General features: G+C 41.5%; 1 pseudogene; it reads left to right on the plus strand.

The window, feature by feature from the left end:
• The first annotated feature begins 86,988 nt into the window (after positions 1–86,988).
• Positions 86,989–90,103, plus strand: LOC147458998 (uncharacterized; annotated as a pseudogene).
• The last annotated feature ends 54,076 nt before the right edge of the window (positions 90,104–144,179 follow it).

Genomic DNA, 144,179 nt, shown 5'->3' on the forward strand with positions numbered 1-144,179 from the left:
TTGAATTTTTTGAGCTTTTGGGACCTTCACCATGTAGGATAAGATTTGCGATGTCCTCTCCTCTTGTATTCTCTAGGAGAATAGCTATTTCTTTTGTCGAAAGAGGAGGAAGGTGAATAAGAAGGAGAAGAGGGTGACCTCTTTTGTTCCTTTTTCTTCCTCTGCTTCCTCTCTTCCCTTTTGGAGTGATGAGAAGAAGGACTATGCGTTGACTATTTTTGCCTCGGAGGAGTTGGCGACCATCTAGATCGCCGTCTTCGTGGAGCCACATCTTCAAAGGAACTTATGGATTCGCTTATTTCTCGTTCTTTGGATACCTCCTCTCTTACGGGAGAGAGTCTTCTTTTGGGAGTCTCATCAAGAGGCCTCCTAAGCTCTCTCTCCTCTTGGAGAGGAAGGAAAATCCCATAATTAAGCACGAAATTGTTAAGTAACTTCGACTTGCAAAGCAGGGTTGTCCATAGCTTGTTGCAACCTAGTAGCAAGATAATTAACAAACATGGGGGCATCATCATTAGCACCTTCATGTGCAAATTCAAAGTTATCAATGTTCATTCGACTCTCTTGGTTATTGTTAGCCATGCTAATCAAACTTATGTTTAGATTACTTTGTGCTTTGATACACTCAAAATACTTAGTTGCTATTCTTCTTTACCTCTAAAAATTAGTTCTCAAGTAGCCACACTCATGATCTAGACACTGTTGTTTGCAAAAACTAGTGGAGAGGGTCTAACATTGCTCGATTGATTATGGTTCCTATTGAGCTTGCTAGCAGATCAATAATGGTTAAACCAAAGGAAAGCCCTGAGAGATTCAATTAGTAAGACTATAGTTCCCAACGGTGTACCTCAAACTAATTCCTTTTCAACCAAGATAATATATCCTTGCGCCACTTACCCAATTGCAATGGACATGTCCAGCCTTTCATGGACAACTTATGGACCTCTCTTCTTAACTAAGAAAAGAGAAACCGATAGCTCTGATACCAATGTAATGAAAATGGCCTATGAACTTAAGTTTGATGCTCTTGGTTAGGACATGGAGAGAGAGAGAGAGAGAGAGAGAGAGAGAGAGAGAGAGAGAGAGAGAGAGAGAGAGAGAGAGAGAGAGAGAGAGAGAGAGAGAGAGAGAGAGAGAGAGAGAGAGAGAGACAAAGTAAGACTATCAAAACATTCACAAATCAATTTATCCACATTTGGTTACAAGGCAGTTTGCTTCAACGTTCATTGCAAGGGTATCATAGACGATGATACAAAAAGTCATGTCAAGTATTAGAAGGTTTCAATGCTCATCTCAAGGGGGGCATATAGATTGATCAAAAAGTCACTACAATCCACTCCAAGTTAAGATGTTTACAAAGATAAATTGAGGTTATCCAAAATAAAGTCTCTCTCCCTTGGAGTGGTTGCTAAGGCATTCATAGTCTTTCTCCATTTTGAACATGGAATACATAAGCATTTCAATAAGAGCCTTGCAAATGTGAATGTTTTGCATGAGACATGCAAATGATACATGTGGCCACAAGCTATTCTATAGTCACAACTCCAACTGTGGAAAAAGTGTTTGCAAACTGGAAAAGGACCCACTAAGTCTTCAGTGTAATCTAGAGGTGGCCGCAATGTGTTGGGATGCTTGATCATAGTCATGATCGATTGTTTTTGGCATTGTTCTCCCATTTCATGGAGGTCATGCTTGAGGAGCTTGATGTACATTTGTAACTCTTTAATGTTACATGTGTTACCTTCCCCTGTCGTCTATGTGGATGTACAAATCTATGTTTGTAATTCCTTTACAGTGTCATGTGTTTGCATAGCGGTGCTGGTCGCTGCATATCTTAGCTCCTCTCGTCATATTGTAACTGTCTCACTTCGGATATCCACTATGCTATTATTGGGGGCCTTGCAGCTGAAGTCCACTAGCTCATTTTGAAAATATTGGACGAACAACATCTTTGCAAACCAGAAGGGACAACTTACTCCCCATGCATGCAAGGTATATGGCCTTGGCGTGCATGCAAATGTATGGCACAACACATTTGTCCATCTTCAATCTCCCCTTGCGGATGGCGAACTCAGACACAATCAGCCATGATCGATCTTGACGTGAAAAGCAAGATTAGCATACTTTTAAATTTACAAAAAAATATTTATAAAAGAAAGTATACCAACTTAGATACAAAGAAAATGAAGAAACTTATGAGGTTAGGCTAACATTTATACCGTAAATTTTTGTCTTGCTTGTGAGGGCTTTGGAAAGCTTGGCAGATCTTAGGATACCTAGGTAGCTCTGAGGTGGAGGACAAGGGAATTGTGAAGAAAATGGTGCCCCCTAAGCGCCCTATATATAGATCCCTTAGGGGCCCTCTGTGCTACACATTAGGCCCATTGAGCATGCAGCCCGCCGAGCTAGGCATGTCCACTACTAGCACGCTTTGGCGCTAGGGATGCTTTTTTGTATACTTGAGCAACCAAAACTACATCGTAACCAACCAGCATCTCTATAGAACTATCACTTAAGCGACATTTATAGCGATGAAAAAGAATCATATAAGCGGCAAAAAAATGCGTTGCTTATGCAAAGGTCGCCATGGCTTATGTGGTGTAAATAATAATCGTTTAATTGTGTTGTTTAAGCGACGTACTATAAAATGCATCACTTAAGCAACACTATTCCGTTTTTTTTAAAACACAAATATGTCGGGCTCCTAAGAGCCCTACCATATATGTATTTAAGGCTCTCTCTCTCTCTCTCTCTCTCTCTCTCTCTCACACACACACACACACACACACACACAAGGCTCTAAGGTCTCTTGGGATAGTTTCCTACGACGTTAAAATTCTATTCTTCTTCTTATTCCTCTCTCTCTCTCTCTCTCTCTCTCTCTCTCTCTCTCTCTCTCTCTCTCTCTCTCTCTCTCTCTCTCTCTCTCTCTCTCCCCCAACAAGATTTGAAGCAAAAAGTATACACTCGAGAGTGTTGTACATACATTACAACATAAAGACAACTGATAAACTTATGTGAACACAAAATTGAAAGTATGAATGATTATGGTATGGTGTTTTCTTCCTCGATACAATGCGATTACACAAAAACGATTAAAATAAACTAAAAATGAATGAAAAACTTGATTTGATTTTGAATGATCATCATGGAATGGTCTTTTCTTCTTTGATACTATGCAATTACACAAAAAGAAATTGAAATAAACTTAAAGTTAATGAAAAAACCTGGCAATATAAACAAAATAATTGAAACAAATTGAACGTTAATGAACAAACTTAACAATACTATACTACAAGTAGACTAGAACTGACTAAAGTTGTCAACACCCAAACATGATCATCTATCTAAATGCCGCTACGGCTATGTATCAATGTCAGACTCATTAGAATGATCCTCATGTATCCCAGTGTGTGAAGATGATGAAGCATGTGCATGCTCCTTGTCTATCCTCCTACCCTCCTCCTCTTCTCTTGCAACAGGCTTGAGATATCTCTTGTTGTGAGCCTCTTGCATTCATAGAAGTTAAATTGAATCAATTAACAAATAATAAGTAGCTTAAAAATAATTTTAACTTAAACATATTACAAATATTAGTCACAGTGGAAGGATGTGCTACAAGGCTCTGTATCCCTAGTATGTTGCCATCTTGAGTATCTGCGAAGCCATCACAAGCTCACCATAAACAAGGGATATGTAATGAGAAATAGAGTTGTGTATTCATTCATGAAATGAGCTTTAAGTAGCTCTACAACTTGACTCCATTACATGTGGGATAATTCCCCCTCTTCCCTCCTTTACTTAGACTTTAGAAAAAACCCACACTTTACAATCCTCTTCTTGGGATTTGGACTAAGACAAAATACTGAAGATGCAATATCCACTAAGGGTGATAAGTTGGTATCCAAAGAGGATGAAAAAATCCACACAGGATGATGACAAAATCTACATAGGATGACAAAATACACATAAGATGATAAATCCACAGAGAAAAATAAAAGTCCTCTCCTATACGTAGAGAGGCTGCATCTTCAAAGTATTTCGTCATAGAAGACAAGGTTATTCTTGCCTTCATCTTCTTCTTTGTCCTCTATCATGTGAGCTAATCCTTTGATAAGTCTCTTCCCTTTGTGGCTTCTGTTGTTGCTGCTACTACTATTGCTTTCTCCACTACTACTGCCTCCTTTTGAATAGCATCAAGATGGAGGATGTCCCATATTACCGCATTTGTTGCAAGGTTTGTTTATGTAGCAATATTTTTCTATGTGTCCCATTCTTTCACATTCAAAACACTTTCTCCCAGTTGATGATGTCGATGGCGAATATCTTCCCCTTGAGGATGTCATGACAAAAGCCCCTCCTGATGATGTTAATGAGTATTTTTGCTTTCTTTCCTCTGCTTGGATTGAGTTGATGACATCTTGGAAAGGTGGAGCTGGTTCTTTTTCTTCAAGAACTCTGACTAAGTGGTCATAAGAGGATGGAAGTGCACTTAAAAGTATGACCACTTTGTCATCTTCTGGTACTTTGCATTGGATATAAGTGAGCTCAGTGACAATGCTCTTAAGCCTATTTACTATGCTAGCAATGTCCTCCCCTTCAATCATAGCAAGATTGTAAAGTTTTCTTTTGAGACTAACCTTACTTTTTTTAGCCATGGATCCAAAATTAATTTTAAGGACATGCCAAGCTTCATGTGCATGCTTACATTCATCTTTGAAATGCACATAGTTGTCATGGAAGGAGGTGATGATGATTCCTAGCGCTTGTTCATCTTTGGCCAAACTGTATGCACTTTCTATGAGTGTAGATTCCCTAGTATGTACTTCATTGGGTTCGTTTTGTTATTTCAGGGCTGTGATGATAGTAGACCATGAACATTTTTTCATTCGGTAACCCCTTAACTTTGTTTTCTAGGTGTGAAATCCTTCCCCGTTGTACTTTTCTATTCTCTTCTCCCCCATTTGTGCTAATAGAAGGGTCTTAGATTAGAAGGCTCTCATAGGCAGTGTCTACCTCTGTACACGGGCACAAGAATTCCAGAATTTAATTTTATTTATAGTGTGTGTTTGCTAGGTTGTCACTCAAAAAAATTAGGTTCCAAGATCAATTAACTTGGACTTATAAACACAATCTTGAGTATTTGCTAAGCCATCACAAGTTCACCATAAACAAGGGAGATGTAATGCAAAATAGAGTTGTGTTTATTCATTTATGAAATTATCTTTAAGTAGCTCTACAACTTGACTTCATTACATGTTAGTGGGATAATTCCTCATCTTCCCTCCTTCGCTTAGACTTTAGGACAAAACCCACACTTTACAAGGCCGAGAGTGGACGATGTCCAAATGGATGACACCCACATATATATGTCTAAAGCGGACCGAAGGGTCCATAATTGATCTACAGTTAGAGCTTACAAGCGACGAAGATGATTATCAATCTTGAGGACGACCCTGTTTTACTCCCTCTATCTCTGTATGGTTTTTTTTGGAGTATTGGAAAGATTTGAAGATCACTCATCTTCTTGATCCTATGCACATATTCATAAATGTAGGCCACGCTTTGTGGAAACATCTTATTGGTTTGAGAAACAAGGAAGAAGTTTGCAACAACATAAAAGATCAAAATTACAAATGCAACTTGTGGCCCCATGTTGATGAAGAGACGGATTGAAAAGAATATGCAGCTGCACCATGGGTGCTTACCTCCAAAGAGATTGACATTATTAATCAAAGAATACGATCTATCCACGCACCCATGGGATATGGTCCTCATTGAAGAATATATTCACCGTGGATGAAGCAAGTCTTTTGAGCTTGAAGACACATGATTGCATAATTTTATCAGGGTAACCTAATATGCGATTAATCATAACAACTCCTTTCTCCAACCTAGAGATACTAATTTGATTGTAACTTGTTACATGTAGCATGTTCTCCCCCTTGTTATTGATGGCTGCTTAACGAGTGGTATCCGAGATGTTATCTATCATTTAGGGAAGTTAGCAAGGTATGTGTGTAGCTCGTGGATGTTTGTATATGTACTTTTAATAAATATTTCACACATTATTCTTCTATTTTTTTATAGATAGGTCACGTCTAAGGAGATTGATACAAGATCAATATTGCAAAAGAAAAGGAAATGCATTGAGATTCTTTTTTTGGCAGAGAAAGAATTATTGGCATAATTTTTTGATATCCAACTCCATGTACTCATTCATCTCGTGGATGAGATAGAGATTGCAAGTGTTACGTGGCAAAAGAATTCCTTGCAAGCTCACAATAATAGAACGCTTAAACATATCCACGTTTATTATTTACAACTCACAGTGTATAGAAAGTTTTGTCGAAGAGTATCAGGAAGCTTGCAATGCATAAAGAAGGCGAAGGGATAGAAAATCTACCAAGACTGAACCTCCGTCGATTATTTCATGGTTATCTAAATGTGCCAAAGATGGAATTCTAAAGGGAGAGACATCATTGATGAGCAAAGAGAGAATGGATTTGGCTATGATAGAGAAGTTATAATTCTTCTATGAATGTATATTTATGAAGTTGTTTGAATTTATCTATGAATGTATATTATGAATTTGTTGAATTTCTCATATTCTTACTTGGAGTTTATGTACTTGGCTATGTACTTTAGGTATCTTTGTATAGAAACTTATGGGCGTATAGACAACACCTTCAAGTTGACAAAATTGATCAATGACACGTTACTCAAGACTCTTGCATTGTTTCATCTTTTAGGCAACAATCATGTGCAAGTGCAAGAGATACAAATCCTATCAATGAGAAACTTGCCTATGTGGGAACCATAGTGGGTATTTATGAACTTAACGTCCATGTTTGCAAGCGGATAATTAAATTTTATAGATATACAAAAATATGGATGCTATTAACTTTGAAGTTTCTTCTAAATCATTTTGAATATCTTATGTTAAAACAGATTGTATAAGAGATTGATTGGTTCCGTGCTAAGTATAAAGGGGCTAGATCCAAAATGAGACAAGAGCCATCTAGTTTTTGGACAGTTGACTCTTCAAAACCATTACAAACAACACAAGAACCATATATTTTTCCCGCACATTGTGAGCAGGCCTTCTTCTACAGTTCTCTAGATTCTCTCAGTTCATGGAGGCAAGTCGTGCCAGTCAATGCATTGAATATTTGACACCACCAACTCAAATGGAATCTCAGATGATGTGACTCAAGAGAACGACACAATTTCTACGAGTTCCCATCTCCTAACAACATGAGCACATGACGACCACTCTAATGAAGAAGAGAGCAATAATGATGCAATGGATAATGAAACGGAAGATCTGGCCTTAGAGTTAGACATTGTGCTTTTTGCTAGACACTCTCTCTCTTAATGAAAAATTGACAATTGAAGAGCTTCGTAAAGCAATGAAGGACAATGAAGAGATCAAATTGATCATTGACCTCTTCTTGAGTTGGACTCAACCCTAAAAAATAGAGTACCGCAAAAGAGAATGAGCACTCTAATACATTCAAAAGAATGAGTACCCAAAACCTAAATTAGTAAGAACAAACTCCCCTACTTTATTCTTTTACTCGCATAGAATTTGGTACTAAATACTTTTATGTGGACTCGTTGGTATGGGACATCGGCTCTTGCGGTAGAGGCTAGCCCACTAGCTACAGGCGAGCCTATGGTTGGGAGGTGAGCTTGATGTCCGTCCATTACGTATCTAGGACTCTGCACACCCGTACCGAGGGTGAGGCCATATTGGCTCTATGGTTGGGAGGTGAGCTTGATGTCTGTCCATTACGTGTCTAGGAGTCTGCACACCCGTACTGGTGTGGGCTCTTTCATATGGGTCACCGGTACTTGCAGTAGAGGCTAGCCCACTTGCTACATGCCCTCAAGCTCGAGAGTGAGCCTAGATTGGCTCTATGGTTGTGAGGTGAGCCTAATGTCTGCCTATTACGTATCTAGGACTCTACACACCCATATTGGTGTGGAGTCATTGGCATGGGACACCTGCGTTTGCAGTAGAGGCCAGCCCACTATCTGTAGGCCCTCAGGCTCGGGGGTTGAGCCCATATTGGCTCTATGGTTGGGAGGTAAGTATGATGTCCACCCGTTACATGTCTAGGAGTCTGCACACTTATACATGTGTGGGCTCGTTAGTATGGGACACTAGATCTTGCGGTAGAGGCTAGCCCACTGTAGGCCCTTAGGCTTGGGGGTGAGCTTATATTGTCTCTATGGTTGGGAAGTGAGCTTGAGGTCCACCCATTACGTATCTAGGACTCTACACACCCATACTGGTGTGGACTCATTGGCATGGAACATCGGCGTTTGCAGTAGAGGCTAGCCCACTGGCTGTAGACCCTCAGACTTGAGGGTGAGGCCCATATTGGCTCTATGACTGGGAGGTGAGCCGGATGTCCGCCCATTATGTGTTTAGGAGTCTGCACACCCGTACTAGTGTGGGCTCATTGGTATGGGACACTGGATCTTGCGATAGAGCCTAGCCCACTGGGTGCAGGCCCTCAAGCTCAAGGGTGAGCCCATATTGGCTCTATGGTTGGGAGGTGAGCTTGACGTGAGCTTGATTTGAGCTAAACCCTTAACGCTTCCTCTGCACTTGACATTGGTATTAGATCTCTGTGCGTGCTTCAATAATTTAAATGCATGCTCATACAAAATACTTTTCGAGAGCCCAACTTAAGTGTGCACAATAATCTATGTCTCTTAATCTTAATGAGTGATGTGAGTGTGATGAGAGAAACCACATAAGAGATGTTTTCAAATACAAAAAGAATACCACAGATGCATCTGAAATGTCCAAAAACCTTAGGATAGTACTTTAAAAGGATGAAATTTGGCGTCTCTAGCTCAAAATATAGCCTTTTTAATAGCAAAGAAACATAATTGGATATTGAGCTTAGTGGAGAGATAAAGCCTAAAAAACGTGACACACCATCAGAGTACCAATCAGTAGAAGAAGATGGAGAGGATTTTGAAATCACTATTCCATTTTTCCATAAAAGGCACCAATCGGTTGAGGAGATTCCAAAAACACAAGTCCAAAGGTCTATGGAGGAAGCTCAACAGTTGCGAGAGGAGCAACTTGCAAAAATAGTAGAGGATAAGAAACAAATGGAAGAAGCCAACTCTGATATTGATGGGGAATATGACCTTGAGCTTGACAAAAAGCTCAAGAAATTAGAAAAGATCAAGCAACATCGATGCATGAAAGTTGAAGAGATGAAATGGGGTTAGCTGGCTCTTTCAAACAACATATACATGATGTACTCAAAAGGAAATCTAAACAAAGAGAAGAGAAAGATTCTGAAAGGAAAAAAATAGATTATTTGGAATCCTTGGCAGATTCACCAAAGAACCAGCACTCCACACATGTAGAAACACCAAGAGACAAGCTACTAGTGGCCAATAGCAGGAGATCGAGGTAGATACTGAACAACAACAGATCTCTTAAAATTTTGTGACACCTCCTCTTGCTACGGATGAAAAAAAGAGGAATCGAAAGACCAAGAAAACGAAACATAGGTTGAAGCAAATCTAAAGAGGACAAGTCCGCAAGACAACAGAGAAGGGAAACAAGAATGGACAATAAATCAGCCACAAAAAAGAGAAGAAAAAGGAGTTGGTGCTCGAGACTCCTCAACAACCAACTACGCAAGTGGGTGGTCAAATTCCATCCCATTCTAGAGCCCCCATTCAAGAAGCTGCCCGGCGTATCAAAGGATTTGAGCTGGAGGATCATCTAGAATGCATAAGAATCCAATTACATTGCTAGAAAGCTGTGTCCCAATTGAGGGAATTGGATGCCCAAGATGCTAACGAAGGGGCAAATGCATCAATTAGAGAGAATGCAAGGCTGCAAAAACAGATTGACTATCTCCAAGGCAATAAGAAAAGCTTGCAAGCTACATTACAGTGAGGAAAACGAGACATGTCAAGTCTTTTTCAAGGCCTCAAAGATCTAATTGTGGCTAATAGTGAATTCCAAGTGGAGCAACATGCATTGGAAGAAATGCTAGTAGGAGAACAATAGAGGTGCACAAAGTTAAGTGATTCTTATGATGTAACATACACTCTCAACTCTCCTTGCCATGCAAAATGTACCAGCTATAGCCTCCACCTCTCAAACACCAACTGCTATGATGGAGGAACTCAAATCTTTGAAAGTGGATCTTGCACAAGAGAAGTACCAAAGACAGATGATGGAAGCCAGCCATATGGCCATCCAAAACCATAAAGATGAAGAGAACAAGGAACTGCAAGAGCAACTGGTCAAGGAAAAGGCTGATCTAGAAAGCCAAGCGATGAAGCATTCTCAAGAGGTGCAAAGTAAAGATCAAATAAGCAGTGCCCTGCAAGCTAAAGTATCAGTGCCAGAGAACAAGGAACTGCAAGAGCAATTGGTCAAGGAAAAGGCTGATCTAGAAAGCCAAGCGATGAAGAATTCTCAAGAGGTGCAAAGTAAAGATCAAATAATCAGTGCCCTGCAAGCTAAAGTATCAGCGGCGGCCCCACAAACTACTCCACCACCAACAGATTTTGAAAGAGTAGACCTACCCCCCTTGGACATACCGAGCACATTGACAGGGAGTGGGCTACATGATTTTGAAGAAGATACAAAATAGGTAGATGAAAGAGAAGAGCTCAAGAAATGGATAGTAGACATCCCTTATCACTCTCACAAAAAGTTTATGCTATATGAGCTCAAGGTACTAGAGTCAACGGCACTTTTAATGATCAAGCCAAACAAAGTGGTCAAGAACTTCAACCACGAGATGACCCCTATGCCACTAATGAAGTAAGAGGTACTGCTATGGGAAAAGAATCTCTTACCATCACTCAAGCCAAATCCAAAGGGAGATTATGAGGATGTGCCAATGAATGCAGATCAAGTGTTTCTAGTACTAGAGAGCCAACCACTTAGACTGGAGAAAAAGTTGGTTGGAGACGCACCCACAGGATGAAACTACATATAGAAGTGCTCCACAACATTGCAAATTGGTCCAAGCTTCTATCCAATTCCTCGACAAAAATCTTGGGATAACTACTACATTTGGAGAAGCCACCAACCATCCATTCTCAATTACCTTGTTCTGTTAAAGCCCATCAACAACTACAAGCCAAATTATACATGGTGCATACAATGCAAGCGGTCATCACAGAAATGAGAGATGTCCCAGCTTGACCTATCAAATGCTTGTAAAGACTTCAAAACTGATCAACACATGCATTCAAGAATTTGAGTACATCAAAGCTCGAGAGCATACATGGCAAGTATTCATAGAGGTCACACAAGGAATAGCTTAAAATCTAGGAAGAGAAATCCCTAATTGTAATATTCCTATGGGAATGTACGCTAGGCTCATGTTTTTTCCCTTGCATTATATACCAACATTTGAGGAGGCATTCATGATTGGCTTCTTTGAAATGGATTCCACAAAGGTCCTACCATTTTACCAGCAATGAAAAGCGAGCAAGAGACAAAGCAAGCAACAAGAGCAAGTAAGGTACAAAATAAATTGACCAAAGTCATGCATTATACGTCACTAGCTTTGTTAGTCATCCTAACTTTCTATTTCAGTTTCAATGAATAAAATAGGTAATGTATCAATGGAGAATCATTCAAAATGAAAACCATCATGTAGATGATTATGTTCCATGTATTTTTGGTAATTATTACAAGACACCTCAAGCACTATTATCCAAGATTTCCAAATTGAAGCCAAGACTATATGGATTTTCAAAGCAATGAATGAAGAAAAAAGTTTGATAGCCTTCACAGATATAGCACGACAACTCTTCATTTTGTAATCACAATCATCTTTACTTTATATATATATCATATACTGTAGATAAGTACCTACTCGGGTTGTCTGAGCTTAACTACAAATTATATGCAATTCCATATTTCATATAGTTATCTCACATCATTTATGTCAATCTTTTGTATGAAAAAATATATAATAAAATAATCTCTACTACTGAACTCACGTGATAAACATTTTTTTAATTGCAATGATGATGAACAAAAAAATAATAATGGTTTTGATAGACTTATGGAGCTTGGGATGTCCATATTTTCTCTTTCTATTTTTTTTTGTTTCTCCTTAAACTAATATGTACATGTTTTGAAGTTAATACTTTTGCTAGTTTCTTGTTGTTACCTCACTCCTCAAAAGAGACCTTATCCAATGTAATTCTTAGTTCTCAAGTTTATTGAATATATAACATAATAACATGCCTCCCCATAGAGAGTCTCAACCAAGCAGGAAACTATCAAAAAATCAAAGCCTTCAGTTTCTCACTTGGGATTCCAAGGTCATGCACTTGTCACTAAACCCCAAATTTTATTCTAACGGGCCTGCATTTCACCCCAAAAAATCCCTTGCAATACTTGCAATATTAGCTTTAATCGAGGCATAGATAGTTTCATCTTTAGATAAAATAGAAAAAGATACAAAAATAGGTTCAAATACAAAACATAGCCACCTCAAATTAGCTGGACTAGAGGAATCTAAGCATGGAAGGATCAAATCACTTAGACTAGAGGAATCTAAGCATAACCTAAATTGTGATATTTTAATTAATTTCTATATATTTACCTAACATTATTTTAAAATATGAATTTTTTCTTCTCATATAAGTGAATTTGGACCAAGTTCTTGAATTTCATGTCCTAGATGCCAGAAACAACGTAATTTTTTTTCAATAGAAGGGCTTTCAGCTAGTGTTTGTAACCGCAACATGACAAGGCTAGAGGAGAAGTTCCTTTACTAAGGCATTTGAGATAGTCTTTTTAAATGCAACGTGGTAAGAAAGTTTTTCACCAAGGCTAGCATTTGGAAACACAACCCGCTAGGGCTTGGTAAATATGGTACATAAGTCTAGGAGAGACGTCTCCTCACCAAAAAATATCAACCAACATTTTCAAATGATAAGGGTATATAACGCTGTTGGAGTATGCGTCTCTCCAGAGTTGACTGGGAAAGCGTCGGGCTTCGGAGAAACAGTCAAGATGCAAACCAAGGAGAACCGGTGTGGTTGAGGCTGATTTAGTTTTAATAAGACAATAAAGAGATGCTTAGAGAGATTTGTAAAAGAATATTACGGATTATATTAGAGTTAAAAGCTTAAATCCAACTTAGATATAAACACTTGATCGAGGTTGGCAAACAGAGGATGTTTCCATTAGTTAGATATCTGGCAAACATTGGTATGCCGGTCGCTTTACAATCCCCCAATTAGATTATCCGAAACCCGATGGAAGCAATACACAACCTATCACCCTGGTTATCCCTACTCGTACCCTTCTTCTTCTTCTTCGACTCCCTTGTCTCCCCAAAAAAATCCCTTATGTTTTCTTTCCAAAAAAACTCTCCCAATATTGCCGCCTCAAACTTGTCCTTTAAGACACGTCCCCTCTCCTATTTTTAGCCTCCCTTCCTTATTTAGCTTCTTTCATAGCATGAGTAATTCTCACTTTTTCCTATTCTTTGGACCCTGGATGCTATTATTAGCTTTCCTGAACCTCAACGACTCAACACTTACGAGTCAGTACTCGTTTGAGATTTTCATTGTTGTACTCACACTAGTACAACTGCTCTCGAGAATTGCTCTTGAGATACTCTGACGCTCGACACTGGAACTAGTAATACTGCCTCTCAAGACTTTGACACTTGAGACACTGGAACTGGAAATACTGGCTCTCGAGTCTCTGACGCTTAAGACACTCTGGCACTGGCACTGGATACTGGCTCTTGAGACTGGCTCTCGAGATACTCTGACGCTGGACACTAGAAATGGTACTACTGGCTCTCAAACTCTGACGCTTAACACTGTGACACTTGCACTGGACACTGGCTCTTGAGACTAGCTCTCCAAATACTCTGACGTTGGAGACTCAATCTGGTAATACTGGTTCTCGAGACTCTAACGCTCAAGAAACTGGAACTGGTAATACTGGCTCTCGAGACTCTGACGCTCGAGACACTAGACACTGGAACTGGTAATACTGGCTCTCAAGACTCTGATGCTCAAGACACTGGCTCTTGAGAGTGGCTCTCAAGATACTTTGACGATGCACACTAGAACTGGTAATATTGGCTCTCGAGACTCTAACACTCGAGACACTCTGACACTGGCACTGGACACTTGCTCTTCATACTGAATCTCAAGATACTCTGATGCTGGACACTGGCTCTCGAGATACTCTGATGCTAGGCAGTGCAACTAATAGTAATACTAGTAGTACTGGTTCTTGAGACTCTTAACGCTTGAGATACTAACACGCTAGACATTGGAACTGGTAATACTAGCTCTCAAGACTCTGATGCTCGAGACACTCAAGGACTAGCACTGGACATTGGAACTGGTAATAATGGCTCTCGAGACTCTGACGCTCGAAACACTTTGACACTGGCACTGGAAACTGGCTCTCAAGACTCTGACGCTTGAGACACTTTGGCGTTGGACACTAAAACTAGCTCTCAAGACTTCGATGCTCAAGACACTAGCTCTCAAGACTAGCTCTTGAGATACTCTGACACTGGACACTGGACACTGGCTCTTGAGATAGGCTCTCAAGACACTCTAACAGTGGACATTGGACTGGTAATACTGGCTCTTGAGACTCTAACTCTAGACACACTCTGACGCTAGACATTGGAGCTGGTAATAATGGCTCTCGACACTCTGACGATCTAGACACTAGAACTGGTAATACTGGCTCTCGAGACTCTGACGCTCGAGACACTCTGATGCTGGACACTGGAACTGGTAATACTAGCTCTCGAGACTTTGACGCTCGAGACGCTGGCTCTCAAGAGTGGCTCTCAAGATACTTTAACATTGAACACTGGCTTTGAGACTGGCTCTCAAGATACTATAATGCTGGACACTAAACTGGCTTTCGAGACTCTGACACTTGAGACACTCTGACACTAGCACTAGACACTGGCTCTCGAGACTTGCTCTCAAGATACTCTCACGTTGGACACTCGCTCTTGAGACTGGCTCTTGAGATACTCTGACACTGGGCACTAGAACAGGTAATACTGGCTCTCAAGACTCTAACACCACTCGAAACACTCTGACGTTGGACACCAGAATTGGTAATACTGTCTCTTGAGACTCTAACGCTCGAGAGACTTTGGCAATGGCACTGGACATTGGTAGTACTCAATTTGGTAATACTGGCTCTTGAGACTTTGATGATCGAGACACTGGACACTGGCTCTCAAGACTCTAACGCTTGAGACACTCTGATGCAGGACACTGGAACTGGTAATACTGGCTCTCGAGACTCTGACGCTCGAGAGCTGGCTCTCGAGATACTCTGACACTAGACACTGGCTCTTGAGACTGGCTCTTGAGATACTCTAACACTGGCCACTGGAACTGGTAATACTGGCTCTCAAGACTCTAATGCTTGAGAAACTCTGATGCTGGACACTAGAATTGGTAATAGTGGCTCTTGAGACTCTAACACTTAACACTAGGTTGGTAACCTAACAGGACATAAAAGTGTCCTTTCAGGGTTTTGGAAAAACCCTCCAAAACCATAGTAGATCCACTCATTTTGTAAATTCCTTTCATGAGGTTATAGTTCAAGGCCTACTAAACATGGAAAAAATAAGAAACTTGTAAAATTTCTCATCTTTTGGTCACACCAAGCCTCCAAAGTTGATGGACCAGTGAATTTTCATCAAAACAATCATTTCTTACGTTTTGTTGCATAAAAATAAGATTAGGGATTTTTGTAGGACTGGAGATAAATTCCCTAGTTAACTTCAATGGGTTGGTGATCAGAACATATGATTGCTTCTCACTCACTATTTTTTGTTTTGCCAAAATAAATAGGTACAAAAAAGTTGAATTTTTACCATTCTACAAACCTGTCATCAAAGTTTCTATAGCCACGCTCAATACAAATAATATATGCATGTTTTCTTAGTTCTCTATTGTCCTTTATGTTCATAAGGATCCATGGAGCATGTCAAAAGAATAATACATCTCTTACCAAGGGGAATCTTGGGGACAAAGATGAAGTGTTAAATACAGCAAACATGAAAAAACTGGGTTGAACATTATGAGTTGTATAATCCCATAGAAACTATTCAATATCTAGCCAAATTTGATCCTTATGACTAGATATGGTTACTACCTACAAAATGCATGTAGTTGTCACAAGAAACTAACAATATTGAAAAGCTATACTTGATATACTAGAATGTTCCGTTATCTTCCATAATTGAAAAAATCAACCATCGTTGTGTACTATGCAAAATAGGGTATTAGGTGCCCCAAAACTCAAGGAATGTTAGCTTTATGTTACAATATGCGACATAGAAAATGAAAAATGAATTTGGATATCATGAAATCCACCAAAAAAATCATAGAAGAGCTAAAATTGGCTAAAAAACAGGATTTGACAATTTTTGTAATTTGGTCATAACTTACAACTTTAATATTTATTTCTCCCTAGAAGCATCAAGACATGTTGAGGAACACTAAAGATAGTTCTCTAGCATTATAGACCTCACAAACATAAAGTCTAGAGTGGTATAGTTGCAAAAAGTTGAAAAAAGCCAAAAACAGGACCCGTTTTTTCACACAGTTTAGGTTGTGAAATGTTGTGCAAGGACAATGTTAAAGATGGAATTGATATTCCAAAAAAATGTCGAGTTTTTTTCAGCTCATGAGACAACTTTCTAGATAGATAGCACCTCAAAATCCATTTTGAAACTCTTGACATAATTCAAGGAAAATGGTCACTTCACAGGACATAAAAGTGTCCCAGGACATAAAAGTGTCCCATTACCAACCTAGTGTTAAGACACTCTGACACTCTGGCACTCCAATTAGCCTGAGACACTCCAATTGCTGAATTCGTAAAGCAAGTAGATCTTCTCTACTCATCTCCATATCCCAGGGCAATATACTCCATGTAGCTATTGTCTCCTCAAGAGGCATAGGAGGTTTTTGGCCATACATAAACTCTGACGGCATGAACCTTGTAACAGTACTTTGTGTGGTACGGCCAATCCATAACGCATAGGGTAGCAACGAAGACCAATCAACAGTATTTCCTTTGCATGCTTTTGGCAATGCCTTGATAATGGGGGGATGTCCCCTCTCACTTTTACCATTGCCTTCCGGGTTATAGGCCGTAGTGAGAGATAACTTAATACCTAGACGAGCAAAGAATTCTCTTGCCTCATCAGCATCAAATTCTCCTCTATCCGCAGTAATTTTTTCCAACACATCCGTATCTGCAAATTACATCTTCAAGTAAAAAATTGCATACCACACTTGTAGCTTTAGTTCGCAAAGCCCTCCCTTCAACCTGGTTTGTCAAATCTTCCCCGACAAGCACAATATACCTCATTTTCCATAATCTTGTAGTCATTGTAATCAAATTGACTACCCATTTGAAATGCATACACACTGGATATGTTGGATGTAACCCATACCGGTGCTTAACATTTGAGTACATTTGACACACATTACAAGTTTCAACAAAGTGTACCACATCTTTATACATTCACTTCCACCAATATTGATCTTTGATTTTAGCAAAAGTGGCCCAAACTCCCCTTTGACCTACCCACAATGACTCGTGGAACACTTTAAGTACTTGAAGTTGTGTTACCGTATCACAAACCACTCATCAAGGGGCTCCTTTTCACTTCTTTGGATGTCTCCACAGAAGACCATCCTCTAAAAAATACCCATAAGCCTTCTCACGGATTCGTTTAAACTAATCCTACTTCTCGATGTACTCAAATATTTTCCAATCAGTAGCCATTCACCATCATCATTTTCCTCCGCAAAGGACTGTACTGCATAAACCATACTTTTACATTTTCCATGCATTGGTGTAGAGGTAAAAAACCTCAAGCCCACGTCTTCATTTTCTAAAGTCATAGTCTCCTCATCCTCAAATCTGGGCATGGACAACATGTTAGCTACCGGATTATCATTGCCTGCAATGTGATGAAACTCAAGATTTAATGACTTAATATATGCAATCCAACATAGCATATCTATGTTTGGTGTAGAAAAACTTTTGATCATCCAGAGTAATGGCAAGCAATTTGTCTCCACTATTACAGAAGCACCAATAAAGCACTCCTTATCACACCTTAGGGTAGTTTCTACGCCCCAAAGTTCCTTTTTTACTTGCAGATATGCTCTATGCTGAGCACTTAATACTTTGGCACGAAATCTGATAGCATACCTTTTTCCCTCCTCATCATCTTGCCCAATAGCCCACCCAATACTTGTGGGACTCGTGTCAATTGTCACAATGATTGGCTTTCCACTTTTGTAGTGTGCTTTCCTTAATGTAGGAGCCTCTTGTAACATCTTCTTCAATTCTCAAATAGCCTTTGAGTGTTCTTCTTTTCTAAGAAATTTTGTCCCTTTTTGAGCAATTCGTACAACACCTCTACAACATGTGAAAAATGTGGTAACCAAATCAGGTAAAAAACACACGCACCTAAAAATCTTTGCTCTTCTATAATTGAATTGCATGTCTCTTTCATTCTTTGAATAGAATCCACTTTGACAGGGTTGGGTCTTCTACTAGATGGTCCACATAAGTGTCCCACAATCAAGACTTCTTTTACCCCAAACATAGACTTTTGGACTGAGAGTGTAAGGTTGACCTCTTTAAACCTTGATAAAATCCTATCACAATCAACAATATGGTTAGCCACAAACTGTCTACAACCCCTCTTATCTTTACCTTCATCTTTTTCACCCTCTTCACACCCTTTTATCAACACATCGTCAATAAAAGGCATGGTAACCTGAGGAATGAAATCCTACAACACTCTATTCATTGCATTCATCATGTGAGCAATTGATTTAGTTTCTCCCTGCGGCAAGGTACACATTCTTACTAATCCCAAATGAGTATGCACGGTTGTTAGATCCCTACTTACCATAGCCACTTGAAACTGATCATAGCTTGAATACAAGTTCCCCATGGAATAGATGGCTCTTCCTGCAAAAGCCTCTGCAAAATCATCAACCATTGGACTTGTTCCTATATTTGTAATAGTTACCTTGTTTACCGACTGGATATCCTGTATGAACCTCAATGTACCATTCTTCTTGGGAATCGTAAACTCCTGTAGAGTTTCTTCACTAAATTAGTGCCCAATTTTACCTGGATCTCGGAGAATAGGTTGCTAAGATGCTTTCTCCATAACTGTATCACTCTCTTTTGGCAATGGAATGGCCACTGGTCTAACCTTCTTTGCCACTATTTTGTATTTTGTATTCACTTGTACCTCTGCTTTGAATTGCAAAATAAAATCATACATGTTTTGAGAGTTTACCTTAACCTTATTCATCCCAGCTTGATCACTAGATCGCATGACTATATCGAATTCTCCCATTCTATCCACAAACGCGTATTCTTATATATATCTAAAATTGCTTCATCTGGGTCCAGTATTTCGCATCCTTGAAGTATGCCTTGGACATTACAAACATGTTTCATCTCCCATTTGCACAAGTCATAGAATTTTCTGTAGCATACTGAACCCTCTGAAGCCAATCCCAAAAATCCTAAAGAAAAAGTCTCTTTGCAGACATCCGTTGTTAGCAGCAAGAACTTTTCCTTCAAAGCACCATCATAGTCCCACTTTACAATGGCGCTTGGAAAAATCATGAAAACCCCTGTTCTCGTTGAACTCTTTCGTCAACTTTGGTAATGGATGATCTCTTAAGGTATCCCTGTTCCTAGCATGATCCACACAACCAATTAGAAATTGAACTGCTTTCTTACCATCACGACTTCTGATTCTAGCATACGTGGATCCCTTGATTGTGCATCGGCAGCTTGAATATGCCACCCATGTTCCACATCAGCATACCACTTTCCTTTCAAGAACAAGCCTTTGACATAAGGTTGGCTTTTGATCCATGATCTACCAATGCAACAACCGGCTCTTTTGAATCACCTACCTTTACCAAAGTTTCAGTAGTAGCCCTGGCCCAATAATTTTGTGTAAAATGGTTGCGAGGTACATCTTCTCCATACTCATCATCATGAAATCTCACATGCTTTACCCGTCTTGGAAGATCATTGTTGTCCAGTATGCTTCCCCATTCATCCTCAGCTAGTTCTTCTTCATTAACACTACCCATGATAGCTTCAATTTGTTCATAAATGCTCTACACCCTCTGTGTCTTGGTTTGGTCATTTTCAGGCCCATGCAATATTTTGGCGCTTCCTCTTCATGAGATCAATAATACTGTCATGAAATTCCCGCTTTAAACTACGTAGGATTTCACCGAGGGTAAACTCCACTCTACTATTCAAACTGCGTTCTTGAAGTACTTTTCTCACATCAGTAGCCTGTTCAATATCAGATCTCAGCTTATATAAAGGGCCTCATGATTTTCCCACCTTTTTCTCCTTCTCAGCTTCATCCATTAAGATGTGGGGCGGGGTAGGAGGCGCTCCCGAGCTAGACTCCTTTACCTTTGGTAACTCTAATCTCGTCGTTCTCTTTGAAGTTCAAGCCAGATCCTCATCCCTCTTTTGATTCTCTTCTACAAAAGCCTTGTTGTTTTGAGATTTGGCTATGTATGCATATACTGAGAGTGAATCTACAAGGTCCTCCCACCCAGTAGTCTTCCTAATACAATTTTCCACTTGACACAACTGTTGATACCCAACCTTTCCTTTTTTTGCTGTTGTCATAGCATATGGCCAGAAGGCCCCATTCCTACTAGAACCTTCAATTGGTTTTTCATGCCCTTTGTTCTCAATCTGCACACCGCAGGTCAATGCTTTAGCTACACTCGCATGATGTTCCTGCAACATCTCTTCCATGCTTTTGTTCATACCACCTCTTCCATATTTGGTCTTTAGAGGCAACCCTGCTTCTCGCAAGTGTATCATACCATCTTTCCAAAAAACCACATCTTTACGCTTGGCTTCAGCAAACTCCTCCCACTCATTCTTGACATGGTCAACACTGTCACACCACATACAATATTGACTCCCACTTCCTCTCTGTGGTCCGCATTGTCTTGACCGGGAGGTCGAGCCTTTCTCTTCAAACTTTGCTGCTTTCAAATTGATGTTCAATTCGTGGATCCCCTTCACAAGCTCATCCATGAACGACTCCTCTAGCTTTGGAATCTTCTCCTTTATCGCACAAGAACCTCTTCTTCCTTTTCTCCCGCCTCTGCATTCATCCCAACCAACTTATCCAATATTTTATGTCATTTCACCACCATATTAACTCCCCTGTCTCCTCAAAAAAAATCCCCTCTTTTTTCTCTCCAAAAAAATTCTCCCCATACTGCCGCCTAAAACCTATCCTTTAAGGCGTGTCCCCTCTCCTATTTTTAGCCTCCCTTCCTTATGAAGCTTTTTTCATAGCATGAGTAATTCTCGTTTTTCCCTATTTTTGGACCCTAGATGCTATTATTAGCTTTCCTTAAGCTCCACGGCTCAACACTTAAAGAGTCAGTATTGGTTTCAAATTTTTAGTGTTGTATTGGCACTGGTACAACTGCTCTCGAGATACTTTGACGTTGGACATTGGAACTGGTAAAACTGGCTCTCGAGACTCTGATGCTTGAGACACTGGAATTGGTAATACTGGCTTTGAAGACTTTGATGCTCGAGACACTCTAGAACTGGCACTAGACACTCTAGCACTGGCACTAGACACTGGCTCTCGAAATACTTTGACGCTAGACATTGGAATTGGTAATACTTGCTCTCGAGACTCTAACACTCGAGACACTTTGACACTGGCACTGGACATTGGCTCTCGAGATTGGACACTGCCTCTTGGGATACTCTAACGTTGGGCACTAGAATTGGTAATACTGGCTCTCGAGACTTGAATGCTTGAGAGACTCTAAGGGCGGACATTGGAATTGGTAATATTGGATCTTGAGACTCTGACGCTCGAGACACTCTAGCACTGGCACTGGACATTGGAACTGGTAATACTGGATTTTGAGACTTTGACGCTCGAGACACTCTCACATTAGCATTGGACAGTGGCTCTCGAGACTCTGATGCTCGAGACACTCTAATGGTGGACACTAGAACTGGTAATACTGGCTCTCAAGACTTTGACGCTTGAGACACCGGCTCTTGAAATACTTTGACACTGGACACTGGCTCTTGAGATACTGTGACGCTGGACACTGGAACTGGTAATACTGGCTCTTGAGACTCTAACAATCGAGACACTGTGACGCTAGACACTAGAACTGGTAATACTAGCTCTTGAGACTCTGACGCTTGAGACACTCTGGCAGTGGCATTGGACACTAGAACCAATAATATTGGCACTGGTATTATTGTACATAAGTTTGTCAAAACCTCAAATTTGTAAGCAAATTTGCATCTTTCACCCTGTGCCCACAAAGCGACACGACAACTCTAGAGGGGACGCTTCCTTCTTCGTCTCACGAAGGCATTTTAGGTAGCCTTTGGAAACACAGTCTACTAGGGCTTGGTGAGAAGAAAGGCTAGGGGAGACGCTTCCTTCCTCACCAAGGCATCTCAAATAGCGTTCGGAAATTCAACCTTCTAGTGCTTGGTGAGAATGGTATTAATATGTGTAAGGCTAGGTGAGACGTTTCTTCACCACCACGGCAACGTTTGGAAACGCAACTAGATAGTGCTTGGTGAGACAAGAACAATATCACGTGGGTACCCTAGGGCATTATCTTTACAATGGCCATGTCATTTGAGGTCCAGACAACAATCTCCCTTGTGTTGGTAGAGCAATAGCCCCTTGTGTCAAAGGTCTTGGGTTCAAATCCCCCTTGACAGCTCGTATGACATGTAACCCTTAGGGGCTGTTCCCCTAGTCCATATGATGGGATGGCCTCCTTACCCGGCCAGGAAGACTCACCTTAAGAGTCGGGTTGCCTCCACCTACGGGGGTTGGGTATGTGTGTTGTAATTTCAAAGTTGTAGGTAATTCTCAAAAAAAAAAAAAAAAAAAATCTCCCTTGTGTGCTTTTTTAAATTATATATGTTAGAAACTAGAAATGAAGGACAACTTCATCATAGATGACATTGAAGATTTTCATACGCATTTATTGCTGCTTCCAAGCTCACCATTGACTAGCAGGGAATCTTGGGAAACCAAGAGGAGAAAAGATAAGGTATTCCATGGAGGGAAGGAGTGAAGTACTCAGATAAGGGTACGCATCCACAAAAAAGTCGAGAACATGTACAACATGTGAGCTTTATCAGGATGACTGCACAATTAGAATAGCCGCTTGCCACTCTAGGTTCAAAACCATGGCATTGTCTGCAAGAATAGTGAGTGAACGCCTTAGTATATATAGAGTAATGATGCGCGCGCGCGCGCGCGAGAGAGAGAGAGAGAGAGAGAGAGAGAGAGAGAGAGAGAGAGGAGCAATGTGCCCTAATTTAGAAGGATGTAGGGGATTTGCAAAGGGCTAGCAAGGCAAAAGCTGCATGCAACCACGACCCGTTTTGAAGGCACTTCTTACGGTAGCTATGTTATAGGTGGTGGAAAAGAATGGTTTGCACTCATGCACACCTCTATTATTTTCTGCGCATTGGAGGGCAAGTTGCCAATTCAATGCAAAAGTCCTCTCCCTAACAAGCACAACTACATGACACCAATGGAATTTGGCCTATCTTCTCAATGCAAGTTTTCAATGGAGACTTCTCAACACAACTCAATGAGTTGGAAAATTGTTGTGAGTTTGGAAGCAAGAGGAGCCATACTTCATGAAACATGATTATGAGAGTCTTCCAGATGTAGCTTAAACTTCTCGTGTTTCTTGCAAGATTGGATAACTAGGGGCTCATCTTGTTGTAAGCAATATGGCCTTCACGCTATTGCAGGCAAGCTTCAACACACCCTTCCAATGTTGAGGAGTTGCAAACGTTATGACCTTGGCCAGGATATTGATTCTCTAAAGTGCAAAATTTTATGTCAGAAGTAAAGTTAACAATGAAACAATAAATGCATATTATTTATTAGTTGTTTTTGAATGGTGCTCATTCTGTTCGTTACACATTACTAGTGTTGTGTTGCCAGCACAATGGAAAACTCATAGTAATAACTTTTGAAGGGAGTTAAGCTCATAGCCAAAGGTATTAATTGTAGTATGGGCTTTTTATGATGATGGTGGTGGTGATTAACTCTACATGCAAGATGGATGACCTAGACACACAACTTAGTCTTTGACTTTCAGTCATCCAAGAGAACTTTGAAATTAAGCAGCGAATCTGAGATGGCAAACAAACACTATGGCCCAGGGCCTTGATATGGAGTGCTTGACAATAGAAAACAATGTAAACATGGGGAGTAACCACTGAACAAGCTAGTCAAAATTGGAGAAAGTCAAGAAGAAACACACACATCCATTGCTGCCAAAGAGCATTTGTATAAACAAATCAAAACAGCTAGGCTATTAAAACTCACAAGTTTTTCCCAAAACTTCACAACATCATTGGAGAAAGTAAAGAAGAAACACACACACATCCATTGTTCCCAAAGAGAATTTGTGTAAACAAATGAAAACAATTAGGCTATTTAAAACTAACAAAATTCTCCCGGAACTTCACAAGATTATTGGGAAAATTAAAGCTAAACTATGAAAAAAATAACTAGGTTTTAAACTACAAAGTTTTTCTCATAGGAAAAAGTGAAAAATCAAACAGCTGGCTTTTAATAATTGGCAAATTTTAAGTGACCACTAGATAGAGGAGAAAAAGAACAAGAAGAAGACTAGTACTCATGCAAAAAACCAACAATGACTCAAGACTCTTGAAACCAAAACCAAAAGAACCAATGAAGCATAAGACAAAGCCAAAATTTCTAAGTTTTCAACACTGATTACCATCATAATATGCCAAATTGTTTCTCAAAGTATTCACAAAAATTTGCAAAAAAAACTTGATGTTAGGCATGAAAAAAGACACTGGTAGTTGGTTTGAGTGTGCGCACACGAGCGAGAGAGAGAGAGAGAGAGAGAGAGAGAGAGAGAGAGAGAGAGAGAGAGAGAGATTTTTAACCCTCTTCTTTGCTCTCAATTTGTTTACATGAGCCCTTCCTAGTCTCCTATCAAAATGATTCTCATATGCTACCTTCTTAAGGTCTACCGTTGCATTGGCCTTGAATGTATTCAATTCAATGCTATGGGACTTCATTAACAAGAATAGATCTAACTCCTTTGGTACAATGCAACTATCCAATGTTTACTGTGCCATAAAATAATGGGGCTCTACTTGAATTCTTACCCTCACTCACTTTTAGCCACTCACAATCCGCCCGTCAAATTGTATGACCCATTTCACAATCTTCAACCCTCTCGCCAAAGATCTACAAGCACTCCACATTGCATATCAGTAGAGTGTGGTCCACAACAACCCTTTCAAGGACCTTGCCATTCAAGCAGACATCATTGCTCGAGCTTGCACAAGGAAATGCAATGATTAGGAATGGGGAATTTTTCGCAGCACTACTCAATGGGCATTCTCCTATTTGGCTACACTACCACAAAGCCATGATTTTGATATACTCTTATTCTGTTTTCAGAAAAGTATTGTAAAAAAGAGGAGTCATAATTATTGAGTCACCCTACTATACTTTCAAGTTGTATCTATTGTATCTTTATCAAAAGTTTTGGACGAGCTTTGTACATATGCCTGAGAACGACAACTTGGAAGCATCTTGTAATCCACTTTTCTCAACTTCTAATAATCACATATATCAATTCCAAAAACTGCATTGTGTTCCTTGTCTCTTATTCTTTCAGTGTAATCATTCTCAATTTTGATGTGGTTTATGACTGCCTATTTGTGAGTTGCGTCGGTAGTTTTGAGTGAAAAATTGCTTGTTTTTTTACATTTTGACCATAAGAGAGTGTTCCTAGACCATAGGATGACCTTTCTGGATAGTTCTATTATTGTGTTTTTCATGACCTGGACCATGATGGATCAAGATTTTGGTACCTTGCTAGATGGCCTTCAAACTTTGTAGGATAGTGTCCCTATGCCTATTATATCTCCTCCCAAAGTTTTGCTACATTCTGAGTTTGTTTGGTTGATGAAACGGCATGATGACCTAGAGCGGTGAGATAGGACATATGTAGATTTTCTAGAGTAGAGAGTGATAGATTTACTAGTATTTGTAATAGCTAAGTTTTGTAGGTTCACTTCTTGAGATTGACACCCTCAAAGAGTCTCTGTGCCCCACTCGAGTTGCTTCCTTGAGTATTGACATTATTTTAGTGTCAGCTATGTTGCAGACGTCCAATCACGATGACTCTTTAACACTAGCCATTTGATATACATGCTATTTCTAGCACGATCCCAAAGTTTCTTCTCATTTGGACATCAAAACCCAAGTCAAAATCCCAAAATTTCCCAAATACTCTAAAAAAGGACAAAAGTTGACCTAATTCTTAATCCAGAGGTCCAAACCCAAAAAGTTTTCTACCATAGCATCTAGTGACCATGTTGATCCTAATAGTACCAAGAAAAGTCCATTTGGCCTCCAACCATGGATCGTCATCCATGTACCCATGGTGATAACTTGACCTAAAACTATCCTAGACTATAGTGCATGTATAAAGAAACATATCCCCAAATCAAAATTTACAAAAAATTGAGCAAATTTGGATCAAAAGGCATCAAAACAGAAGACAAACTAAAAAATGCAAAGCAAACCTAGGGTTGGGATGTGACCTATCAAAGCAATCCCACATACAAAAAGATTTACAATATAGCTTGTAGACATAAAGTGTAACAAGATCTCTAGAGATTAAGTCCAAAATTTGTGGAACATGGATCGCAATCCATGGGTCCCAACCTTAGAAATTGATGAAAATTGGTACAGAGCCTATAGATGACCTTGTATAGCTACTATCAAAATCTAGAGTGAAAATGTGACAGAGTGGCATGGATTGCGATCCATGTACCTCTTCACAGTGGGGGTATCTGACTTGATGATCCTGTAGATATTTTTGAGTACATATTAGATCTCAATTTTGAGCTAAAAATACCCTCTAGAGACCCAGATACAAGAAAATTTCCTCTATCCTGGTTTTGAGACTATTTTGAGTGATGTTTCAAGTGCAACTCACCAAAATTTCTATAACTTTTGATACACAATTCCAAATTGAGTCAAGTAAAGCCAATATAAAATCTTGTGAGCAACAAAATACATTAGTTTTAGAGAAAATGTTTTCTATGTATTTTCCATATTTCTCTTGTATTTCTTTTTAATAGGTACTAGGAAGGTATCAAACCTGAATTTTGAGAGACCTGGCCAGGACCAAAAAGAGATAAGCTACACTAATCTAAGGTGGGTTTGTCAAAGACTATCTTGAGAGTATTGAGTGTGCCTTAACCATGACAAATCATCCACCACCAGGGTTTTCTACTCACCGAGATGAGAAGCATCCTCTAATCAACAAACCCAACATGTGACTCATCAAAACCAACGAATCCATGAGAGGTTCTCACAGATTATTTTCATGAGAGCTTGTAAATATTAACAAACGGGGATCAACATGACTTCTACAAGTTTGTAGTGCCCCATGTAGGCCATAAGAACCTTTTTACATTCACGTTTATAGATGTCCAATGAGTGCAAGTTTTGATGGTAGATAAGTACGGACAAGAGTATAAATTTGTTGATCCAATTGACCTAGAACAATATACACATAAGGGTACTCCAATCTCTACGTACTTTCAGCCGGGTGTGAGTGCACTAGTGATCTTTGAGACCCAAACACAAGGATTTGGACATTGATTCCCAAAAATGATGCCAGAGCAATACCAAAGAGAATTTCACGAGGATTTTCTCCAAGATGAGAAAAAGCATAAGGGAACGTCTTTGCAAGAGACCCCAAATTGGTCAAATTGGTGATTGAACCACAAAACATGAGACCATCTCAAGTGACCAAATGTGTCAAGACAAAGTACAATTGGTCAAGGGATCCATATGCTTATGTCTCACTCTTCAAACAAGTTTTGAGAGCTGAACAGATTGCAGATTTCCACACCCAATGTGAAGGATTTTGGTTGACATTGGAAGGAACAACCCTGCTATGATTCCAAACATTGAACGGAGAGGATTTTCCAAATATAAGACAACTCTTGCAAGTATTTTGAGAGGATTCTCTAAAAGGGGTATCAAGCACAACACAATGTCCCAAATCAAGCAAAGAGAAAATGATAAAGTAAAGGATTCATTGCTTTGATTCTAGCAATACTTTGAGAGACATCCACACAAAGGCCACCGCAAGATGAGAGTCTGGCAATTCTCTTTATAGAGGGCTTGAGGAACAAGACTCTCAAGAAAGACCTTCATTTAAAAGGATGTACCACCTTTGAGCAAGTCACAAAATTAGATTTGTACCTTGTGGACAATTGCAAAGCTTATGGGGAGATTACAAAGGATGTGAAAACTATGAGAAGCAATGTCTCCTTGTCTTATAGAAAAACCCCCAACATGACACAAGTTGCTCAACCTCAATCAATGCCCGATGTATATGAGATAGTGAAAGAAGTAGCACGTTGGTGCAACCAAATCTGGTCCGAGGTAGGAAATGGCCTATGCAAAACAAAGGTTGCAAACAAATGCAGTGCAGAAGGCCAGAGCAGGTACCAAGGACCTGGGCAGCCAAAAGGTAGCGGAAAAGTATGTCTAAAGCCGTTTTTTAGGCCAAAAGAGCTGAGGAATGGTCCTATTGGGATAGAAGATATAGTTGTCTAAAATGCCAAGTTCGTGCTCTAGAATATAGTGTTCACTGTGTTCTAGAAGCCAATCTAGACGGCTTGTCAAACGGAGCCCCGATGCTCAAGATATTGCAGTTCAGAGATAGAGTGTGTAGCATATCCCCGACAGGCAGGGCAGCTGGGGACAGGTGGCCTAGGCTGATTTTGGTGGGTACATGCATAGAGAGCGAGTTATGCGACATGCCTGTCTTCTTGGATTTCCAATCAGAGCTCTAGTTAGCTAGTTATGGTTATTTGAAGATTTTACAGGGGCCGGGTCTGAGCCCACTTGCCTGCAGTGGAGGATGCACCATCTGGTGTTTTCTGGAGGACCCCAGATGTTTGGTGGATAGTGCGCATCATGTGGAGCTAGCATGAATCAACGACATCTCAATCGGATACTCGATCATCAAGATACAGTAGGGTGAAGTTGGGGGAATTTGAAGATGAAGTGTTTGCAGATGATTTTTTAAGGTTTTGGTCGCCTCAGAAAGCGGGCCCAGGAAAGTTGGAGTGTGGTGAGCATGGGGGGTTTTAAAGTCGAGAGTCGTGTCTACTGGCTGGAACTTACAGCTTGGGTATTGAACCTTGGAGCAGCAAGTAACACATGCTTGAAAGTGCCAGGAAAGAGGTTTCTTTAAAGGAAGTTTGGTGGCCTTGATCACCCCCCTGAGGCTTGGAAGCCCGACGGCTGCCACGTGGAGCTCGTTGGTCCCATAGGCGAAGAAGGGGTCAAGTTTTGCAGGCTATATGAGCCAAAGGGTGCCTCCATATGGGATATCGAAGAGAGGAGAGGGAGCTCTCCCTCCTGTTGCTATTTCGCAAGCCTTAGGCGTTGTGGTGGCACACCTGGTGGCGCGCAACGGCCCTGCAGGGTGGAAATCTGGCGGTTTTGGCCAGTGGCACGCCCCTGTGAAGCGTGAGGAGAAGGAGTGGCCCGCGTGGAAGTCAAATGACATGGCAGAGCCATATGGGGTGTTCTCGTGGCCATCGGGGCCCAGCTTTCTAGAGGAGAGGTCACCCCCCCAATAGCGACATCGCTATTGCTAGCCGAGGGGAGGGGTCCCGCGATGGAGTAAAGGAGCCGAGGCCAGTAAAGGAGATCAAATGCCAAGGGAGCAATACCCATAGAGAGAGAGAAGGAGAAAGCCCGAAGAGGACCTCCCTATGGACCAAATGAAAGGGGCAAGAGGCCATTCCGAGGCCGGCCGAGCAGAGGCAAAGGCTAGACCAAAAAAGAGGAGAGAGAAATAGAGAGAAAGAAGGCAAGGTGGGAGCCGGAACAAAAAGGCAAATGAGGAGAGAGAAAAGAGAAAAAGAGGAGGATGAGCCAACAGAGATGGTAAAAAATGAGCCAAAGGAGCTGTGCAAAGTGGGCCTTCCCAAGGGTGATAAAATCTCGGGGGGTTCACTATGTGTAAAACTACCATATCACGTGCATTCAAGACATGTTTGTAAAACCCCTTATCTGTGAATTTTGTTAAGAATATAATGTATCCTTTTCTTTTAAAATCTGTGAGTTTTTTTCAAATTTGAAACAATAATGCCCTCTTGTATATATATTTCTATAAGTTTCAAGAACTTTAAATACCCTTCTGTTGAACTCACGTGATAGGTTACATTTTTATTAGGTGACCTACCCGGGGATAAAATAATGAGAAAAAAAGTAAAAGTAAAAAAGCCTATGGGCAATAGCGACATCACTATTGCACCCCCCAAAGTGCAAAAGCTAGAAGGATTGAGCAGATAAAGCAAGGCGGTCCCCCCTTCCCAAAGATACCAAATTAGGGTACCAGATGGACCAATAAAGAGGCAGTTTTCAAAATTGAAGACCCCCCTTATATAAGTCAAATTCTCATCAAATTAGGGGCTTTTTTGTGTCGTTTGAAGCCTGCAAAGTGGAGCTCTCTGATAGAGGAGTGTGCTTGTCAAAGCCCTTTGTATTTCCTTGTGAAAATGGCCATGGTGATGGCAGTGTAAGCCTGTGTACATGTTTGGTGCAGTGCAATAGAGCCACTGTTGCCCCGTCTTGTTGTTGTTTCCCCTTCCCCCCTTCTCTTTCTCTTGATCTGGTGTTTCCCCTCGGTGCCGGCTGTGTGGAAGTGTGTGCCCTCCCAGACCGATGGTGTTTTGTATGAGAGAGTAATATTGAGTGGTTGTGAGTGTGTGTGAGGGTGGAGACAGACCGTGGCAGCAGGTGTGCTTTGTGTGGTGGATCTGTAATGTGTGTGAGCAGTGGAAATTGAGCAGGTGGGGGTCTACTAGGGTAAAGTGTGTTTTCAAAGGTGTTTTTTGAGAGGATAGGGGTGTTGTAGATACCCTGAGCTATAGAGAGGCCCTCATGTTTGTGCTGGGCGTGTTCCCCCATTCCCCCTCTCCATAATCTGGATGGAGAGGAACACGCTCGGTACAAACACGAGGGCCTATCTATAGCTCAGGGTATCCACAACACCCCTTTCTTCTTGGAAAACACCTTCGACAACACACTTTACCCTAGAAGAACACCACCTGCTCAATTTCCACTGCTCACACACTCCACAGATCCACCACACAAAGCACACTTGCTGCCACGGTCTGTCTCCACCCTTACACATAGTCACAACCACTCAATCTCACTCTTTCACACAAAACAACGTCGGTCCGGTGGGGCACACACATGCACACTGCCGGCACCGAGGGTAAACATGAAAGCAAGATAAAGAGAAGGGGGGAAGGGGAAACAACAGCAATAGGGGGCAACAGTGGCTCTATTGCACTTTAGCAAAAATGTACCAAGGCTTACACTACCATCACCATGGGCATTTTCACAAGAAAATACAAAGGGTTTTGACAGGCACACTCCTCTAATAGGGAGCTCCACTTTCCAGGCTTCAAAAGGCACAAAAAATCCCCAAAAAAAGCCCCTAATTTGATGAAAATTTGACTTATATAGGGGGGTCTTCAATTTTGGAAACTGCCTCTTTATTGGTCAATTTGGTACCCTAATTTGGTATCTTTGGAAAGAGGGCACCACCTTGCTTCATCTGCTCTATCCTTCTCTCTTTTGCACTTGGGGGGGTGCAATAGCGATGTTGGTATTGCCCCTAGGCTTTTTTACTTTTGTTTTTTTTCTCATCATTTTATCACCCTTGGGAAGGCCCACTTTGCACTGCTCCTTTGGCTCATTTTTTACCATCTTTGTCGGCTCATACCTGCCTCCTCTTTTTCTCTTTTCTCTCTCCTCATTTGCCTTTTTGGTCCGGCTCCCATCTTGCCTTCTTTCTCTCTATTTCTCTCTCGTCTTCTTTGGTCCTAGCCTTTGCCTTTGCTCGGCTGGCCTCGGAATGGCCTCTTGCCCCTTTCATTTGGTCCATAGGGAGGTCCTCTTCGGGCTTTCTCCTTCTTTCTCTCTATGGGTATTTCTCCCTTGACATTTGATCTCCTTTATTGACCTCAACTGCTTTACTCCATCGCGGGACCCCTCCCCTCGGCTAGCAATAGCGATGTCGCTATTGGGGGGGGTGACCCCTCCTCTAAAAAATTGGGCCCCGACGGCCACGGGAACACCCCATATGGCCCTGCCACATCATCTGAGTTCCACGCAGACCGCTGCTCCTCCCCACGCTTCACGCGGGCGTGCCACTGGCCAAAACCACGGATTTTTGCCCTGCAGGGCCGACGCATGCCACCAGAGGTGCCACCGTAGCTCCCTCTCCTCCCTTCGATATCCCTTATGGAGGCGCCCCCTGGCTCATATATCCGGAAAAATTGGACCCCTTCTTCGCATATGGGATTAACGCACTCTACGTGGCAGCCGCCGGCCTTCCAAGCCTCAAGGGGTGATCAAGACCACCGAACTTCAAGGTTCAATACCCGAGCCGTAAGTTCCAGCCAATAGACACGACTCTCGGCTTTAAACCCCCCCATGCTCGACCCACTCCAACTTTCTTGGGCCCGCTTTCCGAGGCGACCAAAACTTTAAAAAATCATCTGCAAACAGTTCATCTTCAAATGCCCCCAACTTCACCCTACTCTATCTTGCTGACCGAGTATCCGATTGATGTGTTGTTGATTTGTGCTAGCTCCACATGATGCACACTATCCACCAAACATCTCGTGGTCTCCAGACAACACCGGATGGTGCATCCTCCACTGCAAGCAAGTGGGCTCAGACCCGGTCCCTAGAAAATCTTCAAATAACCATAACTTGCTAATTCGAGCTACGATTGGCAATCCGAGAAGACAGGCATGTCCCATAACTCACGCTCTATGCATGTATCCACTCAAATCAGCCTGGGCCACCTGTCCCCAGCTCCCCTGCCTGTCAGGGATCTGCTACACACTCTATCTTTGAACTGCAATATCTTGAACACCGGGGCTCCGTTTGATGAGCCGTCTACACTAGCTTCTAGAACACATTGAACACTATATTCTAGAGCACTAACTTGGCATTTTGGACAACTTCACATGCTATCCCAGTTGGACCATTCCTCAGCTCTTTTGGCCTAAAAAACTGCTTTAGACATACTTTTCCGCTAGCTTTTGGTTGCCCAGGTCCTTGGTACCTGCTCTGGCCTTCTGCACTACATCTATTTGGAACCTTTTTCTGTAGTTTTACACATAGTGAACCCCCGATATGGTAGTTTTACACATAGTAACCCCCCGAGATTTTATCACCCTTGGGAAGGCCCACTTTGCACTGCTACTTTGGTTCATTTTTTACCATCTCTGTTGGCTCATCCTCCTCTTTTACTCTTTTCTCTCTCCTCATTTGCCTTTTTCTTCCGGCTCCCACCTTGCTTTCTTTGTCTCTATTTATCTCTCCTCTTTTTTGGTCCTAGCTTTGCCTCTGCTTGGCCAGCCTCGCAATGGCCTCTTGTCCCTTTCATTTGGTCCATAGGGAGGTCCTCTTCGGGCTTTCTCCTTCTCTCTCTCTATGGGTATTGCTCCCTTGGCATTTGATCTCCTTTACTGGCCTCGGCTCCTTTACTCCATCGCGGGACGCCTCCCCTCGGCTAGCAATAGTGATGTCGCTATTGGGGGGGTGACCTCTCCTCTAAAAAACTGGGCCCCGACGGCCATGAGAACGGCCCATATGGCCCTGCCATGTCATTTGAATTCCACGCGGGCCACTCCTCCTCCTCACGCCTCACACGGGCATGCCGCTGTCCAAAACCGCCGGCGGATTTCCACCCTCTAGGGCCACTGCGCGCCACCAGGTGTGCCACCGCAACGTCTAAGGCTTGCGCCATAGCCAACAGGAGGGAGAGCTCCCTCTCCTCTCTTCGATATCCCTTATGGAGGTGCCCCCTGGCTCATATAGCCTGCAAAACTGGACCCCTTCTTCGCCTATGGGACTAACAAGCTCCACGTGGAAGCCGCCGCCGGGCTTCCAAGCCTCAGGGGGGTGATCAAGGCCGCCAAACTTCCTTTAAAGAAACCTCTTTCCTGCACTTTCAAGCATGTGTTACTTGCTGCTCCAAGGTTCAATACCCAAGCTGTAAGTTCCAGCCAATAGACATGACTCTCGACTTTAAAAACCCCCATCCTCGCCACACTCCAACTTTCCTGGGCCTGCTTTCTAAGGCGACCAAAACCTTAAAAAATCATCTGCAAACACTTCATCTTCAAATGCCCCCAACTTCACCCTACTGTATCTTGATGACCGAGTATCTGATTGACGTGTCGTTGATTCATGCTAGCTCCACATGATGCGCACTATCCACCAAACATCTGGGGGCCTCCAGAAAACACCAGATGGTGCATCCTCCACTGCAGGCAAGTGGGCTTAGACACGGCCCATGGAAAATCTTCAAATAACCATAACTAGCTAACCAGAGCTTTGATTGGAAATCCGAGAAGACAGGCATGTCGCATAACTCGCTCTCTATGCATGTACCCACTAAAATCAGCCTAGGCCACCTGTCCCCTTTGACAAGCCGTCTGGACTGGCTTCTAGAACATAGTGAACACTATATTCTAGAGCATGAACTTGGCATTTTAGACAACTATACCTTCTATCCCAATTGGACCATTCCTCAGCTCTTTTGGCCTAAAAAACGGATTTAGACATACTTTTCCGCTACCTTTTGGCTGCCCAGGTCCTTGGTACCTGCTCTGGCCTTCTGCACTACATCCATCTGCAACCTTTTTCTGGCATAGACCATTTCCTAGCTCAGACCAACTTTGGCTGCACCATCATTGCCCACCCCGTTGTTGAGCATTTATGCTCAACCACACATAGGCGTACTGCACTAAAAAGCTGCACACCAAAAACAAACTCTTTGTACACTGCAAAACCACCTAGCATATGTACAAAACTGGCATCTGCTACCCGCTGCCTTTGCTGATGTGGGTTTCCGAACCCCCTACTTTATCTGTCATCAACCACCAGGGTCAAACACCTTGCATTGGTCTCTTCCGTCCACCTATAACATCCTTGCATAGTGCCACACCAAGGCACATAAACAACCACATAGCCAAACTACCCCAGCATGCTTCTACCCCTCCAAGCAATTATTGGCAAAATGCCCACTTGCAACCAAACACCTTCGAGAACACCAAATAGAGCACCCTCGTGCTCGCCATTCAAAAACCTGCTTGTACCATCACTCGCACCAAGTAGACCTGACATACTTAACCCACCCTCCAACCATGTAAGGCTAGATCCTCGTCTAGTAGATCCTGGACCTGCTCAACAACATACTTCACAGCTGCTTTTATTAGCATTCCCATCAACCACCACTCATAGACCTCCTTAGAAAGCTTGGACGCCGCCTTGGAATCCGTATCACCTGTCATAGAGTGCACTTGATGCATAGGAAGCACATCTAACTTTGACTCCGCACTGCCCTTCTCATCTGCCATGCACTCAATTCCAGCATCATCGAGATCCTCCTCTTCAACTGGCCCTTCAAGGTCAATAAGCACTATCTGCTTGTCGGCTACAATCACCTGCTCTTCTACCGCTGCATCATTAAGTTCCACCAAAGAAGAGAGAAACGCGTTCTCTATCGCATTAACCTCGTCTTATTCTATGGGCACGACTGCTCTATTCCTCTTGGCAAAACTTTGCACCTGTTGCACCACCATGGCATACTCCATCGCTACCTTCATCAACATGGCCATTACCATGGCACTACACATCACCCTTACCTGTACATCATCACTTGTGGGCCTAAACTGCTCCACTCGGTCTTCACTAGGCACCTTGGCTTGCACTTTATGCTGCTTCTCACACACATTACTACTTCTCCACTCACATGTAAGAGGTCGAACTCATCATACCTAGATTTAGACGATTCGGTCTCCCAATTTGAATCCGCGTCCGTAGAGCTATTGTCATTTGACTCAATCTCTTCCTCTATTCGAAGCTCAAGAATCTCCTCTAGCTTCACCGGTTCGACCTCGTCTGCAAACCGCACTCTTTGCTCTTTATCGCACTTCAACAGAGCTTCTACATCCGCACTCGAACTTGGCAGCACCTCTTTTGTCCACTCTGAAACCACGTGCACTTCCTCTATAATTGGAACCGCTCTAGCTGGCATCTTCGGTATAGGAGCCACCCTATCTCTTTGTAACCAAAGAACCTTTGGTTCTTCTTGCACTTGCACTTCTCTGTTGTTAACCCTCACGGCACACGGACACCCTATGATCTATAAACGTTGTATTATTTAGAGTCAGGTACCGGGCTTGTCGGACCAATAGGGAAAGGTAGAGTGATCGCCGATGAGAGGCGCACTTTAACTTGGACATTCAAGGGATTAGTTGGTTAAGCATGGGCGCCCAAGTGTGAATGGGGTGAGCTCCTATAAAAGCCAACTAAACCTAATTTTTACTCATTCTCTCATTTGTGCAATTGAAGAGTGCTCTTGCTCCATCTCCATCTCCATCTTCTTCTTCTTCACCTCCTTGTGTGTGTGTGTGTGAGAGAGAGAGAGAGAGAGAGGGAGAGTGTGTGTGCGATCGAGCATTACGAAGGCACGACGACGGCGAAGCGGTTGAGCGCGGCACGACTGCAGCTTCTTCTTCATCGCGGCGAGGAATCCACCACGAAGGCGAGCGTAGAGCGGTGAGTGACACACCCTTTGTTTTCTTGAGCTTGCTAGTTTAGGCTTGTTGTGTGCTTGGACCCGTTTGTGGCTCGCATACGGTGTATTGGCAAGTCCCTTGCTTCGACAGTGCGGCAAGGAGCGCACATTTTTGGCGCTGCTGTCGGGGATATGCCCTACACTAAGCTCGGTTAGCACTTTACGCTTCCTTGTGGTGCAATTTCTATCATAGGAAAGGCAGGGAAGGAGTGTGTGGAGATTTTTGTTTTTTGCGTTTTTTGCATTTGCTGTCAAGTTTCAATTTCTGCTATTGTCTGCGTTTTTTCAATTTCTGCAATTTCTGCAGCACCGCAGTTGCTTGAGGTTTCTAACAGCAACACACAATTTCAAACCCCTTAGAGAATTCAGCAAAGCAAGGCCTCATTCAACCATATTGCTTTGGTGGAACGGCACTAATTGTCAGGATATTAAGCACCCTCTTCAGCTGTTTCGGAGCATATGTGCATCAAACAATTAGAGGTAAAGGTGAACGCATACGTATAAATGAAAGGATTAAAGGAGCATGCGGATCAATGATCACACAGAAGAGACAATGGGGGACGTGACAAGGAGGAATATTGCAGCATTAGCCCAAAAAAAAAAAAAAAAGCCGCTTTCCTCAACCTTCCATTTCATCGAATCCCGACTTACTCGCCCCACCAGCTAGTCAAAATTGGAGAAAGTCAAGAAGAAACACACACAGCCATTGCTGCCAAAAAGCATTTGTATAAACAAATCAAAACAGCTAGGCTATTAAAACTCACAAGTTTTTCCCAAAACTTCACAACATCATTGGAGAAAGTAAAGAAGAAACACACACACATCCATTGTTCCCAAAGAGAATTTGTGTAAACAAATGAAAACAATTAGGCTATTTAAAACTAACAAAATTCTCCCGGAACTTCACAAGATTATTGGGAAAATTAAAGCTAAACTATGAAAAAAATAACTAGGTTTTAAACTACAAAGTTTTTCTCATAGGAAAAAGTGAAAAATCAAACAGCTGGCTTTTAATAATTGGCAAATTTTAAGTGACCACTAGATAGAGGAGAAAAAGAACAAGAAGAAGACTAGTACTCATGCAAAAAACCAACAATGACTCAAGACTCTTGAAACCAAAACCAAAAGAACCAATGAAGCATAAGACAAAGCCAAAATTTCTAAGTTTTCAACACTGATTACCATCATAATATGCCAAATTGTTTCTCAAAGTATTCACAAAAATTTGCAAAAAAAACTTGATGTTAGGCATGAAAAAAGACACTGATAGTTGGTTTGAGTGTGCGCACACGAGAGAGAGAGAGAGAGAGAGAGAGAGAGAGAGAGAGAGAGAGATTTTTAACCCTCTTCTTTGCTCTCAATTTGTTTACATGAGCCCTTCCTAGTCTCCTATCAAAATGATTCTCATATGCTACCTTCTTAAGGTCTACCGTTGCATCGGCCTTGAATGTATTCAATTCAATGCTATGGGACTTCATTAACAAGAATAGATCTAACTCCTTTGGTACAATGCAACTATCCAATGTTTACTGTGCCATAAAATAATGGGGCTCTACTTGAATTCTTACCCTCACTCACTTTTAGCCACTCACAATCCGCTCGTCAAATTGTATGACCCATTTCACAATCTTCAACCCTCTCGCCAAAGATCTACAAGCACTCCACATTGCATATCAGTAGAGTGTGGTCCACAACAACCCTTTCAAGGACCTTGCCATTCAAGCAGACATCATTGCTCGAGCTTGCACAAGGAAATGCAATGATTAGGAATGGGGAATTTTTCGCAGCACTACTCAATGGGCATTCTCCTATTTGGCTACACTACCACAAAGCCATGATTTTGATATACTCTTATTCTGTTTTCAGAAAAGTATTGTAAAAAAGAGGAGTCATAATTATTGAGTCACCCTACTATACTTTCAAGTTGTATCTATTGTATCTTTATCAAAAGTTTTGGACGAGCTTTGTACATATGCCTGAGAACGACAACTTGGAAGCATCTTGTAATCCACTTTTCTCAACTTCTAATAATCACATATATCAATTCCAAAAACTGCATTATGTTCCTTGTCTCTTATTCTTTCAGTGTAATCATTCTCAATTTTGATGTGGTTTATGACTGCCTATTTGTGAGTTGCGTCGGTAGTTTTGAGTGAAAAATTGCTTGTTTTTTTACATTTTGACCATAAGAGAGTGTTCCTAGACCATAGGATGACCTTTCTGGATAGTTCTATTATTGTGTTTTTCATGACCTGGACCATGATGGATCAAGATTTTGGTACCTTGCTAGATGGCCTTCAAACTTTGTAGGATAGTGTCCCTATGCCTATTATATCTCCTCCCAAAGTTTTGCTACATTCTGAGTTTGTTTGGTTGATGAAACAGCAGCTCTCTGATAGAGGAGTGTGCTTGTCAAAGCCCTTTGTATTTCCTTGTGAAAATGGCCATGGTGATGGCAGTGTAAGCCTGTGTACATGTTTGGTGCAGTGCAATAGAGCCACTGTTGCCCCGTCTTGTTGTTGTTTCCCCTTCTCCCCTTCTCTTTCTCTAGATCTGGTGTTTCCCCTCGGTGCCGGCTGTGTGGAAGTGTGTGCCCTCTCGGACCGATGGTGTTTTGTATGAGAGAGTGATATTGAGTGGTTGTGAGTGTGTGTGAGGGTGGAGACAGACCGTGGCAGCAGGTGTGCTTTGTGTGGTGGATCTGTAATGTGTGTGAGCAGTGGAAATTGAGCAGGTGGGGGTCTACTAGGGTAAAGTGTGTTTTCAAAGGTGTTTTTTGAGAGGATAGGGGTGTTGTAGATACCCTGAGCTATAGAGAGGCCCTCATGTTTGTGCTGGGCGTGTTCCCCCATTCCCCCTCTCCATAATCTGGATGGAGAGGAACACGCTCGGTACAAACACGAGGGCCTATCTATAGCTCAGGGTATCCACAACACCCCTTTCTTCTTGGAAAACACCTTCGACAACACACTTTACCCTAGAAGACCACCACCTGCTCAATTTCCACTGCTCACACACTCCACAGATCCACCACACAAAGCACACTTGCTGCCACGGTCTGTCTCCACCCTTACACATAGTCACAACCACTCAATCTCACTCTTTCACACAAAACAACGTCGGTCCGGGGGGGCACACACATGCACATTGCCGGCACCGAGGGTAAACATGAAAGCAAGATAAAGAGAAGGGGGGAAGGGGAAACAACAGCAATAGGGGGCAACAGTGGCTCTATTGCACTTTAGCAAAAATGTATCAAGGCTTACACTACCATCACCATGGGCATTTTCACAAGAAAATACAAAGGGTTTTGACAGGCACACTCCTCTAATAGGGAGCTCCACTTTCCAGGCTTCAAAAGGCACAAAAAATCCCCAAAAAAAGCCCCTAAGTTGATGAAAATTTGACTTATATAGGGGGGTCTTCAATTTTGGAAACTGCCTCTTTATTGGTCAATTTGGTACCCTAATTTGGTATCTTTGGAAAGAGGGCACCACCTTGCTTCATCTGCTCTATCCTTCTCTCTTTTGCACTTGGGGGGGTGCAATAGCGATGTTGCTATTGCCCCTAGGCTTTTTTACTTTTGTTTTTTTTCTCATCATTTTATCACCCTTGGGAAGGCCCACTTTGCACTGCTCCTTTGGCTCATTTTTTACCATCTTTGTCGGCTCATACCTGCCTCCTCTTTTTCTCTTTTCTCTCTCCTCATTTGCCTTTTTGGTCCGGCTCCCATCTTGCCTTCTTTCTCTCTATTTCTCTCTCGTCTTCTTTGGTCCTAGCCTTTGCCTCTGCTCGGCTGGCCTCGGAATGGCCTCTTGCCCCTTTCATTTGGTCCATAGGGAGGTCCTCTTCGGGCTTTCTCCTTCTTTCTCTCTATGGGTATTTCTCCCTTGACATTTGATCTCCTTTATTGACCTCAACTGCTTTACTCCATCGCGGGACCCCTCCCCTCGGCTAGCAATAGCGATGTCGCTATTGGGGGAGGTGACCCCTCCTCTAAAAAATTGGGCCCCGACGGCCACGAGAACACCCCATATGGCCCTGCCACATCATCTGAGTTCCACGCAGACCGCTGCTCCTCCCCACGCTTCACGCGGGCGTGCCACTGGCCAAAACCACGGATTTTCGCCCTGCAGGGCCGACGCATGCCACCAGAGGTGCCACCGTAGCTCCCTCTCCTCCCTTCGATATCCCTTATGGAGGCGCCCCCTGGCTCATATAGCCGGAAAAATTGGACCCCTTCTTCGCATATGGGATTAACGCACTCCACGTGGCAGCCGCCGGCCTTCCAAGCCTCAAGGGGTGATCAAGACCACCGAACTTCAAGGTTCAATACCCGAGCCGTAAGTTCCAGCCAATAGACACGACTCTCGGCTTTAAACCCCCCCATGCTCGACCCACTCCAACTTTCTTGGGCCCGCTTTCCGAGGCGACCAAAACTTTAAAAAATCATCTGCAAACAGTTCATCTTCAAATGCCCCCAACTTCACCCTACTCTATCTTGCTGACCGAGTATCCGATTGATGTGTCGTTGATTTGTGCTAGCTCCACATGATGCACACTATCCACCAAACATCTCGTGGTCTCCAGACAACACCAGATGGTGCATCCTCCACTGCAAGCAAGTGGGCTCAGACCCGGTCCCTAGAAAATCTTCAAATAACCATAACTTGCTAATTCGAGCTACGATTGGCAATCCGAGAAGACAGGCATGTCCCATAACTCACGCTCTATGCATGTATCCACTCAAATCAGCCTGGGCCACCTGTCCCCAGCTCCCCTGACCGTCAGGGATCTGCTACACACTCTATCTTTGAACTGCAATATCTTGAACACCGGGGCTCCGTTTGACGAGCCGTCTACACTAGCTTCTAGAACACATTGAACACTATATTCTAGAGCACTAACTTGGCATTTTGGACAACTTCACATGCTATCCCAGTTGGACCATTCCTCAGCTCTTTTGGCCTAAAAAACTGCTTTAGACATACTTTTCCGCTAGCTTTTGGTTGCCCAGGTCCTTGGTACCTGCTCTGGCCTTCTGCACTACATCTATTTGGAACCTTTTTCTGTAGTTTTACACATAGTGAACCCCCGATATGGTAGTTTTACACATAGTAACCCCCCGAGATTTTATCACCCTTGGGAAGGCCCACTTTGCACTGCTACTTTGGTTCATTTTTTACCATCTCTGTTGGCTCATCCTCCTCTTTTACTCTTTTCTCTCTCCTCATTTGCCTTTTTCTTCCGGCTCCCACCTTGCTTTCTTTGTCTCTATTTATCTCTCCTCTTTTTTGGTCCTAGCTTTGCCTCTGCTTGGCCAGCCTCGCAATGGCCTCTTGTCCCTTTCATTTGGTCCATAGGGAGGTCCTCTTCGGGCTTTCTCCTTCTCTCTCTCTATGGGTATTGCTCCCTTGGCATTTGATCTCCTTTACTGGCCTCGGCTCCTTTACTCCATCGCGGGACGCCTCCCCTCGGCTAGCAATAGTGATGTCGCTATTGGGGGGGTGACCTCTCCTCTAAAAAACTGGGCCCCGACGGCCATGAGAACGCCCCATATGGCCCTGCCATGTCATTTGAATTCCACGCGGGCCACTCCTCCTCCTCACGCCTCACACGTGCATGCCGCTGTCCAAAACCGCCGGCGGATTTCCACCTTCTAGGGCCATTGCGCGCCACCAGGTGTGCCACCGCAGCGTCTAAGGCTTGCGCCATAGCCAACAGGAGGGAGAGCTCCCTCTCCTCTCTTCGATATCCCTTATGGAGGTGCCCCCTGGCTCATATAGCCTGCAAAACTGGACCCCTTCTTCGCCTATGGGACTAACAAGCTCCACGTGGAAGCCGCCGCCGGGCTTCCAAGCCTCAGGGGGGTGATCAAGGCCGCCAAACTTCCTTTAAAGAAACCTCTTTCCTGCACTTTCAAGCATGTGTTACTTGCTGCTCCAAGGTTCAATACCCAAGCTGTAAGTTCCAGCCAATAGACATGACTCTCGACTTTAAAAACCCCCATCCTCGCCACACTCCAACTTTCCTGGGCCTGCTTTCTAAGGCGACCAAAACCTTAAAAAATCATCTGCAAACACTTCATCTTCAAATGCCCCCAACTTCACCCTACTGTATCTTGATGACCGAGTATCTGATTGACGTGTCGTTGATTCATGCTAGCTCCACATGATGCGCACTATCCACCAAACATCTGGGGGCCTCCAGAAAACACCAGATGGTGCATCCTCCACTGCAGGCAAGTGGGCTTAGACACGGCCCATGGAAAATCTTCAAATAACCATAACTAGCTAACCAGAGCTTTGATTGGAAATCCGAGAAGACAGGCATGTCGCATAACTCGCTCTCTATGCATGTACCCACTAAAATCAGCCTAGGCCACCTGTCCCCTTTGACAAGCCGTCTGGACTGGCTTCTAGAACATGGTGAACACTATATTCTAGAGCATGAACTTGGCATTTTAGACAACTATACCTTCTATCCCAATTGGACCATTCCTCAGCTCTTTTGGCCTAAAAAACGGATTTAGACATACTTTTCCGCTACCTTTTGGCTGCCCAGGTCCTTGGTACCTGCTCTGGCCTTCTGCACTACATCCATCTGCAACCTTTTTCTGGCATAGACCATTTCCTAGCTCAGACCAACTTTGGCTGCACCATCATTGCCCACCCCGTTGTTGAGCATTTATGCTCAACCACACATAGGCGTACTGCACTAAAAAGCTGCACACCAAAAACAAACTCTTTGTACACTGCAAAACCACCTAGCATATGTACAAAACTGGCATCTGCTACCCGCTGCCTTTGCTGATGTGGGTTTCCGAACCCCCTACTTTATCTGTCATCAACCACCAGGGTCAAACACCTTGCATTGGTCTCTTCCGTCCACCTATAACACCCTTGCATAGTGCCACACCAAGGCACATAAACAACCACATAGCCAAACTACCCAGCATGCTTCTACCCCTCCAAGCAATTATTGGCAAAATGCCCACTTGCAACCAAACACCTTCGAGAACACCAAATAGAGCACCCTCGTGCTCGCCATTCAAAAACCTGCTTGTACCATCACTCGCACCAAGTAGACCTGACATACTTAACCCACCCTCCAACCATGTAAGGCTAGATCCTCGTCTAGTAGATCCTGGACCTGCTCAACAACATACTTCACAGCTGCTTTTATTAGCATTCCCATCAACCACCACTCATAGACCTCCTTAGAAAGCTTGGACGCCGCCTTGGAATCCGTATCACCTGTCATAGAGTGCACTTGATGCATAGGAAGCACATCTAACTTTGACTCCGCACTGCCCTTCTCATCTGCCATGCACTCAATTCCAGCATCATCGAGATCCTCCTCTTCAACTGGCCCTTCAAGGTCAATAAGCACTATCTGCTTGTCGGCTACAATCACCTGCTCTTCTACCGCTGCATCATTAAGTTCCACCAAAGAAGAGAGAAACGCGTTCTCTATCGCATTAACCTCGTCTTATTCTATGGGCACGACTGCTCTATTCCTCTTGGCAAAACTTTGCACCTGTTGCACCACCATGGCATACTCCATCGCTACCTTCATCAACATGGCCATTACCATGGCACTACACATCACCCTTACCTGTACATCATCACTTGTGGGCCTAAACTGCTCCACTCGGTCTTCACTAGGCACCTTGGCTTGCACTTTATGCTGCTTCTCACACACATTACTACTTCTCCACTCACATGTAAGAGGTCGAACTCATCATACCTAGATTTAGACGATTCGGTCTCCCAATTTGAATCCGCGTCCGTAGAGCTATTGTCATTTGACTCAATCTCTTCCTCTATTCGAAGCTCAAGAATCTCCTCTAGCTTCACCGGTTCGACCTCGTCTGCAAACCGCACTCTTTGCTCTTTATCGCACTTCAACAGAGCTTCTACATCCGCACTCGAACTTGGCAGCACCTCTTTTGTCCACTCTGAAACCACGTGCACTTCCTCTATAATTGGAACCGCTCTAGCTGGCATCTTCGGTATAGGAGCCACCCTATCTCTTTGTAACCAAAGAACCTTTGGTTCTTCTTGCACTTGCACTTCTCTGTTGTTAACCCTCACGGCACACGGACACCCTATGATCTATAAACGTTGTATTATTTAGAGTCAGGTACCGGGCTTGTCGGACCAATAGGGAAAGGTAGAGTGATCGCCGATGAGAGGCGCACTTTAACTTGGACATTCAAGGGATTAGTTGGTTAAGCATGGGCGCCCAAGTGTGAATGGGGTGAGCTCCTATAAAAGCCAACTAAACCTAATTTTTACTCATTCTCTCATTTGTGCAATTGAAGAGTGCTCTTGCTCCATCTCCATCTCCATCTTCTTCTTCTTCACCTCCTTGTGTGTGTGTGTGTGAGAGAGAGAGAGAGAGAGGGAGAGTGTGTGTGCGATCGAGCATTACGAAGGCACGACGACGGCGAAGCGGTTGAGCGTGGCACGACTGCAGCTTCTTCTTCATCGCGGCGAGGAATCCACCACGAAGGCGAGCGTAGAGCGGTGAGTGACACACCCTTTGTTTTCTTGAGCTTGCTAGTTTAGGCTTGTTGTGTGCTTGGACCCGTTTGTGGCTCGCATACGGTGTATTGGCAAGTCCCTTGCTTCGACAGTGCGGCAAGGAGCGCACATTTTTGGCGCTGCTGCCGGGGATATGCCCTACACTAAGCTCGGTTAGCACTTTACGCTTCCTTGTGGTGCAATTTCTATCATAGGAAAGGCAGGGAAGGAGTGTGTGGAGATTTTTGTTTTTTGCGTTTTTTGCATTTGTTGTCAAGTTTCAATTTCTGCTATTGTCCGCGTTTTTTCAATTTCTGCAATTTTTGCGTTTTCAAGTTCGGCGTTTTCAATTTCTGCAGTTTTCTAGCATTTCTGCGTTTTTTTAATTTTCTGCAATTTTTGCGTTTTTTCTGTAATTTCTGCAATTTCTGCATTTCTGCGTTTTTCAATTTTCTGCATATCTGCGTTTTTTCAATTTCTGCGTTTTCTGAAATTTCTGCATATCTGCAGTTTCAATTTCTGTATTTTTTGCATCAAATTTTTTTTAAAAAAAATTCAGAAATTAAAAACGCGAGCGAGCGGGTGGCGAAATTTTTCGAAAATAAAAAACGTGACTCTTAAAACGGACGGGTTGGTTTGTATAAAAGATAGATCGGGATCATTTTCCCAAGCCCAAGCCCAAGCCCAGGCCCAGGCCTGAGTCCTCAGTCTTATGATATATACTAGACTCACTCTTATATATATACCCTATTACCTCTAGAGGGAATGAGAGGATGTGGGACAAGTCCTCCACTCTCCTCCTTTCTCTTCCTACTTGCACCCTTAGACTTTCTAGTTTGGGCCTAGTTCCCTACTGGAAATTGACAGTTTTAGGGATTCCGAGGGCATAGAGTGACCAAACGGAGGGCTGTAAAGCACGGCACGACCCTCTGACTGATACGCTCGTTTTGAGCTATCACACGGCCTATTCCACGACACGCTCTAAAAAATCTAGCAAAAAAACAAACAAAAAACACGCTAAAAACTAGTCACAAGGCCTCCTAGAGTAGCTTTTTGACACCTTAGGGTATCAAAAGCACATGCACTTACGCTCTGGGCGGGTGCTAGAACACGAGCATATTGAGAGTGCCTCTGTTCATACGGACACCCATTACCCATCCACGATAAGCTCTAGACCCTCAGCGGGGACACAAGGTAGCACCACCCAAGACCCTAAAATAGCCGCTAGTGATTCCTCCTCCGACTCAGAAATCATGGAAGCATACCCTACCCAAAACACTGAGAGAGAAGGCCATGCACCTCCCGAAGCTCCACAGCCTAGTACTAGTATGTTTAGCCGTTTCATGGAAACATTAGGTAGAGCTACTCGCTCGGAACCTGATGCAAATGAAGCACACGAAGGGGGTGGGGAAGTGGAATCTCCTTTCACATCGCACGTGGACCCCACACCCCCAAAGAGTGTCCATGTGGATATCCTACCAACTTCTTACCAAGAAGGCCTTGTTGAGCTGCCTCCTTCAGAAGTTCCCTCTAGAGTACCGTTGGTGACAAGTAAAACCACGGGGAGCAATATTGCTTCTACCTCACAAGAAACCGTTAACACGTCGACTCTAGAAGGATGGTTCATTAATGATCATTGGACATACGACCTCCACACTGAGGTGTTGACGGATCTACACTCTGGCCACGCCTACCATGTAGGATGGATAGAGATTGTACAATCCACCTCTAGTGCCACGAGCATCGAAGATCAACAGAAAATGATCTGTAATGTTATCCATGGCATTATTCAATCAGAAAGGCAAAATCGAGGGGTAAATATACTCTCAACTGGCCCCATGAGATTTTTGGATACGAGTAAGGCTCAACAGCCTACTCTATCACAAATGGAGACTCCTCTAATGAGCCCCATGGACCCATCTTACGTCATTTCACCTGGGGTCTCTATGCAATCTGAGCCTCCGAGCGAAAACTTTAGCTTCCCTAACTTGGCTCAACCCTCTATCAAGGAAAACACAGTGCTCACTCCAGAGATAAGCCTGACAGAGAATGTACCGATGACATCTACGGTTAGCGCAGTGCCACTACCTAGTGTCGTAGTACCTAATATGGGGCCTCAACCATATGTGCCTCTAGCCCCTTATGCACACATGGCCCCCACACCTCCAATCGTACCACTTGCTTATGCTCCTCGAGTGCCGCTCCCTAGCTCTTATCCGAGTGGACCTATGCCCGGTTATGTTCCATATCCTGCATCATCCACACATATGCCAAGACCGGCACACGTCCCTCTCCCACATATGATTCCAAGAGTACCTCCACCGGCCCTACCTCCTCACATAGGTGACTTGGCAGCGTTTGCTCAAACCATAGGTCGATCTATCGCGGAAAATATGCGTCACGCATCTGATAGAGAGCCTAGAAGTAAGGCAGTACAAATTGCCAAACTCACGCAAAAATTCAATGGGGACGAAGATGCTAGAAAACACATTGAAGTGTTTGAACAAGTATGTGATTCCTTAGGGGAACACAACGAACTACATAAGTGCAATGCCTTAAGCTTGACATTAAGTGGGAAGGCTGGAGATTGGTATAGGACCCTAAGGGTGGACGAGAAAACAATCTACCCTACCCTTCGAAGGTTGTTTCTAAAGGAGTACATACGAGAAGGTGTGCTTTGGGGTGTAGCATCTTAGCTACAGAAGGCCGAACGTAAGGAAGGAGATTCAGTAAGGGACTTCATTAGTCGTCTAAAGCACTTAAACTCTCGCTGCCCTTCAAATGAGCGCTTCAACAATAACCAACTGCTCGATCGATTCATTCGAGGGTTGAGGAATGAAGGAATCTATAATGGACTAGTGATTAGAGGTATCACAACACGGGAAGATGTCACTGCCAATGCAATCCAATTAGAGGACAACTTGATGATAGCAGGCATGAGGGTGTCTACTGACACGAGATCCACTAGCTCACAAGCCATTGAGTATGAACCCATGACTGCAAAGCCCATTGCCAATGAGCCAAAGGTATTTGAGACATTCTTGACAGACCTCACCAAGGCAATCCAAGAGTCTCTTAAGGATAATCGACCCCCTAAAAATAGTCACATGTATCCAAGAAGGGAGCAACAATGGTGTTCCATTTGCTTAGGTCCACATAGCACTAGTGAGTGCCCTACGTTTAGAGTAAAATTTAATGGAACTTGCAACGCATGTGGTAGGTATGGTCACCAAGCTAAGGATTGTTTAATGATCAAACGTATGATGGCAAATAGACCACCTGTAGCCTGTACGGATGCGCCTTGAGCTCCTGTATTGATGCCTACTCCACCTGTTGAGCAACTACCGCAACACATGGTCCCTAGATCTCAAAATGTTGTACAAGCTACACCGTTACCACCTCCTGTGCTAGGACCGCAGCCCCCGCATCCAAGAGTCGCCCCTATGAACCAAGTGGGTTGCGAGCCATCTAATGCTTATGCAGATGGTTGTGAGGAGGAAATAGACACTAGTATTGCCTACGGACTTGATACATTGGAAGAGTGTCCTATATACTACATGGAAAATTGTTGGGGGCAAGTCAAGCCGGTTTATCAAGCTGCTGCTCTGTGCGCTCCTTGCCGCACTGTCGAAGCAAGGGACTTGCCAATACACCGTATGCGAGCCACAAACGGCTCCAAGCACACAACAAGCCTAAACTAGCAAGCTCAAGAAAACAAAGGGTGTGTCACTCACCGCTCTACGCTCGCCTTCGTGGTGGATTCCTCGCCGCGATGAAGAAGAAGCTGCAGTCGTGCCGCGCTCAACCGCTTCGCCGCCGTCGTGCCTTCGTAATGCTCGATCGCACACACACTCTCCCTCTCTCTCTCTCTCACACACACACACAAGGAGGTGAACAAGAAGAAGAAGATGGAGATGGAGCAAGAGCACTCTTCAATTGCACAAATGAGAGAATGAGTAAAAATTAGGTTTAGTTGGCTTTTATAGGAGCTCACCCCATTCACACTTGGGCGCCCATGCTTAGCCAGCTAATCCCTTGAATGTCCAAGTTAAAGTGCGCCTCTCATCGGCGATCACTCTACCTTTCCCTATTGGTCCGACAAGCCCGGTACCTGACTCTACCAAATACATAATACGCGTCCATCGTAGGTGATGGGGTGTCCGTGTGCCGTGAGGGTTAACATGCCCCCCTTCCTGATGTAGATTCCGTCCTCGGAAGCTATTGAGTTGAAGCTGGATCGTCGAGGTGGAAGAGCATTTGAGATGAATGTCCTTAGCCTTCTTCAGTCACTGCAAAATCAAACAACATTGGCACAGTAATTGCATTCTCTTAAAAATCATATGCAGTTTTAGATAGAAAAATTGATTGGTAAAAGAATTTCAAACAATTTGTTAGCAATGAACATTAAATTGCAATGTAATCAAATGCATAAACAGATGTAAAGGTAGAAAATTAAACAAGTCTGGGGTCGCTAATTTGACGGTCGAAAAGCACTAGAGATCGAATATTAATACCATGGGTAAGCTTCTTAATTTTCTGTGGTCAATTAAGTTGTTTAATCGCGAGAGCCAAGTATTCATGTTCAAGGGCTGACTAGAGGCTATATCTAGAAAACCTTGTAGTTAAGCTACCATAAAAGGAATTTCTCATGAAATCATCGCCTGGCTGATTACTTTTTCTTTGACCCCCCAAGGTCTTTTCACAGTGATTCAATTATGATGTGTGTGCTTATTTTATATGCCTTGGGTTTTTTGCTTTTCAAGGAAAAGCGCCCACACTGGGAACCTCTAGGGCTCTAGTACCATAGGCAATACATGTGAGTGAAGTACCAAATCAAGCTGAGATTTCTCTTCCAGCTTAAAATTTTACATTGTGGCACTTTGATTTTTTGTTTGTTCATTTTCATCATTTTAATTTTGTAACTTTGGGGGGCCATATAACACTGTTACATTCCCCAGGCTCATCACATTAGTAAACTCCCTTTATAATACTTAAGCTAAAGGTCAATAGGGTTAAGCCCACTAGAAAGCCCTAGTACATTTCATACAATGCTGCCTAAATCGGATTAAGAACCTAAGTAACCATTGCTTATTAGGAAGGCATTCCCCATGGTATTAAGAGAAGATTTCTAATACCTAGCTTGGTCAAACTAGCTTAGTCGGACTGCTTGATTTTTACACCTAAACAAGTGATTATGACAAAAGATTGCATTGAATTAAATGTTGGATACTAAGCCAATGCGCTGAATATTATGCTACCAATCACCATCAAAGCAGACAAACATAGATGCAAAAAAAATAAAGGCAATGCTAATGGATAAGAAACACCTGTTTGTGTTGATGGTCGCGCTTGATATGAAGTGTGAACGAGAGAAAGGTTCCATGAAGGTCCAAATCCTATCAATAGCAACACGCTCCTGTACACACTAGGAAACAAAAGGAATACCTCCAGGAGGCACATCAGTGGGAAAAATTAAAACTCCTAAAAAACAAACTCAAAACACAATCTAGACCCCTAACCTACCTATCTGTCACCCCTTTTAGAATCAAGGAAAGAGGATATTATATAAACCGGGTGGCCACCCTAAGGCTAGGCCACTATCCTCATCATCTAGATAAATAAAATCGTTGTCCGTGAGGCCATAGTCTTCCTCGGTCTCTATTAGTTCCTCTTCATCATCCTCTTGTGCAAGCATGCTAATCAAGAACCTCGTGATGCGTGGATACTCATCTTGTGCAAAAGAATAAGCATGTGCCATTGGAGACACATTCGCCACTGGGTAGGGATCACTAGTTAGCCATAGACGTATCAGCCATTCTAACTCCTCAAAATTTCTCTCACATGCAAGGCTCTCTATCAAATCCCATTCGCAAGAAAGTATAGGGTAGCATATGTAGAACACTTGTTGAAAAGACAAGGGGTACCTTTCATCAAAAATAGAAGTGCATGCCTCTGGTGAAGTAGCCATTTCTGACAAGACAGATAGATTTGGTTAGGCCTTTAAAACATAAGAGTTGTTTTTGTGTGTTGCTTGACTTGACACGGTGAATTTGGACTTATATGTAAGATCTGATAGGGTGCTCTCTCATTGCTAGGCGCTCTTGCTCTTTACTATTTTTGTTTTTTTGTGAGTATAAGGCTATATATATACATTCCCTAAGATCGGAGATTAAGAGGTCAGGGAAAAAGGTTGAGAGGGAAGCAAGTGAATGATGGATGTCCACAAACACTCCCCCCTTCCTTGGGTAGATCATACCGTTTGAAATGAGCTTGTCACCCTTTGAAACCAATTGTTCCAGTTGGTAATAGGTGAGGATTTTTGCCAGTAGTTTTCTATTACCCTAGGTGCCTCGTCAAGTTGTAAGGGTGGTAAGGTACTCTCCCAGGATTTTATTTGCAACGTTGTTGTAGGTGGTGAACTTACCCCGGAAGGTGCAAACTCTTTCGTGCTTGGATGGATATGTACAGTGGTAGGTGGAGGTTGTGTCGAAGCTTCTATTTGCATATAGGAACTACATGAAGAGCAAGAAGCTTCATTTGATTTCCCTGTTCCTGAGCTAGGTGGAACAAATCGTTCTTTCTTTGGTACCCAAACTAGCTCTAGAACGGGTGTGTAACATTCCATGATTTTTTCCTTTCCGCGATTTTCAATTTGTTTTGGAGCCACAGGATTGGGTTTACATGGGCCAGGTGACAGGTAAGAGTACACTTTACGTTTGGGCACCCAGATTTGATCATTTCCTTCATAGTATCCTTGGGCTTCCAATAGTCGTTTAGGAATCCAACGCAGCGTTTCTTTACATTTCTTGGAGTGAGTGGTACGGTTCTTACTAGGTTTCCGTTTTTTTGCATCAACCATGCTCACTACAGAGGTTTTAGGGACCCACTTGTATGTTTTCTCTGTTATATTAGGATGGTTCTTGTGTGTCTCAAGCTTTCTTTCAACTACATTAGTTGAAGCTCTAGAGAGTTGGGCTATGGGGACGTATGGTTCAACCTCCTGGACATGCAATGTCTTGGGTTTTATTTCCTTGGGCAATATCTCAGGGACTATGGCTTGAGTGGTAGGGCTAAGAGTTGGTTTTTGCGTTGTAACACCCCCAGTCCCCCAATCAATAGTGCATTTGGTGGCTATCATCCACGTGCGGCCTAGGTTTATATTACCCTCCATAGTTCCAGTAGGCATGACCAAAAAGTCTTGAGCTACCACCCCATTGTCATAACTGACAGAAGTGTGCTAGATTCCAAAAACCGCAGTTTTTTTCTTGTTGACACCCTTGACTTGGATAATACTCTCAGATAGAGGTGGCTTCCCTAACTGACACCACACCCCATAGGATAGCAGATTGTATTTAGCACCCGTGTCCAATAAGGCGTTATATAGCACTTTTCCATAGGCACTATTTAACTCAATGGGGTATCGTAGAGGTGTGTCAGAGTCCAACCCATCCTCTTCGTGTGCTTCATTTGCATCAGGTTCCGAGCGAGTAGCTCTACCTAATGTTTCCATGAAACGGCTAAACATACTAGTACTATGCTGTGGAGCTTCGGGAGGTGCATGGCCTTCTCTCTCAGTGTTTTGGGTAGGGTATGCTTCCATGATTTCTGAGTCGGAGGAGGAATCACTAGCGGCTATTTTAGGGTCTTGGTTGGTGCTACCTTGTGTCCCCGCTGAGGGTCTAGAGCTTATCGTGGATGGCTAATGGGTGTCCGTATGAACAGAGGCACTCTCAATATGCTCGTGTTCTAGCACCCGCCCAGAGCGTAAGTGCATGTGCTTTTGATACCGTAAGGTGTCAAAAAGCTGCTCTAGGAGGCCTTGTGACTAGTTTTTAGCGTGTTTTTTGTTTGTTTTTTTTGCTAGATTTTTTAGAGCGTGTCGTGGAATGGGCCGTGTGATAGCTCAAAACGAGCGTATCGGTCAGAGGGTCGTGCCGTGCTTTATAGCCCTCCGTTTGGTCACTCTATGCCCTCGGAATCCCTAAAACTGTCAATTTCGAGTAGGGAACTAGGCCCAAACTAGAAAGTCTAAGGGTGCAAGTGGGAAGAGAAAGGAGGAGAGTGGAGGACTTGTCCCACATGCCCTCATTCTCTCTTGAGGGAGTAGGGTATATATATAAGAGTGAGTCTAATATATATCATAAGACTGAGGACTGAGGCCTGGGCCTGGTCTTGGGCTTGGGCTTGGGCTTGGGCTTGGGAAAACGATCCCGATCTATCTTTTATACAAACCAAACCGTCTGTTTTAAGAGTCACGTTTTTTATTTTCGAAAAATATCGCCACCCACTCGCTCGCGTTTTTAGTTTCCGAATTTTTTTTTTCCTTTTATTTTTTTTTTCTCAAAAAACTTTTTTTTTTCCTTTTATTTTTTTGCCTTTTTTTTTTGTTGATGCAGAAAATACAGAAATTGAAAAAAATGCAGAAAAACGCAGAAAATGCAGAAAAACGCAGAAACTGCGACAAATTGACAGAAATGCAGAAAATACGCGGAAATTGTAGAAAATGCAAAAAAACGCAGAAATTGCAGAAAATTGACAGAAATGCGGAAAACTGCAGAAATTGAAAACGCCGAACTTGAAAACGCAAAAATTGCAGAAATTGAAAAAACGCGGACAATAGCAGAAATTGAAACTTGACAGCAAATGCAGAAAACGCAAAAAACAGAAATCTCCACACACTCCTTCCCTGCCCTTTCCTATGATACAAATTGCACCACAAGGAAGCGTAAAGTGCTAACCGAGCTTAGTGTAGGGCATATCCCCGGCAGCGGCGCCAAAAATGTGCGCTCCTTGCCGCACTGTCGAAGCAAGGGACTTGCCAATACACCGTATGCGAGCCACAAACGGCTCCAAGCACACAACAAGCCTAAACTAGCAAGCTCAAGAAAACAAAGGGTGTGTCACTCACCGCTCTACGCTCGCCTTCGTGGTGGATTCCTCGCCGCGATGAAGAAGAAGCTGCAGTCGTGCCGCGCTCAACCGCTTCGCCGCCGTCGTGCCTTCGTAATGCTCGATCGCACACACACTCTCCCTCTCTCTCTCTCTCTCTCACACACACACAAGGAGGTGAACAAGAAGAAGAAGATGGAGATGGAGCAAGAGCACTCTTCAATTGCACAAATGAGAGAATGAGTAAAAATTAGGTTTAGTTGGCTTTTATAGGAGCTCACCCCATTCACACTTGGGCGCCCATGCTTAGCCAACTAATCCCTTGAATGTCCAAGTTAAAGTGCGCCTCTCATCGGCGATCACTCTACCTTTCCCTATTGGTCCGACAAGCCCGGTACCTGACTCTACCAAATACATAATACGTGTCCATCGTAGGTGATGGGGTGTCCGTGTGCCGTGAGGGTTAACATGCTCTCGTATCCAGAGGTCAAAATATCAACACCCAGGCTAGGAGGCCACCTCTTCAATGCTACGAGTGTGGTGGACCACATCGAGTAGCGGAGTGCCCGATTAGGCTGCAAAAGAATGCTGCACAGATGCAAATGAATCAAGGGAGCACGTCTGCAATGCCAATACTCACATGTAATCGTTGTGGCATAGATCACTTGATTGCCCAATGCCCCTATAACCCAAATGCGCCTAAAATCACACCCCTGAATTTGGTCAAAATTGCTAGTGTGACATCACCAATACCACCCGTCGCACCCGCTTATGCGATTACACGGTCCATGCTTCAAGGGCCAGGCCATATCCTCGAAGAGAGAGATACCATTTCAGTTATCCAAGCAAAGAAAAAGAAGACACGAAGGAAGAAGTCGCAGAATACGGAAAATTCAAAGCCAAGTTCCAAAACAAACATAGGAACAGGAGATGACCCCGTGTATATGAATGACCTCGAGGATGATTCAGATTCAGTCGAGACAATGGAGACTAGAACCAATACCACAAAGGGAAAGACCGACAAAGAAAACCGTAACATGGAACCAAATGAAAACCGAATATGAGAAAATCATAAAGAGCCTCTGAAAACACCACAAGTGTTTCCAAATCCAATCCAAGACCCCCAAGATAAACCGCAGGGGCAAAAAGGGAAGAATCGTAAAAAGAAGATTGGGACGTATCCAAACCCAGTAGACGAGATTGAGCAGGTGAAACATCTAAGAGGTTTAGTGGAGGAGACTCAAAGGAAACTAGAACCAGAACCCATGCATGTCAAAATTCATGACACAGTGTTTCCCACACAAGTTCATCCACCCCACATGAACCATAGACCGTTATCCATATCTAGTATCATCCAAGAAGGGAGTGAGGACAGGACATCAGAAAGTGAGCATACACCCTTCTTGTTGGAAAGGATGTTTAACGAAGGAATACCTGATCCCATTGAGGAATATGAGATTCCATCCTCACCAGTTCCTAGTCAAGGACCTACACCCTGCAAAACGCCAATGAATGTTGCCAAACTAGTGGACTTCATGTCTTCTGAGGTCCGAACCACGATCATAGCAAAGCTGTATGGAGATCCTGAGTTATTCCTTGCACTTCGAGCATTCCTTAACGGAGAGCTACGAACAGGATTACCGCAGTTTGCGCAACCAAATAGGCCTGACTCGATTATGATTGATGAGGAAAATCATGTGCAATCACTTGACTTAGATGGACACGAGTCTGTGATCGAGGTACCCATTAACGAATTAGGGCAGTATTTTGAAGGCGACGAGTCTAATGCGACCCTATCCATCACTACCAAGGGATTAACTATAAAGGGAATTCTTGATGGTGGTGTGGGAGTTAGCATCGTTACAAAAGATTGTTGGGAATCCATGGGAAAACCCCGCCTCAGTGTTACTAACATTGTGGTAAAGATGGCAAATGGTACCATAGCCAAACCTATGGAGATGCTCAAGGATCTTAAGATCAAAGTTCTAGGACACAAGGTACGACATACGTTCATTGTAATGGATTTCTCTAAACACCTTATGTCATATGAAATGATTCTAGGACGACCATTCATGAGGGAAGCACAAATGGTTCATGATTGGTCTAAAAATCATGTCTATTTGCAATTCCAAGACTCTGTCCTTAGAGTGGATTTGGTGACTGGTAAGGTACACCCCTTAGGGAGTAAAACCATTATTGATCATCGCTCTGACACCATAGTTCACTCGGCCCCACTACAATATTGTTACACTTGTAAGAAGGATACAGACATTTTCCAAGATTCTCCTTATATGGATATCCTACCTGGGATGACTGAATCAGACAATGTGGATTGGGTCCACCTAGCATCAACCATAGACACTTGGGGAAATAGGGGGACGACCTGGGTAACACCTGAGGGGGATGAAATGCCTATACCCTTAAATATGCTACAAGCAATGCGTATCGCTTCCGACAAGACTCATCCTAAGGTAACGAAGAAAACATACAAGTGGGTCCCTAAAGCTTCTTTAGTGACCATATCTAGTGCTAAAAAACAGAAGCCTTGTAAGAAACGTACCACTCGCTCCAAGAAAAGTAAGAAAATGTTGCGATGGATCCCTAAACGACTATTGGAAGCCCAAGGCTACTATCAAGGAAATGATCAAATCTGGGTGCCAAAACGTAGATTGTGCTCTTACCTGTCACCTGGCCCATGTAAACCCAATCCTGTGGCTCCAAAACAAATTGAAAATCGCGGAAAGGAAAAAATCATGGAATGTTATACACCCGCTCCCGAGCTAGTTTGGGTACCAAAGAAAGAACGATTTGTTCCACCTAGCTCAGGAAGGGGGGAGTCCCATGAAGATTCTAGCTCCTCATGTAATACATCCATAGAGGTAAAAGCTTCTACACAGCCTCCATCTATAGTAATGGACCTCAATGAAGCTACAAAAGAATCCACACCTCCCAGTGTTCAAGAATCACCTGATGAACCACTTCAAGTTCAATCCTGGGAGAGTACCTTACCACCCTTGCAACTTGACGAGGCACCTAGGGTAATAGAAAACTACTGGCAAAAATCCTCACCTATTACCAACTGGAACAATTGGTTTCAAAGGGTGACAAGCTCATTTCAAACGGTATGATCTACCCAAGGAAGGGGGGAGTGTTTGTGGACATCCATCATTCACTTGTTTCCCTCTCAACCTTTTTCCCTGACCTCTCAATGCTAATCTTAGGGAATGTACATATAAAGCTTTATACTGACAAAAAAAAAAGAAGAGCAAGAGAAATTAGCAAACGAGTATGCACATTAAAGTCAAAACATTGACTCAGACCTACACATGTCACATTTGTTACAGTGAAACAGAAACCTATGCCATAAAACACCTTTGATCCTCATCACTTGAGTGATGGAGGGTAGGTAAGATTAGTACGATATGAGTGTTTCTGTTTTAGAGTTGCGTGATTAGCGAAGTTCTCTTTTTCTACTAATGTGCCTCCTGGAGGTATTCCTTTTGTTTCCTAAGTGTGTACAGGAGCGTGTTGCTATTGATAGGATTTGGACCTTCATGGAACCTTCAAATCAAGCGCGACCATCGACACAAACAGGTGTTTCTTGTCCATTAGCATTGCCTTTATCTCTTTGCATCCATGTTTGTCTGCCTTGATTGTGATTGGTAGCATAATACTCAACGCATTGGCTTAGTATCAAACATTTAATTCAATGTAATGTTTTGTCATAATCACTTGTTTAGGTGTAAAAATCAAGCAGTCCGACTAAGCTAGTTTGACCAAGCTAGGTATTAGAAATCTTCTCTTAATACCATGGGGAATGCCTTCCTAATAAGCAATGGTTACTTAGGTTCTTAATCCGATTTAGGCAGCATTGTATGAAATGTACTAGAGCTTTCTAGTGGGCTTAACCCTATTGACCTTTAGCTTAAGTATTATAAAGGGAGTTTACTAATGTGATGAGCCTGGGGAGTGTAACAGTGTTATATGACCCCCCAAAGTTACAAAATTAAAATGCTGAAAATGAACAAACAAAAAATCAAAGTGCTACAATGTAAAATTTTAAGCTGGAAGAGAAATCTCAGCTTGATTTGGTACTTCACTCACATGTATTGCCTATGGTACTAGAGCCCTAGAGGTTCCCAGTGTGCGCGCTTTTCCTTGAAAAGCAAAAAACCCAAGGCATACAAAATAAGCACACACATCAAAATTGAATCAATGTGAAAAGACCTTGGGGGGTCAAAGAAAAAGTAATCAGACAGGCGATGATTTCATGAGAAATTCCTTTTATGGTAGCTTAACTACAAGGTTTTCTAGATATAGCCTCTAGTCAGCCCTCAAACATGAATACTTGGCTCTCGCGATTAAACAACTTAATTGACCACAGAAAATTAAGAAGCTTACCCATGGTATTAATATTCGATCTCTAGTGCCTTTCGACCGTCAAATTAGGGACCCCAGACTTGTTTAATTTTTTACCTTTACATCTGTTTATGCATTTGATTACATTGCAATTTAATGTTCATTGCTAACAAATTGTTTGAAATTCTTTGACCAATCAATTTTTCTATCTAAAACTGCATATGCTTTTTAAGAGAATGCAATTACTGTGCCAATGTTGTTTGATTTTGCAGTGACTAAAGAAGGCTAAGGACATTCATCTCAAATGCTCTTCCACCTCGACGAACCAGCTTCAACTCAATAGCTTCCGAGGACGGAATCTACATCAGGAAGGGGGGCATGTTAACCCTCACGGCACACGAACACCCTATGATCTATAAACGTTGTATTATTTAGAGTCAGGTACCGGGCTTGTCGGACCAATAGGGAAAGGTAGAGTGATCGCCGATGAGAGGCGCACTTTAACTTGGAAATTCAAGGGATTAGTTGGTTAAGCATGGGCGCCCAAGTGTGAATGGGGTGAGCTCCTATAAAAGCCAACTAAACCTAATTTTTACTCATTCTCTCATTTATGCAATTGAAGAGTGCTCTTGCTCCATCTCCATCTCCATCTTCTTCTTCTTCACCTCCTTGTGTGTGTGTGTGTGAGAGAGAGAGAGAGAGAGAGAGAGAGGGAGAGTGTGTGTGCGATCGAGCATTACGAAGGCACGACGGCGGCGAAGCGGTTGAGCGCGGCACGACTGCAGCTTCTTCTTCATCGCGGTGAGGAATCCACCACGAAGGCGAGCGTAGAGCGGTGAGTGACACACCCTTTGTTTTTTTGAGCTTGCTAGTTTAGGCTTGTTGTGTGCTTGGAGCCGTTTGTGGCTCGCATATGGTGTATTGGCAAGTCCCTTGCTTCGACAGTGCGGCAAGGAGCGCACATCTGTGCACAACCTGTGGCTCGGCTACCATCGCATCACGCTGCTTTGGCATCACTGCATTTGGAAAACTCTGCCTAGCCTCGGTTTCTTCAAATATTTTTGGTACGCCCTCTCCCTAGAGCTACCGCCTCTTCATATGACATCGGGCCATCTTTCTCCACCTTATCTCGCACTTCCTCATGCACGCAATCCATGAATTTATTCAACTTCAAAAAAACTGGCATTTGTTGCAGCAGTTACCTTGATCAATTTCCCCCATAGGGCTTCGAACTCCCACTCGAATGCTTGAAAATCACCCTCCAAGCTTTGCTTTAAATTGTCCAGCTTTCTCTTTACTTCATCTAGCTGTGCATCCGCTACAAATTTTCTTCGAAAAGTCGCCTCCAGGGCTTCATAATCTACCTTTTCTTCATCACCAATGTATCAAACAATAGCCTCGATTTACCACAAACCAAGAGTGGGAACGCATGTACCGCACCATCTTCTCTCGATATACCACTTTCCAACATGAAAAATCCGTAATCTTGAAGCCAGGTTTCCGCATCTTCAACCTCAGTGAAAATGGGAAATCTCGTCTAAGCCATCACTAGCAGCACTTGCTCTTCAAAGGCCGCACCTTTGGCATCACCAAAATCACCACTTCGACATCAACTAGGAGCATCAGCACACTCCTCAGCGGGGGCACCAGAAGATGGAAAGGGGAATAGGGGAACACACCCGGCACAAACACAAGGGCCTCTCTATAGGTCAGGGTATCCACAACACCCCTATCCTCTCAGAAAACACCTTCAAAAACACACTTCACACTAGCAAACCACCACCTGCTCAATTTCCATTTCTCACACACTCCACATATCCACCACACAAAGCACACTTGCTGCCACGGTCTGTCTCCACCCTTACACACACTCACAGCCACCCAATCTCACTCTTTCACACAAAACACCGTCGGTCCGGGGGGGGCACGCACATCCACACTGCTGGCACCGAGGGGAAACATGAAAGCAAGAGAAAGAGAAGGGGAGAAGGGGAAACAACAGCAATAGGGGGCAACAGTGGCTCTAGACAATACAAAGGGTTTTGACAGGCACACTCCTCTGTCAGAGAGCTCCATTTTGCAGGCTTCAAACGGCACAAAAAAGCCCCAAAAAAGGCCCCTAATTTGATGAAAATTTGACTTATATAGGGGGGGTCTTCAATTTTGGAAACTACCTCTTTATTCGTCCATCTGGTACCCTAATTTGGTATCGTTGGGAAGGGGGCATTACCTTGCTTCATCGGCTCAATCCTTCTCTCTTTTGCACTTGCAGGGGTGCAATACCGATGTCGCTATTGCCCCTAGGCTTTTTTACTTTTATTTTTTTTCTCATTATTTTATCTCCCTCGGGAAGGCCCACTTTGCACTGCTCCTTTGGCTCATTTTTTACCATCTTTGTCAACTCATACCTGCCTCCTCTTTTTCTCTTTTATCTCTCCTCATTTGCCTTTTTGATCTGTCTCCCATCTTGCCTTCTTTCTCTCTATTTCTCTCTCTTCTTTGGTCCTAGTCTTTGCCTCTGCTCGGCCGGCCTCGGCATGGCCTCTTGCCCCTTACATTTGGTCCATAGGGAGGTCCTCTTCGGGCTTTCTCCTTCTCTCTCTCTCTATGGGTATTTCTCCCTTGGAATTTGATCTCCTTTTTTGGCCTCAGCTGCTTTACTCCATCGCTGGACCCCTCCCCTCGGCTAGCAATAGTGATGTCTCTATTGGGGGGGTGACCCCTCCTCTAAAAACCTCCTTGACGATCGCGGGAACACCCCATATGTCCCTGCCATGTCATCAGACTTCCACGTGGGCCACTGCTCCTCCTCACGCTTCACACGGGCATGCCTTTGGCAAAAACCACTAGATTTTCGCCCCGCAGTGCCGCCGCGCGCCACCAGGTGTGCCACCGCAGCGCCTAAGCTAGCGAGAGGGAGAGCTCCCTCTCCTCTCTTTAATATCCATTATGGAGGCCCCCCTTGGCTCATATAGCCCGCAAAACTGGACCCCTTCTTTGCATATGGGACTAACGCGCTCCACGTGGCAGCCCTTGGGCTTCCAAGCCTCAGGGGGGTGATCAAGACCACCAAACTTCCTTTAAAAAAACCTCTTTCCTGCCACTTTCAAGCATGTGTTACTTGCTGCTCCAAGGTTCAATACACGAGCCGTAAGTTCCAGCCAATAGAGAGGACTCTTGACTTTAAAAGCCCCCATGCTCGCTGCACTCCAACTTTCCTGGGCCCACTTTCCGAGGCGACCAAAACTTTAAAAAATCATCTGCAAACACTTCATCTTCAAATGCCCCCAACTTCACCCTAGTGTATCTTGCTGATGACCAAGTATCTGATTGACGTGTCATTGATTCGTGTAGCTCCACATGATGCACACTATCCACCAAGCATCTGGTGGACTCTAGAAAACACAAGATGGTGCATCCTCCACTACAGGCAAGTGGGCTCAGACCCGGCCCCTGGAAAATCTTCAAATAACCATAGCTTGCTAACCAAAGCTCTGATTGGCAATCCGAGAAGAGAGGCATGTCCCATACTAACGCTCTATGCATGTATCCACTAAATGCAACCTCAGCAACCTGTCCCTAGCTGCCCTGCCCGTCGGGGATCTGCTACACACTCTACCTTTGAACTGCAATATCTTGAGCATTGGGCTCCGTTTGACGATCCGTCTGGACTAGCTTCTAGAACACACTGAACACTATATTCCAAAGCACTAACTCGGCATTTCGGACAACTTCATTTGCTATCCCATTTGGACCATTCCTCAGCTGTTTTGGCCTAAAAAACCGCTTTAGACATACTTTTTCGCTACCTTTTGGCTGCCCAGGTCCTTAGTACCTGCTTTGGCCTTCTGCATTGCATCTGTCTACAACCTTTTTCTGGCATAGACCATTTCCTAGCTAGGACCAACTTTGGCTGCACCAACTTGAATTGAGCCTAGACTTTGGATGAGACATAAACATGAGACAACCACAATTGAGAAAGCATGACACAATCGGAGGGGATCATCCCACCCCACAATGTAATTCTCAGTGAAGACTCCAACAAATTATAGGGAAATAACCACCTCTTCTGAACGATGGTAGAGTAGTATTCAACTACACTTAAGTAGCTAAGTATGTGCCACAACCCATGAGAAATCATTATTCCATGGACGAGAATACGCTCATTCTCATAGCCAATCAAGAGTATGAATCAAATATCATTCTTGCTAGTCAAGAACAACCATTGGCTACACACAAGCTACGCAAAAGTGTGGAGGTGATCATTGGGCAAAGATTTGTCCACACAAGGGTGAATGTAAGGAGATTTTGGGTTTTATGATGGTTGTGGGATAGACCATTTACTTTTAAATTGTCCCAAAAATCCTACAACAAGGGGAAAGAAACAATGAACATTGTAGGAGTGTTACCTTCTTCAAGCGGATTTAAGGTGAAACCCATGGTTCCTATGAATGTGGTGAATAGAGCTTAGTCTCATGAAGCTACAAAAAATGAACCTGCTGAGAAATCCAAATTGCCTGTTCAATAAAAAATTGATAGCTTATCGATGAGGACTCAAAGAAAATAGTGAAAAGGTAAACGACACAAAATGAAAGCAACGAGGCTAAAAGGGAAAACCACCTTAGACATCAAGTTGCAAAAAACCAAAGATCAATCGAATAAGAAAAGGAAAAAAAAGAACAAATGGAGAAAGAAAAATCATATAAGATGTTTTCAAGAGGATCTATGTTGGTAGACAACCTAGATTCACTACACCCTTTGCTACAAGTATTTGAGGCTAGACTAGAAACCAATCAGACACTGGAGAAACGATGGTTGACTTTTTTGCATCTTGAGGCTGAAAAATAAAAACTAGAAATGTGCAAACGACTCAAAGAAACAACTCCTGCTCTAATGCAGCCAGAAAAACCAAAAATCCCTAGACAAAAAGTGTTGATCCACAAAAGGGAAATTGAGCACAAAAATGAAAAAGAAAAGATCAAATGAATCCCTAAACAAAAGTAGCATTGGACATTAAAGTAGTGGCCAACACCCTTGATGATGCAAGATCACAATTTGTGGCACCTATCCTAGAGGTGGAGGATCCATGGCCAAGTGAGTTGTGGTTCCCATAGTCTTTCATCTCGTTCCAAAGTGTTGATGGGAATAGGTGTTTTTTGATTCTTGAAAGTATCTTTACCCTTGAGTACTCCAAGTCGAGACTCCTCTTGAGCTTCATCAATAACCTATTGTCGTTTAATCTTTCTCTGCTTTTCTCCATGCATTTTCTCTAGCAAATCATTGGTTAGTGGCAAATGGCACTTCTTTAAGCGACATCCACTAATCCAGTTAGCCATTGGTTCATCATCTATAGTGGACAACTTAACTACTCCACTTGAAGATATGACTTTAATAATAAATGGTCCATTTCTCTTTTTCTTGAATTTGGGAATGTGTTGCTTAAGGGAACTAAAACTAGGTCCATTTTTTGAAGATTTTTGTGACTAGATGTGAATCAAAAAATTAGTTTTTCTTTCATTTTTGTGCATAGATGTGAGCTACTTTTGTTAGCCTTTGTTCATCAAGATTTTCTAAGTCAGAGCAATTCATGTCCGATCCACTCAAGATCTTTAGCTACCCCTAGTGTTTGCAATAGAAATTCTATTGATAGTATGGCATCAAAACCATAAACAAGGTTAAAGGGTGTAGCATTTAAAGCTGTCTTAAATGAAACTCTATAAGCCCATAGAGTAGCATGTAGATTCATTTCCCAATTAGTTTGTCATGAACCGAGCTAAGAATTTTATTTGTGTGCTCAGCTTGTCCATTTGCTTATGAATGATATGAGAAGATCTGTTATGGATGACCATAATACTCAATTATCTCATTGAGAAAATGAGTTCCCCTACCACTGACAATTTCTATTGGGAGTCCATATCTTGTGAATACATTCTCATACAAGAATGTGGTTGTGGTTCTAGCATCATTCTTCCTGGTTGCCTTAGCTTCTCCCCACACCTTGTTGTAGTCTCTGGATAAGTTTCACTGAGTTTGAACAAGATTTGTCCCAGTTATCAATTGTTTAGTGTCCACAGATTTTTGTGATCCAAATTTCACCAAATTTAATATGAGTAGTCTACTTAATATGCTTGACCTTATGGTATACTCACTTGTGCAAAAAATCTGAAATCTAAAGTAGTAGTAAATAATCGCAATTATTTACTTCTGGGCTTTTTAGCATTTTTTTTGCCACGATGTTGATACAAACAGGTAAAGAAACTCAAACATAAGCTCCCTAGCAAAGTTTCACCAAGAGGGATTTCATTGATGTAATTAGATCGTGTGATTACGCTAGTATGTTTGCTTACAACATAGTGAAGGTGAGCTTTTTGAAATGGGGCCTCTAAACCCAAACCAATGGGCCTACCCTCACAAAATGTTCGTAAAGAGGTACGCACACTACTTGGGGCACCACCTTCTTTTGGGAGTGGAGAAGGAAACCAATAAAAATAACACTTAAACTCACCCACTCAAACAACACACTTTGAGAACCCTTACTCTATGTACACTTTGGACACTTCACACCATCAACGATTATGCAACCCAATGCCGTGCATCAAATGTAAATATGCAATTTGTGGAATAGCATTCACCTTCTTCCCATAAGAATACCCATAATGCATCCAAACTCCTCCTCTCTCAAGCACTCATAAAAAAAAATCATGCGCACAAGACCTTCCTCTCAAACACACAAGAGAATCACCTACATCGAACTAACACACTTTGCATAGAGAGCTCATCTTTATCTATGCAATGCCGTGACAAATAAAATCACCATGAGAGGTAGCCACATGCATATGTAATGAAGCAAAAGAGAGTTGGAGTGAGAATTTTCTTTAGACTAATTAAATAAGTGTGGAGAAACAAACCAATGGGAAATTGAGAGTAGAACACATACTTGATTTCTCGCACACCTTTTAAGGGGTAGACAAACGCTGGCTAACCATCATGAATTGCGACACTTGATTGTTTGAAGATGATTTAATGATCACTAACATAACCATGAGAGAGATCATGATGTATTTACAAGTTATTGAGGTGCTACAATGATTTATTGGGTTGATGGAGTAAGAGATTGTAGAATAGAAAGAGTGGAGGATAGAGTTGCACTTTCTCCAAAGAGGAGGGTTAGGAGGGAGGATGTGAAAGAGGGAGATTTGGGAGTTTCTCTACTATTGATCAAGAACAACATGAAGTTGAAAATATAGGTGTGTGTCCTTGAGTTTCTGCAAGGGGAGCTATTTATAGTTGTGTAGGAGTGGGATTATGCTACACTTAATTAGGGTGAGTGATTAGCCCTAATTAAGTGTCCTTTGACCACTCATTGAATATTGGACATAAAAGGGACTATTTATTCACCAAAAATATCATTTTAGACCGTAAAGGCTCCATAGGGGTGCATAATGTAGGTAGGCCCCACCATGAGGCCCTACGGGTGGCTCCTGCGGGGTATCTCAACTTGTCTGTCTTGGCATTTAGAAAGCATCTTTAGGGTGGTCCCATCACATGCAAGTGACCTTGAACACTCATTGCTCTTCTAGAAGATGAGTAGGGGAAAAATAAGATCTCACCCTCTTGATTTACTTGATTTACAGTTCCCTTTTGCTGCGAATCTGACAGATTTACACTATTTTGACCATAACTTTTTACCTGTAGCTCGGAATGACATGCTTCAAAAGGAAAATTTGACCTTCTCAACATGTTTGATATGAATGTGGACTATTCTTCAGGCCCATGCACCAAGGAATTTGTTTTGGAAGGTCCATGCTAGGCTAGGGAACCTTTTGCTTCCAAGTCTTTTTGTATGGGCCCTTTGCTTGTATGCATCCAAGGGGAATCATGCTTTTTAAAAAGGGTATGATGCTTAAACAAATAGTGGAGGGCCCATATTATTTGCTTGTGAAAAGAATATACAATTTGAGTCTTTTTGAAAGGAGAAAACCTATATGTATATTCTTAAGAGATATTGGGCCACCTATGTAGGGGGCATAGAAGACTTGTAGAGATGGATCATAATCTTTGGTAAAGACAAGTGGAGAGTTGATTTTCCATGGTAATTTATCTATATGGGATGGAAGATGGATATATTATTTTTCTACTACTAATTCACAAGAGGTAAGAAAGTTTGGGGGTAGATAGTTGGTTATTGTATGCTTAATTTTATTTACAAAGAAAAAAAGAAAAGGGTGGTAATATAAATATATGACTAAGGTGACATTTTTGGGAAGAGTACAATGTATGTGTCGCCACAAAGGTTAAACGAAGAGGGAGAATTTACTCTAGATAACTTAAAAGCGTAAAAAAATATATACACATATGAGGAAGAGGACGTTGAGTAGGCTGAAAAATGTTGCAAAAAGATGGTTACCATTTTATGCCATTCATATTAGCCCTCCCCCAAGCCTAGAGATATTCATATCTTTAGGAGGACGGTGTTGTTTCTTTCTCTTCTTCTTTTTGTTTTTCTCTTTTTTTTTCTTTTCCTTTAAAAAAAAAAAAAAGGAGGAGAGACATGCACTCTTTTACTCCATTAGACCTGCTTTTCATTACTTCAATCCCATAAATCGGAGATGGGACGGTTGCCTTGGGTATGTTCAGATTCCAAGGCTAGTTATTCTTTGCACATCAAAGCTTTAAAAATAGGTGGAGCATTTGGCAAGCCGAAGGGAGCCATGCCAATTTGCAGCTTAGATGATGTAGGTAGATGACTTCCTATCAACGGATTGATACGTTGAAAGTAGGGCTTTAATCTCCATCCATTGACTCTAGTCTTGTGGAGTTTTCCTGATAAATCTGCTAATCTATAACTGCCATTCCCAAACTTTGTTTTTATCATGAAAGGTCCCTCCCATCTTTGCAAAAACTTTTTGTCAAGTCGAGTATCAAGTCGGTTATCATAGCGAAGAACCAACATACCTTCCTTCAATCCTTTCCCCTTTAGATTCTTGTTGATTTTGTCCCTTTGGCTTGTCGCTTTGGTGATGTAGTGATCAATGGACTCTTCTCTATCTAGCTCAAGTCGTTGGAGATCTAAGATCCTTTCATGTAGAACCTCTTTTGGTTTTTTTTCCACCCTTGCAAGAACGCGCAAGCTTGAGAGCTCTACCTCAATGGGGAGAAGTGTCTCCTATCCATAAACTAGATGAAAAGGGGTGAATTGGGTAGATACCTTGAAAGATGTCCTATATGCCCAAAGAGTAGTCGTCAAATGGCGATCCCAATCATTAGGCCGGTCCACAACCTGCTTAGAAATGATCTTACATATCATTCAATTCACTTTTTCCACAAATCCATTGCATTGAGGATAGTAGGGTGTGGAATGCAGGTGTTTCACTTTTAATCTCCTCAAGAGATCATTCAGAAGGTCAGCCCTAAAACCCAGGCCTCGATCTGATAATATTTCTAGGGGTGTTCCAAACCTACTACAAATATGATCAAAAATAAAATTTAATACCTCTTCAGCTGTGATTCGGGTTGTGTTTGTTGCTTCCGCCCATCGTGTCATGTAGTCAACACCCATGATGATGAAAACCTTCCCTGTAGAAGTATGAGGTAGGGGACCTATTGCATCCACACCCCACTTTTCAAAAGCGCCATAAGATATTATTGGGACTCGAGGCTCATATGTTAGTCGTCTATCCCTAGCAATTTGGCATTGCTTACATGCCTTACACCAATGTTGGATATCACGATGTAAGATCGGCCAAATAAACCCTGCTTGTAAAATCTTCCTACTTGTAATATCTTGAGAAAAGTGACCACCACAGACATCATCATGACATGAAAGAAGAATTTTCTCTATCTCTTGCACACCTGGTACTCTCCTCAAGACCAAATCTTTCCCTTTGTGATATAAATCATCCCCAATCAACTGGTAAGGTGTGGCCTTCTTAACTAGTCTATGTCTTTGCACCTTGTCTAAGTGTTTGGGACACTCACCTGCTTGTAGAAAGAAAATAATGTCTTTTAGCTCCTGTCGACCTTGATATTTGGGTTCATATAGTTTCACACCTCCTACCGCCATTCGAAGCTTTTCATTTGCGAGTAAGTCTGCTTACTTGTTATGAGTTCTCACAATGTGTTGTACCTGTGTTGCTTTAAAACCCTTCATCAAAGCTCTTACACTACTAAGCCACTCAAACAATGTACGATTCTTGCACCTCCAAGTCCCTTGGATTTGCCTGACCACTAGCAAAGAATCACCTTTTATAATAAGTCTTTGTATGCCTAATTCTTTGCATTCTTATAACCCAAGGGTTAGAGCAGTATACTCAGCCTCATTGTTGGAGTGAACATTGGGTAGAGTGATACCTTTTCTAACCATTACCTCCTTTTGTGGGTTCAAAATGATGATCCCCCTGTTGCTTTGTCTTGTTGGTGTTGATAAGCTCCGTCAAAGCATAAAGTAAAGGCATTATCAATCTCCTTCACTTTGAATTTTTTTGAGCCTTCCTCTCTTTGTAGTCATGATCCTTCCCTTTCTCTCACTTTGTAGGTGAGAATGTCTGCAAGTCCTTCTCTTGTGCTATCTTCTACAAGGAAAGTGTATTCAAATTCTTGGAGTTCAAGCACCCACTTTGCTATTCTAGATGAGAGGCTCGTGTGTTGTACTACATATGGTAGATTGTGCTCTAAGGTGAGAAAAACAAATGGCACAGGGAGAAGATACGATCGAAACTTCCTTACCGCAAACAAGATTGCAAAGACCACTTTCTCCATTTCAGTGTATCCCTTCTAGGCCGGAGTCATCACCTTGCTTGCAAAATAGATCGGCCTCATGTATGATGTTTTAGGATCTTTTTGCATCAAAACAACACCAATTGCTTCGAAACCTACACTTGGAGTGACATAGTAAGTCTCCTTTGGATCTGGTGGCATTAGGATTGGGAGAGAGCTAAGAATGCCCTTCACTTCCTCAAAACATTTTTCATGTTCCCTCCCCCATTCAAATGTAGATTGGTTTGCCAACATAGGCAAAGGGGCGATGGCTTCTGCTAGGAGATGGATGAAGCGAGACATGTACCTCACTTTGTGATTGAAGGTCATTAGCTCCTTAGTTGTTGTTGGTGGAGATAATGAACCACATGGCCTAGCAAAACCACTTGAGATTCACCGATATGACACTTCTCTGGGTTGAGTTGTCCCCCAAATTGGTGGAGCCTCTTAAGCCCCTCTTCAACCTTTTGGTAGTGAAGTGATCTACAACTATAAATACAGAAATCATCCATAAAGACTCTTATAGATTTTTCAAACAATGGCTGAAATACAAATATTGTGAATCTCATGAAGGTGCTAGGAACGTTGGTGAGCCCAAAAGGCATTACTCTGAATGCAAAACATCCCTAAGGTGTGATGAAGGTGGTTTTTGGTTGGTCCTCTTCTGCTATTATAATTTGAAAATATCCTGAATACCCATCACACACAGTGTAGAATTCATGACCTGCTACTTCATTCAAAATTTCATCTTGGAAAGGGAGAGGGAAGTGGTCCCTCTTTGTCGCAGCATTGAGGGGTTTGTAATCCACGCAGACCCTCCACTTACCATTCTTCTTGGGAGTGACTACAATAGGTGATACCCATTCGAAGTTGGATATTGGATAGATGAAGCCAGCCTTCAAGAGTCGATTCACTTCTTGTAGGAGGGCCTTTTGTTGCACAGATCCTAGTCGCCTTAACTTTTGAGCCACGGGTTTGGTCCCTGGTTTCAATTCAATTCGATGCTCTATTACATCTACACCTCTTATTTGTGAGTATTCAGTGATAAACAAATTGGGATACCTCCTTAACATATTGATGTAGGACCTCTTCTCCTCACAAGTAAGATCTTTTACAAGCATCTTCTCAAATCCTTCTTCAAGGTGGTGGCATCTTTCATCCCCTCGTGTGTGATTGTCTGTTGGATTTTCTTCTACAGAAACATCTTGGGTGTTGGCGTTAAATACAATTCCCATTACCTCCGAAGAAGACTCCTCTTCACTAGTTGATGCACTGGTTGATGCTTCCTCATCACTTGAGTAAGGACTCTCCTCCTCGCTCTCTTCATCTGCCGTGGTTTCATAGTTGATATCTAGTTGCTTTCCTTCTCGCCAATCATACACCACCGGTTGACCCTTCTTAAGAATCAAACGACATTCACAGCAATGAGCCAAGGCCTCCCTAGGATGATGGGATAGCCCTCCCCCTTAGGTGGCATGACATACATATCCACTCGTGCATCTATGTTACATACAGAGACTTTTACATTTTCAATGATCCCCAAACACTTCACACTTGAGTTGTTGGCTAGCCTAGCTTGACAATTAGAGGACTTTGTAATTTCAAGCCCTAACCTGTTCATTGATTTTTCCGTGATCACACACATTTGAGCTCCACCATCAACATATACATTAGAAACATTTTTACCCTTATGTAAGCATCCACAATGGGTTCCACATCTTTTTGTAGCTTTGAGGCCACAACCTTAATGGAAAGATTTGCTTTCTTTTTTGGAATTCTTGTACTTACCAAATTTGGCCATTGCCTTCTTACTTTGGCTGATAGGTGTAGAAGTTGAGGCCATGAAATGTTTGGCTTTTGGGTTTGTAAATCCTTCAGGATGTTGTAGGGCTCTAGCTCCTTTCCCAATGGGAAGTCGTTGATACCAATTTCCCTTCGCCTTGATCTTTTCTTCCTGCTACTTTCAGCTTCTTCCATCTTTGACTTCTTCTTCTTGTCCCTTCTCGCTGAATTTGTTCCTTCACTTCTCATGTCTTCATCCTTATCATGTGCTCTTGTGCGTTTTTCTGCCGGCATAACATCAAATTTTAGAGTATGCTCATCTATTAGCTCTTCTAGCTTGATGATGCTGACTCCTCTTTCTTCCTCCTCATGTGGGACGGGAGGTATATTTGCTGGTGGTGGTGGTCGACGAAGGATTTGTGGGCCTTGAGCTAGATCTTGCTACACAGTAAGAGGAGGCAATCTAGGGGGATATATGTCTCCCGGAAGTCGCCTTGGATGTGGACAATTGTACATTCCATGGCCCATTTCATTGCAATTCCAACATCGCAACTCTTGAGCTTGTCTTCGTTGATTGCGAGTCCCTTCTCTTGGTTGTCATTGTTGAGGTAGGCCCTGTACTAGATTCAGAGTGAGGTTCTCAAGCTGTTGAGTTACCCTTTGTAAAACCTCTTGTTGAGAGTTATCTCCTATTTGTGAAGATTGTACAAGAGGGGCCCTAATTGGTGCTTCCATGGTTTGTGAAGACTCCCTCTCACTCACTTCATTCAAACCCCTTGATCTATGTGCTTGGAAGTGTAGTTTTCTAAACATGATGATGGCTACCTCACGTGCTTCTTCGAAGGTGGATGGGAATTTTAGCTCTACTTTAGCTTTTAAAAGTGGATACAAGCCAACCATGAATCTCTCCTTTTTTAGAAAGTTAGGTGCACCACCATGATTTTCTAATGTAGCCTCCTACCTACCCCATAGATTGACAAAGGTTGCTTCATAAGAGGGATAGTCTTCAAGTGATACCTGCTTATGTCCAATAAGACATTTCCATAGTCCTTCAGAAGTATCACCTTGCCCGAACTTGGAGAGGAAGCTTTCTCGCAGTCTCTCCTAGTTGGACTTGATTTGGGGTTGCAAGGTCTCATACCATGTCATAATAATCAATATCTAATTCTCCTAAATGATTTTCTCATATTAAACTGATCATTTAATGTGGGGAAGTGCCAGGGGAGAAAAAAGCTAGAATATTGGTTAAGCTAGCAGACCGGCCACAGTAGGGATCCAAAGCAGGGAAAATAGGGATCTAAAAGGGGGGCCATCTGCAAAAGAGCCATGTGCAACAATGGGCTAAAAAGACCCTAAGGTTCAGCCCATTAAGACTTCCAAAATGCTAAGGTTCCAAAATTCAAAGGTTGTGCCCAAAGGGTTAAAGCTTAGGGGGAATTGGATGCTTTGTGTGCTCTCCAAAGTCAATGCACATCCCTACATGGGAGGGGGCGAGCCCTTCTTCTAGGGGATGAGAGAGAAAGCCACACACAGACACACAAGCCCCTTTACACAAAGGGAATTAGGGACACATGTCAGCTCCCTAGCCCAGATGCCCACAAGGTGTGCCCAATTCCGATTGGATGACCCTTGAAGTGGACCAGTGAGAATTAAGCTAGAGTAAATCTAGTTTAATTAATTTAAAAACATTTAATAAAAGAAACCAATAAGAATTAATTCTCCTAGAAGAATATTGGGTAGTCTCCCAAAGGGTCCAATGAGCATTCAGGAGCCCCATGGCTTGCCTGATTCCTATTGGCCAGGAGGCAAAGGGGTCCAATGAGAGTTTAGCTTAATTATTTAATTACCTAAAGCTCTCACAAAAGTGGAAAGGGGGACACATGCCAGAAGGCTATCACTTATGCTGCTTAATTGTGATTGGCTTGACTTGGGGAGGGCCAATGAGGCTGCAGGAAGAGCAAATAGTAAGGGGGCTCGCCCAAGAGAGAGAGGGGTCTGATTTTTGCAAGGAATTAACACACACACACTCACACAATCTCATGTGTGAAGAAAATAAGACTATCTCTTCCCAAGATTTAATGGAGAGCTCATCACCTACTCCAAGCTTGTGAGATAGAAGCCTACATCAACACTCTCTTGGCATGTGGATGCAAATCCAACCAAGATCCAAGCTTCAATGCATGCTCATCTCCTCTACCAAGCTAATTACTAAGCTAAGCTATGCTAATATGAGTGATTATGTGAGGAGATGTACATATTTCTCATAAGATACTCCTTCCTCTCAATCTACTCTCATACCCTGCTAGCTCTCACCATCTTCGAAAGTGTGTGAGGTCTTGGGTCTGAGAACGGGGATAATTCAAGTTGTGTTTGCTAAGTGTTTTGGTTAGTGCATGAAACTTTCATCTTCATTGCACTAGCTAGTCTTGAAGGAACACAAAGAATTGTATTGTACAATGTCTCTCTTGATGGGAGAAACCATAATACAAAGCCTTTTGGAGGGGGGACCGGCTCCATGCAAATCCGGTCCTCAACTGTTGTCATTAGCTTAATTTCTCTCTCTTTTGAAATGCCCAATATGTTCATGCTCATTTCTGCTACACACAAGTTATTAGGCCATTAAATGTTACATTGGTATCAGAGCTCAAGGTTTCTCTTTTCTTGCTCAAGAAGGGAGTTCCTCAAGCTAGCTACAAATGGTTGGTATTATTAATTGCCTGTGAGTAAGTAGAATAGGGATTTTTCAGCCTTGCAGTGCGCCTGCCTTTGTGCTGTTAACGGGGCATCACCGTCGAGAGCTATGGTCTTAATAGTGGAGTCCTACAGGGCTTGCCTATGGATTAACCACTATTGAGCTATTAGAAGCTTGACAGGAGCCGGTGGTGTTTTTGTGTCGAAAGACCCTCTCTTCTATTCCTTGCAATTAATGGTATTCGAGCCGCGGGTACAGTAGCTTGAGTGCTTTTTCTAAAGGGGTAAAGAGGAGTAGCAACTAGGGCTTGAAGTGCCAAAGTACACCTAAAATTTTTCCACCTAGAAGTTGTTAGAATGGCTTACAATAGTAAAGAGAATGAAATTAATGTTGATAACTTTGATTTTGCTCATGAGCAAGCTACTAATGATGCTTCAATGCTTGTTAACTATCTTGTTTCTAGGCTTCAATAAGCCATGGGCAATCCATCTCCCCAAAGTGAAGTGCAACGGCAGCTCCGTGCTCATGGGATTGTCCAAGCTCATCACCATGACGAGAGAACACCTAGGAAGCCTCCTTGTGAGACTACCAAAAGAGGTCTCTCTCCGATTCGGCAAGAAGAAGAGAATCCTTATGAAGGGCTCAAGAATTTACTTCTTGATGATGCATCTCCTTCCCAAAGGAGAACTCAAGAGCCTCCACCGAAGGAACGAGAAAGAAGTGAGTCTCCCGCCACCTCGACGGAGATGGCTCCACGAAGACGGTGGGCTAAACGCTCTCCATCACCGCCAAAGCGGAGAAGACCATCATACTCTTCTCCACGTCATAATTCAAAGAGGGATGATAAAAAGCAAGATAAGAAAAAGGTGAGAAAGAGGACACCCTCTTCTCCATCTTCTTCATCCTCTTCCTCTTATGAAAGCTATGGTGAAGACAACAAAGATCAAGACAAGAAAAAGGTGAGAAAGAGGTCACCCTCTTCTCCACCTTCTTCAAATTCTTCACCTTCTGAAGAAAGTGATGGTGCAACTTTTGAACCATCAAAAAGAAGAGACCATAGGAAATCCTATGCCGCATGGAAGAGGTCGTCCAAGATAAAGAAATTCAAAGAGGGAGGGAAGAGCATCTCTTTCCTTACCTATGATGTCACCTTTGGTGCTACGGACAAAGTCTTGGCCTTTATCCAGCAATTCAATGCGGCATTTGGAGATGAGGGCTTCACGGAGTCCTCTAAGCTACGCAATGTAGCTATGCACTTTCAAAAGTCCGCCAAACAATGGTGGTCTAGCCTACGAGCCAACGGTGAAGCTCCACGAACATGGAAGGCTTTAAGAGCTTCCATTATGAAGCAGTTTTTGGCCACCGATGCCAAAGACAAAGTACTCACCGAATGGCGAAGCTTAAAGCTCTCTCCTAATGAATCCATCCACAAATATGTAGACAAGTTTTGGGGTTTACAACTCAAAGCCACTGTCTTCAAAAAGTTGGATTTTGGAGAGCAAAAGCAACAGTTTTGTGCCGGCTTAACCGAAGAAGTGGCGGAGTATGTCAACTCCCAAAGGCCACGTACCATATCGACGGTAATACACCATACTATGGTGGCCTCTCGAATCAATTTCCAAACGGGGGTTAAAAGAAATAATAAGCCCCCGGAAAACAAGGGTTCCAATGAGCCTAAGGGGAAGGACAATGTCCAAAAGTCTCCTAAGGGAAACTCCAACAAAGCTAAAGAGAAGGGAGTTTACAAAGGTAAGAATAAACTCTCTCGTGAAGAGCTTGAGCGTTATCGTAAGGATAACCGGTGTTTCAAGTGCGGCGAACAAGGGCATGCGTACTGCGCTTGTCCCCAAAAGAACAACCGCCAAGATCCTCCTAGAGCTTCCTTGGTTGAAATCCAAGAGGAGGAGACTCACCAAACTCACCACAAAGGATCTCCTCTATGCCATGCTTGGGGAAAGGTAAGAGAACATGATGCTTTTATTCTCTTTGACCTTGGTTCTACTCATAATTTTATATCTATGGAGTTAGCCACCAAGCTAGGCATACAATCCTACGAGATGGGAGATGTCCTACCTGCAGACAGTGCCTTCAAGGGGCAAGAAGCTTCAGTCACTCCCTTAATTGGGAAATTGAGGCTTCATGTCCAAGGCTATGTGGACAAAGAGGACTTCTTTATCTCTCCTCTCAAGCATGAGGATGTAATCCTAGGGGCACCATGGTTTGACCGCCTGGTTGCCGATGTTAAATTTCCTGAAAGGAGAATCTCCTTTAAGTTCAGGGAAAAAGACATGTATATAGATTCTAAGGAAATGGGTAACACCATCCCCATTGTACATACACTAGCTTTCAACAAGTCAATAAAGAGCTCTATTTCCGTGTACATGATTTTTGTTAAAGAATCTAGAAATGAACCTAATGCTTTAGCAAAAGAAAATAAAAGCAACCAAAAGGAATTAGAGTTATCCAATTTTCTCAAGGGGTTTAAAGATGTTTTTATTGACGACATCCCTTGTGAGCTACCTCCTAAATGAGGTAATGATGACCATGCAATTGAACTTCTTCCAGGAAGTTCACCGCCTAACAAACCTGCTTATAGAGTTTCTCAAGCTCAACAAGAGGAGATTATGCGGGAAGTGCATGAGTTAGTTGAGAAGGGCATGGTTAGGCCTAGCTCATCTCCATTTTGCTCACCTGTGCTATTAGTGCAAAAGAAAGACGACACATATCGTATGTGTGTCGACTATAGAGCACTAAATAGGATCACTATCAAGAATAGGTTTCCCGTTCCACGGGTAGAAGACCTATTTGATAAGCTACAAGGATCGACCTACTTGAGTAGGATTGACCTAAAAAGTGGTTATCATCAAATAAGGATAGTTGATCAAGACATTGTAAAGACCGCATTTCGTACTACATTTGGTCTTTACGAATACATTGTCATGCCTTTTGGCTTGACCAATGCACCAGCCACATTCAACCGCTTGATGGAGAAGCTGTTCAGGCCTCATCGAACCTTCACTGGAGTGTTCTTTGATGATATTATCATCTACTCTAATTCATTGGAGGAACACAAGCAACACCTCCAGGTAATATTTCAAGTTTTAAGAGAGAATAAACTTTATGTTAATTGAAAGAAAAGTGAATTTTTCTTGCAAGAGATTTAGTATTTAGGTCATATTATCTCTCAAGATGGCATCCAAATGGATCCATCTAAGTTAGAGGTAATAAAAGGATGGCCTAAACCAAGGAATCTTCATGAACTAAGAAGCTTTATAGGTATGTGTGCATACTATAGACGCTTCATAGAAAAGTTCTCACAAATTGCAGGACCATTACATGACCTAACAAAGAAAAGCGTTAGGCATACATGGTCTGCTAAAGAGAAAAATGCTTTCGAAAAGCTTATCTCTCAACCTGTGCTTACAGTACCGGATCTCTCAAAACCATTTGAGGTCCAATGTGATGCTTGTGGTGATTGCCTTGGAGCTGTTTTGCTCCAAGAAGGGCACGCCATAGGCTATGAGAGTCGAAGGCTCGACCCTGTTGAGAAAGCTCTAGGCATATAAGAAAAGGAACTCCTTGCAGTTCTCCATGCCTTAGACTCATGGAAGAACTATTTATTGGGGACTCCTTTCATTCTGCGAACGGATCACCAAAGTCTTAAGTACTTCATGACGCAGACCAAGCTCTCCGACAAACAAATGAGGTGGGAAAATTTCCTTTCGCAATTTCATTTTCATATTGCTCACATTGCTGGCAAGCATAATCAAGTAGCTGATGCACTCTCAAGACGGCCGAGAGTGAATGCGGTTTCCATAGCAACTCACAATGATCTATCTTCAATGATAGATGAGTACGCTATTGATCCCGATTTTAGAGATGTGATTTCAGCCCTTGCATTAAAGAAAGAAGAACCATTTACTTTACAAGATGGTTATCTTCTCTATGGCAATAGACTATGCGTTACTAACTCACTACGTGAGAAAGTAATGTATGAATCTCATGCTCCACCTTATGCGGGGCATAGAGGGATTCAGTCTACGTTAAAGGGAATTGAAACATATTTCTATTGGCCTACCATGAAAGTGAACATACAAGAGTATGTTTCCAAATGTGTGGTATGCCAAAAGACAAAATTTGATAGAGGGAAGCAACTTGGATTGCTTCAACCCTTGCCAATCCCTAATTCACCATGAGAGAGCATATCCATGGATTTTATCTTTGGATTGTCTAAGTCTATCCATGGGAATACGGGAATATGGATGATAGTAGACAGGTTCAGTAAACAAGCTCATTTTATACCTGTCAAAAAGACTATCAAAGCCCATCAGATGGCAACCCTCTTCATTTCACAAATTCTCAAGTACCATGTCTTGCTAATGTCCATAGTGTTGGATAGAGATCGTAGAATGACCAGTAACTTCTGGAAGGGTCTCTTTGAGAATTTAGGGACAAGGCTAAATTTCTCTTCGGCCTATCATCCACAAACGGATGGCCAAAGTGAAATAGCTAACCTAACAATTCTCAATCTACTAAAAGCCTATGTAACGGAAGTAGATCAAAGATCCCAATGGGAGAAGTACTTACCCTTAGTGGAGTATGCTTACAATAACATTGTACATACTTCCACGGGAAAAGCACCTTTCGAGGTAATTGAGGGAAGATCAAAAAGTCCATTGCTACTTAAGGTACATGGGAAGATCTTCGCTGCAGATGAGTATAGCCGAGACCTACAAGAATCTTTCCAAAAGATTAAGGATGCTATCTCTATCTCACAGCAAAGGCAAAAGGCTACTGTTGACAAGCACAGAAGAGCCCAAGTCTTTAAAGAAAACGATTGGGTCTTGTTAAAGTTTCCCAAGGCTCGATTAAGGCACACGACGGGCAAGAATCCTACGGGCCACCAAAAGTACTATGCTAAACTAGCAGAAAGGTACTATAGTCCCTTCCAGATTCTTAGGCCAATCAATGAGATGGCCTATCAACTCAAGTTTCCCAATCATTGGCTCATACACAATGCTTTCCGTGTGAGCCTATTAAAGCCTTACAAAGGAGAGCCACCTCAAGAACCAACTATTGAAGACCCACCGGAGATCGAGGACCAAGAGGAGGTGTTGCAGCCCGAGTCCATTCTCTGACATGAAGACAAGGTACTAAGAGGCGGTAAGACTATCCGATGATATCTTATTAAGTTTAAGAATTATCCTTTTGAAGATGCTAGATGGATGCAAGGCATACAATTAAAGGATAACCTAAACCTTGTCAATGCTTACAATGCTTCCCAAGAGTAAGCAAATTTACAAAATGTTAAAAATGAACAAAGTTTTTGTCTTATAAGACTCTCTTTTTCTTTATTTGTGCACAAAAATGAAGTAGTATGCATGCTTAGATCAAGTTTGTGGAGACGACGTCTCCCAAACACCAAGTAGAGCTTGTCACTCTACTATGGAAGACTGATAGGACTGATGTGCAGACATGCTTGCGGCAGCCTCAGGCTCTCAAGCGCCAAATGGACTAGTCATCCATTATGGAATGATGTCGTAGGGCAACATAGGGATCCTCTACCCGCTAAGAAAAGGACTCATGAATATGCTTTATCTTCTCTACACCATAGTCGAGGACGACTATGATTTCAAGAGAGAGGTAATGTCATAATAATAAATATCTAATTCTCCTAACTGATTTTCTCATATTAAACTGATCATTGAATCTAGGGAAGTGCCAGGGGAGAAAAACATGGAATATTGGTTAAGCTAGCAGACCGGCCACAGTAGGGATCCAAAGGAGGGAAAATAGGGATCTAAAAGGGGGGCCATCTGCAAAAGAGCTCTAATGTGTTGTGAAAAATGAAATGGATAGATGGCGACTCCATTGTTTATCACTAAAAATTTGAAGGTAACTTGGAAATATGTTCCTCAGTGGGGGCACCATTTTATGAAGGCGAGATTTTTGAAATGGGGCCTCTAAACCCAAACCAATGGGCCTACCCTCACAAAATGTTCGTAAAGAGGTACGCACACCACTTGGGGCACCACCTTCTTTTGGGAGTGGAGAAGGAAACAAATCAAAATAACACTTGCACTCACCCACTCAAGCAACACACTTTGAGAACCCTTACTCTATGTACACTTTGGACACTTGACACCATCAACGATTATGCAACCCAATGCTGTGCATCAAATGTAAATATGCAATTTGTGGAATAGCATTCACCTTCTCCCCATAAGAATACCCATGATACATCCAAACTCCTCCTCTCTCAAGCACTCATAAAAAAAAATCATGTGCACAAGACCTTCCTCTTAAACACACAAGAGAATCACCTACATCAAACTAACACACTTTGCATAGAGAGCTCATCTCCATCTATGCAATGCCGTGACAAATAAAATCACCATGAGAGGTAGCCACATGCATATGTAATGAAGCAAAAGAGAGTTGGAGTGAGAATTTTCTTTAGACTAATTGAATAAGTGTGGAGAAACAAACCAATGGTAAATTGAGAGTAGAACACTTACTTGATTTCTCGCACACCTTTTAAGGGGTAGACAGACGCTGGCTAACCATCACGAATTGCGACACTTGATTATTTGAAGATGATTTAATGATCATTAACATAACCATGAGAGAGATCATGATGTATTTACAAGTTATTGAGGTACTACAATGATTTATTGGGTTGATGGAGTAAGAGATTGTAGAATAGAAAGAGTGGAGGATAGAGTTGCACTTCCTCCAAAGAGGAGGGTTAGGAGGGAGGATGTGAAAGAGGGAGAGTTGGTGGTTTCTCTACTATTGATCAAGAACAACATGAAGTTGAAAATATAGGTGTGTGTCCTTGAGTTTCTCCAAGGGGGGCTATTTATAGTTGTGTAGGAGTGGGATTATGCTACACTTAATAAGGGTGTGTGATTAGCCCTAATTAAGTGTCCTTTGACCACTCATTGAATATTGTACATAAAAGGGACTATTTATTCACCAAAAATATCATTTTAGACCGTGAAGGCTCCATAGGGGTGCATAATGTAGGTGGGCCCCACCATGAGTCCCTACGGGTGACTCCTGCGGGGTATCTCAACTGGTCTGTTTTGGCATTTAGAAAGCATCTTTAGGTTGGTCCCATCACATGCAAGTGACCTTGAACACTCATTGCTATTCTAGAAGATGAGTAGGGGAAAAATAAGATCTCACCCTCTTGATTTACTTGATTTACAGTTCCCTTTTGCTACGAATCTGACAGATTTACACTATTTTGACCATAACTTTTTACCTGTAGCTCGGAATGACATGCTTCAAAAGGAAAATTTGACCTTCTCAACATGTTTGATATGAATTTGGACTATTCTTCACGCCCATGCACCAAGGAATTCGGTTTGGAAGGTCCACACTAGGCTAGGGAACCTTTTGCTTCCAAGTCTTCTTGTATGGGCCCTTTGCTTGTATGCATCCAAGGGGAATCATGCTTTTTCAAAAGGGTATGATGCTTAAACAAATAGAGGAGGGCCCAATATTATTTTCTTGTGAAAATAATATACAATTTGAGTCTTTTTGAAAGGAGAAAAACTATATGTATATTCTTAAGAGATATTGGGCCACCTATGTAGAGGAATCCCAAAATCCGAGCAAACTTTTCCAAGCGACCTCAGACAAAAAATGTTTAAAAGTTATTTACACTTCATTTTGCTATTATGATATTAATTGAGTTGTCTCAGGAAATGTTGAGTGCATCCACATATCTGATCACCTTAAAACATCAAGATTTAAGAAACCACTCAAAATCAACGATAATTAGCGTGACCTTAGATATAAAATGTTACAAAAAGTTCACTTCAAAATCAAGAAAAGGATGAGGGACATAGTATTACCTTGAGATATCTCGACAAAAGTAAACAACTTTATAAACTATTGCAAAATAGCTTACAAAGATGAACATCAAAATTGCAGAACCCTTATGATTCTCTAGCATTGGATATTTACTCGTGGGCCCGGCTCTCAAAGGTTGAAAGAGTCCCACTTTGGTCAAAGATGCCTAATGGATAAACCCATGGCATGTTTATCAAAAGGTATGCATTGCATTGATCAGCATCAAAATTGTAGCATATGTGTCATTATCTAGCGCTGGATATTAACGCGCGCGCCTCCTAAAGCCTGAAAAAGTTCCACTTTGGTCATAGCTGCCTGGTGGATAAACTCATGGGCTGTTTCATCTAGCCCAAGCACCTGAAGAAACACATAATATATATGCTTGCATGGTATATATCCAAGCTTCTTACTCTCTCTCTTCTGAAAATCCTCACATGTGCACCGTGGAAAATCAGATAGCGTGATAGAGTAAGTTACCCCTTTTGCCAATGACCCCTCCGTATTAATGTAGAATACATGTGACTCATTACATACAATTATTACTTCTTTAACTAGTTCTGCTGACATGGTCCTTCCCAAGTCAGTCCTGCATTTGAACTCTTTGGTCAACTTAGATCTCCACTTAACAACCTTGCCCTCTCTATATTTTGGCCGAAAAGCACTAGGAACTCTGCTTGGAGCATGAGCGCTCTTGTCATTTCTTAAGCCCTCTGATGTGTCACAAAGAATGAATCCACTAGCTTGTAGATGCTCTACTTCTTGCAAAGTCAATGTTGTTCCCTCTGCCACGGGCCAGACTCCAGGCGCTGGTCCAGGAGGTCCCACAACCATCTCATGAACATTCCATGTATGCATGTTACTGGTGTTGCAAAACCAAATAAATCCTTCTCTAACTCCACCTGGATTTGAGTTGGAACCGGGGTATTGTCGACGTCCCCAAAAGCAAGGGGCTGGTGCCCCATTCTTAACATCAAAAGAATCCTCCTTAATGAACCGACCGCATCGATTTCTCTGTTCTCCAACAACTCCAAAACATGTCACCTTGGACCCCGGATCTGTTCGTCGGATTGCCCACATACTCTTGGCAATTCTCATCTCAGGCCAAGAGCTGGTTACATCACGAGCTTCGTCTCCTCGCTGTTGAGAACCTCCAATGTCAACAGTTTTTGTGACAAATTCAGGCCTATGGCTATCCTCATCAAGGTGCACTTCTGCATCAACAAAGATAGGTCTTTTTTTTTCTAATGCTCTTCTCTCTTGTTGGAATTCTATTCATTTCAGGACTATTAAAACCCATTTCCTCCATAGAAACATTAGCATAATCAGCTAGTTTTTTTGCAGTTGATGCACCGGAAGCACAATGCATAAAGCGCTCTTTCAATTTTTCTAAACCAGGTCCCACAAATGTACGGACACCTTTAAGATATGCATTATATTTTACACTTTGTAGCATTGCCATAGACATGTTTGCACCAGCAGCCTCATACAAGTTGAGATTTTCCTTATAGCCGACAGATGCTTGCATGCTTTGTCTCTGATAGATTTGTATTAGGCACAAAAATACCGGATTCGTCCTGGGACACAAATCTGCCCCCCCAGTGCGACACTCTTACATCCCACCAAGCCAACCATGTTTCCAAGCATGGAGTCTCATCTTGAATAGCATGACCAGCGGTCCAAAAGCACCGTAGTTCCCCTATGCAAATATCAGCCTGATTCTTTGTAGGGGCACATCTCCACTTCTGGCATAAGATTTTGTGCTCCTCTTGAGACGAAGGAAGAATACACTTGGTTGTGTGTCGTATCATGGACTGATCCCAGTCAAAAGAACAAGATCTTTCTTTGCCCGGTGTGACTTTCTTCGCACCTCCAAAATAAACTGTGCGAACTGCAATCCAGTTAGCATTTGCTTCATCAGCCATAAAGCCTCTAAACTCTGGCTTTTCAAAACCCACATCTTCCACAACCTTGTTAAGCATTTTCCAAAATTCAATTTGAGCAAACTTATTCTTAACTTTAAATTCACAAATTGCAATGGTCATCAGTTCTTGTACAAACGGGTCATATACATGTGCAGACATTGGTAGCCACCCATTTACACGATGGACGTGATCAAAATGGATCCACATTTTTTCAAGGTTTCCACCTAGCCTCATTCTATTTACCAAGTCAACCCCACTACCAGGACCTTTCACAGACATCTTAAAAACATGGGGCTGCTGATCTTTTCCAAGTTGTCTGGGAAATAGTACACTTTGTATGTAAGGGTATCTGCTTTTACTCTTGAGATCAAGAACAGCTTCCAAGCCTTTAGCAGAAATGTTCTTTGCTTTCTTTGCAGTCTCCAAAGTTCTCTCAAATCTTCGCTTATTGGACAATGGGGTGATTGTATCCAAAAAGGTGGCAAATTCATCATCACCTATGGCATCTGAAAAAGACTTATTTTCAGCAACTAATTTATCCATAATAATATCCTGTGTTGTCATGCGCTCCAACTGTTTTGCAGTTATGAATGGTTCTAGAGTAGCACGTTTCTTCATTAAAGCATCTATTTCAACCTCTGATGCTCTACATTTTCCTTCTCTACAAGGATGTTTGTGTTCCCCTAAATGAATCACACATCGTGTGGCATACACTTTATCTCTTGGCAAGCAGTAGTAGATCATGGCAGGACAAATGGCAACACATTCAAGAGCTTGAGAGCAATGCATACAACTCAAAGTTCCATATTCTTGAGATACTAGTCCATATGGTGGAGATTTTTCTAATCGACCTTTCCATTGAACTTCATTACAAAGCTTGAACCTAGTGTAATATGGACAGTCCAAATTTACACATCTGAGATGTCTAGAACATCTGCGAAATCTCACAGCACCCATAAAAGAATCTGAACTACAGGTGACGTATTCTGTCCACAAGTGGCTATCATGTCGTTGTTCCATCCCTGCCATTCCAGATGAGTCACCAGCAGCAGGAAGCTCATAAGCAACATATCCATCATAATATGTTGGAAGCTCCTTCACCTTAACAATCTCTTTAATCTGACTAAGTGAATGAAACAAGCGATTGTTTGTAGGCAATGCTCGAATCATTTCAATGACACTCATGATGGGTTTTAAGGGCTCATCCGGATCTGAATCTAAGCGGATAGGAGTTTCAGAGGTCCCTTCACCAAGATTGGCAATGCGAACTTTGTAAAATTGACAGTATTCATGATCAAGCAAGTACCCATCTTCTCCTGTTCCTATTTGAATCTCCTCTAACTTCACTTGCCCACCAGACAGGGTCAAAGGATGTAGGGTAAACATTGTAGTCCCTAGTGCAAAGTGACTTCTGATGTTAGCGGTAGAAATCTCCATATGCCTTTTATCCGACATGATGACAAGCTTCTGTGATTTGGAAGGACCATAAACAGTAATATGTCTAGACATTGTAAAGATACTTCGGCTTCAGTAGTAAAAGAGAACTTATATGCAGAGTACAATATACCATAATGTTGTTAATATTTTTAGTCAAGAATATCTTTTGCTGGTGCGAGATCTCAATATACACACGTTTTGAGGATCATTAAAACTGAGAGACAGTTTCACAGCAGCCCATCAATGCGGCACATCAAAGCAATCTATTTACTCATTTCCTTTTGGCAAGACTTTTTGAAATCAGTTACTGTTTGAAAAAAAAACATTGCGAACAGTAAATTCTTTTAAAATAAAATTTTGAAGAATATCGTATAATTAGAGGGAGTAGAATGTTGCAGTGAGTTATAGAGAGGAAGAAGATATTATCTTTTAGAAAGAGAGAGAGAGAGAGAGACAGCAGAAGAACAAAGTATTCGAGTGTGGGTGAGAGTGAGATAGTGAGGGAGCATCTTTGTGAGACAACAGAAGCACAGAGCATTCGAGTGAGAGTGAGAGTGAGATTGAGAGTGGAGAGTGAGAGAGCATCTTTGTGAGGGCGCAGGAAGATGGCCAACAGCTCAATGCCAAGAACCCGCTCTACGCCGAGGTCATCCCCACGTCGCCCTCCAGCTCCTTCGCGTCGAGGTCGAAATCATGAAAGGTATGCTCAGCTCCTTCCCATGTTGCGGTTGCCTTCCTCTCTGTACCGAGCTTGGCACGCTTGCTTCAGAGTTTTCTGCACCTGTTGATGACATGCTCAAGGGATCTGCGCCGGCGCAGATCCCTTCAGTCTCTTTCTTCAGAGCTCCTGCTGAACGTTGTTATGTCTTGAATTCTGGATGTGTGTCGGTTGTATTTTCTGTGGTAAGGGATCTGCAGACCTGGTTGTTGTGTTCACTCTTGCATGCTCTGGGAGTAACGAATTCAAGACAGAGCTAGTCAGGAATTTCATGGATATCAGCACCTCATTTTGGCAGAGTGCAAAGCGCAAGGCTTTCCGATTGCAGGCCTGTTGCCCATTTTAGTGATTTTGCTCCCTGTTGATGGCATGCTCAAGGGATCTGCGCCGGCGCAGATCCCTTGGGTCTCTTGCTTTAGAGATTTCGGCAAGTCCTTTTTTGAACTTTCAACTTCTGTTCTCAAGTGATCTGCGCCATTGCTCAAGGGATTGCAAAGCAAACGTTGCTTAAGGGATTTCGGCACGTTGCTCAAGGGATCCTTCGGCTTGTGAGAAATTTCAGCTTCTGTGCTAGCTCAAGGGATTTGCGCCGACGCAGATCCCTTCGGCCATTCAACTTCTCCATGTTCTTTTATTACTTCAAGGAGACAATTCTCACAAGCTTGGGCTTTGATCAAAACAGTTTCAATAAACTTCCCCATGGGTGCACTCATTAAATTTGCTCAAGGGATCTGCGCCGGTGCAGATCCCTTCGTCCTCATTGAAATTCAGTTTTGAGCTTGTGACATTTGCGTATACCGAGACAGTTTTGAGTCCGCCAAGCTGTCGACCACTTTCAAGATGTCTTGTTTTCTTGAGATCGGCCATTGCTTCGGATGCTACCGTGAATTTAAATGTTTTATTGCAATGTTTTATTTAATTTAAGTAGCCCCTTGCTCCATTTATAAGTTTTAAAATTTAATAGCTCAAACTACGCAGTTTGAAAAGACACTTTGCTCGGATTACGCAGTTTGAAAAGATCCCTTGAGTTAGCATTTATGGTTGAAAATTCTCATGTGAGGGGTCTTAACGACTTTCAAGTTTTATTTGAAATTTTGTCGTGCGTGCAAAAGAGACCTTGGCCAATATTTGATATCATTAAGTCAATAAAGGTGTTTGATAGTGGTTTTTCTTTAACTTTCTTTGTTTGCTTTTGATATTTTGGCAGTCCAAGGTCTAGAGGATGTTCTCGTAGGAGAGTCCTTGATACCACGCCTATTGGAACATATGATTCTATAGACCAAATCAGTTCTGTGTCAGGCACGGAGTTGGGGGAGGGCCATGAGTTGCTTGAGGATGATGTTTTATCTCCTGAGATAGGACCAGGTTCTTTACATGAGGTGGATCCCGTTTTGGCAGCTAAAGAAAGTAATTTGCAAATTGTGCCTTGGGAGATAAGAGATGAGGTTTCTGCAGCCAGTGAACCGAAAGATGAATCCAATGCATTTACACATAAAGGTGCCGATATTTTGGCTTCCACTAGACTCTTCAGCTGCTTTGAGTGTCCGCCTATTCCACTTTGTCTTCTCTATCCATATGCCAGAGTCCGAGGCTTGAGAGACGATTTAAGTGGATTGAAGTCAGCGTTTACAAAAGAAGGCTACATGCAAGAAAAGGGGTCCTTCATTGTTTCCTTGTGGACATGTCAAAAAGAGAAAAAAATTATCACAGGTGAAATTAAATTTTTTGTTTTACTTTGCAAGCTATTTTTGCTTGTATTTTTATTATGTTAACCAACATTTAATATTATGTAGATGAGGTGACAAATGAGTGGGATCCACTTTGGATAGAGGTCAATGATGAGTTTGAGATGGAGTTACAAAGCAACCCAAAGCTATCAGATCTTGTGGGCCACATGTTCTTTGTTTGGGAGGGGAACCATAGAACAGTGGCTTGGACTCAAGCCATTAAAGAAAAATTCTCTACTTCAAAGGATAAGCACTCCAGAGTTCTTTGTACGATTATAGATCCAACCAAAGTGCCTGAGATTGCCTTGCTCAGTAGTCTTCAGAGAATGAACTTGTGAGAGCTCTTTGATAATTTGGAGATTACTTGGAAATCTAATCTCTAAGCTTTAAATGCATTATAAGTTATTCTTTTTTTCTTTGGTGTTATTAGCATGAATTCCCACTCTCTTGTTACTACACATCTTCGAGATGAGATTATGAATTTGACTCATATTTGTGCTGCCGATCGTAATGTTTACTTAAAAGCTCTTCCGGAGAAAGATCAAAAATTGATTGCAGATGTCAAAAAATACTATTCCAAGGGGGAGGAACCATGGTATCCACTCACACGCAAATATCTTGCACGGCTTGTGTACGATGTAAGTAAAACTCTTTCTTCTGTGTTAGTTAGTCATTTCATTCAGCAATGACTATATTTACTTTGTGTTGTACGATAGGTGCAAATGACCAAGGAATATAATGCAAGGGTGGATCAACTCTCTCGCGAGAGTTTGTCTGAGGAGGATTTAAAGACAGAGCAGGAGAAAAAATATCACAATCTTACTACAAAGTATAGTGATAAGATTGGAAAGGTATTCTTGTATGTTTGCAATTTTGATGTTGTGCATGATATGATTTAAATGGCATATTTTTATGGTCACTGTTGTTTGATTTTATAAGCTTCTTAACATTGTGGACCCACAATTGGGGACGGATTGGCTTGCCAAAGTGTTATCATTGAAATGGGGCCCTGGAAGTTGGGCAACATTGGAGAAGATCAACTTAATTGCAGTTGTGGATGCTCCAATACAAAACAAGTTGTTGTGGCTATCTCTTCTAGAGGTAGACAATCTCACTCGAGCTGCGTATGGCATCAAGAAAGGAGACCATGTCTATAGAACGTAAGTCTTCTCTTATTACAAAGAGGGCTTCTTGGCTAGGGTCTATGATAGAGCATCACAGTTGGTGACAGATATGTTGGGTACATGTGGAGATGTAGTATTATCACCTGACTGTACCCTACTGTTCTACTTTGAGGAGAGAAAACTCGAAGCTAGGGCACATCTATTTCCTTTGGAGGTGTCCTTGGAAATGAGAACAAAAGATGCTGACAAACAAGCCCTCAAAAAAATAGACACTTTGCGTATGGCTGCACAAAGATTGGCATACAGGTACTTTTTTTATCGTGTTGCAAGGTAATGAATTTTATTGAAATATATGCAATGTTTTTTATTGCATTATGTTGGTTTTCAAGATTCTTGGCCTTTTTGTTGTCTCGAAAGAGTCTTTCTTCGATTCCACTACTTGCTAGAAAGTGGACACAGTTGGACTTAGCTGGTTCATGCATGTATTCAAAGAAATTGCATAAGCTTACATCATGGGAGATTGAATCTTGTCCATGGTGGATAGACATGGAGAAAGACCATATGCTAGCTCGTGAGAAAGACCTCAGAGATGCCATGCGTAGAGATGCAGCTTTTGATGCCATCGGAGTTAGTACTGTGCCACCTGTATTGGGAGCTGTAGGTGCAGGAGTTCCGCTTGGACCAGCTACACGACCTAGAGATTCATCTTCAGGTAGAAACACAAAACCTTATTCTAAGTTTTGTTATGAAATGTATGATCTTGAAATTTTTTGCCTGTCCAGTCAATGTTTTAGATTTTAAAGGCATTTCTTAGAAAAGAATGTATTAAAAGCACAATTCTCTTAAAAGTGAAACCACTTTAGACTAATTTTAGATTATCTCTCTCTCTCTCTCTCTCTCTCTCTCTCTATATATATATATATATATATATATATATATATATATATATATATATATATATATATATATATATATATATATATATATATATATATATATATATATATATATATATATATCTTTCTCTCTCATACTCTCACATACACATATATTCCACACGCACACACACCACATATGTGCTCTCTCTCTCTCTCTCTCTCTCTCTCTCTCTCTCTCACACACACACACACACACACACACACACACACACACACACACACACACACACACACACACACACACACACACACACACACACATGCACACATATGCAAACATGCCACTATGAGTATCTCTCAAAAATCTGAACATAATTCTATTAAAAAGGTGTTTCTCGAAAAGGAAAGGAAGTTGTAGTAGATACTACTCAAGATGGTATGATGGAGGAGATTATGCCATCCTCACATGGTAGTGCTATTTGTACTTTGTATCCACATTATACTTTGTAATCAATTACTAAATTTCTTGTTTTAATTTTGGATTGTTATTTTCTCAGATATTAGTGGGTCTTCGTGATTATGTCGTGTTCTTTCATTTGATTATGCAAATGATATCTCAATGCATGGTCAAACTAGTCATGATTTCGATCGATGTATTGCTGTCCCTGGGATTACATTGCCATATCTGGAGATTTTTCATTGGGAGTTCGATCTCCATCTTGGGCTATGATTCATGAGCATATGCTCAAATCCCGCCCACGTGATCTTGTTTATAGGCGGAGTGGCAAGTCAGTTGCTTGGGCTGCAGATTTAATTTTTCTAGACCTTCCTTATGGAGGTTTGATTAGTGGCTACGATGTCAGTCCTATGTGGGATAGGATCACAGAGGATCATGTTCGTGCGGGAATTCATCTCGCATGGAACACTTTATCGGACTCGGGATGGTTGTTAATCATGGCCTCTTTTGCAGGTTTGTAGTCTTTCACCACTTTAAAGTACGTGTTTCAGGTTCACATCTAAAGGTTAATTATTACTCATGAGGTGATTTGTATTTTAGGTGATTCACTTCGATGGGTAGAGAGGTTCACTATTGCCTCCGACATGCAGATTTATCGGCGGATTGTGGTGCTTCATCACACTCCTTACGGCTTTATGGAGACAGGAGGAGACAGAGTTGAGGTGACCACTATTTTCTATTGGGTGAAGGAGAAAAAAAAATTATTTGTAGTGTTGAATATTTTATACATGATATCATTTTTGTGTGTATGTGTGTGTAGTTCGAGACTTCGATGTTGTACATGGTGCATGGACGGGGACCCACACCACCTATTTACACAACAGAGAGCATGTCTTGTTTTCAAGCACTTGGCATGAGGCCAACAGATTCCATCATGCAACATTATATTCCAGGAACCTCGATATGCATTTCGATTGATGGGGTCCCTTGGCATGGATCATTACAGAGGAGCGCTACTTTTTTAAGTGCTTTTGTGGAGATGCTATGCAGGAGTAGAGGCATCTGCTTGGAGTTTGGATGTGGTACTGCACCTATATTGGCGGCATGTGCGGCTTCGGGACGAGTGTGTGGTTCACTGGATTTTGATGATAGCATTATAACAGCTTTTTTGCATTCTATGTTCCGTAGCAAAAAGAGGAGTAGAGAGGAGGCTTCAGCTCATGCTGACTTGGAGGATGAGGGTGATAGGCCTATGGGTGGAAATCCTTTTGATGACTAGTGAGGCTCCCATCCCATAGCTGGAATTTTTATACACTTTTTGGATACTCTATTTGTGTTATGGTTTTCTGATGCCATTGTGTGTTTAATCATCTCTAACTATGTCTTGAGTTTAATGTTTGCATAAATGGTTGTGAACGATATCATTGCACTCATTTGCTAGTATATAATCATTTTTGTTTCTTTTGTGAAGTATATTTCCCGTGTACGTCGAAGCGGAGGCGAAACGAATGGCGTTGGATAATCGCTTTGATTTGCAGCTTCTCGAGCAACCTCACATGCGCAATATATATATTGATGATGAGTGTGACTCGTCATAGGATTTGCTTTTCTTCATAGGAGCTTTAGTTAGAATATTTTGCAATGTACTTTGTCGATATAGAGATTGTTTTGGTTGTCTTAAAATTCTTGTATGGGTCAAGGTTAATTGATTGATGGTCTCATCTTTTTTGGTTGTCTGAAATATTGTTCTCTCAAGGTTAAAAGGTTGATGATCTTATCTTTCATTTCGTTTAATTTATCAATTTTGTATCAATGTGTCATGGTTAGAATTTTGAATCAAAGAATCCATTTGTAAGAGGTTCTCTTTTCTTTTGAACTCGCTCGACTTTTTATATCGCTCGTCCAAGACAACACCAAGTCATGTAGTGATGAATAATGACGCGTCCTTGGAGTTTGAAGCACAAGAGTAAACACAACATGTCACACAGAGATGAGGAGGCATAAACTATGCATCTCTCCACTCTCTGTTTGACGGAGATAACTTTGGAGCTTCTACGTGGTACAAATGATGATTTGAGATGATCTAAATTTGAGAAACCTATAGGTCACTATGAAGTGAGAGATGTAGCATCATGCCTACTGCAGCCCACAAGTCGACCACTAAATTCTAGCTCATCTCTATGATGAGATATATACTATTATACCACACGAGTGAGAATCTAAGTCTGTCCTAAAACCTTTCCCTACAGTGAGCCAAGTGGCTGTACAGCACGAGAAAAGCGACTAGATTCTACTCTTTTTTGGAGTGAGCCGGATAGCTACACACCATGAAGTGGCCTATAACCTGCAATATAACTCTGTGGTGAGAAAAAAACTACTACACCACACGATTCTGGCACAACGCACAAAAAAAAAGTTAGTACACATTTAAAAAAGTTTAAAGTATACCTCAATAGTCTCTATTTGTCTATGGCCCGCCAACTGCAGTCACTTTTTTTCATCAAAACTGGCAACTACTTTTATATAGACAAATTTTTTTATTGCAAGATGTTTCAATCAAAAAGAAAAAAATATGGCTATTTGGTGATTATTCAGGATTTTGGCGTATAATGACGTTTTATATGCATATTTTTTTGGGTACGGACATATAAATGCAGCCCAATAAAAAACCATATCTACAAAGATGTTAGTCACACTTTTTGTGGAGCAATTTGACTTAGAAACGGTCAACGAGAAAAAGATACCTGCATGGCTATATACTAAATCACATCTTTGGATGTCTCGAAGCTTGTGAGTGTGAGATCTCGGTGAGAGAAGATTGTATCCTATAGAGACCAATAGAGGATAAGGATTATGTCCTGAAACCATTTCTTGACAAATTTTTTGAATACGCGGTACTCATGATGTATGTGTGAATGAGGTAACCCCAATGAAATTTTGTTGACAAAGACAGCTAACACCCTTCCAGATGATGAGTGTTATCATGGAATCAGAGTCAAAAACTGGACACTTAGATACACAAGAAATTGTTGAGTGTAAATGTATAGTTGATGAGATTTCCATTAGGGATTTGAGGGAAAAAAAAGAGAAGGAATTCCAAGATTCACAAGATAATGAACTTTCAGAGATTGATAATGAACAAGTAGCTCTAAAAAAAAAAACAGAGGCAATCTTCCAGGATTTTCCTAACCAAAAATGCAAGAAGACAAGAAAGGTTACATGCAAAATGAGTGAATAAGCGAAAGAAAATGAGAGGAAGACCTATGCCTCTTTTGATGCTCAAAGGAGCAATAGATTGTGTTAAGGACAAGATCACAGGGAGATTTACAAGACCTTCTTCAACAAACAAAAAACAATCTTAACAAATGAAGCAAGTCAAAACCAAACGTTAAACTGAGACGTCAATTATAATGACAAAAATTGAGTGTAAGCAAGAATATCAAAAATTGGAAAAAAACTTGAAAGAGGTTTGGAAAATTGAGATGGAGAGTGAAGAGGATCAAACACTGATCAATTTGATGTGCCCTCTCACTACAAGAGATACACAATACAAGATCATCAGATAGTAGTTCAACAATCAAAGTGGGGGCTTAAGGAAACAAGGACATCTTACGATGTTCTTGAGAAATCCTAGCACATAGATTTAAATGAACCAAGGTAGAAATCAAAACATGCATATATTGATAATGCCATCACAAAGGAGGAAGAGCATCCCTTGATAGCCACACTCAAGGAATATAGAGATGTGTTTGCATGGTCCTACTAAAATCTCAAGGGTGTATATCCAAACATCTGTTTCAACACATGATTTTCCCTTAACAGTGATGCAAAACCTAGCCAGTAACGTCCCTATATATTTTTAATGAAACCTTTGCAAAAAAGATCAAGGAGGAGATAGACAATTTTACAGAAGCAAAGTTTATCTATGAGATTGAGCACATAGATTGGGTTTCACCAATTGTAGCAGTATCCAAGAAAAACAAGAAGTTACGAGTATGTGTGAATCTCAAGCAAGTAAATGCATCTATGATAAGAGAAAACTATCCCCTACCTATTACAGATCATGTGATAGAATGAGTTGCATATATATTGAGGAGGTCCGGGGCGGGCAACAAGAAGAGCGGCCTCTAAACACCCTTCGAGGCTCCCGTGCTGGGGAAAGCACAATCAGAGACAACAACAAACCACAGCCAGAAACCAAACAAGAAAAGGGGCACCACCTAGTTGTAGATGCAAACTAGGGCGCACGTGATATCTCCTTATACTCAAACGCACAAAGAGAGGGGAATGCAAGATAGCCACACACACCAAACACAAACATTCGCCATGCCAGAGAGAGGTAAAGCGCACAAATCAACTTGAGCAACTCATTCTTATCCTTAAAGACTAGATGCACACAAATCTTGATGAGAAATAGAGAGACAACACAAAACTTGACCTTGTTGCCAATACACAAATTGTCTTAGGGTCACGGGAGCCCTCTCACCGAGCACCCTCTTACAATTGAAATTTTTGGCAAACAATTCAACAAGCCCTCAAACCACCAAGTATGAAATGGCACAACAAACTTCAAGGACAATATAACTTCAACCACTTGATGAGCCAACTTATCAAGTCAATTTGGAGAGAAGAGTCGTAGTTGCAGCATACAATTGCACCCAAAACTATGAATCTTATTTATGGAAAAGAGTAGGCTACAAGTGCGATTGCAGAGTATAGTATCACTCCACTCCTCTAGATGGCATAACTAACTTCAAACTTCTCCATGCACCTATGTGTAGTGATGGAATAGAGCACTCACAATGCACACACTCTACACAACTAGGCTTGAAGAGTGGTGTGTTATGTGTTGAGAATGGTGTGGTGTAGTGTGATCATGTGATGTTTTACAAGGGAGAGAAGGGCTCTATTTATAGGTTTTAGAAGCCCCGATTATGATTAGGCCTAATCAAGTTTATTTGAAGGAATAAAAGATTATGCATATTTTTATTTTTTATTTTATGAGGGTGGGTTTCTCTTGTCCTTTGAGTCACATGGATGTGGGCTCAAGGGAAAAGAATTATTGAGGATGAAAGGAGAGAGGATTGAGTGAATAATTGGGGAGTGACTACTCTAGTAGAGGGTGTATTTTACAATAAGGTTAGTGGTTAGTAGTTAGTAATTATCACTAAAAATTATTTACAAAACCATTCACCAAATGGTGAGATATATGATGAGAATAGTTAGAGAAGGGATGAGCTTGTAAAGAGAGGTTGAAGCTTTGGAGAAGTTGACATTCACCTCTTTACAGCACCGGAAGAAGAAGCAGTCAGCATGGCGAAGCAGCGCGTGTCCATGAAGCTATGTTATTTCAAACCTTGGAAAATTCATGATAAAAGCCTTCATTTGCAGAGGTTATCCTTGGATTTTTGATGATTTTTTGAAGTTCTTTACAAAGCTGAAGAGAGTATGGTAATATGGACATATATGTAGAGAGAAAGGGGGACACATAGGGTGTAGAAATGGAGGATGAAGGCTATGGAGGTGTAAGAGGTGTGGCAATGGTGAAAAGGGTGAATTTAGACATGGGAGTTGCAGGTTTTGGAGTGGGAAGGAGAGGGAGGAGTGTGTGTGAAAAAGAAAAATGATAAAGTGGAAGAGGGAGTGTGGTTGCATAGCATGGGCAAACTGGGGTCCACCAATAAAATCATAGCTCATAGCTCATAGCTCAAAAAAATATGAAAAAATTTGAGGAGAAAGTTCAGCTCACGAGCTACAACTTTTTTTTGTATCACATTTTCAAATTTGAGGAGCATGTGATCTTTAAAAATTCAGTAAAACCGACTGTGTTTTCCACTACACAAGGTCCTTATGAGGTCCTTCTTTGGATGATTCTTTTGAATACCTCCAAGAGTGACCTCCCATGGTGCATGCATGCATGCCACATATCCTTGAACTTATTTGGTAGGTCTATAATTGAAGATATTGTTGAGATCATGATATAAGTGAATAGTACAACTAAGAAAATCAAATATTGAGGGGTCTAAAAAAATATGTACATGTCAAATATAAATAATATAGGTGGAAAAAATATAAAGGGATCAAAATAAATCTCTCTCATTATAAGTCTACCATAAAAAGATGAATATTTTTTGTGTTCTAATTTATGAGAGTAAAAGAGAATACATGTAGGAAGGAAAAATCACAATAGTGAAAAAATATACACATAAATAAAACTAGTTTTTTTGGATTTTTGTTGGGATGGAGTTACACCAAAAATAAGAGAAGCTTGTATGAAATTATTTTTATATGGAATAAAGAGTATGCAAAATGGTAAGAAAAAATATGATAATGGTGATACATAGCATAAATAACACACCATAGGTAGAAATATTTAAATAAATACCAAAATAATTATGAAAAATCATTTTATTTAGGCCTTATATACAATAAAATATTTACACACAAATGGGCCATAATATACTTATATTTTTGATTTTTTTTGGCTCAACTAGCCCAGTGACTAGTTAATTGAGGGTTTTTAAGAAGATATGGAAAAAGTCCCCTAACTTACACACGCCTATGTACAGTAAAATGGTAGGCATAGCCATAGTGTTTGAGTGATTTGATAGGGTGAGGTAGCTTACTATGGCAATTATGGAAAGCCAAAAAATGGCTATCATTAGCTCTCCCCCAGGATGATGGTATATTCATGTACCATCATAAACCATCTTTTCCAAAGAGAGTACTTCAGAGTCCTTGACAAGATCTTCATTGTTTGGCCCCTCGGCATTTTGGTTTGAGTCACACTCATGCTTCATGTAACAATACTTACATGAGACAACTGCCCTTTGACAGACCTTTGGTAGATCCTTTGATAGAAGGTGACTCAAATAAGGCTTCAAGCGATACCCGTTTACCTTCCTGGAGTGCTGTTTCCCATTCAAGTCCATAAGTTGATATTAACTTGAATTGAAAGCCTTCTTAACTATGTATGGCCCTTGCCATCTAGTTTTCAATTTGGCATCAAAACGATTATCGAGTCGATTGTCATACCTTAGCACAAGATCTCCTTCATTGATACCTTTGTCCTTTAGTTTCTTGTCAAGCTTCTCCTTTGCCTGCGTAGCTTTCCTCTTGTAGCACTCGTATGCTACTTCTCTTTTCCACTCAAGCTCAGCTAAGGTAAGAAGTCGATCCATCCATGCTTCTTGATCATCTTGTGTTGCTTTGCCATGAAGTCGTATTGTTGGGATGTTGAGCTCAATTGGTTGTAAAGCCTCTTGACCATAGACCAAGTGAAATGGTGTAAACTCCGTGGCTTCCCTATATGTGGTGCGATACGCCCACAAGGCACCATCCAAGAAGTCATCCCACAACTTTGTCTTGTTTCTCACCATCTTTCTAATGATGCCTGCAATGACACCATTAGCTTTTTCTACCAGACCATTGGATTGGGGATAGTAGGGTGTACTATGACGATGTAGAATGTGAAGTTCTTCACAGACCTCTGTGAGCAAGCCCTTTCTAAACCCTGGACCATTATCAGAAACAATCTCCAAAGGTGTGCCAAATCTACAACAAATGTGAGTGTACACAAATTTTCTCACTGTCCTCTCATTTACCTTTTCCACACTTTGTGCTTCTACCCATCTCGTCATGTAGTCTATGGCCACCAAGATATACGATTTCCCATTTTTAGTCCTAAGCAATGGACCCATAGCATCAATGCCCCATTTTTCAAATGGACCATTTGCAAGGACTAACTGACATGGACCATGTAACAGACGCTTGTTTCCATTAATCTGACAGTTGTGACAGCTTTTACACCAATGTTGAATATCAATGTGCAAGCTTGGCCAAACATATCCGGCAATCAAAATCTTTTTTGCAGTAAATTCCTGTGCAAAATAACCACCACACGCTTCCTCATGCAAACCTTTTAGAATGGCTGGGATTTCCTCAATAGTTGGTACTCTTCTGCACACTTGATCCTTCCCTCTTTGATAAAGGAATCCTTCTAGAAAGAGATACGCGCTTGCATTTTTCATGAGTCTCCTCTTCTGAGCCTTCGTGAAGTCTTGTGGAAACTCACCCTCCAAAATGTAGCTAATAATGGGAGTCAATGACTCCAATCCCTGGTATCTCGATTGCTTGACAGTTGCTGCCACCATGATGACCTGCACTTCTTTCTCAACACATGTAACTGCTTGTTGTGCAAGTAAATCGGCATCTTCATTCTGTTTCCTAGGAATATGATATAGTTTCAATTCTTCAAATTGATTAAACAATCTACGAATGGCATGAACTTTTGTCCTTAAGCTTTCATTCTTGCATGCCCAAATGCCTAAAATTTGCTTCACAATGAGAAGTGCATCCCCTTTTACCATGAGACATTGTATACCTTGGCCAATGCATATCTTTTAACCATGAAGTAGAGTGTCATATTCTGCTTCATTGTTACTAGTTGAACCTGGTAGATTGACCTTCTCTTTCATGACCACTTCTCCACTTGGGTTGAGTAATACTAGCCCTACCCCTGCTTTTCCTGTGGCTCGTCGAAAAGCTCCATCAAAGAACAAGGTAAAAGCATTAGGAATACTTTTAGGTGGTGGCAATGGTAGGGTCTTTACTTCAGGCACCTTAATCTCCTTCTCATGTACCCTTTAAGTAAGGATCCCTACCAATTGTGCACGCACACTATCTTCTACTTTGAAAGAGTATTGAAACTCTTGCAACTCCATAATCCACTTTGAGATCCTGGTACTAAGATTCATTTGAGATGACACCCAAGGGAACAAATTTTCTGCAGTGAGAATTACAAAAGGTTTTGGTAGCAGGTAGGATCTAAACTTTCTCACCGCAAACATGAGAGAAAGCATCATGAGTTCTGCCTCTGTGTAGCCTCTCTCTAAAGCATTCATGACCCTACTAGCAAAGTAGATGGGTCGCATTCTGGTACTGTGGGGATCTTGTTGTAGCAAAACCGCACCAATTGTTTCTTTCCAAACACTAGAGCTAACAAAGAATGTGTACTCCCAACAAGGAGGCATGAGTGTTCGTAGCTCTGACAAAATGACTTTAATGTTACAAAAGTACTCTTCAAGCTCATAAGACCATGCAAATTCTACTTGTTGTATCAACTTTTGCAAAGGGTGAAGCAACTCCGAAGCTAAGTGAATGAAGCGTTACAAATACTTCACCTTTTGAATGAATGAGATTACCTCTTTGAGATTCTTGGGTGAAGGGATCTCAATAAGAGCCTTTGCCTTTGAAGGATCCACCTCAATGCCTTTATAGGAAACCTTGTGACCAAGCAAGATCACTTCATCCTCACCTATGTGACACTTGTCGGGGTTAATTTGACCTCCCATGTTGTAGAGCTTCTTTAAACCTTCTTCTACACTTTGTAGATGCAATGATTTTGAGCTATAAATGCAAAAATCATCAATAAAAACCCTAATGGACTTTCCAAAGAATGTTTGAAACACCATGTTCATGAAGCGTTGGAAAGTTGTAGGAGCATTTGTCAGTCCAAATGGCATGACTCTAAAAGCATAACAACCCCAAGGAGTGATGAAGGTTGTTTTCAACCGATCTTCCACTGCGATACCTATTTGAAAGTAACCCGAGTATCGATCGCACACAGTGTACTTCTCATGACCAGCTACCTCATTAGTATCTCATCTTGAAATGGGAGGGGAAAGTGATCTCTTTTTGTTGCCTCATTGAGTGGACGGTAATCCACACACACCCTCCACTTGCCATTTTTCTTAGGAGTGACAACAACGGAAGAGACCCACTCCGAATTCTCCAGTGGATAAATGAAACCTGCTGCTAGAAGCTTTCTTACCTCCTTGAGTAAAGCCTGCTCCTTGATGACTCCTAGCCTTCGTAGCTTCTGAGCCTTAGGTGTGGCCTCTGGCTTCAACTCAATTTTGTGTTGAACAGCATCTACTCCACGCCCATCGGTGTAGTCTTTAGCAAAAAGCCTAGGAAATTTCCCTAACACACCTTTGAGCTCCTCTCTTTCATCCTTTGTAAGTGTTGTAGTTAACATACCTTCTAGCATTCTTTCATCTTCCACTTCTTGGTTTTCTTGGGAACCTACCTCTTCCAAACCTGGGCAAGAGGTCTCTTGGTTGTTTGGCTTAAACCTTATCCCCATGACTTCGATGGAAGACTCCTCTTCAGTAATGCTGCCACTACTTTCTCCTTTTGAAGTGCTATCGGTCCAGCCTCCCTCCGTCTCACTTTGAGATGATTCTTCATGGAGATCCTCTTGGCGTTGCTCCTTCATGTCAAAGAAAACCTTCTTATGATTGTCATTCCTGCAAATTCGCTTTCCACTCTCCCAATCCTGCAAAGCTCGCATTTTCATTAGCAATGGTCTCCCTAGGATAAATGGGTAACCATTTCCCTTGGTCGACATAACATAAAAATCCACTGCCTTCTTAATGCCAAAGGCCTCTACAAAAACATTTTTACAAATGCCTACACACCTAGCTTTGCTATTGTTTGACATCTTGACTTTAATTTCAGGTGTCTCATGGATGTGCATGCCTAGTTTTTGCATGAGTCCTTCTGTCATGATGCAAATTTGTGCACCCCCATCCACTAGACCTTTCCTAACCAATCTTCCTTTGATGTAAAAATCTAGCACAAGTGTAATATCCTCATTCATTTCAGCATGTGAAATTTTTACAACAGGAACACTCTCTTTTATCTTTCTGCTAGTACTAACTGCCTTCGTTAAATCCCTCCTAACTTGTGGGCATAATGCAAGAAACGGAGGCCATGAGATATCAGGACCCTTACCTCTCATGTCTTCCAATAGGTTGTATGGAGCCATACCATGTCCAAGAGGGAAGTCTTGGAGATTGATACGACGTCGAGTCCTCTTAGCTTCCTTGGTCTCCTTTGCCTTCTTGCCTCGTCCATGGTCACTCTGTGATGTGACACCTTCTTTCTCTTTACCTTTTCCTCGGCCACGCTTAATGCCATTTTCTTCCATGTCAACCTCATTTGATTTTTTCACCTCTACCACATGCACATTTGGGTTTGGCAAAGGTGGAAATCCATCCACTCCTTGTGGAGGTGGTCTTGCTCCATTTGGCCTTTGTAGAAGCCGTGGTTGCTGACTAGTTCCTTCACCTACATTCAACACTGGGTAATTCAAGTTAGGTCTCCCTGGCTCCCCACGGGGCCAAGGACAATTATACATCCCATGTCCAAACTCTCGCAATTCCAACATTGCAAGACTCTCCTAGGTCGTGAATCTCGCTCTTCAGACTTGTTTGCTTGTCCCTTTGTACCTACAGCTTGTGCAAGGTGAATTGGCAGGCTGCTTAAAGATTCGTTTAACTTCTCAATCACTTCCGCCGTTACCTCAGGAAGTTCCCTAGATGTTGATGCTTGTGACTTACCTTTGGGTCTAAGATCTTCTATTGGAACCTCCCCGCTTAAGCACTTGAGTTTCCTATATTTCTCAGCAGCCCTAGTTTCAGCTGCTTCAAAGGTAGCAGGTGCACCGGCCTCAACTTTTATCTTAAGGTCAGGAAAGAGTCCATCTATGAACCTCTCCTTCTTTAGGAACTCTGCACCATCACCAGGGTTAGCAACATTTCGTATCCATAGAGCCCAAAGACGTAGAAACTCTTGCTTGTACAAGTAGTAGTCATCTAGGTCTTTTTCCTTATGAGAAACAATGTCTTGCCATAGCTTTTGAGTGTTTTGGGGATCAAAGAAGTATCTCTTGAAATGATTCACAACTTCCGTGTAATTCCCTTTAACTTCCTCAGGCAAAGAGTCAAACCAAGTGCTAGCATCTTTCCTAAGGACAACTTCAAACATTTCTACATGTTCTTAATTAGTTACTATCCTCTTGATACGGCAAGACATCTTGAAATTCGCTAAAAATAATTCTGCATCCTCTCTAGGCTCTCCAAAGAAAAGAGGATATCCAGACATTTGGTGTTGAGCCTCCATTGAATCGGTTTCAAAGTGAACACGTTTTTGTTTTTCTTTCTTAAAAAAATTACACAATAATGTTTTCTAAATTACAATCTATTATACAACAAAATAAAAACATTCACATCAAATGACCTATGATAATCAATAAGAGGCAGGATGACAGGGTTTGGTGATGCGAGAATTTCTCCTACTCTTTGGGCACCAAACATGAACACCATACGTTGTTGAAAATGGATTTTTCTACTAATTGCAATGTTTATTCTAATGTGTGGAGTGAAATGAAAGGGGAAAACCTCTATTCTTGGGCCATTATCCATTATCTATGCATGACCTAATGCTTAAAACAAAACAAAAATATAGACGTCCAAACTAAGGTCGTACCTAATGAGAGGCAAAATAAAAGGATTTACTGAAGCGTTTATCTCGGTCAACCTAAGAGGACCTAAAATTCTACGAATTACTCGCTGAAATTGCAACTTAGTACTAACAATTATGTGTACCTTTTGCCTTGCAATGGGAATGAAGGGATCATACAAATTCTCGTGATTCATGCAAGCTACTTGATTATGCTAAAGGTTGAGCCTGCACAAAACATACACAAACCGTCCTCAGTGGGGGCACCAATTTGAGGCGGTCCGGGGCGGTCAACAAGAAGAGCGGCCTCTAAACACCCTTCGAGGCTCCCGTGCTGCTCAATTGGGGCTGGGGCAAGCACAATCAGAGACAACAACAACCCACAGCCAAAAACCAAACAAGAAAAGGGGCACCACCTAGTTGTAGATGCGAACTAGCACGCACGTGATATCTCCTTGTACTCAAACGCACAAAGAGAGGGGAATGCAAGATAGCCACACACACCAAACACAAACATTCACCATGCCAGAGAGAGGTAAAGCGCACAAATCAACTTGAGCAACTCATTCTTAGCCTTAAAGACTAGATGCACACAAAGATTGATGAGAAATAGAGAGACAACACAAAACTTGACCTTGTTGCCAATACACAAATTGTCTTAGGGTCACGGGAGCCCTCTCACCGAGCACCCTCTTACAATTGAAAGTTTTGGCAAACAATTCAACAAGCCCTCAAACCACCAAGCATGAAATGGCACAACAAACTTCAAGGACAATATACCTTCAACCACTTGATGAGCCAACTTATCAAGTCAATTTGGAGAGAAGAGTCGTAGTTGCAGCATACAATTGCACCCAAAACTATGAATCTTATTTATGGAAAAGAGTAGGCTACAAGTGTGATTGCAGAGTATAGTATCACTCCACTCCTCTAGATGGCATAACTAACTTCAAACTTCTCCATGCACCTATGTGTAGTGATGGAATAGAGAACTCACAATGCACACACTCTACACAACTAGGCTTGAAGAGTGGTGTGTTATGTGTTGAGAATGGTGTGGTGTAGTGTGATCATGTGATGTTTTACAAGGGAGAGAAGGGCTCTATTTATAGGTTATAGAAGCCCCGATTAGGATTAGGCCTAATCAAGTTTATTTGAAGGAATAAAAGATTATGCATATTTTTATTTTTTATTTTATGAGGGTGGGTCTCTCTTGTCCTTTGAGTCACATGGATGTGGGCTCAAAGGAATATAATTATTGAGGATGAAATGAGAGAGGATTGAGTGAATAATTGGGGAGTGCCTACTCTAGTAGAGGGTGCATTTTACAATAAGGTTAGTGGTTAGTAGTTAGTAATTATCACTAAAAAATATTTACAAAATCATTCACCAAATGGTGAGATATATGATGAGAAAAGTTAGAGAAGGGATGAGCTTGTCAAGAGAGGTTGAAGCTTTGGAGAAGTTGACATTCACCTCTTTACAGCACCGGAAGAAGAAGCAGTCAGCATGGCGAAGCAGCGCGTGTCGATGAAGCTATGTTATGTCAAACCTTGGAAAATTCATGATAAAAGCCTTCATTTGCAGAGGTTATCCTTGGATTTTTGATGATTTTTTTAATTTCTTTACAAAGCTGAAGAGAGTATGGTAATATGGACATATATGTAGAGAGAAAGGGGGACACATAGGGTGTAGAAATGGAGGATGAAGGCTATGGAGGTGTGAGAGATGTGGCAATGGTGAAAAGGGTGAATTAATACATGGGAGTTGCAGGTTTGGGAGTGGGAAGGAGAGGGAGGAGTGTGTGTGAAAGAGGAAAATGATAAAGTGAAAGAGGGAGTGTGGCTGCATAGCATGGGCAAAGTGGGGTCCAGTAATAAAATCATAGCTCACAGCTCGTAGCTCAAAAAAATATGAAAACATTTGAGCAGAAAGTTCAGCTCACGAGCTACAAGTTTTGTTTGTATCATCTTTTCAAATTTGGTGAGCATGTGATCTTTAAAAGCTCAGACAAACCGACTGTTTTTTCCACTACACAAGGTCCTTGTGAGGTCCTTCTTTGGATGATTCTTTTGAATACCTCCAAGAGTGAGCTCCCCATGGTGCATGCATGCATGCCACATACCCTTGACCTTATTTGGTAGGTCTATAATTGAAGATATTGTTGAGATCATGATATAAGTAAATAGTACAACTAAGAAAATCAAATATTGAGGGGTCTAAAAAAATATGTACATGTCAAATATAAATAATATAGGTGGAAAAAATATAAAGGGATCAAAATAAATCTCTCTCATTATAAGTCTACCATAAAAAGATGAATATTTTTGGTGTTCTAATTTATGAGAGTAAAAGAGAATAGATGTAGGAAGGAAAAATCACAATAGTGAAAAAATATACACATAAATAAAACTAGTTTTTTTGGATTTTTGTTGGGATGGAGTTACACCAAAAATAAGAGAAGCTTGCATGAAATTATTTTTATATGGAATAAAGAGTATGCAAAATGGTAAGAAAAAATATGGTAATGGTGATACATAGCATAAATGACACACCATAGGTATAAATATTTAAATAAATACCAAAATAATTATGAAAAATCATTTTATTTAGGCCCTATATACAATAAAATATTTACACACAAATGGGCCATAATATACTTATATTTTTTATTTATTTTTGGCTCAACTAGCCCAGTGACTGGTTACTTCAGGGTTTTTAAGAAGATATGGGAAAAGTCCCCTAACTCACACACGCCTATGTACAGTGAAATGGTAGGCATAGCCATAGTGTTTGCGTGATTTGATAGGGTGAGATAGCTTACTATGGCAATTATGTATTGAAAGCCGAAAAACGGCTATCAATATATATGTATATATATATATATGTATGTATGTATGTATGTATATATATTTACACACACACACACACAGATATATATATATATATATATATATATATATATATATATATATATATATATATATATAATATATACACACACACACACACACACACACACACACACACACACACACACATATATATATATATATATATATTTGCATGTATGTATATATATAGCTGATTTACATGGATTTACATAGAAAATTATTAGAGATTTACACGGATGATTATGTGTGCATCCTCTATTGAATCATGAGCATATAGAACACTTGAAAAGATCTTTGAAGAGTACAAAACATATCGTATTTACTTAAATCTAGAGAAATGTGTCTTCATGGAAGGAAAAGGAAATCTTCTAGAGCACATTGTGTCCAAGAATGGTATTTCTACAGATCTTGAGAAGATTCAAGTGATTATTTCTCTACCAAAACCTACAAAAACTAGGGAGGTACAAGTCTTTAAGGGCCATTGTAGATATTATAGATGATTCATCTATATTTATGCAATTATTGTCGAACCTCTCTACTACCTTATCACAAAATCTCAGTGGATCGATGAATGTGAGGAAGCTTTGTAGACATTGAAAAAGAGATTATTTTTTTATTCAATTTAATTTGGAGACTCCTAGCTGGACAAATATTTTTCATCTACACATAGATGCATCAGCTTATGCTATAGAATGCATTCTAGCGTAGCGAGGAGAGAATGACATGGATTTTTCTATATATTACTCCAACAAATGGTTGAATAGTACAAGGAAGAATTATACAACCACACAAAGAGAAAGATTAGGGATGACTTTTACTATGAATAATTATAGACAACACCTTCTTGCAAACAAATTTGTACATGGTGAATAAACCTTGCAATACAGGGCGTATTGCTAGATGGTGAAGAAAGAAACTACTCATCAAAGGGATGATCATTTGTCAGGGTTGACTCATGGGGAATCACACATTGAGGTTGATCATGACTTTCGTGCTTCATATCTTTTTAACATTGAGATGGGACAAAGGTGGATTGAACATGTTATACCTTTGCTCACCATTGGATCATTACAAACTAAGAGGCATCCATTCATCATCAAGAAAACCAAAAGTCTTATGCTATTAGTTGGAAGTCTATATAAGGAAGGAACTGATAGCATATTTTAAACTATGTATAGAGTCAAACAAGAGACACGTGTATTTGAGCCATGCCCATCTACAAAACAAGGGGATTCACAATGGGGATAGTTAGACATATTAGAAATTGTGGAGACTAGGCATATATTGGCCTAAAATGTAGTAAAGTCTTCATGAATATATTAGTTCATGTAGAATTTGTGCAAGCAAGCACCTATAGAACATGTGACATTGTTCAGAATCATTGTAACACCTAAATGGAGCTCATACATTGTGAATTACCTAACAATGGAAACCTTGTTGGGAGGGTTGACAAAAGAAAATATTAAATCTACTCAAAGGGATGTAGGGAATTATGTGTCAATTTAAGATCACCTCTACAAGAGAGTAAATGATGATCAACTACGGATGTGGGCCACAGAGAGTGAATGCATTCCTATTCTAAAGCAAGCTCATGCTGGACAAGTAGGTGGACTTTTTTCTGTCAACAAAACTACAAAAGAAAGTTTTGTAGTGGGAATTTGGTGGCCTACCTTATTCATGGATTGTGAAGCTTATATGAAAAGATATGAAGGTTGCCAAAGAGAAAAGATACCTATGCAAAGAGATGGGATGAATCTTAAATCAATGATGGGGGCAAGAGCCTTTGCCAAATGGGGTATAGATTTTGTATGATCTATAGAATTTCCAATATATCATACAAATACTCCGTACATCATAGTGGCCATATATTGACAAAATGGAAACACAAAAGAATGATGTGAGGATGATATCACAATTCTTGTATTAGGATATCTTTACAAGATAAAGGCTACCAATTGAGACAGCTAGCAACATAGGGACTCATTTTATAAGTGAAGTGATGATTTTTTTCTAGATGAATTCATGGTACTTCATTGCAAAGCAATACCCCATCACCCTCAAGCTAATGGATAGGCTAAAATTTTATGCATATTGGTCACAAAGAGAGTAAGTGAATCAAGAGAAGATTGGGACCAAAAGCTACATTTTGCTTTATGGACATATAGAGTGGCTTACAAACCATCAATTGGAACAATGCCTTTTTATATGGTATTTGGTATTAATTCCATATTGCCCATATATTTCTTGATTCCAACATTTAGAGTAACCAAAGGCTTACATTGGATAGATCGTGAACTATCTAAGAAGTTAGATATTCTTGACAAGCTAGATGAGACACACTTAAGAGTTGTCATGGAAATTTATGCTCACAAAAGACACATGAAATAATTTCATAATCAACATGTTATTAATAAGGAATTCAAAAGGGGATACTACGTGCTACTCCATACCTTGAAACAACAGTCCAAGAAATTAAAGAAGCAAGGTAATGGCCCATTTGTGATTCATGACATATCTCCTAGTGGAGCCATACAACTTGCTACATTAGAGGGAGGAGATATTCCTAATTGGATCAGTGGTTGTAGGTTAAAGAAATATTATTTTCCACTAACCACCAAAATGTTAGAGATGATCCCGAAATTACTAAAAGAAAGAAACAATCCAAGGCAAATAAAGCAAAGGCTCAGGAGGAGATTAAGGAACAACTTGGAAATTTAGCCATAAACAGAAAATGCACCTCCTCAAATAGAAGCAAATCAGATGGAGCATAACAGCTGACTTGAAGTCATGGACATGTGCATCAAAATATAACTTCTAGATGGATCAACAAAACAAGTACTTATGGACATAGAAGCAAGATCCAATGTCATTGATTATTCTATATATAGGAAGATGACAAATGCACCACTATCAACAAATCATACGGAGCTAAAGGTTGCAAATGGTGGGAAGATTGTGAGCTTAGGCAAAATAAAATCTAACAATTACTATTGATAGCCATCAACTCCGACATCAGTTTCCTATCATGGCAGATACAAATATCGATGAGGGAGTCATCCTAGGTGTTCCTTGGATGGAAACATAAAAAGAAGCTCCGGATTGGCAAGAGGATGTATTAAAGTTTATAATTAATGAAACCTCTTATTTCACTCCACTAGCAAAAAGTGATCACTTGTGTGAAGTACAACCCATTATTGCAAATCCACAACAAGTGATGAAACCTATGCCAATACAACATCTCAACTAGCAATCAAGGATTCAGGTATGGGTTAAAAAATCAATCATGGCCACCAAATTTATGCACATATGGATACCCAAGGCCACAACTCAAAAAATGATAACCAAAGAAAAATGGCATAGTACACCTACAAAATCTTGATAATCGCAAAGCAATTATACTTGGCAATGGCAACAAAAAAGATGGTTGGAATCTAGAGAAAGCCCACCACTCCAATTGGGAGTTGGTGCAGCCAATGTTGGTCCAAGTAGGAAAGTGAGCAATGCCATCCTAATTTTTTCGACCTTGACAGAGTGCAAGAAGGTAGTGGATGATGCATAGAGCTAGCCAAAATTAATGGATTGGCAATCGGATGCCCGATCAGCAAGATACAGTAGGTTGAAGCAAGGAGCTAATGCTAAGAAAGAGGGTGCAGATGATTTTTGGCCAAGTTCGGGTGCATGGTTCAATGCCATAGGGGTGCCAAAGGTCAATGAGACACTCAATATTTGAAATGAAAGAGAAGAGATTTCGGCCGAATGACGCGTCTTAGGGATTGGATGAGAAAAAACTGATGACTCTCCAAGTGGGGAGGGAAAAATGGTGGGTTTTGAGGGGTGTTCAGGGAATTTTTTAAGGCCTTGGAAGGCCATTAGGTCTGGGAATGCCATGTGGTATCTACAATAGTCCCACATGTGTAGGTTGACAATGATAGGCCATTGTATATAGCATATGGCATGGATGCCATATGGTGTATCACAGTGGAGAGCGGGCTCCTAGGAGTGTTGGCTATGGAGTGGCTCAAGCCATGGCGTTTTGGTGAGGTTGGCTGCCATTGAGGATAATAGACGGCTCCGAGGAGAGTGCACAGTGCTTGTTGGGGGCACTCATAGCATAGCCTTATCAACCCAAGACCAAAAAAATTATCAATCTTAGGGAGGGCAACCCGGCTAGGGCATGGAAGCACGAGCATCGGATGAATCAAATGAGAGGATTCAAGAGTATGCTCATGCAATGCAATAGAGATTAGCCATGAGTCACTAACTCTATCAAATCATCAATCAAGCATCACCTACACACATTAAGCTTGATTGATGATTTAATAGAGTTAGTCCAACTTACCATAGACTAGAATCTCCAAGCACACACTAATTGCATTGGTGTTGGCCTCTCCAATCACCACATGCCAATCAAGGCACTTTATCAAAAAGCTACACACAAGGTAAATGGTGCTGGAGTTTCATAAAACCCATCCACACACAAGCAAACAATAGGTCACATACACTAGTTACAAGACTAAGAACCAACTTAATCCACCTAATTAGATATGTTAAATCTCGCAAATAGAGTGCTCATAGAAGGATAGGAGTGGTTAATAAGTAAGAAGTCATCACACATACTCAAATCTAGAAAAATAAGAACGGTGAAACTACATCATGACATAATGGAATAGAAGAATTAAGACTAATGAGAAAGTAGAGATTAGATTAAGAATAGCTTCTCTAACTACAATGGATTAGCACTAGCCTCTTAATCATGGGCATTAAGCTCAAGGCTAGGCCATCCATAGAGTGAACACTCAAGAGAGAGAGAGAGAGCTATCAAAAGTGGATCCTCAAGACTGGATAATCAAGAATGAATCCTCCTTGCATAAAGGCTTGCTTATAAAGGCTTTCACCACAGTCCCTTCTTCTATGGGTTTATGTTTGAGCCCTCTAGATAGCATATATAACTTTGGAACTCCCAATGAGCCCAAGAGCTTATACAATGTGAGTCACATCCATAGCATATCTCCCGCTTTATGCATAATAGATGTAGCTTCTGTTATCTATTGCTAGCATTCCCCCCTTCCTAATTTGGCGCACGTCCTCGTGTGCCGGTTAAGAAAAAGACGGTGACATGGTAGAAAGCAAGTCCATGGAAGAAATGTTGAGTTGCATGCAAATCATAAGAACAAGTAATGAGCGTTAAAGTCCAACAAGGGTAAATAAAACATGAAGTACAATGAACAATCATGCAAAGTGATTTTTTTTCTTTCAAAAGATGGGTGTATCATAGTCAAAAATTAAACAACATAAAGAAAAAAAACACTCAAACTATCATTCATAAGCCTACTAGCCTAAAAACTATGTGACCAATATTAATAAATCATTCAAGTCTATCATGTCTACAAGCTATAAAGAATCTCCTAATCTATTAGTACATTGTTACAGGATTTTTAAGCTCATAGAAGTTGATTTTTGTCATTGATAGAAAAAAGTAAAGCAACAATACAAGGCTACCACCCTAGAGAAAGTCTATGTACGGCTCTTGGCTCCCTAAACCCTCAAGAAGGTTTTCCAAAAGCCTACTATCATACCAAGGCAACGGCTAACCCCTATCACCCCACGGCATCGATTTAGGGCCTTGACCAAGTGAGCCAAGGTGATTCCCCTTGCCTTCCAAGTGCCAATAAGACGCTAGGCCTCACAAAGACACAACTGAACATATAGATCCTCTTTTCAATGTCTAGTAGCATTTTTGCTACTTTTACTTGACACTTTTTTGCTTCATTGTTTTATTTTTTAGCACTTTTTGTTATTGCTTTCATCATAAAAGTATTTATGGCAAATGGACTAAAGGACTAAAGCCTAATCATAGCCGTAGGTCATGTAAAAAATGAATGGAGTATTAAGCCTATTACTAAGAGTCTAGGACTAATGAGAAATGAACCTACTTTAACCTAAGGTTAAGGCCAATTACCTATGATTAACACACATAAAACCTAGTTTTTTGATGAGTTAATATTCACAAAGAAAAAGTGTTGAAACTTTAGTATGCCTAGCTTTTGAACGTGAAAGAACCATATCTTAGAAGCAAAAATTACTGAAGCCAAGCATAGAGAATGGAGAGATGAACAAAAGAACAAAATCATGGAACCTATTCATGCTCTTTTGAGCATCCTTGAGAAATCATCCACTTTGTGTAGAGAAGTCTCTTGATCTTTTTATTACAACCCAATCTATTTGAATCTAAGTGTAAACACAAGCTCAAAAGTCCTTTTATTGAAAGCCAAAAGAACACAAAAAAAACATTAATGAAATCCTAATGCTAGGTCTTCAATACCCAAATATGCCAAAGGGAAAAAAAGTACCTTTGGTTATGCACATGATGCTCTTTAGTAGCAAATCTATGCATACATATCAATAATGAGAGATAAAATGCTTCTAAATAAGCAAATTTTACAGTTTTTACATTCTCTCATGCATGATTCAAAGTTGATTAGTTTTTAGCTCAATGAAATATGGAATTAAAAACAAGCCAAGAGCTAAAAATAATGCAGCTTTGATGAAATGAAGTGTCTCTTGAAAGCCGATTTTTGCAATTTGAAAGCTCTCCAAAAAGTTGGCTAGCAACTAGCTCACATTAAATTTTCAATTTAAGAGCAATCTATGAGCTAGAGATGACTTCAACTTTTAATGGAATGAAAGTAAACGGCTCTCAGTGGCCAAATTTTGTACTTGAAAGCTCTCAAAAAAATTGGGTAAACACTAGTTCAAATGAAAACATTTAACTTTTGACCAAGCTATGAGCTAGCATGTATACAACTTTTAATCCAAAGAATTGGAATGTCTCTAAATAGCCAAGTTTTGCAACATGTTGCAATGATGACCCCTTCTTGGATCAATGAAATCACAGCTTTTTCCACAACTCTTCAAAATAACTCACATCATTAGTGCTCTTAAGCATTTGAAAATTCAACACAAGCACTATAAATGTCATGATCAATCACAAACTCAAAATGTAATTCTCTCCCATGGTCAAAAAAAATTTCTCAATGGTCAGTGCTATGCAATGATTTGCAATCAAATCAAGCACCTAAAGAATGCATAACAATGCCAAGCCCAAACTTTAGTGATCTCTTTTGGCTATCAAGCAGGATCAATTTTAGTGCTTTCCAATGATTTTTCATTCAATTCAATCACTAAAATGTGCAAGCAAACCAAGTCCAAGCACAACATGTCTTGATCAAGCATGAATGTATCATCAATGTAACTCTCGAATGAAGCTCTCATGCATTTCAAATAGAGCTTACCATTTTAGTGCAATGAGAATTTCAATCAAGCCAAGCACTAAACCACTCACGAGCCAAATTTTTAGTGCAAGTAAGGAAATAAAAAAATCGTGGATTTACCAAATGCCCACATGTTGCTCTTACACTAGCAAATATGGAATACATATCAAATGATGAAATGACTTAGCTAAACTCGAATGAATAGTGGAGATGGTGACATGGTGTGCACCGTGTACATGCACGCACTAATGGGGGTGTGTAGTTACGGCAGTAGGTGGTGCAAAGATGGGAGAGAGGTAGGAGCAAGATGAATCAGAAGCAAGGCCGGGGATTGAGAGCTCGGATGATTGACAATGTGGGGGGTCACTAGGTGGGTCTACTAGTGTGGGAGGAAAGGGAATCAATGACTTGATACATGCAGCATGGTGGGAGGGAAACTGAATGGCTCATGTGCAGTGGGTAGGTTGCCGCAGTCAACAGCGGGGGTAGCTATTGAGAACATGGGTGCAGACTGTAGTGGCGCACCTGTTTCAACATGGTTGACCAACCACATCGTATGAGATGGGCACTAGGTAGTGCACTATTGCCACAACCAAAGTCTCCAACTTGAGCTTGAGCATATAGGTTTGTCGGTGACTTGCCAGGCTAGTGGGTGAGAAGGTGGGGCCAATCATAAGGATCACGAGTCGGGGTTGTCAGCGCAAGGCGGGGTGTGTGTGCTTGTTCTTGGCATGCGCACATTTGCGTGGGCATGTAAGCAAACAAGCACGCCAGCTTGGCTTGGGGGGTGTGTGTGTGTGTACGAGTCACGACGAGAGAGGGATGCGAGCGTTGAGCCAATGATGACGAGCTGCGACTCTTAAGATCGTGTGTGGGAATAGCAAAGGGGAAGATTCATGCAACCCTTTTTTTTGCCTTTTGTTTTTTAATTTTATTTTTTGAAATGTCTTTCATAAGTGCAGCCTCCCACGGACAATATTGAGGGTGTGTGAGCTTGACAAATGAGGGAGAGATGGGAGATCATGTGTAGGAGGGACACTATGGTACCAAAGTTCATGTATCAAAAATCCATTTTCATCCACACTCCTCATGTTATTATTTGGGTCAATTTACATTAAAATTGAAAATACCATTGATGCATAAATCTCCTTTCATACGTCATGCAATAAAAATTAACCCAATTTTTCATCGCTTTGTGCTCTAATTGATCCCTTTTTTTTTACATTGTTCCAATGAAGGATTTTCACTTTGGATTAAAAATTTCGTGAACAATTGGTGATCTTAAATCCATCAATTGGAAAGACATACACACAAAATGAGCAATCCAATCTTCATTGGCTATTTTCAACCCAATTATCAATCATTGCAAAATCATTGCTCATATTTAAAATTCCTAGTCATCCAAGCCCTATCGGATTTGTCATTTGATTTGTACGGCTACACACAACTGATTATAGAATTTGCAAAGGCACAATTCAATGAATATTAATACCAATTCCCATAAAATTGGCAGACAGGACATTGGTCATTCTTATCCAATCATTTTCAATTGAGTATCGATTGAATCATCATAAATCACTTAATCATACATAAACCAATCTTTTAGGCCTTTCAATCATCATAATTGGTCCCAATTATCATAAATCAATTGAATCATCATAAATCACTTAATCATACATAAATTAATCTTTTAGGCCTTTCAATCATCATAGTTGGTAATTGCTCCCAATTATGCATCCCCAATTTGGATATCAAATGCCATTGAGTAGATACACACACCCAAATTTAGACCAAAGTTGTATGCAAAAAATACATCAATTTCACATTGCAATGCTCAAATTCATACTCTATCAAGCATAAGTAAATTCATGCATGCTCAATTTCTAAAAACTTAACACTATTTTGACCCAATCAAGCAATGCACACACTCAAAAATTAAGCACAAAAGTGGCTCAATTGCCAATGCATTTAGGCTTATACCTAATGATTTCAGACACTTTTCATGCACATTTCATAATCAAAAAGCATTTGAGGTGCCCCAGTTGACCATCAATCATTGAAAATCAAGTGGTCTTGAATGGGCACACACACTCAATTTTGCCCAGTTTTTGGCCATTTAGGCTTTTCCAATGATTGAATTAGCCTAACATACAGATCAATCATATGATTGCATACTTATATAACATCAATTCCATCAATTTCTATGCATGAACACACTCAAGATTAGGTGCACACACTTGAATTTTTTGGCAGTTTTTCCCCTCTTTGGTGCATTACACACACAATGATTTTTATGCACACACATGAATTCTCGATGAGAATTAAGCATTATCTTGAGACCCACGAAGTTGATTAGTCAAAATTTGACCATCAATTTCATTCCAAGTGAATCAAATTAGGTGCAAAGTGTAGGTCAATTGAGTTACACACCTACTTTTAGCAAATAATTAGCACACATTGAACCACATTAATCAATCAAGAATTGACATGAGCAAGTGAGTGCACTTACATTATAATCACACTCCAAGCTATTCCTTTGCTCCATGTGAATATTCATCACTACACACACAAGTGTGTGCACCATCAAATCGGTTCCAAACTTGACCATTGTAGGTCAAAAATCAAGCAGTCAAATAATCAAATTAAGCATAGATTAGCACAATTAACTTGATAAAAGTGTTGATTCCACCTCTTATAAGGGGATTGAACATACATTACACTTCAAATGTTAGCAATAAGGTTAGCAAATTTAGTAAAAAAGTTAGTAAAAACTAGCATGAAATTAGTACAATTAGCATGATGAAGCAAAATTAGCAAGGGTTAGTATGAAATTAGTGAAATTGGAGGTTTGGGGTATTCATAACTCAACAATTAGCTTTAATTTCTTGCACAACATCATCAAATCAAACCAAAGTTGAGTTACACACACTCAAAAACCGATGAAATTAGTAATGAAATTGCTCTATCCTTAACCTCATATACTCACTGGCTTAGGTTATCGATCCCCGGCAACGGCGCCAAATGTTGGGGGCTATCGTAGCATAGCCTAATAAACCCAAGACCAACAAAATTATCAATCCTATGATTGATAACCCCGTTAGGGCGTGGAAGCACGAGCATTGGATGTATCGAATGAGAGGATTCAAGAGTATGCTCATCCAATGCAATAGAGATTAGCCATGAATAACTAGCTCTATCAAATCATCAATCAAGCATACCTACACACATTAAGCCCATCGAAGTCCACAGACTAGAATCTCCAAGCACACTCTTGATAAGCACACATTAATTGCATTGGTGTTGGCCTCTCCAATCACCACATGCCAATCAAGGCACTTCATCAAAACCTACACACACAAGGTGAATGGTGCTAGAGTTTCATAAAACTCATCCATACACAAGCAAACAATAGGGCACATAAACTAATTATAAGATTAAGAACCAACTTAATCCACCTAATTAGACATGTTAAATATCACAAATAGAATGCTCATAGAAGGATAGGAGTGGTTAATAAGTAAGAAGTCATCACACATACTCAAATCTAGAAAAATGAGAACGGTGAAACTAATTCATGAAATAATGGAATAGAAGAATTAAGACTAATGAGAAAGTAGAGATTAGATTAATAATAGATTCTCTAATTACAATGGATTGGCACCAGCCTCTTAAGCATGGACATTAAGCTCAAGGCTAGTCAATCCATAGAGTGAACACTCAAGAGAGAGAGGGAGAGCTCTCAAAAGTGGATCCTCAAGAATGAAGCCTCCTTGCATAAAGGCTTGCTTATAAAGGCTTTCACCACAATCCGTTCTACTATGGGTGTAAGTTTGAGCCCTCTAGCTAGCATATATAACGTTGGAACTCCCAATGAGCCCAAGACCTTATACAATGTGAGTCACATCCATAGCATATCTCCCGCTTGATGTATAATTGGTGTAGCATGTGTTAGCTGTTGTTAACAATGCTGATGTGGCTATGGGCACCCATGAGGAGGTAGTTCACACGACCCTTGGGGCCCCGACCCTTTTGAAGCAAAGACAAGGCAACCCCCCCCCCCCACCGAGGCCGCTAGTGCTAGGGACCTGGGGGTAGGGGATGATTTCCATGGGGTGAGAGAGTGAGAGAGAGAAAGGATAGATGAACTAAGAAAGTCCAAGCCGCACAAGGTGACTAAGAGAGCATATGAGAGAGAGAAATGGAGAGAGCCCAAAGGGAGGCCAAGGAAGCCGTTGAAGGCCAGGCAAAGGGAGCAGAAATACCAAAAGCGAGTGAAAGAGAAGAGGCATTTTAAGGGCCCATCAAAGGGGGTTCTTAAGAGTTAAAGTAACCTGGCAAAGCCGCCAAAGAAGAGAAACAGAGGGTGGTCAGAGGGAAGCCTCTCAAAGGGTGAAAATAAACGAGAAAAATAACAAAATAAAAAATGCCAAGGGGCATTAGAGACACCCTCCTAAAGTGCAAGTGCAAAGAAAGGAGTTAGAGAGCAGATGAAGCCAAGGGCAGCTACCCCCTTCCAAAATTGTCAGAAAAGGATGCCAGATAGACCAATCAAAGCCCAGATGTCCAAATTGAAAGGGGCACCCCTATAAAAGTCAAAACTCAGTCATTTTTCATGCTTTTTTCTAGAGTAGGGTTCTTGCCATGGCCTTGAGCTGGTGAGCCTGCTGAGAGCCAAGATAGGGAGTGGGTATGAGTTCTTGGGTTAGCTTTTTTGTGCGGAGGTGTGTGCCTGCAAAGCCCCAAGTGTATGTTTTCTTGACCAACGACCATGTGGGTATGCTGTTTGATGTAAATGAGTTGTACAAAGTGTTTGAGCAGTGGTGGAGCCTCCATTGTGTTTCTCTCGCGTCGTTTTTCCTACCCTCATTCTCTACTTCTTCTGCTTGTTTGTGTGGTGCCGGTGTGGATGTTTGTGTTCCTCAATCCCCTTCTTGCGTGCGGAATGGAACCAAGAGTGTGGCTCAAAACAAGCAGTGAAATGTGTGGTTAGCTGTTGTGTGCACGTTTTTGCATCGGTGTGTGTGCGGGTGGTGGCCTGCCAGCGTGTGTTGTGAGTTTCAAAGGTAAACCCTAGTGGATTGGGGTGTTGTGCAAGTCCTAGACTATAGAGAGATAGTCTTTTTTGTGTCGGGTGTGTTCCCCCATTCCCCCTCTCCCCCATCTCCCATTTTGTGCTTGAATAGTCTTGATCCTTTAATGGAATTTACGTCGATGGTGGGATCACCCTTGTAGACGTGGGTATCTAGCTCTCCCAAAATCAATGGCTCTATCAACTAATATACCTCTAGTATAGGTGCACTCTGAAGTTTTCTATGAAGCAAGCTCATTTGGCTGCTATTTCCTTGCTCGAAAGAAGTCAGTAATCTCCTTTTGTGAATGTCTCCCATCATTTTGATCTCCTCAAGAGACTCTACCTATGTCTGGACAGATCTAACAAAAACAACCCGAGGCTTTTGAGCTGGACAAATGTTGAGAATTCTTTTTTAGCTTGACTTAGCATTTTCTTGAATTTTGTTTAAGAACTTAATTGGTGATCCTGTTTAGAATTTGTCTGAAACCGATGGTATCTTTTTAAAACCTATCTTCATGTCAATTGAATTGTTTGACTCTGATTTTAATATTGGTTTCAATGCTTGGTGATTTCCTCTCGAGTAGAGTAGTGAGAATTCGTTTTGGTATTGTTCGACCCTCAGACAATGCAAAGATGGGATGTATGGGGATCGCTTATTGTATGCTTGAAAACCTCAAAACGACACCTTGGTGATTTCCTCTCAGGTGAAGTAGTGAGAATTGGTTCTTGTATTGTCTAAACCTCGGAACGACGTAGATGGGATGTCTAGGGATCGTTTATTATATTCTTGAAAACCTCAAAACGAGGTAGAAGGGATGTCTAGGGAGTGTTTCACTGTAGGCTAGAAGACCTCCAAACGACACATCCTAAAATGTCTAGGGAGCGTTTGTTTGCATGCTGAAAGGGCAGCGTTTTCAGCCCAAAATAGCCAGAATTTTCAACTTTGAGTGCTAGCAAATTTCAGCCATCATAGTCCTCGGTGATAGATATCAGCCCTAGCCTTGCTGAGGACCTCTTGCATTGTGAAAGGTGCACCACCCTATTACCAAAAATAGCCTAGAGCTCTCTGACCCTAATCCTCTCTGTCATTCGCTCAACTACTACTCAAGGATAGATGCATACAACCATGCCAATGTGTGTCCAATCATAATATTATGGTACTTACTAACGTATTTCCTGAGCACATATCGTTAAGATGAGTAACAAAATTTCTTTAGAGAAGCTTTGTGGATATTTTTAACTTTTACCAAAACCTAAAATTTTCAAACAGATCATTTCGATGGCTTTCACATCAGGTCGAGTGGGGATACTACTGACGTTAAAGGGCATGTTACGAGAAAAAACTTTAGTGGCAAACCATGCTTTGTACACTATATATATAATGTCTCATTGTCTTGCAAATTTAGATCTTGCAGTAAGTCGCTTAATCTACTGTTACTCCTCCCTTCCCATTCTGAGTGATTTCGGAAGAAGGTTTGTGCAATGTGCCCAAGGCATGAACAATGTGTCTATGCAAGGCCATGTAATGTGGCCCTGTTGTGCATATGGAAGAGATTCATTGGGTAACAATATGTTGTACAAAATATGGGTATTGAACTAAGTGTTCAGTGGTTTTCATTGGCAAGGTTCCATCTAAAGTGCGTTGTTCAAATAAAAGTTTTTGGAGATGGCATGCTCATTCCTTGATGGTTGGTTTTGTGAGTACTTTTTACGGGCTTATCATTTGGCTTGGCATGGTTTTTTGTACCCACTTGTATGTTGGTTGTGGAGACTGTGAAGGATATTTTCATTCTTGTTGCTTGGGTCTCCATTGCCAAGCTGGTTTGTTGGAGGTTGGTGGCTTTGTTGATTGGGATTTTGGAATTCATTTATACTTGGGTTGATTTGATAAAGAGCTAGCCCATGGTGTGGATTTCTTCTTCTGAATATAACTACTTTGATTGTTTATAGTTCCGTCTCTCTATTTCTAGATTAAACTAGAAGGCAGATTGGTATGTTGTGGCTTGGGTAGCAATATTTTCTTTGGCTTGGTCGGTGCTATAGATTTCTTTATCAAAACTTGCCTGATTTTTTTTCCATGGGTTTGTGTAGATTGTGTAGGCTACATTTCAGTCTATGATTCTAGCTGCATTGGATGTACATTCCAAATATGATTTGCTGGTACCAAGGGAGTGACATGTGAGGTGCCTTTAATGTGGAGCTTCAAGGTGTCATTTTGCCAATCTCGAACATCCTTGTATATTCACATCCACGAGACTCCCACGATAATTGCTTCATTAAGATTAGTGTATGCCATTGTGTGCAATTGATGTGGGCAATTATTTCCATCAATATTGATTAATACATTGGAATGTCCGAAGTTGACCATTGTGCCTTTGCTAGCTGCTTTGAGCTCGATCTTCATTGGTGTCAATATCTCATTTGACATCTTGATGTACGTTTCATGGCATTGACTGGTGCACCCGTCTATACAAGTACTCTTTCTATTGATCCATCTACCAACTAGATATTGATTCCTACATCCATACCTCAAGCCAACTGGGCTATATTTGAAGTTCTTTGATTGGAGAAGATGGGGTTTCCAGTTGGAGAATCGGCACTGTGGTTTGTCATTCTTTATGCTTTAGCTTGAGAAATATTCTTCCGTTCCTTTGCTTCATGAATCTTGTCCAGCATGTCAGTTGTGATCCCTAAGTGATATCTCTTTAATTTGCAACCATTGATCCAATTAGGCATCAATAGTTGTAGATTAAAAAAATATGTCACAAGTTTTAAGGCCCCATTAGGTGATATGTCGTCGAATTGGCCATTACCTTGCTTTCTCAATTTCTTGGAGTGTTTCTTCAAGGTATAGACTAATACATAGTCCTCCTTTTGAAACTCCTTGTTTATTACGTTGTTGGTCATGAAACTCTTTCATCTTCCATTTTTGTGCATAAATGGTAGCAAATGCTTTGAGTCACAGTTCATCTAACTTTTTTAGTTGGTCAATCCTATTCGATAGTTCATTTCCCCATCCTGATTTTTTGGCTACTCGTAGTGTCGGTTCTATGGGCAAGATGGAATTAATCCCAAACACCAAATCGAAAGGTGTTGTCCCCAGTTTTGTTTCATATGCTACTTGTTATGCTGAAAGAGCTGAATGTAGCTTTTAATCCTAGTCTACTCGCGATTTGTCCACAATTTTGGTGAGCACTATGCATAGAAAATTGTTTGTGATCTCTGCTTATTTGTTTGCTTGAGGGTAATAGGACGTCTATTTTGAATGAATCACCATGAACTATCTCAACAGGAATTCAATCATGTCGTTTATGAATTGAGTCCCTTGATCACTCACTATCTCAATTGATAGCCCATATCTGGTGAAGATGTTCTCATATAAGAGCTACGATTTTGTTCCTACATTGTTTCTTTTTGTTGCTTTGTCTTGGACCCATTTTGTTAGAGAATATGTGGCCACTATGATATATTGAGCATGCATCCTATAGGAAAGTGGTGAGATATTTTTGATAAGATCAATCCCCCACATGACAAATATCCATGCTCTCATGATAGGTTGTATTGGCATTTTGTCGTGTTTCATAGGTACTTTGGTGTGCTTGCAATTATCACATATTTCTTTGTATCCATGAAAAAGGTATGCTACTAAATTCCTGCAAGAAGTGTAATGTAAATGGTCTATGAACTTTGAGAGTAGCGGAATTAGGAAATTCTGTGAAGCACTTTTGTGAGATTACTTTGTGAGCATAGCGGGTGAACTTAATTGATGGTAGAAACATAAACATGGTACTTAGTTAATTTGGCATGAATAATAATTTTTCAAGAGAGAGAGAGAGAGTTTAGAGAACATGACAATAGTTGAGGAACGGATTCATATGGAGACGGTCCCCCCTCTAATAGGAATTTGTATTATAGTTTCTCCCATCAAGAGAGACTTGGTACAATACAATCTTTGTGTTCCTTGTGACCTAGGTGATGCAATGAAGATGGAAAGATGCATGCATCACAAGCATAACATAATCTTTGTAGAAAGCATTAACTATCCCAAGCCTCAGTCCCAAGGCTTCAAACACCTTTGAAGGTGGAGAGAGCTAGCAGGGAATGAGGATAGGGAATAGGAAGAAGAAACATTCCATAGGAGAAAGAAATAATTCCTCACTTATCATCACTCTTCTTGCTAGCATACATAATAGCATAGTACTGTAGATGGAGAAGATGGAAAGCTTAAGCATTGAACCATGGCCCTTGGTTGGATTTGCATTCCATAGCCAAGAGTGTTGGTGTAGGCTCTCACTTCTCACAAGCTTGGAGAAGGAGGTGGAGTTCCTCAACTTTCACCAAGTGAGAATCAATCCACAAAATGAGTGTGTGTGTGGTGTATATCTCCCCATCACCCCTTGCCTGCTTGGGGCGAGTTGTAGCTTTTCCACATGCTTAAATCTCATTGGACCCCTCTATCCCTAGCCAATCACATGCAACATACATTCAAGTACATGGGTAGTCTTTTGACAAGTGTCCTCCTTACCCCTTAGAGAGATAGAGCTTGAAAATATCTAGATATTTTCTTGATGGAACTAGAAGCTCATTGGACCCCTCTTCATCCCAACCAATAGCATTCAAGCACACCATGTGGTTAAGCATAGGGAGAGTCTGACATGTGTCCCATGTGCCCTTTCAAAAAAGGGGTGCCCTTTGGGTGAGTTGAAGGTTAAGTCAAATATTCCCCTAACTTTGGGACTCTAGGAAGCTTCTCAAGCACCTTCCTCATTAAGCTTGTAGGGTCTCTTTTTGACTCAAGCACCTTACCCCCCCCCCATGCACGGGAAGCTTCTCAAACACCTTCCTCATTAACTTTGTAGGGTCTCTTTTTGAATCAATCACCTTACCTCCCATGCATGGGAAGATTCTCAAGAACCTTCCTCATTAAGTATGACAAGCACCTTAAGTACCTTAGTCATCACGCATGGCAAGCACCTCAAGCACCTTAGTCATCAAGCAGGACAAGCACCTCAAGATTAGGTCGGGTTCCCATATCAAGCTCAGTAAGGTCAAAGAAATTTTAACACTAACCATTGGAGGTCTTTAATGAAGCTAACCGTAAGGTCTTTTAAGCTCCATCAGTTAACCTTTCTCTTTGAAAGACCATCTCTCATTTGGACCCCTTTACCATTGGCCCCGTGTTGAGATAGATCTGTAAACACATGTCTATATTCTAACCCTTGTTCCCATTTATTATCCCACATTAAATGATCAATTTAATATGAAAAAATCACTTGGGTTGGTTGGATATTAGAATTAATGACATTACCTCTCTCTTGAAATCGTAGTCGTCCTCGACTATGAGGAAAAGGAGATAAAATCATGGTCATTAGTCAATTTGTCTTAGCGGGTAGAGGATCCTTTTTTACCCTGCGACATCATTCCAAGATGGATGACTAATCCATTTGGTTCTTGGGAGACATAGCTGCCGCAAGCATGCCTGCTCTTTAGTCCATTTTATCCTACCAAGTAGAGTGACAAATTCTACATGGTGTTTGAGAGACGTCGTCATCACAAACATGATTCTTAGTATGCGTACTACTTAAACTTGTGCACAATAAAGAGAGAATTAGTCTTCTAAGACAAAAACATTGATCATTTAAAAGAAACATGTACATTTTCTTACTCTAATGTAGCATTGTAAGTGTTGACAAGGTTCATAATCCTTAAGCTGGATTCCTTGCATCCATCTAGCATCTTCAAAAGCATAATTTTTGAACTTAATAAGATACCGTCAGATAATCTTACCATGTCGTAGTACCTTGTCTTCATGCCAAAGAATAGCTTCGGGTTGTAGCACCTCTTCTTGGTCTTTGATTTCGGGAGTGTCTTCAATAATTGGTTCATTTGGAGGCTCTCTTTTGTAGGGCTTAAGTAGGCACACATGAAAAGCATTGTGTATGATCCAATGATTAGGCAACTTGAGTTGATAAGCCACCTCATTGATTGGCTTCAAAATTTGAAAAGGACCATAGTATCTTTTTGCTATTTTAACATAATACTTTTGATGGCCCGTAGGATTTTTGCCCGTCGTTTGCCTCAATCAAGCCTTAGGAAACTTAAGTAAGACCCAATCATTTTCTTTGAACGTTAAGGCCCTTCTGTGCTTGTCAACAAAGCAGCTTTTTGCCTTAGTTGGGAGATGGATATAGCCTCCTTAATCTTTTGAAAAGATGCTTGTAGGTCACGACTATACTCATCGGTAGCAAAGATCTTCCCATGTACTTTAAGTAGCAAGGGACTTTTAGGTCTTTCCTCTATGATTTCAAAAGGTGCTTTTCTCATAGAATTATGGATAGTATTATTATACGCATACTCTACAAGAGGTAAGTACTTTTCCCATTGTGAGTGTTGATCTATTTCTGTAATATACGTCTTTAGTAGATCAAGAATCGTAAGATTGGCTATCTTACTTTGGCCATCCGTTTGTGGGTGATAGGCCGAGAGAAATTCAATCTTGTACCTAGATTTTTAAAGAGACCTTTCCAAAAATTATTGGTCATACTAGGATCTCTATCCGACACTATGGATGTTGGCAATCCATGGTGTTTGAAAATATGGGATATGAAGAGAGTTTCCATTTGGTGTGCCTTAATATTCTTCTTGACAGGAATAAAGTGTGCTTGCTTGCTAAACCTGTCAACTATTGTCCATATTCTCGTATCCCCATGGATAGACTTGGGTCATCCAAAGATAAAATCCATGGATATACTTTCCCATGGTGAATTAGGGATTGGCAATGGCTGGAGTAATCCAGGTTGTTTCCCTCTATCATACACTACAAGAGGTTATGTGCTCTTGTGACGCTCTTAGCGACGGAAATACACTGGGTTTTTATAACCCCCGGCGTCGCTACGAGAGCATCGCTATAAGCGTCGCTATAAGCGTCGCTATAGGCGTCGCTATGAGCGTCGCTATATAGCGACGCATATAGCGACGCCTATAACGACGCTTATAGCGACGCTCTCACAGAAGAGTATAGCGACGCATATAGCGACGCTACAGAGCCATAAATAGCGACGCATATAGCGACGCCTGAGAGAATATTTTTTTGGTGGCAGGGCATTGAATGCCTGCCACCCATCAACCATATTGTACTTGATTCACTTTTTAAAAAAAGTGCAAAGATAAATAATAGACCCAAAATAGTCACCCACAAGACGCATTGTTTGCAAAATTGACAATTGTACACATCATAGACAAACTGAATTGATTGGCAAATGTAATAATGACAATTGTACAACATCATAGGCATAAAGAATTGATTGGCAAAAGGAATTGCGGTGACAAATGTAATAATATACATGGTTCAAAAAGACGTATAAAATCCGTCTCATGATACATAAGCTATGAGAAACCCTAAACTAATGCTATCTAGCTACGGCTAAACTGACGTCGTCTAATCAGACGTCTCATCGCGTCCAAGCGGCGTATCTGTCGGATTCTGCAAAAAAAGACAATAAGACAGTTTTCAGTAAGTATAAACATATAACGACATTTATAAAACAATACAAAAAATAAAAAAGAGTAAACCGTAATACTAACCATGCCGCTGCGAGAACTGAGAATGTCCATCAGGGCGTTTAAGCCCTTCCTGCCTGCGTACTCGCGCTCGTACGGTGTGGGATCACGTCCTGTCATCGACCACTGTCAAAACATACAAAGATTTCATTATGTTAGAACTAAAAAACTCATAAACCCTAAACTATCGAACATGCATAAAGAGCAATGTGAAAAGACTTACAAAATCGGCCTCAAATGATGCCCATCCACCGCTCCCCAAGTGGTGCGAGCTCCCTGCCTCTACTCGCGCTCTGGCTGCATCTTTTTGTTGCTTCCACTTGTCGGGATTCTCGCGCGCTGCTTTCTTCGCATTCTTCCAATCTTCTTTGGCCAGCCAATCTGGCCTATTCCACCCATTCTTGATTGCTTTTTGCACTTCGGAACGCTTGTGTTTGCAGTATTCGCGCATTCGAATCTTCATCAGGTCTTCATTGAAGCGCTGATCCCGTGTTGGAACGGGAAACTCATCATGAAGTATGCTGATGACTCTGTTTTTTAAATCACTTGGTACTTCACTCCATTTGTTTAGTATATAGTGTCTAAACAGCTGAGAGCAAAGACCACGCATGCGCGAGATCACCTTCTTGCCGTCATCATCCATGATGATGCCGCCGCTGATGTCGACGGAGTAAGGCAAGCCCTCTGGCCGGTGACGCGTGAACCTGGGTGTCCCGGCAGGGGTCTCTAGCGGCGTGTCGATGGGGGTATGGACGTCAGGTGTCTCCACCGGCGTCTGGGCCCCGAAGCGAGGAGTGTCGAGTGGGGTGGCTCCTGGCGGAGTAGGTAGAGGTGTGTAGCTTCTAGGAACAGTCAGCCGTGCAAAACCTGGCGTAGACGGCGATGCTGTGGCTGGTGTGGGGGCGGGCAAAGAAGGGGAGGGTAAAGAGCCTCGTCGAACACGAGGCGGTGTGGAGGCATCGGTGGCGGAATCCCCACAACAACCGCCACCGCCACCACTAGAGCGCCGGTGTCTAGAAGAGTGTGACGCTCGTCTCGTCGACGCCGAAGCTTCGGAGCGCGCCGAATGCTCCGAAAGAGAGGGAGATGCGGATGGTGTAGGAACGCGCGATGATGCGCCAGAGCGATGACGCTCCACGTACCACTGTCTCTGCTGCGGTGACAAAGAAGAAAGAAACTCCTCATCATCCATACCTACATTAAACACACGAATATTTAAACTTAATATTGAATGAATAGAGTAGACAATGACGCAAATACCATTAAATACAATGACGTAATGACGCATATAAATACAATGACGCAATGAATCGAGTGGTAGAAGAGGCAAGTCGAAAACTCAGAATTTTCAATCAAAAGAGCTAGAGCTTTTACAGCACGGAGCAAAATTGTTCAAATACAATATTTGTGGCTTTAAGAGATCTCTCTCTCATCCTCGCATAACTCAGCATAACTTCCTATATCTATATAGAGCTCTCCGTTTAAACACATATCCTCTGTTTCATTTTGTAGCTCCTCTGCATGCACCCCATATAGAGCAGTAGCATCTTGATGCTCGTATGGCACCACCGCAGCGGCTTCTGATTGAGCATCTTCTCTGATCTCCTCCATTGATGTCGTTGTGATTGGCACATGGTAGCCTTCATACGTCCTTGCACTACGAGGGGCTACCTCTATGACGTACCACCAGTTTGATGTAGACTTTGTAGGATGAAATACTACCTGCCAGAGCCACATAACTTACATGAGAGCTTTCAAGCACATAACTTGTAAAAGGGGGATGTTAACTATTTATATACTTACTTGTTCACAATGCTCGGGTAGTACGAAAGTGTCTCTTAGGTCAGTCCATTTCTTAGTAGAATCCACCTCAAGAAAACCAGACTCTCCTCTACGCACAGTAGCGTTTCGACCCTCCATGATTATCTTGAACCATTGCACGTCGAACAAGTCGACAAAAAATCCTCTGTAATCGATCCTCAAAATCTCTTGCAGCGTGCCGAAGTAAGTGAGTTCCGCCACCACGGGATCTGCATCAGAGGAACGTCGTCGACTAGACTGTTCAAATTTTGCCATGATTCCACAATCTTGAGTAAAACGCTTTTTGTCGATTCGTTCCACCCTAAAATGTCGACCTTTACACCATGCTGCTGTGTATGACTTATACTACAACGAACAAAGATTATGAGTGGCCGTTCAAACGTTTATAAATAAAGTCACTTGCTAGTCGTACATTGCAAACTTACCTTGGTCGCGCAACCCCGAGAGTACTCCCACTCTTCTTCAGTCACTTCGTCACCGCATTGTTGTGCGCTTTTCAATTGGTTGTGCAACCATCTTAAGCTCATGAAGGTTGGTAGGCTCTCCAGAACCGCTGGATAGTGCATCGGTGGTCGTCTTCCCCGTCTCCACTCGATTCGTGCCCTTTGTCGCTCTTGCTTTGCATCCTCATATTGTGAAATCCACTTTTGCATCACTGGATTGTGAAGCATGCAAAATCGGTTGATTTTAGCCTCTAGATCTTCCGTCATCTTCTTCTCAACACCGAGATTGCACATGACAATCCCAGATATGCGCTCATCATCTATGGTTCGCCATAGCGTATCCCGGGATTTATCAAATCCGTCTAACCACTCTCCAATGTACACTAGGGACTCTGATACCAACCAACCTTCTGCCATGCTACCCTCCGGACGTGCCTTTTGACGCACATATCCCTTAAGCGTTTTCATGAAACGCTCTAAGAAGAACATCCATCTGGAATGAACTGTGCCAGCTATTTCCACCTCATCAACTATGTGAATAAGAAGATGCACCTGAATGGTTAGCATTGTAGTAGGAAAATGTTTCTCAAACATGCACACAAGCTCCGCAGCATTTAGTTTGGCGAATGGTATGGAGTCTACGTCGATCTCCTTTTGTGAGATCCATTGCACCAGCTTTGCAAGTTTGTAGATTGTGTTACGGATGTCGAGAGACAAACATCCCTCAATGGCAACCGGTAAAATAAACTGTAAAGTATGTGCAGCAATGATATTAAAGTCCACATTTTATGCAATGATATTAAAGTCCACTATGAACGTACCTGACACATTTTATGCCAATCGTGTGACTTCAAACCGGTAAGCTTTCCTTCTTTAGTAAAACACGTTCGGAGCGAGTGCATTACGCCAGTGGGGGTCCGCAAAGATCGAATGGCCTCTTTTACTTTGCGTTCTTGGGCTCCTGTGAAAATCCATGGTGCTTTAGGAAGTTTTATCGATCCATCAGACGCTGTTTGCGGCCAATATTTCTCCATACGATCCACATTTCTAAGGTCAACTCTGGCTCCCAAAGTATCTTTCTTGCCGGTCAAATGGTCCCATAGTAGATTACCCACATTCTTGAATATGTGCATTGGATCGAGCAAGTGATTGATCACGAGTCGAGGCCAGTATGGTAACTCGTACCATAGAGATAGTCTCTTCATCCCTGGAGGCAATCCGTCATCGCACATCTCCTTCTGCTCTAACCATGCTTGTGCAGACATCCTTGGTGGCTCTCTTCCCAAAAAGCCGTCGCGTAACACATGATTCTCCGGAAGATACGCTTGATGACCTTCGTAGATTTGCTTCTTCAGTGAGGGTGCCCTACGTGCATTCAGTCTAGGTCCACATGTGACACATGCTCTGTATCCGCTTGTTTGAAGCCCTGCATGTATACACATGATAATAGATCAACTATGGGGAAAAACCAGATTTACAGTGTCTGAGAGAGGAGTGTCAATAGATCACCTGAGCATTCTGTTAGCCCGGGATAGTCATGCATGGTCCACATTAGAATACCTCTGATCAAAGCATTCCGTCGTCCTGTGTGTCGGCTCATATCCACCACCTCTATGCCAATCCACAATTGTTGTAGCTCTTCCAATAGTGGACGAAGATACACATCCATATTCCCCACTTTATATCGCCCTGGCACAATCAAGCTTAGCCATAGGTGCCCCTTCTTCGTAGTCAACCACGGGGGAATGTTGTAGTTGACGATGACAACGGGCCATACACTGTAAGATGTTGATCTTTGACCAAATGGATTTACGCCATCCATAGCCAGGCCTAAGCGCAAATTTCGAGCTTCCCTGGCAAAATCCGACCATGTTCCATCTATATGTTTCCAGGCTGCGCAATCTGCAGGAATTCGTAGCACACCATCCGAAGATTTATTCTCCTCATGCCATGATGCTAGGGCGGCCATGGACTTACATTCGAAGAAATGCTTGATGCGAGGAAGCAAAGGAAAATGTCGCAAAACCTTTTGTGGAATTTTTGTCCCGTGGAGATCTACTCGATATCTTTCGGAATCACATTTCGGACACTTCTCCATGTCTGTGTATTCCCCTCTGAAAAGAATGCAGTCATTAGGACAAGCGTGGATAGAATTGTAATCCATCCCCAAGTTTCGCAAAATCTTTCTTGCTTCATCTCGGGAATCTGGCATCACATTGTCAGGTGGTAGAATGTGCTCTTTCAGCAATCTACACAACATAAAAATATGATACAGTCGTGTAAAAATCTATCAGATCATTATACACCATGAGTTCTATTAAAGTAAACTAATTGTAATAGATCACCTGAAAAGCGCTGTGACGCTAGTGTCACTCCATCCAAACTTTGCCTGCATGTTGAGAAGAACCAGGAGTGCTTTCAATCTAGACATACGTGCTCCATTATACAATGATGTATCGGCTTCACTTTTCATATCATCATAGATAAGCCTTTCTGAATCCATGATCGTCTCGATCATTTCATCAATCTCGGGCTCAAACATTGCCTCGTTGGGAATGTGCTCTGCATGATCATCCCCCGAGCTGTCAGAGGCTACATCTTGTGGCCTCACATATGCTGCTTGACCAAAGCGCCTGCGAATACGTCTATTGGGTTGCAAGATTGCTGCTTGTTGGCCAGCGTCAGAGTCCGACGAGTTATAATTGGCAACAACTCGATCTATAATAGATGGATCGAACTCGCCAAATTCACGAACGTGCTGCAAAGAAACACGTCTTGTCCGTCGCACAGCATGCTTGCATTGATTACAAGGACATAAGACCCTCGTTGAGAGATAGGTGTTTCGGTTGGACGGTCCCACATCCTCGTCGCTACTCATAATGAGGATAAAAAACTTATAACCTACACAACAAATTTAATATTCTATTGGCATTCTTCGTCTCTCTCTCTCTCTCTCTCTCTCTCTCTCTCTCTCTCTCTCTCTCTCTCTCTCTCTCTCTCTCTCTCTCTCTCTCTCTCTCTCTCTCTTTACCTCACATTCTCTAGTCATGTCCAATCCCCGCACACCTCGGTCTAGAGGTGCACGGAGATCAGAACCACCGGGTTATAATCTCGTCTTTATTGGTCAATACCTATATTTGTGGGTACAAGAAATCTAGACACCCACGTTTACATGATACTGCATGTAGTGGACAAAATCCCTTTGCCTCTTCTCTAGCTGTAGCACTTCACTTCATCTTAACATCTTTTCACAGTAGATCTTTTCACTGTTCATCTAACTCTAAACCCTAAACCGTAAGTAATTCTTGCGTGGACTCGATCTAACGTAAATAAGCGTAAATCTAAATAAACGTAAATCTAACTAAAAATAAAGCTAAATCTAATTTAACGTAAGTCTAATGACTAGAGGTTGTCTAGATGGTCATTGTGTCGGGGATGTAGTGACTCTTGCCGCCCTGAAGATCCACCTTCTTCCCTATCTTCTGAAGACATTTCACCAGTACTTTTGGATCGACGGAGCCCACTATGAGTGAAGGCAGCAATACCCTATATTCCATTGAGGGCTTTCTTCACCCGCTTCATGCAGGCATCGCAGTCTATGGAGACCCGCATCTAATCTAATATAACATAAATCTAAATCTAGCTTAAATAAATGTAAATCTAATTAAAAATAAACCTAAATCTAATTTAATGTAAGTCTACATATAACCTAATCTTTAACGTCTTTTAAAATAGTTTCCTACGACGTTATAACTCTCTTCTTCCTGTGTGTGTGCGCGTGTGTGGATGTGTGTGCCAATAAAAAGAGATAAATGGTATAACCTTTCTATCACCCATGCCAAGTATGATAGATTGATTATGCCATTTCTCTCTTGAATAATAGGTCTTCAGTTCAACTCCTCGTCGGCTAGATCTTTAGGTCTTTTAATTTTAATTAGTTTCCTACGACGCTCCCTTAGTTTCTCTTTCTTTTTCTCTCAATGTGTGTGCGTTTTTTTGGATCGTATGCATGTTTTCTTTCTCTTTTCCTCTCTCAATGTGTGCGTTTTTTGTTTATGCATGTTCTCTCTCTCTTTTCCTCTCTCAATGCGTGCGTTTTTTGTTTATGCATGCTCTCTCTCTCTTTTTCTCTCTCAATGTGTGTGTGCATTCTTTGTTTATGTATGTGTGTGCGTTTTTGCACTCTCTCTCTCTCTCTCTCTCTCTCTCTCTCTCTCTCAAAAACACTATATGTGTGTGTGTATGTGTGTGTGTGTGTGAGAGAGAGAGCGAGGGAGAGAGAAAGAGAGGAAGGGAACATGAGAATGAGGAGAGGGAAGGAGCATACCTGTCTCTCCTTCCTCTCCTCGTGTGTGTGTGTGTGTGTGTGTGTGTAAAAGAAAAAGAGAGAGAGAGAGAGAGAGAGAGAGAGAGGGAGAGCGTTACCTGCTCTTTGCTTGAGGGCGTCGAAAAACTCAGATCTGAGATCTGAGTTTTTGGGCGCGCTCGGTTATTTTTTTTACCCCAGCTGGCGTCGCTATGAGCGTCGCTATAAGCGTCGCTATGAGCGTCGCAAATTTCTTTGTAAATTTGCAACGCTCATAGCGACGCTCATAGCGACGCCGGGAATTTTTTTTTTGAGCGTCGCTGTGTGAGCGTCGCTAATGTGAAGAGCCTCTTGTAGTGATAGTTGGTCTTTTAGCATACCACACATTTTGAAACATACTCTTGTATGTCCACTTTCAAGGTAGGCCAATAAAAGTATATCTCTACTCCTCGAAGAGTAGGTTGAATGCCTCTATGCCCCGCATAGGGAGGAGCATGGGATTCATACATGACTTTCTCATGAAGGGAGTGGGTAACACATAGCCTATTTCCATGCAGAAGATAACCATCCTCCAAAATGAATGGTTCCTCTTTCTTCCCCAAAGCAAGGGCTGACATTATGTCTTTAAATTCAGGGTCAGTAGCATACTCATCTATCATAGAAGATAGATCATTGTGAGTTGTTATTGACACAACATTAACTTTTGGCCATCGTGAAAGTGCATCAACCACTTGATTGTGCTTACCAGCAATGTGAGCAATGTGGAAATTAAATTGCGAAGGAAAATTTTCCCACCTCATTTGTTTGTCGGAAAGCTTTTTTTGCGTCATGAAGTACTTGAGACTTTGATGGTCTGTTTGTAAAATGAATGGAGTCCCCAATAGATAGTGCTTCCATGTGTCTAGGGCATGTAGGAGAGCTAACAGCTCTTTCTCATAAATGCCTAAGACTCGTTCATCCGTATTATGCCTTCGGCTCTCATATGCTATGTCATGTCCTTCTTGAAGCAAGACTGCTCCAAGGCAATCACCACAAGCATCACATTGGACCTCAAATGGATTTGAGAGATCCAGGAGCATAAGTACTGGTTGAGAAGTAAGCTTCTCTTTGAGCTTGTCAAAAGCACTTTGCTCGAAGCGTCTATAGTACGCACAAATACCAATAAAGCTTCTTAGGTCATGTAGATTCCTTGGATTAGGCCATGCTTTTATTACCTCCAGATTTCATGGATCCATACGGATACCATCTTGAGAGATAATATGACCTAAATATTGAATCTCTTGAAGGATAAATTCGCTTTTCTTTTGATTGAGAAAAAGATTATTCTCCCTTAATGCTTGAAAAATCACTTGGAGATGTCGCTTGTGTTCCTCCAAGGAATTGGAGTAGATGATGATATCATCAAAGAACACTCCAGTGAATTTGCGGTAGGGTCTAAAACATTTCTTGAATGTAGCTAGTGCATTAGTCAAGCCAAAAGGCATGCCTAGATATTCATAAAGGCCAAACGTTGTACAAAATGCGGTCTTTAAGATATCTTCATTCACTATCCTTACTTGATGATAGCCACTTTTAAGGTCAATCCTACTGAAGTAGGTAGAGACTTGTAGCTTATCAAACAGGTCTTCTACCCGAGATAAGGGAAATCTGTTTTTAATAGTGATATGGTTTAGTGCATGATAGTCCATACACATGCAGTATGTACCATCTTCTTTTGCAATAAAAGGACTGGAGAATAAAAGGGAGAGGAGCTAGGCCTCCCCATCCCTTTGTCTACTAATTCTTGTACTTGCCTCATGATCTCCTCTTGTTGAGCTTGGAAAACTCAATAAGGAGGTTTGTTAGGCGGTGAGCTTCCTGATAGGAGCTCAATTTGATGGTCATCTTCCCCTCGTTTTGGAGGTATGTCCATAGGGAAATCAGCGATGAACACATCTTGGAATCCTTTTAGAAAGTTAGACAATTCTAACTCTTCTTGATTCTTACCATTCACCTTTTATGAGACATTAGGACCTTTTAGGGACTCTTTGAAAAAAATAATGTACGCAAAAACTGAGCTCTTCATTGATTTATCAAGGGCAAGAGGATTTACAAGTGGTATAGTACGACCAGACTCATTAGCATCTATATACATATTCTTTCTGCTGTAGGTGAAGTAGATTCTCCTTTCAGGGAACTTCATGTTGGCAGCCATGTGGTTGAACCATGTTACCTCTAGGATAGCATCCTCATGTTGGAGAAGAGAGATAAAAAAGTCACCTTTGTTGGAATAGCTTTGGACATGAAGACTCAACTTCCCAATCAAGGGGGTAACGGAGGCTTGTTGTCCCTTGAAAGCAGCATCGGTAGTTACAACATCTCCCATCTTAAAGGCTTGAATGCCCAACTTGGTGGCCAACTCCATTGATATGAATTTGTGAGTAGAACCAGGGTCAAACAAGATGAAGGCATCATGCTCCCTTACCTTTCCCCAAGCATAGGAGAGAGGTGATCCTTTGCAATGAGCACCCTCTTTTGGAGCTTCGATAGTGGAAGCCCTAGGAGTCTCATTGCAAGCATTTCTTTTGGGGCAAGATTGATAACCATGTCCTTGCTCCCCACACTGAAAACATTTGTGATCCTTGCAAAAAGTGTCAAGCTCTTCAGGAGAGAGTTTATTTTTACTTTGTAAACTCCTTTCTCCTTTGACCGATTGTTGTTGTTGTTGTTGGAATGGCCTTGGGAAGAATTTTGGGCATTAAATTTTCCCTTTGCATCACTTTTGTCTTTATTTTCCATGGGCTTGACATTCCGTCTAACCCCTTGTTGGAAATTGATGCATGAAGCAACCATGGTATGGTGGATTACTTGATAGAACCACGCCGTTGAGAGTTGACATACTGGGCCATCTCTTCAGGTAATCCCGCACAAAATTGTTTCTTTTGCTCAGCAAAGTCTATCTTTTGAAAGACAGTAGCCTTGAGATGTAAATCCCAAAACTTGTCCACATATTTGTGGATAGACTCATGAGAGAGAAGCCTAAAAATCCGCCATTCGGTGAGTACTTTGTCCTTTGCATCTCTTGCAAGGAATTGCTTCATGATGGAAACTCGTTGAGTTTCCATGTCTTTGGGGCTTCGTCGTTTCCATGAAGGCTAGCCCACCATTGACGAGCCTATTTCTGGAAGTACATAGCTACATGGCATAGCTTGGAAGACTCCGTTAAGCCCTCGTCTCCAAAGTCCGCATCAAATTGTCAGATGAAGGCCAATACTTTTCGCGGTGTCGAGAAATTTGCGGTCTTGCCAGGAAAGCACCGGGCTTATGGCTGTGAGAGTTTGTGAGAGAACTCAACAAAAACTATATGAAGGAGTTAAACCATAGATGCCATGAAGAATAGGGTTTGGAAAGAAGTGCAATCAAAGAAGACTCACTCTTTCTCTCTTGCACTCACACACACAAAGAAAGAACGCAAAAGAGAATGTCAAAACAATACGAAGATGAAAACATCAAGGCTATGGTCATATCGTATCATGGGTAATATGAAAGGGTTAATGGTATGAGTTAATGGAATTCAATCTTGGCTGACCAAATAGGCTACGAATTGTTCTTTGGAATTGTAGTTTTGTGCTTACCATAATATATATATTTTGTCTAGTGATTGGGATTAATTGTGTGTACAAATCCTCTTGGTTCATATCAAGATAACTACGCTTACATAAAAAGAAAAATTATAGTCTATGAGAGGTAGTATGATGGGATCCGGTGATAGAAGTATTTCATTGAGCCTTTCAGGGCCGAAGAGAAACACTATACGTTGTTGAAAGTGTATTTTACGGCTAATCCATACTTTAATTCTAATAGATCGTACAGAGTGAAAGCGATAGAAATGATCATCATGTGGGTTATTCATCTAGGATAGTATGTGAGAAATGTAGATATGAGAGAAGTGAAGAGATGAGAAGTTTCCCTCCCAAGCCCTATTCTTGCCCGTAGGCAATAAGGCTACTGCAGGGAGAGATGTACCTGTAGCAAAGAGAACCTAGAGAGGATGAATTACTAAGAATGAGAGAGATAGGTTTGGTTAAGGAGATGAGATTAGATACATATATATATATATATATATATATATATATATATATATATATATATATATATTGGATTAGAGATGAAAATGAAAACAACAAGAAATCAAGAAAACATAAATGTAGAACACATCTTACTTGAAACCCTTCGGCACCATTATTGATGGGAGAGAGAAGAAGAGTGGATAATTCCACTTTGAATGATACACCAAGTGCAAGACCTTCTTTGATTAGAGTTGATCTTCCAAGTTTAGCTTGTTGCAAGAATGGCTAGTCTCCCTCTAGGAGAAAGTGTAGGCTTGGGCTTATGTTAATGGCTAAGTACAATTAGGCATTACTACTCACTCCCTCAAGAATTCCTCTCATCAATGGCTTGAATGCTTGAGTTTTTTCCAAGGAAGAAGAGGTCCCCTTTTATAGGTGAAGGGAACCCACAAGGGTTTACAGAAGAAGAGAGGAGCCAGTGTGAACAGGAATTGGAAAAGTTGGAAATGAGCTGTCCCTGCATGATGTGGGCAGATTGGGGTCCAGTATTTTGATCATATCTCCTTAACCGTGGCTCCAAATAAAAAAGTAAAAATATGGACAAAAACTTCAGCTCATTAGCTACGAATTTAATTTTAAAATTGTTTTCTAATTCGGATTGGAACCTTGTGTAAACAATTCATCAAAATAGGATCCATTTATGGCAGCAAAAGTCTTCATGTGGTCTCCTTAGCCTAAACTTTCATTTAATTCCAAAGGACACCTCATGCCATATGAAAGCATGACATTGCTCCTTGACAAATTTTTGTAATCATGCTTGCAATAATGCATTAAAATAAGTGTATCTTTGAAATCATGGCACCTACTGTCCCACTAGGATTTGATTCTCTTCTAGTAGCTATTTAAAAAGAAATATAAGAAAAATATAAAAAATACATAGAATATATATATATATTGGAGTTTACCCTAGATATACGATCTAGCTAGGGTGTGAGATGATAATGAAATAGTAGAAATAAAGAATCAATGCTTTTTGCCCCAAGTTAAAGAGGCGGAGCTATTGATGCTTTTCCCATAGTATTTTCTGATGGTAAAGTAAGGATATGTTACCCTTGAGAAAAATAATAGGATGAGATAAAAGGCTTATTATTATACTTAAATATGCATATGTACACTATAAGAAATATAATTATGTATCTAAAAAAATACAAGATAGATCTTGTAGCATGCGTTCCCACTATGTACGTGTCACAGCACGACATCCACCCCCTCTAAACCTGCACATCCTCCGGTATGTGCCACATTGTCTCTTTGTAAGATTAGATCTCTTGTACATCTTCCTTGTCTTCTTCTTCACTGGATGATTCCAGAGCTTCATGTTCACTTTGATCTTCACCTGTGTTTTTCTCTTCTTCCTCATCCATATCTTCTAGATCATTGTCTCCTCTTCTCTTAAACATTTTAATCCTTTTTCCTGCAATGGGAATCTTTACTTCTGTACCATCTAGTTCAGACAAGCTGTAAGTAGCATTTTCATGCACATGCTTTACAACATACGGTCCAAACCATCTTTTTGAGAACTTACGCATGACTGTGTGCTGGTTATCAAGGCTACTATCATACACTAAAACCCAGTCACCTTTGTCAATTGCTTTGCTCCTGAGTCGATGTCGCTTATCAAAATAGTCCTTGTTTTTCAACCTTGCATTTTTGAGTCGTTCTTTTGCAGCTTCAATGTCTCCAGGTCTTCTCTCTAGCTGCCTTATACGCAGTGCAAGGAGATCTTCCCTACTAAGCCCCTCTTGCCAAGGTAGTACATTCCATGTGGGAATTGTATCCTCAATCGGCATCACTGGCTTTTGACCATGCATTAGCTCCGCAAGCATGTAGCCAATTACTGAGCTATGTGTTGTACGATTAGCCCATAAAGCATATGGTAACAATTTTGGCCACTCACAAACTCTTCCTTCGCAAGCCTTGGCCAAAGCTTTGATGATAGGAGGATGCCCTCTTTCACTCTTTCCATTTCCTTCAGGGTTGTAAGCTGTAGTAAGAGAAAGCTTGATCCCTAATCTAGAAAAGAGCTCCCTTGTTTCTTTGGCATCCAGTTCACCTTGATCTGCAGTGATTTTTCCCACACAACCATAACGGCAAATCACCTCATCAAGAAGGAATTTGCACACAGCTTCTGTGGTCTTAGCTCTTAATGCTCTTCCTTCAACCTGGTTAGTTAGGTCCTCTTGTGCAAGAACCAAGTATCTCATCTGCCAGAGTCCTAAAGGCATCGTGACTAGATCCACAACCCATTTATAGTGCATGGCTAGTGGATATGTAGGGTGCAATCCATCACGATGTCGAACATTTGAATACATTTGACAAGTTACACATGACTCTACAAACCAAGATACATCTTTATACATACCCTTCCACCAGTATTTTTCTTTCAACTTGGAGAAGGTTGCCCACACACCCCTATGTCCAGCCCATAGACTCTCATGAAACTCTTGCATGAGCTTTACTTGAGTCTCTTTTTTACATATAACCCGTTGTGGTGTAGCACCCTTTTGTTTAGGATGCTTCCACAAGTAACCATCCCTTAAAAAGTACCCATATGCTTTCCTGCGTATCCTCTTGAATTCTTGTTCAGACCAATCATCCTGTTTTGTTAGATTACTCAAGTACCTTCCAATAGAAAGCCAATCACCTTCATAAAGATCTTTCAAGAACAATTCAAGTGAATTAGTCATGCAAACATTGTTACCTTTGACATGAGAGATAGAATAGAATTTTGTGCCTACATCATCTCCCTCATCAATCATTTGTGACTCATCTTCATACCTTGCCCTTGATAGCATATCTGCCACTGTATTGTCTTTACCTGCAATGTGCTTAAACTCGGGATTTAAGGACTTAATGTAGGCAATCCACCGCAACATAGCAATGTCTGGTGTTGAGCAGCTTGTAATCATCCCAAGAAGTGGTAGAAAATCTGTTTCTACAACTACACATGCACCAATTAGGTACTCTTTCCCACTTTTCAAGGCTGTAACCATACCCCATAACTCTCTCTTTATCTGTGGATAGTTTCTTTGGTGAGCACTTAGTACCTTTGCTCCAAATCTTACCACATACCTGTGTCCTTCTTTGTCATCTTGCCCTATTGCCCATCCAATCCTTGTAGGACTGGTATCTACTGTCACAATCACTGGCCTTTGACACTCATAGTCTACCTTTCTCAAAGTCGTTTCTAACTGGAGTAACTCCTTTAGCTTTTTCATGGATTTTACATGTGCTTCTGTCCATTTAAACTTTTGATTCTTTCTAAGCAGCTGATAAAGAGGATCAACTATATGTGCATAATGTGGAATCCAAATAACATAGAAGACACATGCTCCCAGAAACCTTCTAACCTCAGTGATGCTAGTGCATGTTTCTTTCATTCTTTGGATGGCATCTACCTTTGATGGACAAGGTTTCCTACCATATGGCCCGCACATGTGCCCCACAATGAGCACTTCTTTGACACCAAACATAGACTTTTTCCCTGACAATGTAAGATTCACTTCTTCCAACCTAGACAAAATTTTATCACAATCATTTATGTGATTTACCACAAACCTGCGACATCTCTTGAGATCCAAAGCTTCATCTTTGTCACTTTCTTCATATCCTTTGATAGGCAAATCATCAATGAAAGGCATTGTGATTTGAGGAATAAAGTCACGTAAGACCTTATTCATCCCATTCATCATATGTGCTACCGAGTTGGTTGCTCCCTGTGGCAAGGTACACATCCTTACCAAACCCAAAGGTGTCCTCATGGTTGTCAAGTCTCTGCTTTCGATTGCAAGCTGAAATTGATCATACCCTGAGTAGAGATCCCCCATTGAGTAGATTTCCCTCCCTGCAAACGCCTCTGTAAATTCATCCACAATTGGACCTGTTCCTACATTTCTAATTGTCACCTTGTTCACTGGTTGCATAGCTTGGATGAAGCGTAGAAAATCATTCTTCTTTGGAACTGTGAACCACCTGTTTGAGTATGGAGCACAAGAAGGCTCCAAGATTCCCATTTTGATTTTCTCATTCAGTAGCTCTACTAACTTTGGCAAATGAGCCTTTCGAACCGGAATAGGCCACAGATTCCAAGGCACATGAGGTATTGTGAAAATTACCATAGGAGCTACAATATAAGGATCAACACATCCTATCTCATGTGGCTCAAATGCAAAAGCCTTACCATGCTTTGAAAGCATTTCTTTGAAGCACTTTGTCTCCTCCTGTGTTAGAAACTCCTCGCAACCAATCTGCAACTCTTGAAAGGACTCCTTTGTGAAGGTATGCCCGATCTTTTTAGGATTCCGCAAACTTGGTTGTAAAGAAGCCTGTTCAATCTTTTTCGTGTTGTTGGGTGGTAAGGGTGAAGCTACTGGTTTCACCTTCTTTGCTACACTCTTGTATTTAGTTTCAACATGGACTTCTGGGCCAACTGTTTGGCTTTCTTTAAAGGCTTCTATTACTTGATACATTTCCATAGAGCAAACTTCCACAACTTCATTTTCAAGATGCAAACTAGACCTCATTATAGCATCAAGCTCACCCATAGTATCTACAAAAGAAACTTATTCACACAAACCCAAAACATTTTCAGTAGGCTTTAGCAACCCACTCTTTTTCATGCCTATTTGTACATTATGCACATATTGCCTCTCATATCTCTTCAAATCTTCAAGTTTTGTAAAACATTCTGATCCATTCCTTGTTACCAAGGAGCTCATCGAGAAAGTTTCACCTATTTTTGGATCAAGCGAGACCCTTTTTCTTTCTGTACCACTGCAATCCCTCTTTACAATGGTACTTGGCCAAAACCCATCATTTCTCTATGATCATGAAACTCTTTGCTTACCTTTGGTAGAGGATGTTCTCTGAGGTTGTCACGATTTCTTTCATGGTTTACACAGACTGTGAGAAATTGGACAGCTCGTTTACCATCTTTGCTACGTATTCTAGCATATGCCGAACCATCGTCCATTACCTTTGTTTCCATTCGAACTCCCACAATGTAGGGTTGTCCAAGGATGAGATGATATGAAGATGTATCCTGTACAAAGAAGTTTTGGTCAATCTTTACATCACCTATTGTTACCTTCACACCTGGACATGCTGCATACAATTCACCGGATGAATTGTTTGCCACTTTTACCATCCAGCCATGATTTGTGTCCATCGGCCATTTGCACTTGTTGTAGAGACTCTTTGACATTATGTTTATTTCTGAACCATAGTCAATCAAGGCAACAAATGGATCTTCAAGATCACCTACCTTGACCAAAGTTTCTGTAGTAGCCCTTGCCCAATGACTTCGTGAATAGTAACTCCTAGGAATATCTTCAACTTCTTCATCATCATTTGAGAAATACACTTGCTTCACTCTCCCACTAGATTGGTAGCATCCTACCATAGCTCCATCGTTCTCCTTATTTTGTAGTTGCATCCCTTGTGTCTTTGAGGTTTCCCCTTCAACCTGTGGACGAGAAACTTCAGCAAGGGTTTGCCTCTTTCTCTTGATGATGTCAATGATCTCCTCATGGAATTCACGCTTTGCAATGCCAAGAACTTCTCCCAGAGTAAACTCAATCTTGCTATTCAAGATCCTTTCCTCCAAGACTTTCTTTAAATCTATAGCAACCTCAATATCAGATTGTAGTTTATAAGTTGGACCTTTTGTCTTACCTTTCATTGGCTCTTTCTTCTTTCCTGTTGCAGACTCCTCCATGAGTACTTCAGGTGGAGATGCTCCTTGTGTTGAGGGTGTTTGAGAAGGCATTGAGTCACTTCTTCCCCCACTTCTAGAAGCTCTTTTTGATGGTCCTTCATCAGCATTCTCACGTCTGCGCTTCTCTTCTACAATTGCCTCATTTTGTTGGCATTTTGTAATGTAGGCATGCACTGACAATGAGTCCACTGGATCATTCCATCCTGTTTCTAGACGTATGCAATCACTTGCTTCATGTAGAATCTCTTTTGTAAGCTTTCCATTTTTAGCTAATTGCATGACATTTGGCAAAATTTGACCATGATGGTAACTCACCTCTTCATCACAAAAATGTTCAATTTTTACTCCACAAGTAGCTGCCTCAACTGAAGAGGTGGCATGCTTGGTTGCCATATCTTCAACTAAGGTTTGCATTCCCCCCTTCCCAAAGTTAGTTCTCAAGGGTAGACCTGTCTCTCTTAAGTGGATTTTACCATCCTTAAAAAAGACAACATCTTTTGACAAAGCATCACTAAAATCATCACAATCCCTTCTTACATGGTCTGTACTATCACACCAAATACATCTATTAACAAACCCTTCTTTGGGTTGTTGTCTTTGCCTAGGAAGTGGCCCTGATGGTTGGCCTTTTTCTTCAAGCTTTGCAAGCTTCACCTTCAAGTCACGCATTCCCTTCACAAGCTCATCTAGGATGGACTCATCAAACTTAGGAGCGATAAAAGTAGGCTTTACCATTTTGTCAGAAGTTGAGGTGGAAGGACTTGTAGTGTTTACTACCATCTTGTCCCTTCTTCTTTGTCGTTTGGCAAGCAGTGAGACAGCACCTTCAACCTCATTCCAGTCGGTCTTTAGTCCTTGCTCAGCATCTTTATCTTCAAGAAGAAGCTACAAATTTTCTTGAAACTCTTTACCTACAGCTTGTAAGAAAAGATCTGTCTTCTCTGCATCTAGTGTGGCCCTTTCAGTCCTTGTGAGTTGTGCATAGCGCCGCTCAAATTCCCTAAGTAGTTCTGTTATTGATAGTCCTTGCTTTGGCTTGACTACCCATTCTAAGAATGTCCTTTTGGTCACTCTCTTCGAGTCCTCCATGAAATATTCCTCCTTTAAAGCTACTTTGAGTTCTTCCCAATTTCTCCCATGCCCATCTTTAATTGCCCTAACATGCTCCCTAATTTCTAGAGCAACAACTAGCTCAAAGCTTTGAATCATCTCACCTTCTGACACGCGATGCAGCTCCATCTCCTTCACATACTCGCGTAAGTACTTGGTTACATCTTTGCCATTGAACTGATCCATTCTGTTGACGACCGCTTGTATGGCCTTCGTTGCTGAAATCTCCCTTCTTTCAGTAGCATGTTGTTGTTGCATGAACATTGCAAATGCTTGAAACATTTGCATTGTTGCTGGGTCACAATGCATACCCTGTTGCTCAACATGATCACCCATGGTTACCCACAAACTCTCACCCTAGCAGATTCGCGTCGGGTTCACCAAAAATATGTCGAGAAATTTGCGGTCTTGCCAGGAAAGCACCGGGCCTATGGCTGTGAGAGTTTGTGAGAGAACTCAACAAAAACTATATGAAGGAGTTAAACCATAGATGCCATGAAGAATAGGGTTTGGAAAGAAGTGCAATCAAAGAAGACTCACTCTTTCTCTCTTGCACTCACACACACAAAGAAAGAACGCGAAAGAGAATGTCAAAACAATACGAAGATGAAAACATCAAGGCTATGGTCATATCGTATCATGGGTAATATGAAAGGGTTAATGGATGAGTTAATGGCATTCAATCTTGGCTGACCAAATAGGCTACGAATTGATCTTTGGAATTGTAGTTTTGTGCTTACCATAATATATATATTTTGTCTAGTGATTGGGATTAATTGTGTGTACAAATCCTCTTGGTTCATAGCAAGATAACTACGCTTACATCAAAAGAAAAATTATAGTCTATGAGAGGTAGTATGATGGGATCCGGTGATAGAAGTATTTCATTGAGCCTTTCAGCGCCGAAGAGAAACACTATACGTTGTTGAAAGTGTATTTTACGGCTAATCCATACATTAATTCTAATAGATCATACAGAGTGAAAGCGATAGAAATGATCATCATGTGGGTTATTCGTCTAGGATAGTATGTGATAAATGTAGATATGAGAGAAGTGAAGAGATGAGAAGTTTCCCTCCCAAGCCCTATTCTTGCCCGTAGGCAATAAGGATACTGCGGGGAGAGATGTACCTGTAGCAAAGAGAACCTAGAGAGGATGAATTACTAAGATTGAGGGAGATAGGTTTGGTTAAGGAGATGAGATTAGATACACACACACACACATATATATATATATATATGTTGGATTAGAGATGAAAATGAAAACAACAAGAAATCAAGAAAACATAAATGTAGAACACATCTTACTTGAAACCCTTCGGCACCATTATTGATGGGAGAGAGAAGAAGAGTGGATAATTCCACTTTGAATGATACACCAAGTGCAAGACCTTCTTTGATTAGAGTTGATCTTCCAAGGTTAGCTTGTTGCAAGAATGGCTAGTCTCCCTCTAGGAGAAAGTGTAGGCTTGGGCTTATGTTAATGGCTAAGTACAATTAGGCATTACTACTCACTCCCTCAAGAATTCCTCTCATCAATGGCTTGAATGCTTGAGTTTTTTCCAAGGAAGAAGAGGTCCCCTTTTATA

The sequence above is a fragment of the Adiantum capillus-veneris genome, chromosome 4, assembly GCF_014529385.1.
Source record: "Adiantum capillus-veneris isolate H3 chromosome 4, ASM1452938v2, whole genome shotgun sequence".
Lineage (NCBI taxonomy): Eukaryota > Viridiplantae > Streptophyta > Polypodiopsida > Polypodiales > Pteridaceae > Adiantum > Adiantum capillus-veneris.